Below are 143,753 nucleotides of genomic sequence, written 5' to 3' on the forward strand. Positions count from 1 at the left end.
GCCCCAGAATTAATTCCCTGGGGAAGTCAACTATAGTATTTCCAGGAATGAGATCCTAGGATTCTCAGAGACTTGGACACCAAAATTCCAGAGAGAAATGGACACCAGCATTTCCAGAGAAGTCTCTGACATTCCTAGAGACGAAAGACCAGTTGGTGATTCCCAGAAATCACCAACTAGATTTGAAATCACAGGACGTGGGTTCGAATACCCTATTCTGACCTTGGACAAATCCCCTTAACCCGTCTGGGCCCCGGTTTCCACATCGATAAAGTGGCCGGGCAGCACCCGGTGATCTCTAAGGTGCCTTCCAAGTCCCCACTGAATATACATGCCGGCTCCTTTGGGCCGGGGGACCCCTGGGGCCTGGCAGGGGCTGGAGCCGGTAGATGGAGTGACAGGCTCCAGCCCTAAATCGAGCGCTGTCCTGTCCGGCATTCCCGGACGAGGAGAGGCCCGCGAGCGCGGGGCTCTGGGGCGCGGGGCGGGCTGCGCGCTGCGCGCTGCGGGGCCCGGGAGGGCGGCGCTGCCCGCAGCTCTCGGCAGGGGGCCGCGCTCCCTCAGCCATCCCCCTCCTTAGCGTTCCCGCGCTCCCCGCGCTCCCCCCGGCTCTCCCGCCCGCCAGCTCGGCTCCTCCCCGGCGGTGGGGGCGGCCCCGGGCCGGCGGCGGCGGCGCACGCTTCCTGCGGGGCGGCGGCTGAGGCTGGAGCTGGGGCTGGGGCTGAGCGAGCGGCGCGGAGCCCGAGCCTGAGCCGGAGCCACAGCGCAGCGGAGCCCGAGCCGGAGCCAGAGCGCGGCGGAGCGGAGCCCGAGCCCGAGTCCGAGCCGGAGCCGGAGCCGGAGCCGAAGCGCAGCGGAGCCCCAGCCGGGAGCCCAAGCCCCCGCAGCCGGGAACCCGCGCCGAGCCCGCTGCGGCCGCGATTGCGGGCGCCGTCACCCTCCGTAGCCCCCGTGGGCGCCGAGCCGGCCCGCCCTTCCAGCCCGGGCTCTCCCCGCGCGCTCCGCCCCGGGCCGCCCCCGGAGGCGCCTCGGGAACAAAGGCGCCGGACCCGCCCCCGGCCCCCAGCCCCCCAGCCCCCGCCCCGCCCCGCCGGGCCCCTAGTCTGCAGCCATGAAGCCGGGGCCGCCGCACCGAGCAGGGGCCGGGGCCGGGGCCGGGGCTGGGAGCGGGAGCGGGAGCGGCAGCGGGGCCGGGGCCGGGACCGGCGCGGGAGCGGGGACCGGGGCCGGGGCCCGCGGGATGCTGCTGCCGCCGCTGCTGCTGCTGCTCTTGGCGGGACGCGCCGCCGGGGTGAGTGAGAGATCGGAGACCCCTCCCCAGAGTCCCCTCTCCGCCTTCCAAGGTCTCCCCTCCCCCTTCCCCTAGCGTCTCCCCCCTTTCCCCTTCCCCCCACCGCAGGTGTCCCCCTCCCCCTCTCTCCCTAAATGTCTCCCCTCGTTTCCCCCTACTCCTTGTGTCCCCCTTCCCCTCTCCCCAGATGACCACCACCCCAAGTGTGTCCTCTTCCCCAACCCCTTCCCCAAATGCCCCTGTCCTCCTGCCCAGTTCTCCTCTCCCTCGTCCCCTTCTCTCCTCTTCAAATACCCCCTTTCTCCTGTTTTCTCCCTGGTCCTCTCCCCAGCCCCAGGTCTCCCGTATCCTTCTCCCTGACCGACCCCTCCCCAGCCAGCTTCCTCCTTTTCCTTCTCCCCCTCCCCCTCCACGTTCTTCCCCTGCTCTTGACCCTTCTCCCACCTTCCCTCCTGCTGTCCCCCAGCCCTTCTTCCTTAGGGCCTCTTCCCCTCTCCTTCCCATCTCCCGATTAGGGCCTGACTAGCCCAGTCGCTCCCCTGGTGCCCCTTCTCTGCTCCCCTTTGGACACCTAGCCCAGGTGCTTCTGCCTGTGGTTTGAGGGGAGACGTTCTGCCCCTCCCCATTTGTGCACCCTTTGAGCCCCTCCCCAGTCCCCTGTGCCCCTCAAACTGAGGCCCTACTGGGAGCTAGACCATGTCACCATTTAGCCACAGCCCTAGTCTTAGCAGTGGGGAGAAGGAGGCTGGTGGGTGTGACCACAGTGTTTGGGGAGAGGGGCATTTGGGTACTGCTGCTGGTGAGAGTGTCTCTGAGTATGGGCGTGTCTCGGTATCTGTGTTTCTCTGGTCACTGTCCACTTCTAGGTGAACAGAAAACCTTGGTCTCAGGGGATTCCTTTGTGCCCTCCTTTGGAGGAGAGCATCTCACACTTTGAGGGTCACCCGTGTGAGGGTGTTGGGGCATATGAGGGTTACCAGGGTCAGACATGAGTGTGATGGTGATGGGCCATGTGTTGGAACTGTAGGGAGGAGATGGGCTAGGTGGGCAGGGGTGACCCAGGTATGTGGGTGATGGTGATTAGGTAAACGTGTGTGTGTGTGTGTGTGTGTGTGTGTGTGAAGGTGACCTGGATGCATGATGGTGAAGGCTGTATATGTGTAATTGGGGTGTGTGCAGGGGAGTGACGGGGAGTATATAACTGGGATGTATATGTGTGGGGACCATGGGTGTATGTGTATGAGTATGTGTGTGTGAATGAAAGACTGATGGGTGTGTGTGTGTGTGTGTGTATGATGGTAAACCTGGTTGCATGTGATTGGAAGGGGGTATGTATATAGGTGTGCGTTGGTGACCTGGGTGTGTGACTGTGAGGGGTGTGTGATGGTGAGCTGAGTTTATAGGATCGTTCATGTGATTGTATCTTCTGTGTGTGTGCAAGTGTGCACACACACACACACACACACACACTCACACACGTGGGTCTTATAGACCCAGAACTGGAAGCTGGGGAGCTCTATTTTAAATACTGGCTGGCTGGCTGAGCCTGTATTTGGAGGCACAGGTTGGTAAGGAAGCGGGGGGGGGGGGCCCCCATGGGCTTGGGCCATTTCTCCATTGGGGTAGAAGAGGCCTTATGGGGGGGGGTGTCCTAGGTCAACCCATCAGGAGGGGCTGGAGACCAGAAGGTCTCATTGCCAGACAGTGTCTGAGTCTTAAGCTGGCATGGTCTATAGTTGGGAGACCCCCCTCCCCTCCCCAGAGCAAGGGTTAAGGTCTGTTCTCCTCTCTTTCTCCTGCTGCCCCCCCCAAATTCTAGAGTTGTGAAATGATCTGGGGGGTGGGTGGGGCTGACAGTGGTTGGGGATGGGTAGCCAGGGTCATGCTTTCTCTCGGGGTAAGGAAGAAGGAGTTGAATAGAATGTGGTGCTTTAAGATCTGGAGGATTAGGTCTTGTAGGAGGCTGGGTGGGTGAAGGCCCACCCACATGTGGTTTATCCTGATCCTCTCTCCTCTCTCCCTTGGGCCCCAGGGGAGGTCAGGGCTGTGGGTGGGAGAGGGGCAGCAATGGGGTTGGTTCGGGAGAAGTTCTGGGAGCCCATGACTCTAGGAGATCCTGGAGCTACTCCCTATATAGGGGCTGAGCAGGGAGGGTCTCACATCAGTTTAATGCTTGGAAACTGCCGTCATTGTCCATTCTCTTGTATTGGACATAGAGGGGTTCGTGTCTCATGTCATTTCCTATGACATAGCTATGAGGTAGGTGGGGCAAGCATTATTAGTAATCTGTTTGGAGAACAGAGACAGCATGGTACCTGAATCATTGGGCAGAAAGCTCTGCTCGGAGTCAGAAAGACCTGCCTTACACTCTTACTAGCTGCTCATCTGGAAAATAGGGACAATCATAGCACCTACTTCCCAGGTTGTTGTGAGGATCAAATGAGATGATATTTGGAAAGTCCTTTGCAAACCTTAAATGCTGTAGAAATGTTTGCTACGATGAGGATGATGTCCTTGGAGTCAGGAAGCCTGACTTCCAGACCAAATAGCACTTTACTGACCCAGGGCAAATGATTTCACTTTTCTGGTTCCATCCAATCCAGTAAGTATTATGGAGTGTCCACTGTATGCAAGGAAGGCACTGTGGGAGTTGCTGGGACATATGATAGTTGATCATTGAGGGAAGAAAGGTGCCATAGGAAAGTATTGTGTTTGGAGCCAAGAGATCTTGGCTTCCTGTCCCAGTCCTGTTGCTTATTAGCTGTGTGACCTTGGACAAGTTTCGTCACTTGTGTGGGCCTTGATTTTTTTCCCCCTATCTGTGCAATGAGGGGATTGGATAAGGTGATCTCTAAGGTCCCTTGCAGCTTTAAATTTGTGACCTCTGGGGGCATCAGGAAAGGCTTCCCATAGGAGGGGGTACCTTGAAAGAAGCTAGGGATTCTCAGGGGGTGGTAGAGAGCCTTATTTCTTTTTTGTTTTTATTTTAGTGAGGCAGTTGGGGTTAAGTGACTTGCCCAGGGTCACCCACCTAGTAAGTGTTAAGTGTCTGAGGCCGGATTTGAACTCAGGTCCTCCTGAATCCAGGGCCAGTGCTCTATCCACTGTGCCACCTAGCTGCCCCTATGTATTTGTTTTTGTTTTTATTTTAGTGGAGAGCCTTATTTCTTCAACCAATAAAGGGGAGATAATACTTGCATTGGGGCAGCTAGGTGGGTCAGTGGATAGAGCACTGGCCCTGGATTCAGGAGGACCTGAGTTCAAATCTGGCCTCAGACACTTAACACTTACTAGCTGTGTGACCCTGGGCAAGTCACTTCACCCTGTTTGCCTCAATTTCCTCATCTGTAAAATGAGCTGGCGAAGGAAATGGCAAACCACTCCAGTATCTTTGCCAAGAAAACCCCAAATGGGGTCGTGAATGGGGTTGGATGTGACTAAATAACAACGAATACTTGTATTCCCTTCATTGAAGGGTGGTTGTGGTGCTTTCTACCTGTGAAGGTGCCCTGAGTGTGGGCTCACATTATCACCATTTTATAGATGGATGGGGTTTCAGATGGGGCCAACAGAGGGGGTGCAGTGTCTCCTGGGATACAGGAGGCCAGAGGACTTCCTCTGCTTCCCAGGCAAGCCAGAACAAGAGGAAGTAAGCCACAGGTGGGATTAATATTTGCCTGAAAGCACCCCAGCTCAGAGAATGCTGTAGAATGAATCCTGTTCACTGAAAACCAGGGTGTGGTTTGTATTGACCTGATTCGGGGACAGGCTTGCCGGGAGACCGAGGAACAGGATGACCCCTCTATGCTCCTGGAAGTGGCATGAATCTGGGGAAGGAGGTCCCTGTGCTCCTGCCTAGGTTCATTGTGGCCACCTACCTGCCTTGCAGTACCCAGTGCTGAGAGGTAGAAGGTTTGAATCTCAGCATCACAGAGTCTTGGAGTGGGAAGGGGTCTGAGGGTCCAATATCTCACCGATATATAGGAAGCCTTTCTATAGCATCCCAGAAAAGTCTTCAGTCAGTCAACTAGCATTTATTAAGTGCCTACTATGTGCCAGGCACCATGATAAGCAGTAGACACACAAAGGCAAAAACTTGAGTTAGTCTCTGCTCTCGAATTTATAGTCTAATGATCAATTTGCTTGGGTTGTCCAAGCACCCCAGTGACAGGGAGCTCATTATCTTACAAAGCAGACAATCCCATTGTTACATAGTTATGATTCTGAAAAGCACCCAGGGGAGGAGGGGAGGATTGGTCAGTCAGTGGATACTTATAAAGTAATATTCACAGAATCATGACATTCAGCCTGGAAGGGCTTGGAAGGGATAACAGGGTACAGTGGGTTAGAGTCATGGCCCCTTTGGATGTTAGATAGGTGTAGAGATGGAATAGATCTCAAAGATCAGTTAGTCTAGTCCCTTCACTTTACAGATGAGGCACTTGGGGTCCAGATCCTTAGGACCTAGGAGATTTGAAGCAGCAGGGCTGGGGGCTTGAACCTCAGGCCTCTGGTTCTTTCCACCATACCACATGATACTGACTGCCCTCACAGAGGATATTGTCAGAGCTGAGAGGGACCTCAGAGGTCATCTGGCCCCTCTCTCATTTCACAGAGGACAATGAGGTCCAGACAAGTGAACTGACTGGTCAAAGGGCACCAGGCAGGAACAGGAGAGTTGGGATTTATGGGACCTGGGACTGGGCTCCTCTGCTGGCTGGCCAGGAAGTTAGATCAAGTCCCATCTGGGTAGAGGAGCTCCCTTCATCTGAGCCACTCTGGCCAGCAGGCTAGCTCCTTACTGTCCAAAGTGTGAAGAGAAGAGACATAAACACACGAAAGGGTATCAGGCAACATATGCTAAGTGCTATAGATGGGAGAGGGAGAGAGAGGAGGGAGGAGAGGACAACATGAGGCATGGTAAGACAGAGACAGAGACACAGAGAAAGACAGACAGAGAGAAGAGGAGAGGAGAGGAGAGAGACACACACAGAGACAGATACAGAGAGAGGAGAGGAGAGGGGAGAGAGAGATACAGAGAGACAAAAAGACAGAGTGAGAAGAGGAGAGTAGAGTAGAGACACACAGACAGAGACAGACAGAGACATAAAGAGAGAAGACGAGAGACACACACAGAGACAGAGACAGAGAGAAGAGAGGAGAGGAGAGGGGAGAGAGAGATTGAGAGAGATACAGAGAAACAAAAAGACAGCGAGAAGAGGAGAGGAGAGACACACACAGACAGACAGAAAGAGAGAATAGGAGACACACACAGAGACAGAGACAGACACAGAAGAGGAGAGACACAGGGACAGACTGAGAGAGACAAAAAGAGAAGAGGAGAGGAGAGTGGGAGGGGAGAGAGAGGGGAGAGAGAGAGAGAGAGAGAGAGAGAGAGAGAGAGAGAGAGAGAGAGAGAGAGAGAGAGAACAAACTGCATTTAGAGCCACATGACTTATTTGAATCCTGACTCTGAGTATGTGACCTGGGGCAAATCCCTTCTCCTCTCTGGGCCTCACTTTCCTCATCTGTAAAATGCAGAGATTGGGCTGGATGGCTTCTGAGGTTCCTTCCAGCTCCAAGTCTATGAGCCTAGGATGGAGGCAGTCAGGGAAGGCTTCATGGAAGAGGCAGAATGAGAAGTATACACAAGCTGAAGCTAGCCAGACATGGGGGGAGCGCCTCTCAAGCAGGACTTACAGTTGGAAGGGACTCTAGAGGCCATGTAATAAATAGTCCAATCTCCCACTCCCTTGTTTTTATAGATTAGAAAACCGAGGGGCAGCTAGGTGGTGAAGTGGATAAAGCACCCGCCCTGGATTCAGGAGTTCCTGAGTTCAAATCCGGTCTCAGACACTTGACACTTACTAGCTGTGTGACCCTGGGCAAGTCACTTAACCCCCATTGCCCCACAAAAAAAAAAAGGAAAACCGAGGCCCAGATTTAGGGAAAGGACTTACCCAAGGTCACCCAGTATCAGAACCAGGATGCAGGTCTTCTGATTTCCAGGCCAATGATCTGAGGCATTGTGATATCGGGGCTAGAATGCTAAACACAGAGGCAGAAAAACCTCGCTCAGTTCTGATACTTCTTAACCACATGGACCTGGGAAGATTGCCATCTCTCTGGGCTGCTTTCTGTATCTTAAAATGAAAGAAGTTTGACCAGATGACTTCTGAGGGCCTGTCTGACTCCCTGTGATCCTTTGATTTTTCTGCTACAACCTACAACCTCCCTACAGCTCTTGGTAACATCCTACCCCCATACCTGCATTCTGGTGGTACTTAAAAAGGGGCTGGACTCAATGTCCCCGAAGCCCCTCCCTGATCACACTTTCTATGTTAGAGCTTTCTAAAAATATGATGGGGCCCCATGAGTTCTCCATCACTTGGATGCATGTGTGTGTGTGTGTGTGTGTATATATATACATATACATATATATATATACATATATACATACACACACACACACACATATATATGTTTGGTTTTTTTTTGCAGAGCAATGAGGGTTAAGTGACTTGCCCAAGGTCACGTAGCTAGTAAGTGTCAAGTGTCTGAGGCTGGATTTGAACTCAGGTCCTCCCGAATTCAGGGCTGGTGCTTTATCCACTGTGCCACCTAGATGCCCAGATGCATATTCTTTCCATGACCTCTTGGATATTTTAGAGAGGATTTGTGATTTAGGTATGGGTTAGACTTTTGATATCTCTTCTACCTCCAAGATTCTGTGATTCTGTATTTGAATATTCTGTGTGTTCTAAGATCCCTATCAGCCCTGACATTCAATGTCCTAGATTTTATCCCATCTCTGCCATCCTGTGTGCTAAGGGCCCTCCCAGCTCTGACATCCTGTGTTCTAAAGGTCCTCCCAGCTCTGCCATCCTGTGTGCTAAGGGCCCTCCCAGTTCTGACATTCTGTGTTCTAAGGGCCTTCCCAGTTCTGTCTTCTATGTTCTATAATCCCCTTTCAGCTTAGACATTCTATGTCCTTCAGTGCCTCCTAGCTCTCACATTGTCTTTTATTCTAAGGCCCCTTCTAGGCTAATATTCTTTTATCTCCTAAAGTTTCTCCCAACTCTGACAGTCTGTGTTCTAAGGTTCCCCTCTCCCCCCAGCTCTGTCTTCTGTGTTCCATGGTCCCCTCCCAGCTCAGATGGTCTGTGTCCCAGCTTTCACATTCTGTATTATTCTAAGGCCTCTTCTAGATCTTTTATCTCCTAAAGTCCTTCTCAGCTCTGATTTTCTCTGTTCCAAGGCTCTCTCAGAGGTTTGACTTTCTATATTCTGAGATCCCTAAGTTTTTTTCTGTGTCTAGACAAATTCTGCCATCCTACAAATTTAAACAGTCCATTTATTTCTTGTTTGCCTTGCCTGGCCTCTCTGTCAGCCTGCTCTAGCCCAATGAGGTGAGAACTACGGAGTGTCGGGCCCCTTCTAACTCCATCCTCTCTCAGGACTCACCCGGCACCCTCAGGCTGAGTCACTGAGAGCTCTGTGGGATGGGAAACTCTTGGCTCTTGCCCTGGAAAAAACTGGTAGTTGATGTGTGTATGTGTCTGAATGAATGCCGGGTTGTGGTTGGGAGCCAGCCTGTGGGAGAGAAAAGGGTCTTTGGGTTCTGGAGCTGGTCTGTTTTTACTGAGAGGTGCCTCGAGGTCTTTGAATCTCCTTAAAGGATGCAGTCTTCTCTCCATCCCCAGACATGGTCTGGGGCTCTGGAGCCCTAACTCCACTCAGGCTACCCACTTTTCAGCTCCTCCTGACTGTCCATATTTGGGGGCTTTGAACCTCATAGATTGCTGAGGACACATTCTCACTACCCATGAACTGGGTGGGGAGTGGCTTCTCAAGGGGATAAAGGGAGTGTGGGTGTTATTGGGGGGACTGTCTCTGGGTGGCTTCTGGAGGGTGTATAACAATACCACAAGAGCTTGAGTGGGAGCATCTCTGGTTGCTCTTATTCAAGTTCCCCTTTCTCTTTAAAATCTTTTATAATTTTAGCCCCAACCTGTTTTTCTTTTTTAAAGTGTTCTATTGATGCTTTTTAAAAATATCACTGTCATTCCTTACTGACTTCTCTTGCCTCCCTGGCAAAAAATAGAATATGCCACTCATAACAGATAAGTACAGTCAAATGAACCAAATCAATATGTCTGAAAATGTATACCACATTCTACACCTGTGGCCCACCACCCTCTCTGTTGGGACATTGAAGCACATTTCACCATCAGGCTTTGAAAGTCCTGATTGGCCAATGCATCCATCAGAATTCTGAAGTCTTTTAACTTCCAGCCTCTCTTTCTTACTTCCTGTTCATCTCCTTTATGCACTCTGTATTCCAATCCAAACGGGCCTACTTCCCTACCATGTAAACAACATTCCTTCCCCTGCCTCCATCCTCTGTGCCCAGAATGCTCTCCCACTTCCCCTCTGCTTCTTGGAATCCCTGGCTTCCTTCAAGCTTCCCCTCAGATGCCACCTCCTACAGGAAGCCTTCCCTGATTCCCCCAAGTTATCAGCAATTTCTACCATTCCCCTCTTTTCCCCGATTATTCTGTATTTGTTTTGTCTATATTGTGTATGTTTACTCTTCTGCATACATGGTGTGAAATTCCTTCATCAGTTACTTGAAGCCACAGTGATTTGCAAACAGTAGGCGCTCATTATATGCTTATTTATTAAGCATTGAACAGAAGAGGATCGAGGAGCTGGGAGCTGTGGTTACAGAGGGACTCCAAACAAGTTTCCATGGATCCCAAAGTACTGCATACTTTGGCTCTGAAAGCATTGTCCAGGGCTCTCTGCCCCAGTTCCCCCCAGCCCCAGCCCAGTTCCTGTTCTAGCATTAAATATTTATTGAGTGTCTGCAGTGTGGCCAGCCCTGGGCCAGGGAGAGGGAGAAGGGCCAAAGGAGACATGGGCACTGTTTTCAGGGAGCCCCTAGTCTACCCAAGGAGTCAATTCCCAAGGCTGACATAAATCACAAGGACAAAGCATCATCCCCAAATTGAGGAACAGAGCCTGGGAGGGACCTGGGCCTTCTACAGCCAGAGACTCCCAAGATTGGGGCTAATCAGGCCAGTTAGAGACCTGCTAGGCCATCCCTCTGGATACAAGCAAGGTGGGACCACAGTCAGGCTTCCAGACCGCCTCTACCACTAACCGGATCCAGCTGTGTGCTGGGGAAGACAGGGGGAAGTGTGAGCCCAGGTGGTTCTTGGAAGAAGGATAGGTAGGACTTGGTGAGGCAGAGCCGAAGGAAATTGGCAGGATAGCTTGAGCAAAGGGTGTGTATGTGGTGGGGATCAAGAGGAAACCAGATGGATAGAGCACCGGCCCTGGAGTCAGGAGTACCTGAGTTCAAATCCGGCCTCAGACACTTAACACTTACTAGCTGTGTGACCCTGGGCAAGTCACTTAACCCCAATTGCCTCACTTAAAAAAAAAAAAAAAGAGGAAACCAGAGTCTTGAGTTCCTGAAGCAGAGACAGAACTGAGAGAAGTTGCAGAAGTGTCATAGAGAATGTCAGAGTGCAAGTGATCTTAGATCCTAGAATGTTAGAACTAGGAGGGGCCCTAGAACCTAGAATGTCAGAGCTGGGAGGGCCCTTAGAACCCAGAATGTCAGAGCTGAGAGGGACCCCAGAACCCAGGATGTCAGAGCTGGCTGGGGTCCTAGAACCCAGAAGGTCAGAGCTAGGAGGGCCCTTAGGACAGAGGATGTCAGAGCTGGGAAGGCCCTTAGAACATAGGATGTCAGAGCTGGGAAGGTCCTTAGAACCCAGAATGTCAGAGCTGGGAAGGACCTTAGAACCCAGAATGTCAGAGCTGGAAGGGCCCTTCGAATACAGAATGTCAGAGTTGGGAAGGTCCTTAGAACCCAGAATGTCAGAGCTGAGAGGGACCCTAGAACCCAGAATGTCAAAACTGGCTGGGGTCCTAGAACCCAGAAGGTCAGATCTGGGAGGGCCCTTAGGGTACAGAATGTCAGAGCTGGGAGGGGCATTGGAACACAGAGTGTTAGACCTGGAAGAGACATTTAGTCTAACCCCCTAATTTTGTAGGGTCTCAATGATCTAGGGTTGGAAGGACCTGTCAAAACCTTCTAGTCCAGCTCTTCCATTTTAAATGTGAAGAAATCAAGGCTAAGCCTGTCCAGGGTTGTAAGGAGCTTCTGATGTCAGACTGAGGGAGTTGGACTCCCCCTTTAGAGGTATTTGGGACTTCCCTGGAAGTCACTGAGTGGGGCTGTGGCTGTTACACAGGCAGGCCCTTCAGGGGGGCTTGCTAGCATTCTGGGTAGGTCTCTACTTGTCTTTTCTATATCCCCAGGGAGTAGAGAGTCAGAGGCCAGGGCCCAAGCCACATCTGAGCCCTACTCGGAGTTAGGCGCCACATGGCTGGGTGGGTGGGGGGTCTGTGGTCTGATGCTCCGCTGCCACCTGGGCTCTGGGCTTTCACCCAGCGGTTCTCTTCCCTCTAATTACATGTCTAGAAATGGCTACCCTGGCCCACCCCACACGGGGCAGGGCACTGGAGGGAGACCCCAGGCCAGGCTGTCTTTAGAGGTAGGCTGTCTCTCTGGGACTGTGGGTTGCTATACATATAGGAGGGAAGCTGGGACTTTGCAGGGAATCAGGCTCCATCCCCTGGGACTTTGGCATTTAATGTCCATTTTAATCCTTTGATGTCATTCTCCACAATCCACCTCTCTCCCTAATAGTTCCAACCTCCCCAGCCCAGCAGCTATTCTCGGTCTCCCTCCCCCACCATAGCCTTGCTGTTTGAGTCTGGGGAAACCTTCCCCCGTGGCGGCTTCACCCCCATAACATTCCTTCCCACATTCCTGGGCTCTACCATTTGAATAATGTTCTCTATACATTCCCCATCTCTCTAGCGGAGATAATGCTCCTCCACCCCCCACATTCCTGGACCTTCCCACAGGGAAAGCAGCACCCCCTCCTGATTTTCAGGCTCTCTCACGGGGATAACGTTCCCTCCCAAAGCATCCTCCCGCACCCAGTTCCATTTCCCTCCCCTCATTTCCTATCGTTACCCCTTCCCGTTACCCAGACCCTCCCTCATTTAGAGTATTACCCATGAAGACAGGCAGCAGAAGCACTCAGCGAGCTGGATATTGGAGTCAGGAAGGCCTGGGTTCAAATCTTGCCTCTTTGGGCTTGGGTAGGCTGCTCAATGACCCAAGCTTTAGGTTCCTTATATATACAAAGAGGATAAGAATACTTTCAGCGCCTGCCTACCCGAGGTGTCTGGAGGGCAAAATGAGACACTGTGAAAGCACTCTGTGAACCTGCAGTCTCTCGAGAAATGTCGGGCCTGATTTTTTTCAGTAAGAGCCATAGGAGGCTCCCGAGGGTCACATCTTGCCTTTGACACCAGCTGTGTGGCGAGCCTTTCTCACCCCCAGTGTCCTCATCTGTGAGCTGGAGATGTTAAGGATAACACTAGACTGATAGGCTTCCCATGAGGCTCACTCAGTCAACCAGCATTTATAAGGCACATACTATGTTCCAGGCACTGTGCTAGGTTTTGGCGGGGGGGGGGGGGGGGGGGGGGATTATGTCTTAATTAGCAGGCATTTATAAGGCACCTACTGTATGCCAAGCACTGTGCTGGTGACAGATACAGCACATGGCTTACTACATGCTAAGTTTGGGGGATACATATCAATTAGCAAGTATTTATTAGGTGCTGACTGTGCTGGGGATACATATAGCACATAGCCTACTATGTGCTAGGTTTGGGGAACTGATATGAATCACCAAGAATTTATAAGGCACCTGCTGTGTGTGGTAGGGATAGATGTAGCACACAGACCACCATGAGTTTGGCAGATATGTCAACCAGCAAGTATTTATTAGGTGTCTATTGTATGATTATTAGGTGTCTACTCTATGGTCAGCTAAGTGGTCACTCCAATATTTTTGCAAAGAAAACCCCAAAAGAAGGTCAGAAAGAGTTGAACACGACTGAACAACACCAACACCAACACCAACAACTGTATGTTAGGGACTTTGCTGAGTGCTGGGGATAGATATAACACATATCCTACTGTATGCTAGGTTTGGAAGATACATATCAAGCAGTAAGCATTTATTAGATGCCTGCTGTATGTCAGGCACTGTTCGTGGTGCTGGGGATGGATATAAACACATATTCTTTTTTTTTTTTTCCTTTTTTTTTTTGGCGGGGCAATGGGGGTTAAGTGACTTGCCCAGGGTCACACAGCTAGTAAGTGTCACGTGTCAGAGGCCGGATTTGAACTCAGGTCCTCCTGAATCCAGGGCCGGTGCTTTATCCACTGCGCCACCTAGCCGCCCCGTAAACACATATTCTAACAGAGACACTCTTAAGTCGTTCAGTTGTGTCTGACTCTTGGTCAGCCCATTTTTTGCTTTTGTTTTTGTTTTTGGCAGAGATACTAACTCGGCTTGCTATTTCCTTCTCCAGTATGACATGACAATATGCACATGCATAAATATATGCAGAATATATATATACATATATATATAATAAATTCAAGTGAGAAAACCTTGCTAAGTCCTTTGCAAACTCTAAAGCATAAGACGAATGTCACTTCTTCTTGTTACTGTAATAGTTTTAGCACCTCAATCTCATTTTCAGGTCTGTTTTCTACTGGTAATATTCCATGGGCTATAGGAATAGTAATGCTAGGAGGAGGAGAAGTAGTTAACATTTATATAGCTCCTGCTGTGCGCCTGGCACAGTGCTGAGCACTTTGTAAATATTATCTCATTTGATCCTTACAACAACCCTGGGAGGGAGGTGCTCTTATTATCCCCTTTTTATGGATGAGGAAACTGAGACAAGCAGAATTTAAGTGACTTGCCCAGGGTGTCACAAAGCTTATAAGTGTCTCAACTCAGGTCTTTCTGACTCCAAAGTCCACTAGTTTATCCACTGTGCTGCCTAGATGCCAAAGCCTGGGTATTTCTAGGAGTCAGCATAGGGAGTGGTAGGGGGGAAGGGGAGCTGTGTGGAGAGGTGGACATGCTCCTTAAGGGGCCTTGGGGGGGTGGGACCTGAAGGCAAAAGCTTTTAGTAATCTCCCAAGGGCATGGGGATTGGCCTGGGTGTAAAACTGTAAGGGGAGGGGCAGCTAGGTGGCACAGTGGATAAAGCACCAGCCCTGGATTCAGGAGGACCTGAGTTCAAAGCTGGCCTCAGACACTTGACACTAGCTGTGTGACCCTGGGCAAGTCACTTAACCCTCATTGCCCTGCAAAAAAAACTCCAAAACAAACGAACAAAAAAGTATAAGGTGCCAGACTTAGGCTACACCTGAACAAGTGCTGCCAACTTCTGAGATTGAAGGAACATACTTTTGAACTTGTGGGGTGTTTTCTTCTCAAGAGCTATTTATTAGGTACCATGCATTATAGGCATAGAGATTTACAGCCAGAAGGAATCTTGGAGACCATCCCCTTCGTTCTAGAGAGGGGGAAACTGAGGCACAGAGGAAGAACTTGTATCTGGGGTGAGATTGGAACCTAGATCTAGCTTGACTCCAAGTCCACCTGCTAGGCCATTTTGCCTCTTCTGGGTCACCCTTCCTCAGTAGACCTGGGCTAGCCATCCAGAGCCAGGAGGCTGGACTAGATGACCTCCAGTAACCCCGGAAGACAGCTTGAATGTTGCCTAGGCCATCCCTCTGCAATCTAGAGTCGAAGCTGAGGGGAGGGAAGGAAGAGACTTGTCTTGTCTCACGTCTTTGGCTGCTTGGACTTCCCCCATCTCACCCCCCACTTTACCATTCCTGCCCCTCTTAATTGCACTCTGAGCCTAAAGATAGCATGTTGGGATTATTTGGGGTGTGGAGAAGCCCCTCCCTTGGCACAACTCCTCCCAACCGGAGAGCAGGCTGTCTTCCTCCCTTATGGGGAGATAGCCCACAGGGCTGATCCCTTCCCCCAAACCTATAAATATCTCCCAGTGTTCCCTACATTCCTGTTCTCCCCCCCCCAGTCCCGTGGGCTAAGCAGAAAGTGGCCTGAAACGTGGCCTTCTGTAGAATGGGAGGTGGGGCCTGGCCTTGACCATCAGGGGCCTAATCATAGACTTTTGGAAAACCACAGGCTTGAGGGATGCTGGGACTCCACAAATGCCAAGTGAAAACAGCTACCACTTTAAGGTCTCAATGAGCACCTCCCACACAGTAACCCTGTGTTGTAGCTGTAATTCAGAGAAGGAAACTGAGTCACAGAGATGTAAAATGATTTGCCCGGGGCCCCAGGGTTGGTTATTTTTAGACAAAAGGTTTGAACCCAGATCTTCTGAAGTGTAAGACTGTTAAGGGCTAAAATTCTAGCTAGTCTGTCTAAAATATCTAATGAGTGGTCGCCAATAAATTATAAGCTTTAGCAAGAGTTAGGCTTTTAAGCATTTATTAAGGAAAACAAGAATTTGGTAAAGAGAGAGAGAAAGGCCTAGATTTCTATCTATTAAAGGGAGAGCACATTTTTAGCTCCCTTCTCCGCCAGCGTCCCCAGGAAAGAGAGTGAGACCGAGCGCCAGTCTCTTCCTTCCTCCTCCCACTAGTCCGCGTCACTTCCTGAAGCCTGGTCTTGCCCTCAAAGACCTTTGCTTCATGGGCAGAACTCTTCTACAGTAAGTATCCAGCAGGTGGCGTTATTCCAATCGTTACAGTCCCCCCTGTTGTTCCTCAAGAAACAAAATGTTTCCTTGACGGAACAGTAAAAAGAATATAATAACTATTGCTAACTAATAATATGTGAACAACAATATAGAAAAGGAAGAGAGGAAAGTTTTGTCCAGAGGGGCGATTTTTTTTTTGTCCTCATGAACCGACGCTTTGACATTAGTCTTGCAAAGGGAGGGCTTCTGCAGAGAATACATGTTACAGATGGTGTATATTATAACAGAAAGAGAAAAAAAACAACAAAAACAACAAATCAAAACTGTTCATTTAAAGTCTCTGAAAGTCTTTTCTCAGATGTCCTCTAGGTGTAGTCGTAGAATGGAAGTCTCTTCAGGGGTTGATGTGTGGATGCTGGTAATCAGCCAGGAAAATTTCCTACAAAATTGAGCTTAACACAACTTTAAAATAGCTTTGTCAATAATCAAATCAAACAATGAAAGTTCTCAAAAACATGTCTAAGGGAATTCAGAATCTTAGTTGTTAACACGTGAAACATACAATAAAACAAAAATTGAACCATTCTTTAAAATTATATTATTATTATAGTCCCCCCTTATGGGGAGTAATTGAGAAGACAATTGCTGCGATATTAATTATTAAAAATAATTTTTTATTTTTGTTTCATCACTTTTTGCATCATCTGCCTAATTATCCTCATGCCATTATGAGAAATTAAAAAATCATATAATTGGTAACAGGTGTCAAGGCCAAATTCAACACTGTATTTATCATGACACCTGAGATAATTATGGGGGTTACCATAAAAGAACAGAGAAATGATGGGATATGAGCATTCCCACACTTGAGCAATATGTACTGCCCATACAGTATGCCAGGCTTAAAATAGGTGGATGGAATACATGTCCATGCCACCGAACATATTGGAGGAAACTGAGTCAGACTTAATCAGATGCATGGGATTGAGATGTCCATGGCATCAGGCATATAGGAGGGAGCATAGAAGCTAGGTGTAGAAGTGAGATGGGTGGGATCAATACTTCCAGCCATCTGTACAATATTGTGGGGGAAAAGAGAATAAAATAAAATATTAAACCAAGAGAATCCAACCTCAACATTTGTCAAAAGCCGTTCCCTCGGCCATACCTTGACTTCATGCATGTCTCCCCTCATGTGACAGTTCAGTGTCTGCTCTTGCATGTATTCCTCTTGTGATTGGATGGCACCTTGGCCAACTGGCATCTGATAACTCAGAATAAAGGCAATTAATGTCTTAAATGATAAATTCCCATAATCCAAGTCTCATATGGATTTAAAAATTGAGGATAATAAATGATTGCAAAAAATGTGAATACATCTTGACTCAGAACACAATATATAATTATGCAACAATTTCAAATAATACCCCTTTTTTTTTACTTAGTATACAATTACTTTTGTGAAAAATCAGAACATATTTAAATACAAGTTAAAGCACAACAGAATCTCAAAGAAAACTTTTTTTAAAAAAAGAAAACTTTTACAAATGTTCCCCTCTCTTTTTTTTTTTTTGGAATATGCTTATCAAAAATAATACTTCTAGAATCAATTTACACTTGCCATGGCAACCAATTTGCCAGGGAAATGCTTTGAAGAGTTTGATCAAATAATCAGTTGAGAAAAAAAAAAATAACAAAAACAAATAACTCAGAATATGGGAGCACAATACTCCTAGAATTAACATTGTATAATCTCCCATTTGTCTGGTTAAACAGACTAAAATCAAAAATAGGGTAATTAGGGAGTTTAAAAGGTCCATTCGAAAAAATTTAAAGGAAAACACAGCCAGTGCGCCAGTACTTAGCAGTTAAAGGGAGAGGGAGGGGAAATTTCTTACCCAACCAGCAGATCAGAAGACTGAGGGTTAGCTTTCCTCTTCGTGGTCAGCCATCTGTTAAGGGCTAAAATTCTAGCTAGTCTGTCTAAAATATCTAATGAGTGGTCGCCAATAAATTATAAGCTTTAGCAAGAGTTAGGCTTTTAAGCATTTATTAAGGAAAACAAGAATTTGGTAAAGAGAGAGAGAAAGGCCTAGATTTCTATCTATTAAAGGGAGAGCACATTTTTAGCTCCCTTCTCCGCCAGCGTCCCCAGGAAAGAGAGTGAGACCGAGCGCCAGTCTCTTCCTTCCTCCTCCCACTAGTCCGCGTCACTTCCTGAAGCCTGGTCTTGCCCTCAAAGACCTTTGCTTCATGGGCAGAACTCTTCTACAGTAAGTATCCAGCAGGTGGCGTTATTCCAATCGTTACAAGACTAATGCTTTTTGGGGGGCACTAGAAATTGGGGCTGAAGTGTTCTATCCTGAGATCGCCCTTTGCTTGGCTTTAAATGAAGGACAATCAGAGAAGAGAGGGCAGCAGGTTGGAGGACTCATTCTCCTTAGCCTCCATCTTTCAGGCCCAGGGTGAGACCTTGACCCCCAGTTTCCCCCCTCTACATTTGCCAGACTGGCTGAGCACCCTAAGTTCTCCTATCTCCCCTCCTGAGCCTTTGGCCCTGACTGCCAGCCTGGGCCTTAATGAGGGTAATTTAAAAGCAATCAGCTGGGGAGGGAGGGATGTGGAAAATCTAATTGCAAAGCTCTATATAATAGATTCTCAGCTTCACATGCAATCCTCTCTTTCCGTTTCTACTCCACCATGTGTGTGGAAATGATCATTTTATTTGGTGTTTATTAAGTCTAGAAAAATAATAAAAATTCAAAAAAAGTCATTGTGACAAGCTCATTGCCAATTTAATCGAGGCCACTGGGGGGCCAGTGGGTGGTTTTTTTTTCCTTCCAGCAGCCTCTCCCCTCCCCCCACTCGAAGGGCCTGGATAACACTAGGATCTTGGTGTAGAATGGTGCCTTTTGTAGGAAGCCGGGCTCTCTGGTGCTGGGGCATTTAAAGCTGCTCTGCTTCCCTTTGGGAACGTGGAGGTGGTGGACGGTGCCCAACTTTGGAGGTCTCTCCACTCTAGTCTGTCTTCTGTTCAGCTACCAAAGTGATCGTCCTACAGTGAAGGTCTGATTCCATCGCCCTCCCTACTCAGTAACCTCTGGTGGCTCCCTATTACTTTTGGGGTCAAATATAAAATCTAAGGTCTTTTATTTGTTTTTTGTTTTTGTTTTTGCGGGGCAATGGGGGTTAAGTGACTTGCCCAGGGTCACATAGCTAGTAAGTGTCAAGTGTCTGAGGCTGGATTTGAACTCAGGTCCTCCTGAATCCAGGGCCGGTGCTTTTTCCACTGTGCCACCTAGCCACCCCTCTAAGGGCTTTTAAAGCCTTTCACAATCTGTCCCCTTTCCAGTCTTCTAAGAACTCATTCCCTTCCCCATGCTCTGGGATCCAGTGACACTCACCTCCTTGCTGTTCCTCAATGAGACCCTCCATTTCCAGGCTCTAGGCCTTTTCACTGGCTGTTCCCCAGGCCTGGAATTTTCTCCTATCTTGTCTATGCCTCCTGGCTTCCCCGGCTTCCTTCAAGTATCAGTAAAACCCCTCATTTTTTTTTTGCGGGGCAATGGGGGTTAAGTGACTTGCCCAGGGTCACACAGCCAGTAAGTGTCAAGTGTCTGAGGCCGGATTTGAACTCAGGAACTCCTGAATCCAGGGCCGGTGCTTTATCCACTGCGCCACCTAGCCGCCCCTAAAACCCCTCATTTTTGCAAAAAGCCTCTCCTGGTCTCCCATAGCTAGTGTCTTCTCATCAGGATGATTTTCCATTTACACACGTGTGTGCACACATACACATGATATATGGATAGATATAGATATATATAAAATCATGTAATACAATATATATAACATAATAACTATATATGTATATATAGTATCTATATAACCTCTGAGATTACTTTCAACTTACATGCATGTATGTATGTGATATATAATTATATACAATATAACCAGGCACATACTATACATCCATGTGATATATATGGATGTATAGCCATGTCATACTAGATATAATGATAACTATAATACAAAAACTATATGTATGCACATATAGTATGTATATAATCTGAGCTATTTCTATTTACCATATACATGTATAAGCTATATAAAAGGATATGATAGAATATACATGCAATAACCAGGCATATACCATATATATCTACATACATACACATATGTATATAATCCCTCTGGCATTATTTTCAATATATTATATGTATTGGAGAAGGAAATGGGAAACCGCTCCAGTATCTTGAAGAGTTGGACATGACTGATCAATAATAAGATGTATGTATATGTATATATCTCCATGTATTACAATATAGATATACATACTACAGCTATGTACATGCTATACATATGCCTCTATGTGTGTATATAGCACATATATAGTTATTTATTTTTACATTGTCTCATTCAATTGTGAGGTTTTTTTTGAGTAGGAACTATTTTTTTGGGGGGGGGGTCTTTCTTTGAAAGCCCAGTACTTAGCCCAGTGCCTGGCTTAATAGATATTTCTTCTTCTTCTTCTTTTTTTTTTTGGCAGGGCAATGGGGGTTAAGTGACTTGCCCAGGGTCACACAGCTAATAAGTGTCAAGTTTCTGAGACTGGATTTGAAGTCAGATACTCCTGAATCCAGGGCCAGTGCTTTATCCACTGCGCCACCTAGCTGCCCCCTTAATAGATACTTCTTGATTTTGGTTGCTCTGATTGAGTCCTGTAGCCAGCCCGTGAAGCATTCTAGGCTACAGTATTGCCCTGTGTGTGTGTGTGTGTGTGTGTGTGTGGCTCTTCAGAGGTGTGAAGGTAAGTGTATGTTTCTGCTCCTGGCTCCTGGCTCCTGGCTCCTGGCCCCACCAGTTGAGGTCATGGTTGAGGAATCTGTTTTTAAAGGATTCTTTGGGATCTTCTGCCGACCGGCATTCAGAGGGGAGAGGGGAAGGGATGAAAGTATTCTTGCTTCTGGACTCTTCGAGCTGGAAGCGACCTCAGAGGACATCTGGTGTGACCCTTGCCTGAACATGAATCATGCTTGACCACTTCCACACTTCCAGGAAAGGAGAAACTACCACCCGGCCCCCAATTGGACAGCACAAATTGTTAGGAAGTTCTTGACAACACCAAGCTGAGATCCACACCCCCCCCCCGCACCCCCCAGCCTCTCTCTACTACCACAACCCATTGCTTCAGGCTCTGGGCACAGAAGCCTGGCAGATCATGTTGAATCCTTTCAACCTTCTGGGACGTGACTGCAGGGTCAGGCGCCCAAAAGATAGAAGGCTAGATGTCTTTTCCTTTCCTCTTCAGATAGTTGAAGGCAGCTATCCTGGCCCCTCTGAAGCTCATCTTTTTCCAGGTTAAAACATCCCCATCTTTTCAGCCAATCGTCACTGGGCCTGGTCTCTGTCCTCCCCATCATGACCAGTATAGGGACCAACCCACAGCTTTCCCAAGATGCACTGCTTAGAATGCAACATAGTATTCTAGACGAGGTCTTGCCCTCACCCCCATTTGGAACATCATTTTTATTAATGCCTCTAAGTAAGCTTTGGGGCTTCTCTATTAGATTGTTAACTCAGCAAGCTTGCAGCTCTAAGGCTTTTCCATATGAGCTATTGTCTGGCCATGATCCCCTCATTTTATACCAATACATTTGATATTTTGAACCCAGGTATTCAGTTGTGTCTGCCTTTGTGACCCATTTGGAGTTTTCTTGGCAAAGATACTGGAGTGGTTTTCTTTTCTTTCTCCAGTACATTTTACAGATGAGGAAACTGAGGCAAACAGGGTGAAGTGACTTTTCCAGGGTCACACAGCTAGTAAGTGTCTGAGGCTGGATCTGAACTTGGGTCTTCCTGAATCTAGGCCTGGCACTGTGCACTATGGCGCCATCTAGCTACCCCATACTTACAAAGTAAGTGATATAGGAGAGGTAAAAAGAAGACTGCTGCTTCTAGAGTTAGGTAGGGGCCATAATGGAGGCAGTGTAGGTCTTGGTATCAGGAAGACCTGAGTTCAAATCTTGCCTTAAGGTCACTTAGCTGTGTAACTCTGGGCAAGTTTAATTTTTTTGAGTCTGTTTCCTCATCTATAAAATGGGGATGATAGCAATATTTATCTTACAGGATTGTTATGAGACTCAAATGAGATCATATGTGCAAAATGCTTTGCAAAACTAGAAGTGCTATGTGAATGTTAACTCTGCTTGTTAGTCCTTGAATCATACAGCTGAGAGGGCCCTTAGAACATGGAATGTCAGAGATGGGAGGGCCCTTAGAACCCAGAATGTCAGCTGGGAGGGCCCTTAGAACCCAGAATGTCAGAGCTGGGAGAGCCTTTAGAACCCAAAATGTCAAAGCTGGGAGGGCCCTTAGAACCCAGAATGTCAGAGCTGGGAGGGCCCTTAGAACTCAAAATGTCAAAGCTGGAAGGGTCCTTAGAACCCAGGATGTCAGAGCTGGGAGGGCCTTTAGAACCCAGAATGTCAAAGCTGGCAGGGTCCTTAGAACCCAGGATGTCAGAGCTGGGAGGGATCTTAGAATACAGAATGTCAGAACATAGAACATCATAGATAGAATCTCAGAGAGCATTTTACCATACCTTTTCATTTTACAACTGGGTCATTTGAGAAGGTAAAGGACTTGTCCAAGATAACCAAATGATCTAATGGGAGAGCCAGGATTAGAACTCAGGTTTCCTGATTCCCATTCCAGAGTGCCTCTCATTACCTAGAGCAGAGGAGACCTGAGCTTGGTGGAGGATTTGGGTAGACTTAGAGACTGGTGGTAAACAGGAATGAGTATGAGGTTCTTAGGGATGCCCATACACCTGACATGGGCTATGGGAAGGCTCCTCTTTTTTTCTTTCTGGAGGGAGCTGAGACCTACAAAGGAGAACTTCTCCAAGGAAGTGTTTGTGTGGGAGGGGAAGGAATGTTGGGGGAGGCAGGGCCAGCCAAGACTTGGAATGCATCGTCTTCCTGTCTTCCCACCACCTGTTGGGCCTTCCTAGAATTCGGCCTTGACTTACTGCCTTCTCTTGGTATGGGGAGCACAAGGCACTGAGAGTGGGTTGGGGATACAGAGATAAATAAATAAGCTGAGGTGTCAATCCTCGGGGAGCTCTTGGTGCCATGCAGGGGGAAGGATGAGGCATCTCTGGGTACCTTGGGGCGCCGAGGGCCCGAGTGCACCATGACTTCATTGCTCTTGGGATGGGGCAGGCTTGGTGACACTGGCATTACATCATGCTGTGTTTTCATGGCATCTCCAGGACCATAGCACCCATACTTGGAATACCCTTTGCCCTCCATGCTCCCTGGATGCCTTCTCTCTTCCTTCCAGGCTTAGCGCCAATCCCTCTCCTCCAGAAAGCTTTTCCTGATTGCTCCAGCCCTCTCCTGTCTCTCCATCCTGGGCCATGAAAATGGGCAATTCTCTGGAGCCCTGTTCTCATCCCTGATAGAATGAATGTAAGCTCATTGAGGGCAGAGGTGGCTTCCTTTCTGTCTTGGTTGCTCCAGGGGCTAGTGCAGTGCTTGGCACAGAGGAGGTGGTAATAAATACTTGTTGACTGATTGACTTGTGAGGGGGCAGGGACTGACTGGCTTATTCTTCTTGGACCGTTATTGGCCAAGAACTGTGTCTTGTGCAGGGCAGATGCTCAATCAGTGGTCTTTTATTTTCCATCATTTCCCCCTTCTCTGATGGCTTCTTCTTCCTCTCCCTCTTTCTCCTCCCTTTCCCTTCTGCTTCCCTCTTCTTCTCCTCTCTCCTCTTCCTTCTTTCTTCTTCTCTCCCCTCTCTTACTTTTCCCTTTTTTCCCCTCCTCTTTTCCCTCTTCCTCCTTCCATGTTCTCCCACTTCTCTCTCTGTCTTCCCCTCTCTCTCTGTCTTTCCTCCCTCTTCCTCTCAACTCCCTTTTCTCTTCTCCCTCCTTTCTCCATTTTTCTTCTCACATCTTTCTTTCTCCCTTCTCTTCCTTTCTTTCCCTTCTTCCCCTCTTCTTTGTCTTCTTCTTCCCTTCCTTTCATCTTCCCTCTCCCTCCTTCCTCATGCTTCCTCTCACCTTCTTCTCCCTTCCTCCTCTTTCTTCCTCTCACTTCCCCTTTCCCCTCTTCCTTCTTCCTCCTTCCTCTCACCTCCTCCATCCCCTCTCCCTCTTTCTCTACCTCCTTCTCCCTCCCTCCTCTCTTCTTCTTACTTCTCCTTTCCCTTCTCCCTCTTTCCTCCTTTTTCCTCTCACCTCCTTTCTCCTTCCTCTCCCTTCTCCCTTTCCCTTCTCCCTTCTTCCTCTTTCCTCTCACCTCCTTCATCCCTTTTCCCTTTCTCTACCTCCTTTTCCCTCCCTTCTTCCTCTTCCTCTCACCTCCCCTTTCCCTTTTCCCTCCCTTCTTTTTCCTCTTATCTCCTTTCTCCCCTCTCTCTTTCCCCTCTTTCTTTCTCTTTTCTTCCTTCCCTCCTTCTCATATCCCCTCTCCCTTCTCTCTCCTTCCTCTCATCTTTTCCTACCTCTTTCTCCACCTCTTCCCTCCCTTCCTCTTCCTCTCACCTCCCCTTTCTCTTCCTCTCTCCTCCTTGCTCCCTCCTATTCCTTCTTCCTCCCTTCTCCTTCCACTATCTCTTTCTCCTTCCCTTCCCTTTTCTTGTTTTTCTTCTCCCTCTCATTCCTCTCTTTTACTAATGTCAATCCAACAGATTCAATAAATCTGTACTAAGTACACTGTGTCCTGTGCTAGGTATTGGAAATACAAAGATAAAAATGCCTTTAAGCATCTTCTAGTCTAGTGGGAGGTGGGAGAATGTAGCATCTGCGCAAATAACTCAGAAGTAAGATGAAACTGATTACAGCTCGGGAGTGGCGGGAGAGGCCAAGAGCTTTGGGAGAAAGGGTTGCTCCCAATTGGGAGGAAGCAGCAGGGTGCCAACAAAAGAATGGTTGACATGGGGTGGGGAGAATCAGGGCTGAGTCCCAGCTGTATTGCCTGTGGGATCCTGGGCAAACCCCAGTTTCCTCTTCTAGAAAAGGCAGAGCTTAGGCTGGCTGACCAGTAAGACCCCTTCTATGATCCCTCAAAGCCTGTGGTCAGGGGAAAGCCTGGTGCGAGGTAGGCCCAGAACTGGGCCTTTGACTAAAGGGAAGGACTTCCCAAGGTTAAGGTGTGGTGTGTGCAAGGCCGGGGGCAGCGGGGGGAGACCACTGCAGCCACGAGGGGCAGCGTGCACCAACACACGCAGCTGGGAGGCTAACACAGGATGGGGCAGTCATGAGCAGGACAGTTTGAAGGGGATCGGTGGTGGGATGTACTGGGCTAGAGAGGCAGGCTGGAGATGTATGTGGAAGAGCAAAGGGAGACTTTTGAATCTGATCCTAAAGGCTGTGGGGAGCCACGGAAGATTTTGGAGCAGGGGACCAACTTAGATTTCAAAGACTTGCAAAGAAGGTGGAAACAAAGGGAACAGGATGATTACAAAAGAATGCCACAGCCCTGCAAGAACAGTGAGCTACCAAAAATCCAATGAATTGAGGCTGCTATGAATTCCAAGGACAATCAAAAGCACCTTTTAAAAAACCTGCATTGGAATTGAGAGGAGGACCAAGGAATGGGAACATGATTTTTGATGACTGAGGGAGCTGTTCTTGTTTCTCCCTCCCTCCCTCCCTCCCTCCCTCCCTCCCTCCCTCCCTCCCTCCCTCCCTCCCTCTCTTCCCTCCCTCTCTTCCTCTCTCTCTCTCTCTCTCTCTCTCTCTCTCTCTCTCTCTCTCTCTCTCTCTCTCTCTCTCTGTCTCTGTCTCTGTCTCTGTCTCTGTCTCAGCAGAATGATGTGGTATGTAGAGAGCTGGCCTCAGAGCCAGGAAGCCTTGGGTTCAAATCCTCTAATTTTTTTGGAGGCAGTTGGGCTGCAATTTGGGTTGTGACTTGCTTAGGGTCACACAGTTAGTAGTAAGTGTCTGAAGCCAGATTTGAACTGAGGTTACAGAGCCCATTAACTATCCACAGCACCCCTTAGCTGTCCCCCAGATCCTGACTCTTAATACACATTGGCTGTGTGAAACCTCTCAGTACTTTGGGCAATTTTCTAAGACTCTTAAGTTGAAGAGATGCTGAACTCTGCTGATATCCTCACTGGGAATTCTCTACAAAAATGAAATCACAGGTCCAGTCCCTATTGCTTTCTCTGCCAAGGAGAATAATCTTTAGGCTGGCACACGATAGAACAAATACAGTTAATAGAGTTAATAGTTACATGGGGAGGTGCTAAGGGGGCATCTCAGCATTCTCTGTGAATTTGTCACTAGCTCTGAAGAAAGTGGTGGATGAGGTGGCTGGGCCACTGTCAGGGGTCTGTGGGAGATGGTGGAGAACAGGAGAGGCAGCCAAAGATAGGAGGATGCTCCAGCAGAATGGAGACAGATGGATGCCCCAATTTTCAGAAAAGGGAAGTGAGAGAAACCTGCAGACTTAGAGAGGCTGTAATCCCTGGCAAAATCCTGGAGTGTATCATGGAAGGGATGGTTTATTTGCATTCGGAAAGTGACGTCGTGGTGACCAGCAGCCAGCTTGGCTTCGTCAAGTACGGATCATGGCAGAGGAATCTCATTTCACTTTTTGACAGGTTGCCCAGACTAGTAGAACAGAGGAATTCCATAAACATAGGGTGTACTTGGATTTCAGCAACATAGTAGCAAAGCAAAGCGGGGCAGATGATAGCAAAGGAAGGGGGTTTCAGAGAACGAGTTAAATAGGCAGACTCAAAGAATAGCTGTCATGACTAGTAACTCTATGTAAGCTTGGAAGGAGGTCTTTGGTAGAGTGCCACAGGGGTCAATCCTTGGTCCTGTGTGACTTAGATGATGGGCTTCTTTCACATTTGTAGATGATCCCAGACTAACATGTTGAATAATAATAATAACAACAACAATAATATTGGTAGTGATAATAACTAGCATTGATATAGTACCTATTATGTACAAAGTTAAGGACAGTTAGGTGGCTTAGTAGATAAAGCACTGGCCCTGGATTCAGGAGGACCTGAGTTCAAATCCGGCCTCAAACACTTGACATTTACTAGCTGTGTGACCCTGGGCAAGTCACTTAACCCTCTATATTTGGATTAAATAAAAGCCACCTCTCCTGGTGTAGAATACTGCTTCCACCTACCTTCCCCATCTTCCTTTGCTGCACCCTCCATTGTTAAACAGCCTGCATTCCAGCTCAGCCGATCCCCTTAGGTTGCATGTTGTCTCCTGTCTCTGTGGTGTGCTGGGTCTGGAGCACATGCCCTGACCTCACAGAATTCCAATTTCCTTCACAAGAAGCAACCTGGATGCCCCATTCCACATATGTCCTGCATTTGCTAGATGGCTGACCCTAGGCAAGTCCCTGAACTTCTCTCTGCCTCTTTTTTCCCCTCATCAGAATGGGGAGTGGGTTGAGCTCAAAAAGCAGCCCCAAATCTTTGCTCTTCTGAGCCTTCCCCGATTCTGCCCCTCCCTCCCCCTCTCCATTAGTGTTATCTCCCTTTCTGTGGCTCCCTATGCTCCAAATACTCTAGGAGATCTCAGATCTCACCCTTGTAGGTCTTCCCTCCATAATGCTGCCCATTCAGGAGGGCTGCCCACACGGGACAGCCTTCTCCCACTCCCCCTGTGTCTTCCCATAAGTTTATTATCAGTGTCTGATGTTGACTTGGTTATAGATTGGCTTCCAGATTGACTTCTTTGTGTATGAGTTTTGTAAGCTCCTTGAGGGCAGGGCCTGTGGCATTTCTGCCCTGGGCTAGCACAATGCCTCAGCACACAGCAGGTGCTTCTGCACTGAATAGAAATGAGACAAGGGAGGAGATGTGACTAGATATTAGTGTGTGGGGTGGAATGACCTCTGATCTCAGTGTCTTGGGTGGTACACTGGGTAGAGTGCCCAGGTTTGGAGTCAGGAAGATCTGAATTCAAATCTGGCCTCAGATACTTACTAGGTCTGTGACCATGGGCAAGTCCCACTCTGTGCTGCCCTACTCACACCACATCTGGGGTCAGTGCATTTTAGGAACGGTGTTGACGAGCTGAAAAAGAGGAGAGCATGGAGAGGGAGCCACTATGTGTCTTGGATTCTTTGGAGGGCTGTCATAGGGACGAGGGATTAGGCCTGCTTTCTGCTTTGCCCCAAAGGGCAGAGTCAGGAGTGATGGATAGGAGTTACAAAAAGGAGGATTTAGACTTCATGTCGGATAAAGCTTTCTTCACACTGAGAGCTGCTCCCAGGTGGAAGAGGCTGCCTGGAGGTGGGGGGGGGGGCGGGGCTGGTCCTCCGTCCTCGTCGGAGGTCTTTAAGCAGAGTTCGGACAGCATCAAGGGGATTCCTCATCTGCTTATAGTCTCTGAGGCTCTTTTCCAGCTCTGACATTCTGTGTTTCTGTGATCACTGGAGCAGTGCGTTAGCAAGATCAATCTGTCAGTGGTGTGGAGGATGGGGCCATCGGAGGCAGAGACCTGCCCTTAGTCTCTCCTCTCTGCTTTTCAGCTCTGCCTCCTCTTCCCTTTCCTCCTCTCTCTGTCTCTATTTCTCTTTGCTCTCTGATCTGTCTCCCGTCTTCTCTGTCCTTTCTTTGTTCTTCTCCCTTCCTTTTTTTTCTCCCTCCTCCCTTTCCCCTTCCTCCTCCTCCCTTTCTCTATCCATCATTCCCCTTTTTAATTTAATCTAATTTAATTCCTCCTTTTCTATCTTCCTTCTTTTTTCCTTTCCTTTCCTCCTCTTTCCTTCCTTGTTTCTCTCTCCTCTCTCTTTCTCTCTCTGTCTGTCTCTCTGTCTCTGTCTCTGTCTCCCTTCCTCCCCCTCACCTTCCTCCTCTCCTCTCTCTCCCTCTCCCTTTCTTTTCTTTTAATTCTCTCTGGAAAGATGGTATGTCTCCTGGCCCAGTTCCTTGTCTGGGCTGAGACCTCCCAGTTTACTGGGGTTGTTGTGTCTGAACTGAGCTGAGCTATGCCCAGGGTGGCTGGGTGGGGCTCCTGTGTGGGTTGGGGGCTGTGGCTGGGGTTGGGCATGGCTCCTGTCCCTGAAACACGTGGCCAGGCTTGGTGGAGTAGGCTGGGGTGGGCCACCTTCTGGATCTGCAGAGACCCTCAGGAAGTGATCCTGCCCTTCAGAAGATGGGGAATCCCCTTCCCTGAGGCAGCTCAGGCCTCTGCATTCCTTGGAGGAGAGCTTGACTTGAGATCAGGACATCCTGGCTTAGCAGGCTGTCTTCTTCATGGGAAGAATAATACCTGGGGTTCTTATATCCCTTTGCTAGCCTGGAAGTGCTAGACAAGTGCCAGATATATAGATAGATGGATGATAGATGATAGATAGATGATAGAGAGATAGATAGATATAGACAGACAGACAGACAGATAGATAGATAGATAGATAGATAGATAGATAGATAGATAGATAGATAGATAGATAGATATAACGGGATAATTGCTGTGTTTGCAGGGAATCTCTGACCCTCTGGTGATGGGCCTCTCCAAGTGCTGCTCCTTGGAGGAAAAAAGGCATAAAAATGTCCTTAAGAAAATGTCTGATATCATCCCAAGGATCTTGCTGGAGCTCCCAGTGTCCCTGTTTCACTTTGATCAGGCAACATGAGCCCTGATCAGGTTGTTTTCCTATGAGGCATTTCATTGATTGCACCTACTATGTGCTGGGCACTGGGCTAAGCACTTTATAGTTATCTCACTTGATCCTCACAATCATCCTGGAGGGTGGGTGCTGTTATTATCTCCATTTTACAGATGAGGAAACTGAGGCAGACAGAGGTTAAGTGATTTGCCCCGGGTCACACAGCTAGTGAGTGAAGCCAGATTTCAGTTTAGGTCTTCCTGACTCCAGGCCCACCACTGTAACACCTAGCTGCCTTATCAGATAGTAAGCATCAGAGGGAGTATTTGAACCCAGGGCCTTTAATTCTAGAACTAGTATTCTTTCCATTGCTTTGGAGATCACTCCAGGATCATCCCCATATCCCATGATACTTCTCTGAGGAAGGTGTTTATATGGGAATCATCAGCCATGGCTGGCTCATTTCTACAGGGCCTCCTTGTTCAAGGCTCATAAAGCAGGGTTTTTTTCCACTATGCCTGAAGGGAGGTCAAGTGTGTTCTGGGCTAGCCTTCTTGTCCTAATGTCTCCCTTCAAACTCTTATCCTCCATTTGTGTGTGTGTGTTCGCGTGTGTTTGCACACTCTCGAGTATGTTTCTGTGGGGAGTGGTGGGGATTGGGTGAATGTGTCTGATTGTGTGTGTAACTGTGGGGAAAGGCCTGGGGGCTTGGTCACTGTGGGTCGATATGGCTGCCGTGCCAAGGACACCAGATCCCCACATGTGGCCCCTCCCAGTCCTCCCCTTCCCCCAGCTGCCAGGGAGCGGCCTCGCCCTTCATGCCCATGTGTGTGCCCACCTCTGCCCTCCCCTGAGCCATCCCTACAAGCTCTCCAAGGCCAGTTCTGTGCAGATTGCTGTATTTGAGGGCTGTTGGGGTGGGTGGAGGGGGCGGCCCTCGGCCTGAGCCAAAGCTGGAGACCCCTCCACAGCCTTCATTCCCCTCCATGGTTCTCTTCCCCCATCCCAGATACCCTGGGGGAGTGAGGAGACACAGGTGGTTCCCTGTTTGGGGGATCCAGCTTCTAGCCACACGGTCTTGCTAGACAGGGCTGCATCCTGGCTCTAATCCTCCCTCTGCCTTCTTCCCTCCCTCCTCTAATCCTTGTGAGGCTGATTGAGCCCAGGAATAGGACCCAGGCCAGGTGGGGGTGGGGCAGGGCTGCTGACCTGGCCTCCTAAGCGGCGATTATCGAGCTCACTGGGAGTAGGCAGCCAGAGTGGCTGAGAGGAGCGTCCCAGGGCTTCCTCTCCTGGCCTGGGAACCCCCTACCCCTGATCTCTCTCCATATCCCCCCCTTTGTGATCCAACCTGATCTCAGCTTCTTCCTGGGAACCCAGGTGGGCCCCAGGGAGGTAGGGAGGGGTAGTGGACAGAATACCCGTCAAGAAGGCAGGAATCCTGGCCCAGGCCCAACTTGTGTGACCTTGGGCAAGTCATTTCTCTCTGAATTCCCTTTAAACAACTGTGCCTGCATTACCTTACTTCCCTGGGGGCTCTAAGGTCAGCACTTGCTTTGGAAGTGGGGAATAGGGTGAGGGAGAGACTGGTTTGTGCCATAGGCTGAGCTGACCCCCACTGGGGTGTGGATGATCTGGCAAAGGAAGGAGGGAGTGAAGGGCTTAGGGGGCTTGGAGAGGGACCTTCTGGGGCTGTTTTCACTCTGGTGGTCCTGGAAGCCAGCCTTGTTTGTGCCAGATGCCCCCAGGAAGCTCCACTCCTGTTAAAGCACATCTTCTTCTCTCTCTGTCATGTTCTGGGGTAACTTAGTATAACACACTGAGGGAGGCAAGAATCCCCTCCCTCCCCAAGAATCCTTAGATCTAGGAGACCTGGGCCGTCATTGACTTACAGCCTCGGGTCTGCCACTAATTCACCCTGAGTAAGTCTGTTCTTGGCTTTAGGAACAGTTTCCTGATCTGTAAAATAAAGGGGTTGGACTAGATCAGGGTTCTTAGCCTGGGCTTCATGGGCTCCCTGGGGGCTAGGGATAGATTTTAGGGGATACGTGACTTTGGAGCTTTTCATATTTTGGTAAGTACATTTCAATGTAATTGACTTCCTTTGTAATTCTGTGTATTTTATAGTAAGCATTTAAAAACCTTATTCAGAGGAGGGGACCCAGGAGTCCCCGACACAGAAAAAGCTAAGGACAGGCCCTGCTCTTGAGGCCTCCTAAGGGGACAGTGGGCCCTCTCAGGAAGATGGATAGCTTTCTTTCTTTCTTTTCTTTCTTTTTTTTTTTTTTTTTTAGTGAGGCAGTTGGGGTTAAGTGACTTGCCCAGGGTCACACAGCTAGTAAGTGATGGATAGCTTTCTAACTGCAAAGGGGGTCGATTTCTAGGAAGGGGACACGTGGGCCAGACAAAGCTTCTGATCTCAGAGCTGGAAGAGACCAAAAGGCCTGCTCCTTCCACCCCCTCTTTTGTACATGAGGAGCCCCGAGGCCCAGGGGCTTTTAGGGTCTTGCCTGAGGTCACACAGGTTTCAAAGGCAAGACTGGAACCCAGTGCCCCCTCCAGAGTAGTAGTAAACCGCCTTGCAACAGATCCGCCTGGTCAAGGGGATTGTTTGGCCCAGCAGGGAAGGTTATGGAAGCTGCCGGCCTCGGAGAGCTTTCCAAAGGAGAGAGTAGGCCGTCCTCTCTACTCTCTGCTCTTCTGGTCTGAAGGCAGGAAGCTGGCTGGGGTCTCCTGTGAGTGCTCAGAGGAGCTTCCTGCAGTGAGAGAAGCCTGAACGGAAGGTCAGAAGAAGGGGTTTTAGCCCACCTCGGGGTGGGAACTCACCACGTGACCTTGGGCAGATCACTGGCCCTGCATGTTTTGATTTCAGAGAAAGGGGCTATTTCCAAGACCCCTCTGAGCTCTGACATTCTGGGTTCTAATGTCCCTCTCCCTCTGATATTCTGTGCTCTAAGGCCCCTCTGAGCTCTGACATTCTGGGTTCTAATGTCCCTCTGCCCCTGATATTCTGTGCTCTAAGGCCCCTCTGAGCTCTGACATTCTGGGTTCTAATGTCCCTCTCCCTCTGCTATTCTGTGCTCTAAGGCCCCTCTGAGATCTGACATTCTGGGTTCTAATGTCCCTCTGCCTCTCATATTCTGTGCTCTAAGGCCCCTCTGAGATCTGACATTCTGGGTTCTAATGTCCCTCTGCCTCTCATATTCTGTGCTCTAAGGCCCCTCTGAGCTCTGACATTCTGGGTTCTAATGTCCCTCTGCCTCTGATATTCTGTGCTCTAAGGCCCCTCTGAGCTCTGATGTTCTGTGTCCTATGGGTCCTCCCAGCTCTGACATCCTGTGTCCTCAGGGCTCTCCCACCTCTGACATCCTGTTTTCTGTGGCTGGGCCAGGGGCCTGGGGTGGGGGTGGGGTGTTTTCAGGGAAGGTCTGGTTGCCTTCTGGGCCTTTCACCTTCTTGGCACTGACAAAGGATAGGAGTGACCCTGATACCCTTTCCAGTCAAATAAATGCCCAGCAACTTGAGGTCAGAGCAGTAACCTCAGGGCAGATGGGCCTTTGAGCTGAGAACAGAAAACAGAAACAGACTCTGGGAATGGTTGCTCAGCAGTGCTGGGCCAGAGGTCAGTGGGGGGTGGGTCCTGGAACCCTTCAGAAGAAGGATCAGGGGCCGTAGCAGGGGCCAAAGGGGAAGTTGTACATTTTCCAGAAGAAATGGAGCAAGAGTTGAGTGGTTCTGTAAAGTGAAAGGCTGCCAGCTCCCAGTGGAGGGCCACCCCCTCCCTGCCTAACTAGAGGGTCACTCAGTGGATGGAGATGAGAAAAGAAAATGGGCTCCAGGGGCAGCTGCACAGAATTAGGAGGCTGGAGAGGACTTCCTCTCCTAATGTCAGCTGGTCAAGTCAAGCCAACCAGCATTTATTAAGCACTACCTGTATGCCGGGCACTGTGGTAAGCACCTGAGGATACCAAGAAAAGTAAACCATGGTCTCTGCCCCCAAGGAGCTTACAGTTTAATGGGGCAGACAATGTTCAAACAACTCTCATCAAACAAGACCCAGGCCGGAGAAATTGGAGGTATTCTCAGAGGGAAGGCATTAGGATTAAGGAGAACTGGGGCAGACAACTGAGTGCTGGTGATGGTGATGGCAATGATAATGATGTTGGTGGTAAATGATAATTACACAGTGTTTTAAAAATTGCAGAGGGCAACAAGTAGGAATAATGATAATAACAACACTTGCTAATATGTTACATGGAGCAGTAGAAATGAGGCTGCATTTGGAGTCAAGAACTGGATTTAAATCCGGCCTTTGTCACTAACTACTTATGTGACCCTGAGCAAGTCACTGGACCTCCCTGGCCCTCAGTTTCCCCTTCCATAAAAGGAGGAGGTGGCACTAGATGTCCCTTGAGGTCCCTGCTAGCTCTGGACTTACAGTCTTATCATACGCTCTGTGCTTCAGTTTCCCCCTCTGTGAAATGAGAGCCCCAGACTGGATGGCCTCTGAGATCCCTCCCGGCTGTAGGCCCAGGATCTGTGTTACCTTCAAAGCTATTCTCTCAGGAGATCTTTGACACAAACCTTGACAACTGATAAGAACCAATTGACTCTACTGCTGATAAAAGACTTTATGAAAATTTTCACATCTGAGCCTTGCAAAAAGCTCTTTGGTGTAATGACCATAAGTATCTTTACTCCCATTTTATAGCTAGAGAAACTGAGGCTCAGAGAGGTCAGGTGATTTGCCCAGTCACACAGCTAGTATGTGCAGGAGGTGGGATTTGAACCCAGGACTTCTTGATTCTAAGTCTAGCTAGCACTCTCCTTCCCACCCAGATACCTTCTCCAGAGGTTCTTAAAAAGGGAACTGGCCTGGAGACATGGAGATGAGAGATTTGCCCAAGTACCTCTTGAATGCCTGAAATACTGGCATCTCATTGGTTTGGTTCCTTTGATGGTCCTATGAGGGGCAGCAGTATGCTGCCCATTTTATTAGGTGGATAAACTGAGACCCAGAGAGGTAGTGGATCTCAGGAAGCTTCCATTTCCTCCCCTGCTGGGCCCCTGCCAAGGGTGAGCCATTGACCCTGGTGGTCACAGCCCAGGCCTGGGGAAATCATGAATGATGGGGACAGAGACCCAATGATGGGCGAGATCTTCTGGGCTCCCCCCAGCCGTGGCCTTGGGTGGAGGTGGCGGCGTGTCCTCATGCCTGTGGTTGGGAGAGGCTATGTTTGGGTGGCCTTGGGAGATGGCATGGGCTCCAGCCAGGATGCTGGCGTCAGGCCGCAGGCTCTTGGGACTGGCAGGAGTAGACATAGGAGACAGAAAAGACTTTGTGGGAGCTTTGGAGGTGGGGGATGGAGGAGCGGCCTGGCATTCCTGCCTCAGACACTAGACTGGTTTCCCAGAATCCTAGAGTCTCCAAGGGGGTGAGAGGGACCTCAGAGATCATCTAGCCTGCCCCCTACCAACATACCTAACAAATAAGCATCCAGTTTTCTCAGCAAGACCTTCAGTGGGGTAGTGTCTAGAGCCGTGTTCGGAAGACTTGGGTTCAAATCCTAACTCAAGACACTTACCAACTGTGATCCTGGGCTATCCAGCCCAGCCTTCTCATTTTACAGCTGAAGAAACTGAGGCTCAGAGAGATTATGTGACTGACTGAATGAGCACACAGCCTCCTCCCTCTCCTGGTTTGGTCTCTCGACTTCCCCATACCTGTCCTGGCCTCCCCCCAACGAAATCAAGACCTCAGCCTATTTTAGGAAAAATGCCAGGTTGCCTTTTTTGGTCCAGCCAAGGATTGCCCCTATGAGGGAGGCAGGGATCAGCTCCCAGCAGAAAGAGGCTGGAGAGATCCTCAAATGGTCGGCCTGGGGCCAGCTGTTAGAGGAAACGGAGGTGTGGGAGCCTTCCCTGACCATTTGTGGTTGTCTTCAGGGGCGACATTCCCCACTGGTCCTTGGCTATTGTTCTGTGGGTTTGGGTAATAATTGACCTCGCTTCTGAAACCCTTTTAAAATGCATCCCGCTCAACCACTCTGTGATGGAGCTAATGCTGGTGCCTCCCTGGACCGCTGGCTCCTTGCCTCTCACCTTGCCATCGGGACCCAGGGACTAGATCTTGGAGGGCTTAACCCTTCAGTCTCTGGAACTTCAGCTCCCCCTCTACCGGCTCGTCCTCCGGGCTCACTGGTGAATGTCTCCTCCAGGTCCAGGGTTTCAGGGAGGCCCAAGCCCGGCTTACATTATTCCCTGCCCCTCCTCCACCTCGGCCTCTGTGTTATACACCTTCCCCCACCTCCAATCTGCCTCCACTTTTGGAGGCATGATCTCAAATCAGCTGATTCCTCCTTAGCACAGCACCCGACACATAGTAGGCCCCTTATAAATGATAGCAATCCTTGGTATTGTGCTGCTGCAGCACTGGTTGGGGACTGGGTCTTGTCCTAATCCCTGGGGATACAAAGCTAAGTAACAAAACGGTCCTCTGAAGCAAAGGTCTGGAGGTGGGAGATGGATGGGGTTGGGGGGAACAAGCTGGAAGGCCTGTTTAGGAAGAGAAGTCAAGTGCAGTAAGACTGAATTAGAGGCTGGAACCAGGTTATGGAAGGCTTTCAAAATAAAACAGAGGACTTAGGCTTGATGCTAGAGGTGATGGGGAGCTATTGGAGGGACGTGGCTGGATCTGTGTTTTAGCAAAATCACTTTGGCAGCTCTACCGAGGAGACTGTGGAGAGGGGAGTGGTGAAGTGTGGGGAGGAAGACCGAGGAGGGTCCTGGGGGAGTTGGAGGGAGAAGTGGGGGTGTGGAGTCAGAAGGGAAAGGACCAGTGGGGCTTCACTGGGACTCGTTGGGGCCTCTCTCCTGCCCTTCCTCAGGGATGTCACCTGCTGGCTTCTATCCCTTTGTTGATGGATGGTTTGCTCAGCACGTCTCTGCTCTAGGGTATTGCCACCCTATGGTCTCTGTCATCCTTGCTTTTGTGTCTAAGGTGTGTGTGTGTGTGTGTGTGTGTGTGTGTGTGTGTGTGTGTGTGTGTGTGTATGTGTGTGTGTCCAGCGTATCCATCTCCTTTGACAGTGCTCAGGCTGGGTTCTCGGGGGTTTCCGAGGAGGATGATAGATGACGGGGTTCATGGCTAAGCTGGGTGTTGCGGGGAAGGGGGGGTCCTCCGGAGGCTGGAGCAGGGTCAGGCTGAAGGCAGAGCAGTCTAGTGGGGAGATGGAGCTTCAACTGGGCCCAGTGCAGGATCCAAAGGGATAAAGAAATGAAAGCAGAGTCCTCTGGAAGAGGACGGGCTTGGGGTCTGTCCCTGTCCCCCTGCTCCTCCCCCCAAGACCTGAAGGGTCTCTTGGGAAGCCCTGTTCCTCACAGGCTTGGCCGTGGCTCAACTTAGGGAAGCACCTGGGCCGGACTGGCTGGGTGGGTGGGGCTCACTGTGCAGCCCAGCAGTCTAGATCTGATGGACCAAGGCTGCTGATGGTGTCTGTACTGGGGGATCATGGATCTTCTGTAGCTGGAAGGGACCTTATAGACCGTCACGTCCAATCCTCTGATTTTACAGATAGGGAAACTGAGGCTGAGAGACGTTACCCACCGCTAAGTATCCGAGGCAGGATTTGAATGGCTCCAGCCTAGAACTGCCTCATGGTAGGGGGAGGGGAAGCCCAGCTGGGAGAGCCAGGGGAGGGTGCCTTAGGAATGGCGGCAAAGCCCTGGCTCCCACTGCTTCCCGCCTCCCCAGTCTCTGAGCATGTGGATGCTGTGGGAAGCTGGTCGCAGCGGCTGGGCCTCCCGAGGCCAGGGCACAGAGAGCCTTTGTCTCCCCTGCCTTCCTTGGACACCCTTTCTGTCCTCACAGCATGTTCTCTCCTCCTGTCAGACCCCAAGCTAAGATGATTTCCCTGCCCCCAGACCAGCCAGCGTCCAAAGGGCTGCAGCTGTTGACTCAGCAAGCTGATTTGCATCACATTTGCATATTTATGTATACAATTTCCCAAAGCCTCTCTGCTCATTTCTCACCTCTCACCCCCAGGGCTCTCCAGCTCTTTTTCCTGCCAGCCCAGTTAGTATCAAGGACTCATAGAATGTCAAGAGCCCAGAGGGTCCTTGGAACATACAGTAGGATGTCAGGGCTGGGAGGGCCCTTAGAACACAGGATGTCAGGGCTGGGAGGGCCCTTAGAACACAGGATGTCAGGGCTGGGAGGGCCCTTAGAACACAGGATGTCAGGGCTGGGAGGCCCCTTAGAACACAGGATGTCAGGGCTGGGAGGCCCCTTAGAACACAGGATGTCAGGGCTGGGAGGCCCCTTAAAACCAAGAATGTCAGAGCTGGGAAGGATCTTAGGACCCAGAGACAAATGAAGACAAACCCAAGGTTCTGATCAGGTGAGCATGGATAAATGTCAGTGTCACACATAGAAATCCAAAAGGATGGGCTCATTTGTTGGAATGAGAATAAACCCAATGGGGCCGGCATGAATTTGGTGGGACACCGAGGAGGTGAGATGTGAGATTCTAGTTCAGCCAAAGGGTTAGGCCTGGATGTACTGATCAAGAGTCACCCATCTAGAGGTGAGAATGGGGGTTTTAGGAGCAAATGAGATTGCCAAAGGGAGAGGGTGTTGAGAGAAAAGAGGGAGAAGAGGCTAAGGAAGGACCCACTGGGGAAATGCATGGTGCTGTGAAAAAAGTGTTGGATTGAAAGTCAGAGGACCTGGGTTCAAATTCTAGCTTTTTGAATGACTGTGTGAAGTTGGGCAAATGAATTAATTAATCTCTTTGGGCCTCAGTTTCCTCATGTGTAAAATGAAGTAGAGTTGAACTAGATGGATGTTAAAGCCTCTTTTAGCTCTAAATCTATGATTATCTATACCCACACTAAGGAGTGTTGAATAGAGTGAGAATTGTTAATGGGGTGAGAATCTAATGAAAGAGGAGGCTGAGGAAGGAGTAGATAAGTAGAAGTAAAATTAGCTGAGTGTAGTCTTGTTGCAGCTAACTATATATATATATATATATATATATATATATATATATATTTAGGGCAATCAGGGTTAAATGGGCAAGTCATGGTCACACAGCTACTAAGTGGCTAAATTCATATTCAAACTCAGGGCTGGTGTTGGTGTTTTATCCACTATTCCACCTGGCTGCCCCAAAGCTAAAGAGATTTTAAACTTCTTTGAGGTGAAAGATAATTTTTTTCTTTGTATCTTCCGCACAGTACCTGGCTTATAGAAAGCACTTAATAAATGATTGTTTGCTGATTGATTGATGGAAGGAGGGAGTATCTTCCAGGATGGAGTAGGTCCCAGAGGTCAAGGAGGATGAGTACTGAAAAAAAAGTGACTGGTTTTGTCAATTAGGGGCTCATTGGAGACCCCAGAGAGAGCAATCAGGTGATGTAGGTAGCAGCTGAGTCAAAAAGGATTGGTGAGGAAGTGAAGGCAGATGACTTCTTCAAGGATAGCGGTGGAAGGAGAAAGGTAAGACAAGAGTTTTTATTGTTGTCATTTCAAGTCGCGTCCAACTTCGTGACCCCATTTGAGGTTTTCTTGGCAAAGACACTGGAGCAGTTTCCCATTTCCTTCTCCAGCTCATTTTACAGCTGAGGAAACTGAGGCAGATGGGGTGAAGTGACTTACCCTGGGTCACACAGCTACTGTCTGAGGCCAGATTTGGACTCAGAAGATGAGACAAGAGTTACCTGGTCTGAAAGGGTCAAGGGCAGATTTTTTTTTTTAGTATTGAGAAGATGAGCATGGTTTCTAGGCATACGGGAAGGACCCAGTGGTATGGAAGTAGATGGATAAATGATGGAAGAGAATGGGGATGACTGTTAGGCCACATGCATGTATAGAGAGGGATTTACCCTAGTGAATTGTGGGGAGACCTCTTTGTGATTTACTCTGCGGTAGCTGGACCAGGAGGAAAATGGAGACTCTTGGGAAGTTGGCAGACTCTGTGTTCCCCTCCCTCTCTCTCCCATAATGCCTTCTTCCATCTGGCCTGCTCATCCCGATCCTCTACTTAGCTCAGATCTCACTGGCTCCAGGAAGCCTGCCCTGATTTCTCCAGGCCTCAGAGATGGCTGTTCCCTGACTTCCCGTAGTGCTAATTGTTTGGGCAAACAACCTTGGACTTGATTTAATTCTGTTGTATCTGATTCTCTTTTTATGCAGGCTAGCTCTCTTGGGAATAAATCTTGTCTCCTCTATTAAAGTGTAACAATAATAATGACGAGTATGAGTATAGATAATAATTTAGGTATGCCAAAGTCTTTCATATATTATCTCATTTAATAAACATAACAACAATAATAATAGTTACCATTTATATAGTGCTTTAAGGTTGGGCAAAAGCACTTTATGAATACCGTCTCATTTGACCTTCACAACCCTAGAAGGTAGGTGCTATTATCTCCATTTTACAGATGAGGAAACTGAGACAAACAAAGGTTAAGTGACTTGCCCAGAATCACACAGCTAGTGTGGATTTGAACTCAGGTCTTCCTTACTCTATGTCTGGTGCTCTCTCGACTGTGCCACCTCTTTTTTTTTTTTTTTTTTTAAGTGAGGCAACTGGGGTTAAGTGACTTGCCCAGAGTCACACAGCTAGTAAGTGTTAAGTGTCTGAGACCGGATTTGAACTCAGGTACTCCTGACTCCAGGGCCGGTGCTCTATCCACTGCGCCACCTAGCTGCCCCCTTAACTGAATTTTAACATTTTTTCCTCTGTTTGTTCATTCACCAAATATTTCCTAAGCTCCTGCTAACTTTGCGCCAGAAACTATGGGGAATTAAGACCTGGTCTCTGCCTTTAAAGAGTTTAATAAGAAGGATATAGGTGTGTACAAAGATACCTGTAATGGGGAGTTGAGGGTGATACGAGCAGTGTGATGGGGATACAGGCGGTGGTGAGGGGGGTTAGAGGTGGTAGACGTAGCACTGTGAGGAGACCAGCTTTGGGCAGGTCTGGGAAGTGCTTTCCGCTCTCTCTTCAGAGCAGCTCAGTGTTTTCTGTTATTTGAGCCCAAGGGGAAGCTGGGAAGAGGAGAAAACAGTGTTTGTGTGTGTGTGGAAACAGTGCAGGAGAGAAAAGCGTGGCCTCTCTGGGGTCAGCTGATACTGCCGAAGTCCCTGCCAAGTCCTAGCTGAGGTAGTTCCCTGAGCCGCGCCCCCTCCCTGAGGCCCCTTGTGTGGGGACCTTCGGGACTGCTTCTCCCCTTCTCCCAGGGGCCCTTCTTTTCTCAGATGTTGGGGCTCGAGGGGCTGCTTGGATGAGGGAGCCTTGGAAGTGGGCCATAGCCTCCACCCTTAGCAGTAGCTCCTTGTGGGGCTCACTCCCCTCTCCTCTTGCTCCCCACTCCCCCCCAACTCCCAAGGTGCTGTGCAGTCAGGTGGGAGGGCATGGTTAGAGTGTTAAGGATCACTGGAGACAATGTCTCCTCTCCTCTCCCCTTCCCCTCACCTCCAAGTCTCTCCAAACTGGGCATTTCCAGGGCACAGCCCATTGACTTATTTCCTGCTTGGCCCCCAGCTCCTAGCCCAGGAGCCCAGACTGGGGCTTGCTTCCCTGGGGAGTCTGGCAGCGTGTGGACACATTCTTGTGGCTTCGTTTAGGGTCTCTGGGATGGAGTTGATGAGCGTGCAGGGCACTGTGTTCTCACATAAGGGTGGGGGTTAGTGGCAGCTACCTCTGATCAGCGAAGTCTGGGCCCTGGAGGCTGAGCCTGGGGCTCCAAGGTGGGATGACCTCTGTATTCATCAGCACCGAGATTTGTGTAGTTATTATAATGTATAAAGCATGCCCACAACACGGGAGAAGTGGGCTTTTGTTCTGGGCTCTACCTGAGAAGTTGCTGTGTGTTCTGGGGGAATACCCTAACCTCTCTGGGCCTCCATTTGGCTGTTGGTTGTGGGCAGATAACCTCCTTTCCAGATCTGGTAGAATAGGGTCTGGGGTCCCTTTGGTGCTGGAGAAACAAATCAAAGAGAAAAGAGCCCATGCCCAGCTGGCCTGGCAGGCTTTTGGTCCTGAGGATGCTGGGCTGGCTGCCAGGGTGTTCGTGGAAGGGGATGAAGGGAAAAGTGGGTCATCCTTTGGAGCTTAGGAGGGCTCCAGCTCAGCTGGCAGATGTGTCCTGGGGTGCCCACGTCACCTTCTCCCCCTATGGCCTCCTGTCCTCCCTCCAACTCACTGAAAGTGTCCAGTCTCCCAGGGGTGGGCACACTGGGCAGTACCCACAGGTGGCATCCCCAGGGGGGCTTGGGACAGGCTGGGCTGGCACCTTGTAGGCCCTGGCATCAGGGGGCAGCTCTGTGGTCTGGCTAATTTAGGGGAAAAGAGCTCCACAGAATTAATTCCACAGAATTAATTACACTTGGTTATATTATGAGTGTTTGTGGCATGATTAACTCCAGGCAGGGGTCCTGGGTTCTGGGGGTGGGTGGGGATGTGGAGTGTGCCTGGCTCCTGGGCTCAGACCAGGTGCAGTCATGAGGCCGTGTCGCCCTTTCTGCCCTATCTACTCTGTGTGTCTCACCCCTCCTTGGCTCTCGCCCTTCACATGTGCCCTCTCATATATGACCTTGGACAACTCTCTTTGGTCTCAGTTTACCAGATTAGAAAAATACTCCTTGACCCTATGGAAAGGTCGGCCCAGTTTTGCTACCAGCATATTGGGGCTACAGGAGAAAGAACGGTGATCTTGAAATTAGAGGGTCTAAGTTAAAATATTGCTTCTGATTCTTGATACCTGAGGGACCTTGGACCTTTCCCTTTATTTCCCTAGACCTCAGTCCCTTCATCATGAGGTCCGACCAGAAAGCCTTTGGGATTCCTTCCCTTCCTAGTCTGATATTCATTTACCTCTCTAGGCCTCAGCTTTCTCATCCATAAAATAGGAATAATCAAATCATACTCATCTTGTAGAACTAAAGTAGCTAAAACTTTCTGTAGGGGTGTGCTAGTAAATGTTTAACAACCAGATTTTCAAAAAGGTATGTCATACTTTTCAGTTTTATTTGCATTTAATCTCCGTTTTAAAAGTCTACATATTTAGCAAAAGAATAAATCAAGCCTTGATTTACAGTAGTGGGTGCCCATTTCCAAGGCGTCAGTACTCACATGGAAAATTTAACAACTGGCTCTTAGCGCCAGCTCCAGCTCACCACTGGCTTTTTGATGAGTGTGCAGGTAATATGAGGTAACTAGGCAGATAGAGTGGATGGATGAGAAAGAGCTGAGTTCAAATCTAGCCCTCGACACTTAGTCGCTTTGTGAGCCTTGGGGGTAATAATAGCATCTACCTCTCAGGGTTGTGGTAGGGATCCAATGAGATAATAGTTTAAAGTGCTTAGCACAGGGCCTGGAATATAGTAAACTAAGTCAATCCTTCCTCCGTTCTCCCCTTCCTCTCTACAGAATAACTAGAGACCTGTCTTCATAGTCGAGAAGAACTGGGTTCAAATCCTGATGCTGATGTGGGTTGGTCTGGGAATCAGTCAGAGCCCCTTAGTGTACAAGTGAGCCATCTGTAGCTTTGAGGAGTTATGGGGCTGCTGGAGCTCTGAGCTGGTGGGAGATTTTGCAGCCTCCCCTCCTTTCTTCCCTCCATCTGCTTGGGCTGGGCCCCAGCTCTTCTCTGCCAGCCCCTTCCTTGCTTGCCCAGGCAGTCATGGAACTGGGTGGTAGGGAAGGAGGGCATTTCTTGGAGGTCCTGCTTAGTTGCCATGGGGACTTCCATTCCCAGAGTCCCATGGGAACCCATCTAGCCTCCTTGGCAGTGGTGGGAGATTGTGTTTTATTGGGGCTTGGGAGTGGAAAGAGAGGGATGGGGCCAGGCAGGTGGTAGGGAGCTGAAAAGAGAGCCAGTGTCTAAGGAGGGAGTCTGGGGAAGGGGGACGGAGGCTCTCTGCCCTCCCCCTCACATTGTGACCTTGGCCTTGAGGGCTGATGGCTGGGGAAGGACAGAAGGTCTTGGCCCTCTGCTCAGTCCCTCTGGGGCTCACCAGTGTTGAGAAGCAGCCAAAGGTGACTGGACCCTGCTAAGGTTTTCTAGCTGATAATGACAGCTACAACAACCACCATTTATATAATACCTACTATGTGCCGCGCCCTTTGCTAAGTTCTTTACAAATATTATCTCCTTTGATCCTCACAACAACTCTGTGTGATAGGTGCTGTTATGATCCCCATTTTACAGGTGAAGAAACTGAAGCAGACAGAGGAGAAGTGACTTGCCCAGGACCACATAGCTAATAAGTGTTTGGGGTTGGATTTGAACCCAGGTCTTCCTTTCCCTAGACTCAGTGCTCTATCCACTACTTATACATTTAGACATGGAAGGGACCTCTCTAATTTAACCATGGAACCACCTCATTTTACAAAAAGAGGGAAGGGGGTGGGGCAGGGATCCTGAATCCTAGAGAGAAATGTCTTCCCCAGGTGCTGTCACTTAGAATTGTCCAGGTCAGAAATAGGACTGGGTTTCTCCAAGTCCAAAAGTCCTCCTAATAACTCTGGGCTGCTTTCCTGCCCCAGGCTCCACAGCACACGTGTGTGTGTGTGTGTGTGTGTGTGTGTGTGTGTGTTGTCATGTATGGATATGTACTGGGGCGTCTGCCCCCGCAGGAGCCTGGGTGCCTGCAGATACCATGTGGGTGGGTGTTGGCTCGTGTCTTGGGCGGTGTGCATGGGTTTGGGTGGCTGTGTACGGCGGGCCCTGCTTCCTCTCCGGGACTCATCTCAGCTGACAATCAGGCAGGTCTGGGCGTGGGGTTTTCTGGGGGGTGTCTGGAGCTCTGCATATTGAGGAGTCTCTGCTTCTGGGTGTGCTTCCACTGAGCGTATATGTTGGGATAAGTGTGTTGGTGTATGTGGAGCTCCTCATTTTACAGATGAGGAAACTGAGACCCAGAGTGATTAAGGGGCTGGTGTTTGTGCATTGGAATATTCCTGCGTATGTGTGAGAAGTGAGTGTGTTTGGGCATTTGAGTGTGTTCAGTTCGGTGAGTTAGGAGGGGGGTGAGTGTGTGTTTGTGTGTGTGTGTGTGTGTGTGTGTGTGTGTGTGTGTGTGTGTGTGCGTGCGTGCGCCTGTTTATTGCTATGCTGTCAGGGCTGAATAGGAGAAGCTGTTTTATGGGCCAGGGACTAGGCTGAGCTCAGCAGAGGAGATGGGAGTCAGGCAGAGGTCAGTGGGAATAGGATCTGGGGCCAGCCTCCATCCTCGGGGCTGAGAGGGGGCAGGGAAGGGAGGGAGAGTGTGGGGTCCTACGCTTCCCTCTCGTTTCCATTGTTGGTCCCCAACGGCTGGGTCCAGCTGGCTCCAGGCTCCCTGGCCCTGTCTGCTAGAGGACTCTGGGAACATCTGGATTCCCAGCCTTGCAGCTGTTTGGCCTCTCTGTCCCTCCCCCATCACACTAAAATATACCTGTGTGTTAGGCCTGGGCTGGAAACAGAAAATCCGGAGTAAAGAGGAAGGGGCACGGGTTCCAGACCTAGGCCTTCTGCTGACTTGTCACCTCCCCTTTCTGTGCCTCAGTTTCTTTCTCTGTAAAATGAGAGGGTTGCATTGGATCATCTTGGCATTCTTCCTATAGGTCTGTGACTACAGAAGGGTTTTGTGTGTGTGAGTGTGTGTGTGTGTGTGTGTGTGTGTGTGTGCCCACATGCATTAGGGGGAGGTAGTGCCAAAGGGGAGGGCTTTAGGCTGTGGGTTGGCTCCCCAGTTAAGGACATTTCTCTAGGAGAGATGGTAGAAGGGGGAAAATATTCTCTTGTCGACCTGAGGAAAGTGCAGTGGGAGTGGGTCTAAGTTAGCCAAGAGGAAGATCCTTCTGCCCTCAGGCTCCTCCCTGAGCCCCAGTTTCTTCATCAGTAAAATAAGGGGAGTGGATTAGAATATATTGAAGGCCCAGTTCTCAGTCTCTGGTCCAGTGGCCTCCCTTCTTACCCAACCCCCCTCCCCCATCTCCTGAGGAATGTGGTCCAGACTTCTTAAATGAAACAGAGCTGAATTAAAATTCAAACACATTTACATGTGTACATATAAAAAAGAGAGGAAAAAAAGTTCAGCAAAACTGATCCACATATCCAAAAGTCTATTATATTCAGTGTTCCACACCTATGACCCCCCCCCCCACTTCCATAAAGAAAAAACAGTTCTCGGTTTCTCTTTTTATCCATTTATCTCTTCTTTGGGACCAAGCTTGGTCGTTATTATTTTACAGAATTCAGTTTCCATTGCTTTAGTCCTCTTTCTATTCACATGCGGTTCTTCTTACTTCAGTCAGCATCAGGCTTCTCTATTTTCACCAAATTCATTATTCCTCATGGTATAGTAACATTCTATTATATTCACATATTACCGTTTGTTTAGCCATTCCCTAATTAAGTTCCTTGCCCCTGCAAAAAGAGCTGCTATAAATATTTGGGGGTACCCAGGGCCTTTCCTTCTGGGTATAGACATATTGTCTCTTAGTAAAATGTTAGCTCCTCGGGAGCAGGCACTGTTTCATGCTTGTATTTCTACCCCCACCCCAATACCTACTACCAAAGTTGTTGTCCAGTCATGTCCAACTCTTCATGACCCCATGGATTGTAGAAGGTCAATACTGTCCATGGGATTTTCTTGGCAAAGGTACTGGAGTAGTTTTGCCATCTCTTCCTCCTCCTCCATGATTAAGACAAACAGAGGTTAAAGTGACTTGCCCAGGGTCACACAGCTAGTAAATGTCTGAGACTGGACTTGAACTCAGGTCTTCCTGGTGCAGCTCTCTTCACCGAGCCACCCAGGTATCTCACTAGCACAGTACCTGCTACTTAATAAATGCTTGTTGATTGATCGAGACTCAGTTTCCTCATCTGTAAAATGGGGACACATCTCACAGGGTTATTGTGAGCCTTGAATGAGATCATGTTTGGGAAGCCCTTTGTAGACTTCAGAGTATTACATAAATATCTGGCATCATCCTCTCCTAGGGTTGGGGGTAAGAGGATGATTCTAAAAGCATTTTGTAAGGTTGGAGTGCTCTGCGGGCAGGTTAGGGACTATTGTTAGGATCATTTCCATTGGTCTTGTTCAGCGCCTGTGTGCCTGGGGTGGAGGGCAGATCAGGGACCTCAGAGTGGCTGGAGTGGCTCAGCCCATCCAGTATGGGTGCTGGGGCTGGGGGTGGGGAAGGCGCTTCTAGTCGGGTCAGACCAAATCAGACACCAGGTACATCCTGGGACAGCCAGCCCTGTAAGGGAGATCTGGGGAGTGAAGTCTATTTCTGTTCTCCTGGAGCTCACACCCCTGCCGGGAGATAGAAAAACACAGCGTGCATATGAATCGGAATAATTAAGGACCAAACTGAATTGTGGGACAGAACCAGGAGGTGCAGAGGAGTTCGAAGAAAAGCAAGATCGGGTGAGATGAGAGGGTAATCAAAAGCGGGCTTCCTGGGGTAGTCGGGCCGAACTGAGCCTCTGAAGGGAGGGGAGGATGTTATATACTAAGCAAAGCAGGTTGGGGGGAGAGGATGTTTTAGATGGTGAACTCTGAGGGACAGGCTTGAGGACCCTGTTGTCTGACCCCTGCACTGACCTGGGGCTCCTGACCTCTCCTTTGTCCTAAGATCTGAGGTTATAGAAGGTTTTGTTGGGGAACCCGTGTGGGCCCAGCGAGGACAAGTCAAAAATCACGAGGCTAAAATGAAACCCAAATCTACTGACGCCAAAACCAGTGCTCATTCAGGGCCACATGCTGTCTCTCCTACCTTGGATTGTGTGTATGTTCAGTTTATTTCTAAAAAAACACATTTCTTAAACATTGGCTCTGAGCAGGTACCGTGTTGGGGCCTAGGGATACAAATGTGAAAGATGGTGCAGACCTTTACTAAGGGGACAGGATGTGGCATCCACACGATGGTATCATTGGTCATTTAGTGATTAGTCATTACAATTAGGAAATAGAAACTAAATATCATTAGTAAGTATAAGTAGTGTAGATATTACAATGAGCAAGTATAAAGTAAGTTAGTACATTTATTTATATTGTTTATTCATATATATGATTTATGTTAAAATAATTTATGTTAAATATTTCCCAATCACACATAAAGTTCTTTAAAACATTCATTTAAACACTTTTTTGAGTTTGAAATTTTCGCCCTCACCCCCCCCCCCCTTGAGAAGGCAAGCAATAGAAAATATAAAGTTAAATGTTGATAGAGGCAAAGGAGCGATCTGTGAAAAGTGCGGTTGGGAAATCTGAAAATGGAAAGGCCCCTTGGAGCTCAGAGGTGTCAGCAAAAGCTAGAGATGGAGGGAGTGGCCCCAAACAGAGCCTTGGAGGAAGTGATGGGGAGTATTCCAGGCCCCTTGGGTCAAGATCAGGTGATGTGTAATCCACGTAACAGAAACACAGCATATGTGAAAGGGAGTAATGTGAAATCAGACTGCAAATGTAGATTGGAGCCAGATTTGGAAGGAAGGAAAAGAAAGAAAACAAGCATTTATTAAGCACCTCTTGAATACCAGGTATTATGCTAAGTGAGCACTTCACAGATATGATCTCATTTTGTTCCTCACAACAGCCCTGGGAGAGGGGGGTGGTGTGCTATGGTTATCCTCATTTTATGGTTTAAGAAACTGAGTCAGATTAAGTGACTTGCCCAAGGTCACACAACTAGTAGGTGTCAAAGGCTAGATTTGAAATCAGGTCTTTCTGACTCCAGACTCAGTACTCTGTCTTAAGCAATGGAGTCCTTAAGTGTCTGTTTAAGGAATTTTTATTTTAATGGCGTTTTATTCTTTATACAGTAGGGAGCCACTGAATGTGTGTGTGTGTGTGTGTGTGTGTGTGTGTGTATGTAATAGAAACCCAGATAGCTGGAGGTTGGTGGTAGACAGAACCACAGAATAACAGACACTAGGATATTGGGAGGAAGGAGAAGCTTTAGGAGGGATGCGTGCAAGTATCTTGGTGGTGAGGGGTTCAGTTTGGGACATGTTGTGTTTGAGAGGCCAGCAGAATGTGTCTCCAGCAATAGCTTGGATGTGAAACTCCAGGTGAGAGATGGGAGTAGGGCACACAAATTGAAAAGTCTTGTGCAGAGAGGTGATAATTGAAGCCACGAGAGAGATGAGATCATCACAGGAGAGTGAAGGGAAGCGGGTGGAGGACACAACATGAGCGGCCCATGGCACATTGCTGGATGAACCGATGAAGGAGCCGCCAAAGGAGTGTTTGAATGGGTAGGAGGGAAACCAGAGGTAAGAAGCCAAGAGAGGAAGGTTGGAGTGCTCACACAGGGGGACTGGTCATCAGCGAGGAATACTACAAGAAGGTGGAGGAGGATAAGAACTGAGAAGAGACCACTGGCGTTAGCAATGAAGAGGTCCCATAGCAAGTTCAGTTGGGTGGTGGGTTGGAAGCCACTTTGCAAGGTGTTGGGTCCCCAAGAGAGGAGTAAGGAAATGAGTAGAGGTGTTTGGCAGTCAAAGGTGGGAGAGACCTAGTTGGATGATGGCTTGAGAAGGTGACAGGGTCAAGAGAAGACTTTGGTAAAGAATAGGCAAGACCTACGCATGTTTAAAGGCATTGGAGAAGGAGCCAATTGGTAGGTGAGTTTGAAAAGGTAAGAAGAAGGATGGATTCAAGGTCACACACTGAGAGGTTAGCCTGGACAAGTGACAGGGCCATCTTTTCCTTAGAAACTGGAACAAAGGAGGAGAGAATGGGGGTGAAGGCAGGCCTTTTGAGACATGAAAGTGAGGGAACTCCCGCTGCTGGCCTCATTCTCAGCAAAATAGAGGAGCTCATCTGTAGAGAGGGGGGCCTGGTGGGGATTGGGGCTTAAGAAGAGAGAACAGCTGTTCTCTGGGGAGTGTTGGAGTGAATTAATCAGAAATGAATAAAAGGATTAAGGTTTAGCCTCGAGGGCCCACTTGAAGTCAGAGAACAAATTTGTAGTGGACCCCACTCTACTTGGTTCCATGACTTCCTTTAATAGTGTTCGATGGCTAAGGAAAAGGAAGAAGGAGCAGTGGGGGTGGGGAGGACTCAGGCCTAAGATTTCCCCAGATGTGAACATTAGAAGGGCAAGGGGTCAAGGGATCAAAGGTGGAAGACAGGACCTTATTGAAGTGGGAAGCTATAGTGAGGTCTTCAAAGGGAAGGAAGTGAGACGATTTATGCTGGTATGTGTATGCATATATTGTACTTGGTAGATATAGTGGGTATACTGAGAAGTCTGTGTGAATGTGTATCTAAGTGTTGAGTGGGCTGGTATTCACGGGGAGGGTGGGAAATGGTCTGGTTGTTGTCTAATGTTAAATTTGAAAGACACTGAGGAGGTGGGGGAACTTGTGGGAGAGGGACAGATACTCCTGGGACATTTGGGTATTGATCCATTTCATGACAGGTGCAAATTAAGTGGGATATTGTACCATTTACTGTGTCATCTTTTGGAGTCTAAATTTTGACAGTAGCCAGACCCCGACCTCTTAAGTGTGGAGGGAGTTTCCAAAGTGACTTCTTATCCTTCATGTCCTATCCCATTATGATTTTGGTGGTACTTGGTAAAGCAGAGGATATGATCATTTACAGGTGAGGAAAACCGAGGCTCCAGCAGGGTGAAATGAGTTGCCCAGGGTTACATAGTAAGTCAGAGCCCAGGCTAGGGGGCAGGCTGATAGAGCACACTTCTTACTCCCCAGTCCCACCCCAGCATCCCCTGGGCTTCTGCAGCAGGAAGCCTGAGTCCTTTTTCCATGGCCTGGCTTTGGTGCCATCTTCTCTGGGGCAGGGGGATGGTCTAGATGTCCTCTCTAGCACCTGGACCTACACCATTTTTCCAGAATGATGTAATGGAAAGGACACAGTCAACAGCCTAGAGTTGAGACCCAGCACCAACATTTATTAGTTATGTTGCCAGAGGTTTCCATGTAAAGGCTGGAGGTCCATGGGGGCGGGGGGTGTTGTATTGGGGTTTGGGCTGGATGAAATACCCTCTTAGCTCTCCTCCAGCTCTGAGATCCGGTCATAGGGGAAAGCTCCCTGAACCGCAGCTTCTTCATGGATAACGGGGACAGTGAGGCCACAGCTGAGGGGCTTGTGGGGGAGGCCAAACGAGAGAATGACCTGGCCTGGATGCCTGCGCTTCTTTCCAGCCCCAGAGTAAACTCCTTGAGGGCAGGCAGTGTTCAGCACACAGTTGGTGATCAATGACTGCTCGCTGACTTGCCTTGAAAAGTGTGAGCCAGGTGAGCCTTTGCGGGCCTGCCTTGGGGGGGAGATTCTCATGCGGTTGTAGGAGCTGGTCGAGATGGGCTCTGAGCTTCCTTCCCACTTGGACATTCTGTCATCCTTTTATTCCCCTCTTTCCTGGCCTTTACAGAAACTCGACCTGCGGCTCACTGACCCTCATGATGATTGGTCCTGGTTCCTGTCCCCGACACCCTCCCCGCCTCAAGCCGTGGCTGGGGCTCTTCCTCTTATACTTAAGGGATGGCTTGTTTGGGAAGTAAGGGCCACTCATATGGGGATTTGGAAAAGCACGGGCACTTCTCGTCTTGTTCTATCTTTGATGGTGTATGGGGCTAAATTAAGATGTGTGACAATTCTCTGTTTCGCACATACACAAATGCACACACACACACACACACACACACACAGAGCTCCCCCCATCTTTCACCCCTTCTCTCTGTGACCTGTCCTCTCCTTCCTCTGCTCTTCTCATCCCTGGAGTCTGACCCTACTTCACAACCCTCTCCTTCATTCTCCACCTCTGCCTCACTCTCCTCCATCTCTCTCCTGTTCTGCCCTTCCTCTGGCCATCCCTCTGCCTGAGTATCACAGGATTGGCGATCTGGAACTGGAAGGAACCTCAGAGGTCATTTAGTCCAGTCTCATTTTTCATATGGGGAAACAGCTCAGAGAGGTTGACTTGCCCAAGGTCACACGCGTGCTCCTTGTGCCCCTCACTGTCCTCCTCTGTCTGTTTGTCCCTCTGTCTCCTTATCTCTCTTTGCTCTCTCACATTCCATATTCTGCCCCTCACTCTCCCCATCTCTCCATCTTCACATCCCTCTCTCCTTCCATCTCCCTGCCCTTGTCCCCACCCTCCACTTCTCTAGACCCCTCTCTACCTGCAAGCTCTCCTGCTTTACTTCTGTCTCTCACTCTTCTCCTCTCTTCCCCCTTGCCTCTTTTCCCCTTGGTCTCCCTTTTCTGCCACCCCCCATTTCTTTCCCCTTTGATACTTTTGTCCATCCCTGCTCCCCACCCTGGGGGGTGGGGAGGAGAGGGGAGAGATGTGCGTCTCTTTGTGGTTCTCCCTCTTCTGTTCATCTGACCCACTTTTTTTCCTCATTCCCATATCTTTCCTTCTGACCTTCCTTCCTGTTCCTCTGTCTCTCTCCTCTGTTCCTCATCCTCTCTTTCTGTCCCCTGGCTCTTGATCTCTCCCTTTTGCATAGTCTCCTTGTCAGCTCTGTGGGGAGTTTCAGCTCCCAGTCATTAGGATGGAGGAGATGGTCGTCATAGCAACTGTTGTCATGTCAGGGGCTACTGGGATAGGGATTAATAGTATCTAGGTGAGAGCTACCTGAGTGGAGACTGATTCATAGGAGGCTTGATGTTTTTCTGCTACTCATGGCTGTTAAATACCTTCTCTCCCTGCTGCCCCCCTCCCCTCTCTGTCTCTCCCTCCCTCCCCCCCTCTCTCTCCAAACCCCTCTTCTTTCCTCTCCCTTTCTCCCTCTTTCTCTTTCTTGGTTCTGTCTCCCTGTCTCTCTCCCTCTTTCTCTTTCTTGCCTATCCTCTCTCTCTTTCTCTTTCTCTCTCCCTCCCTCTTCCCACCTTTCTCCCATCTCCTTCCCTCCCTTCTTCCTTCCTCTCTCTCTTTCTGTCTCTACATATCCCCTTTCTCTCCTCTCTCTTTCTGTCTGTTTCTCTCCCTTTTTCTTTCTTGCCTCTCTCTGTGTCTTCCCCATGTCTCTCCCTGTTTCTTTCTTGCCTCTCTTCTCTCTCTCCTCCTCTCTTTCCACTTTTCCCCCAACTCCCTCTCTCTTCCTTTCTTTCTCTCATCTCCTTTTTCTCTTTCTCCTCTTTTTCTCTCCCTCTCCCTCCCTCCCTCTGTCCACCTTTCCTCCATCTCATTCTCTCTCTCCTCTCCTCCTTCTCTCTCTGTCTCTCTCCCCCCTTCCCTCCCTCACACACACACTAATACACCAAATGCGTATCCCCTTGTATTGTACAGAAAGGCATCCCGTGTGTGTATGCCTGAGAGAGTGTATCTTGTTTGTGATTGTGTGAGTTTAGGTTCACCTGTGTGTGGTCTGCGTCTGTGGCTGTGTCTTTGTACGCTTTTGTTCAGCATTTGTGTATGTGTATGAGTGGGTGTTTTTTGGGGTATCTTTGTAAGCCTGTTTGTAGCATGTTGTGTCTTTGTGTGAGGACATCTCTATAAGTCTGTGTAGGGTGTGTGTGTGGGGGGGTATGTCTTGGTGAGTCTCTGTGACTGTATGCTCTGAATGTAGAGACCCTCCAACACTGATGAAGCTGCTGCCTCCCAGTTTTTATCACTAGCCAGTTTGTCCCTCCTTGATAAAGGGGCAGTGAGCTAGAGCAGTGCAGTGAACTCTGACCTGGTTAGCAGGAGAGCTGGGGCCTGGTACTGCCATGGTGATACCCTGGGCAGGTCAGTACCCCTTTCCAGGGCCTCCTTTCCCCCTCTGTACACTGGGGGGGGCGCTTTGGATCATCTCCAAAGCCTCTTCCTGCTCTGACAGAGGAGAGGCCTCAGAACTGGGGGCCCCAGGACTACCCTTTCCTCTTCTTCCTCAGCCTCAGGATCCTTCTCTGGACACTGGGGCCAGGACCCTTGGTTAGAAAAGGTGTGTGTGGGGAGCCCTCCAGCTCCCGGGATGATTCCAAAGTGGGAAGTCCCAGTAATCGAAGCAATTAGTCATGGGAGCAATTATGCTAATTGTTCCACTCCATGAGTCACTTCCAGCAAGTAAATACTGATTAATTCATTACTGAGCCTGAGGGAAGGGAGCCGGACTCTTTTAGGACTAATAGCTTCCTGCCCTCTCACCGTCAATGAGGACCCCTTGTCCCTGTCCCCCACTTGGAGAGAACTAGGCTTGGTAGGGTCAAGCTGTGTCTGGCCTTGGGGTTCCCTAGCTCCTGGGCTTGGCTCCGAGAGAGCCCGGCAGGGTTGGAAACCTTTCCAAAGATCTAGTCTGGCTTTGTGAACACTCGGCGCAGAGGCTGAACATTCAAGGGAGATGGGAGGGTTCTCCACCTTTCAAGGACTGGGAAAAGACAGCCACAGAAGGGTCTCTAAGGATTTTCCAGTGGAAGGACCCTTACCAGTCACTAAGTGGGAGAGGGCGTGGACAATGGGAGCAGAAACAGCAATGAGAATGGGGCTGGGGAGTTCAGCCCAGCCAAGGACCTCCACCGAGCTTCTTCCCTTCTGAATCAGATGTCTCTGTGAGTGGTTCCACGCTTTATCCAGGCTCCCACGTTCTGAACCCCCCAAGGCCCCTTCCACTTTAGGGGCCATGACCTTGGGCTCCTGAGGTGTCATCTTTTCTCTGTCTCCAACTCTCCTAGCTGTCAATAACCGGACTGGCTTGCTTCGCCCTCTGCCATATTACTGGAAGAGGTGGCAAAGCCTGTGGGCTGTTGCAGTGGAGAGAGAGAGAGAGAGAGAGAGAGAGAGAGAGAGAGAGAGAGAGAGAGAGAGAGAGAGAGAGAGAGAGAAGACTAGTGATGGAGGATGGAGTCAGAGGACCTGGGTTCAGATCCCACCCCTGCTGCTACTTACTACATCAGCCCAATGATATCACTTTCCTGGGTCACACTTTGCTCCTCTGTAAAGTGAGGGGGTTGGACCAGCTGGCCTCTGAGATTTCTGCCAGCTCTAGAATGATAATCAAATCATAATTTGTTCCCCTCCTCCTCCTGCTGTTGTCACCACCCTACTCCAGGTCCTCATTGCTGAGATCATGAGATCATAGAGTTAGAGCAGAAAAGGGACCTTAGAAGTCATCGAGTCATTTTTCAGATGGGACAACTAAGGCCCAGAGTGACTTACCTAAGGACATAGTAGGTACCTGGGGCAGGATTTTTTCTCAGCTCCCAAGTTGATGAGTTGCTCCCTCCTCTTGTTATCTCTGGTTCCTTCAGCCATTTATTCAGATTATTCAGGCTATTTGCTTCCTTTGACTATGAGTTTATCAATGTTCCTTTCAATGTGTGGCTCCTAGACCTCCCCCCAGGGCTCTACGTATGATGGGGCTTTGGCAGCTGGGCTGTCACACACCTTGTTTCCTGCAGGAAGGCTGAGCTGGTGTTCCCATTGGGAACTGCAGGGCCACATGGTTCACTGGGCTCTCATCTGGCCATCCAAGACACCTGCAGGTGGTTTCTTCAAATCCAAGTGTAGGAGCTTGCATCTGTTCTCATTAAATAATTTTTATTGCTATCTTTTGTTTTTATGTTGCTTTCATTTCCAAATCTGCCCTCTCCCCACATAGCTAGAAATAGTGAGGGAGAGAGAGACACACAGAGAAAGAGACAGAGAGAAAGGAGACAGAGAGGAGATGGATAGACAGAGGAGAGAGGGACAGAAAGGGGAGAGACACAGAGACAGACACGGAGAGAGAAAGGGAGAGAGGGAAAGAGGGAGGAAGAGGGAGAGGGGGAGAGAGACAGGGAGAGGGAGAGGGAGAGGGGGAGAGAGAGAGAGAGAGAGAGAGAGAGAGAGAGAGAGAGAGAGAGAGAGAGAGAAACTAAGAGAAAGGAAATTAAGCAACTTGACCCCCATTCACCCCGTGGTGGTATGTAGTCTTCCAAGCCCATTATCACCCTTTCTGCAAAGGAGGGGGAGGGGAAGGAGTTGCGCTTTCTCCTCTCCTCATGGAGGATCATCATACTTACCCAGTGCTCAGTTTCAGTTTTCTGTTCTTTGCATTTACATGGATGATGTCATCGTGCCTGTTGTTTTCCTGTTTCTACTTGATTCTGTAAATCAGTTCCCTGGGTCAGAACATCATAGATCTGGGAGCTGGACAGAGGAGCCAGGGGCTGTCTAGCCTGATCCCCTCATTTTACAGATGAAGTAAGGAAGGCTCAAGGAAGGTAAATGACCAAGCCCAAAGGAGGAGGCATCAGAGGCTGTGTCTGAACCCCAGCTATCTTTTGTTTACCAGTATTTCCCTGGAGATAAATTCAGAACCTGGCAGACAGGCAGATTATCAGCCCATCATCCTAACCTACTGAGATATTTTGGGTCCTCATTCTGTCATTTCACTGTGTTACTCTGTTCTTCCAAACTTTACATCTGCTAAAGTTTGATGAGCCATCCCTGCCTTCATCCAAATCGTTGATGTAAAGGTTGAACAGAAAGCAGCCTTCCAGTTTGACATCTATTCAGTTAAGTCAGGTAGCCTTCAGACATTTTAATAAATGTGCCTACTTTGTGCCAAGCCCTGTACCAAGTTCACCCAACCATATTATTACCTAGTGGACACCTCTCCATATTGTTTTTGAAGTTTGATTTTGTTTTATCTAGAACAGATGTCTTGTCTAGAATGGGAAGACTCATCTTCATGAGTTCAAATCTGGCCTCAGACACTATCTGGGTGACCCTGGGCAAGTCACTTCACCCTGTTTGCCTCAGTTTCCTCATCTGTCAAATGAGCTGGAGAAGGAAATGGCAAAACCACTCCAGGATCTCTGCCAAGAAAACCCCAAATGGGATCATGGAGAATCAGCTGCAACTGAAACAAATGAACAGCAACAAGAACAGCAACTAGAATAGGTATCACGGCACTCTTAGCGTGCTGGCATTGGAACATCCTGGATTCAAGGTCCGCCCCTGACACATACTGACTGTGTGACTCTGGCCAAGCCATTTAAAGCATTAGTGCCCCCAGGAAACTCCCTTAGGACGACAAGGTGCCAAGCATGTGTGGATCAGGATTAGAAGTAGATTCTTCACTGGGAGTTCCCAGTACCAATGGAATCACAGATCTGATGGGTTTGAACTCTGCAGAAAAATCTAAACATGTCCCAAGGTATATCAGAGTCTCCCCAACAGCTCAGCAGAGCAACACAAAAAAGACAATTGTGCCTAGTCATATTCTCCATCCTACACTGTCAAAATTTACCATCCTTTAAAAGAAAGGAAGGTTGTGTGCTTTGACAAGGCAGTCCCCAAGTTGTATTTAACCTGAGGTCTATCTCCGTTCATCGTTCTTTTCATTTGTCTGATTGTTGTTAGGGTGGCATCTCTCTCTTTCTCTGACTCTGTCTGCCTGTCTCTTTCCCTCCCTTCCTGTCTGTCTTGCTATCTGCAACCCTGTGTCTGCTTGCCTCTGTCTGTCTGATTCCCTCTCCCTTCCTCCCCCCTCTTTCTCTTTCCTCCTCTCTCTGTCTCTGTCTCTCCCCTCCTCCCCTCTCTCTGTCTCTCTCCTTCTTTCTCTCTTCTTCCCTCTCTCTGTGTCTCTCTGTTTCCTTCTTTCTCCCTCTCTCTGAATATCTCCCCTCCCTCCTTAACTCTCTCTCTCTCTCTCTCCCCCTCTCTGTTCCTTTCTCTGTCTCTGTCTCCTCCTTCCCTCCCTACTCCTTCCTCATTCCCTCTCTCTGTCTCTGACACTGTCTCTCTTTCTTTCTCCCTTCTTTCCTTCCCTCCCTCTCTGTCTCTGTTTTTCTGTCTCTCTTCTTTACCCCTCTCCCATCCACAAAGATATGAGTGACGGACCATCATATGCATTACTGATATCGAGGTGTCTTGCACTGCTCTTCTCCTGCTCTCCCAGTCTAGTGACTGAGTCTAAAAGGAAAGGAAATGTATGATCCATTCTTCATGAACCCATACTAGCTCTAAGTGCTTTCAGAAGTATTCAGAGAGCACCCCTTTCAGAACAGACTCTAGTGGTTTGCCAGGAAGAACAATCAGGCTATTAGCTTATCACTGGAGGAACCCACCCTCTTCCCCTTCTTGAAAATCAGGCCTCCATTTGCCTGGTGCCAGACCTACAGTGCCTTGTCTGTTTTCTGTAATTTCTCAATTATTGGCAATGGCTCAGCCACCACATCCCTTTCTTTCAGTGCTGGGGATTGTTGCTGGTATAGGTCTTGTGACATGAGACCTTTTAGGGCAGCTGGGTACTTCCCAACCCCTCGAGGGCTCATCCTGGAGAAGTCACTACCTATTTAACCACGTTTATTTTATACTTTCCAGTCTGCAGAGAAAACAGGCAAAGTAAGATGAGAAGGGGTGGTTTGGGTTTGGTTTTTGGCTTTTTCCATCTTCTGTCGTCGCCCAGCTACCCCCGAGGTGATGATCCTGTCCCTTCTTTGAGCTCCCTTTTGCTCCCCAGGAAGCTACCCCCACCACACCCAACCCCACCTTCTTTGCTGTCCTTATTTCTCCCAGGCCTTTCCTCTTGACATTCTTGCTGTTGTTGTTATAGATCCCGGAGTATCCTTGTGTCTCAACATTCAGCTCCCTGCCTCCATCTTTTGTCTGCATGTTTAAGGCCCCTAGTTGGGCTTGTGAGTGTTCAGTGTGTCTGCCTGAGACTTTTTCCATGCCTTCAGCTCCTTTGGGCTCCTCTTCTTTCCCTGAGCTTAGTCATCTCTCTCCCACTTTGTTCCTTTTCTTTTTTTTCTTTTTTTGGGGGTGGGGGGTGGGGCAGTGAGGGTTAAGTGACTTGCCCAGGGTCACACAGCTAGTAAGTATCAAGTGTCTGAGGCTGGATTTGAACTCAGGTCCTCCTGAATCCAGGTTCCATGCTCTATCCACTGCGCCCCCTAGCTGCCCCCGCTTTGTGCCTTTTCTTCTGCAGGTGCTCCCTCCACTTTCTACCTGTTGAAATCCTATCTGTCCTTCAAGGCCTAGTTTAAATGACAAGCTATCTTAAACTCAGAATGCCCCAGACAGAGCTCATTATCTTTCCCACAAACCCTTCTCCCATCCCTTACCTTCCTTAGTACCATTGAGGGCAACCCCATCCTCCCAGCCTCCTCATGCTCTCCCCGCCCATATCCAAGGCCTGTTGATTTCACCTTTGCAGTCTCTCTCCAGTACACCCCCTTCCCTCCTCTGACACTGCCACCACCCTGGTGCAGTCCCTCCTCACCTCACATCTGGACTATTGCAATAGCTGATGGGGTTGGGGCAGGGGGTGCCTGTCTCAAGTCTCTCTTCTATTAAGTCACTAAAGTGATTTTCCTAAATCACAGATCTGACCATGTCGCTCCCCTACTCAATAAACTCCAGTGGCAGTGGCTCCCTACTGTCTCCAGGATCAAATACAAAATGCTCTGTTTGGCATTCACAACCCTTCTTACCCTACCCTGCCCCCTCCTCCCTTTCCAGTCTTCTTGCACCTTACTCTCTACCACATACTCTTCTATCCAGTGACATTGGCCTCCTGGCTGTTCCACGAATGAGACCCTCCAGCTCTGGGTTCTGGGCATTTTCTCTTCCTATCCCCCATTCTTAGAATATTCTCCCTCCTCTATCTCAACCACTGACCTCCCTGGCTTCCTTTAAGTCCCAGCTTCTACAGGAAGCCTTCCTCAACCCCTCTTAGTGCCTTCCCTCTGTTAATTATTTTCTATCTATCCTGTATTGAGGCAGCCAGTAGATAGAATGCCAGCCCTGGAGTCTTGAGGACCTGAGTTCAAATCTGGATTCAGACATTTACTAGCTGTGTGACCCTGGGCAAGTCACTTCACACTGTTTGCCTCAGTTTCCTCATCTGTAAAATGGGCTGGAGGAGGAAATGGCAAACCACTCCGGTATCTTTGCCAAGAAAACTCCAAATTGGGGTCATGTAGAGTCAGATATGACCGAACAACAGCAACAAATTTATCCCACATAAAGTTTGCTTTGTGTATATTTTTTGCATGATGTCATCCCTAGGGCTTAGCTCAGTGGCTAGCACATAGTAGGGGTTTAATAAATGTTTATTGATTGATTGATTATTATCACTATCACCAACAAGTGTTTTACTTAGCACTTACTCTGTGCCAAGCCTAGGGATACAAAGAAACCAGGTCCCTACCCCCAAGGAGGTCACTGTCTAATGGAGGAGTTAGTTCAGTCATGTCTGACTCTTCAGTGACCCCACTTGGGGTTTTCTTGGCAAAGATACTGGAACGATTTTGCCATTTCTTTCTTTAGCTCATTTTACAGATGAGGAAACTGAGGCAATTAGGGTTAAGTGACTTGCCCAAGGTCACACAGCTAGTAAGTGTCCGAGGCCAGATTTGAACTCAAGGAAGAATCTTCTGACTCCAAGCTAGGCACTCTATCCACTGTGCCACCTGGCTGCCCTCAATGGAGAAAACAACCTGTAAATAACTGGGTTTTTGCAAAATATATACAGGATAATGAGAGAGAATCCCACAGAGAGAACACAGGTGGGGGTGGGGCATGCAGGGATTTGAGCTGAGTCTTGAAAGAAACACCTACTTTGCTGTCTATCCCCCCCCCCCCATACACCTTCCTTATGAATGAGGTTGTCAATGACGCTGTCCTAGGTACTAGAGCTACAAATACAAACAGTGAAATAATTCCTACTTGCAAAGAGCTTACGTTCCAATGGGGGAAGATGAGTGGGTTAACAAAAAAAGAATAAATACCAAGAATTACAGCAGAGTTAAATACAGGGTGGTTTGGGAGGGAGGGCTCGAGCAGTTGGAGGCATGTGGAACAGCTAGTAAGATATTTTCATTTTTTTCCTCCAGACGCCAAAACATTAAAGAGTTTTACAGCCCTAGCAAGCTGTCAGTAAATTATCGAATGAATGAATTCGTGAGATAGAATTCTTTTCTTTAGTCGGGTAGGGAGGGTTGGTGACTTAGTCCTAGCTACTAATAATTAACGCATCCCTTCACTTATGGGGAGGATGCCCAGGACCTCGGCAGATTTCTGTGTCCTTTGAATTACATCTCCAGGGGTGGGGGTGGGGGATAAAGATCTGGGACTGGAGTCAGAAAGACCTGCATTCAAATCAAGACTCAGGTATTTACAAGCTGTGTGATCCTGGGTAAGTCGCCTAACTACTGTCTGCCTCAGTTTCCCCAACTGTGAAATGAGGCTAATGATCGCACCTACCTCCCAGGGTTGTTTTAAGGATCAAATGAGATAATATTTATAAAAGTGGTTAGCATGTAGTAGACTCTATAGAAATGCTTCTTTCCTTCCTTTCCCTGAACTGTTTCCACTTCTTGTGTGGGGCCAAGCATCATGTTTATCAGATGGAGGATGAGACTTTTGGTTCAGCCTCTGTCTGGGGTGAGGGTTCTGTCCATAACTGGGATACTTGATCAGTCTGCAAACAAGGTTAGGGGACTTGGTCCACAATGGTCAGAGTGGTTTACTCTAGCCTGGGCTAAGCATCAGTGTAGGGGTTAGGGGATTACTTTTTGTCCCAACTCAGCATGTGGCTTGAGTCATGAATCATTGTGTGATCAAGGTTAAGGCCCAGTCTGGGTCTAGGGTTTGAGACTTGGTCTCCTGTTTAGATATGTGAGATTTAAAATTGGATATTAGATCATAAATCTCCCCTACTTAACCTTTCCCTTAATTTATCTCCCAAACTAGTAAATGGAAGAAGCTTTTGGTTTTCTAGATAGACCTTTTTATTTATAGTTATGATAGTCACAAGGTGATGTTGATTAGAAGGATAGGAAAGTAGAAACATAATACAAATCGTCTTAAGTCTAAGCTTAGTCTATATTCCTTATAAAAACTCACCAAACCGAAAAGGCCACCTTTGGAGAGAGAGAGTCTGTGCCGCGCCGTCAGGAGTTCCGCCAAGCAGGCAAAAAGGCCTACTCTCGTTCTCTCCACCCCGGAAGTCAAAAACCCGGCAGGCAGTCTGACATGCGCAGCAGGCGGACTGTTCATCTCCTCCCCAAAAGGGTGGTCCTTGAAAAACTGGCGTCTTTCAGTTATCCTAACCGACTGTTAAAAACTTTCATATTTTACCACAGATAATAGGATAATAGATTCTGAAGGGACCTTTTGAGGTCATTGACATTTTTACAGATCAGGTAGGTGGCCTTGTGCATAAAGCCTTGGACTTGGGGGTGGTAAGACCTGGGTTCAAATTCCCACCTCAGGCACTCACTAGCTTTGTGACTTAGCCTCTTTGTGCCTGTTTCTTTTTTAAAAAGGGTATATTAATAGCATCTACCCAAAAAGGTTGTTATGAGGCTCAAATGAGATAACATAGAATGTTTTGCAAACTTCAAGAGGCTTTCTAAATGTTAGTTATTATCTCCATTTTACAGATGCGAAAACTGAGTCCCAGAGACTAAAATATTTTTCTAAGGTCACACAGGTTTGAACCCAGGTCCTCTTGACTCCAGCCTCAGTGCTCTTTCCACTGTGTCCCCAGAAGATTTTGTATGGTCTACATTTGAGCCTCAGTATGTTCCCAGGGCAGGGGATCAGTCTGTGTCCAGGGTTAGGGCTCAGTTAAGGGCTGATCTTGTGTCAGGCTCAGGAACCATTCTGTGTCAGGCAGTAGGGCTCTGTCTGACTGGGGTCAGGCCTTCGTCTGGAGTCTATCTAGGAAGGTGGGATGTCACCCTCTAGCCTGGACAGGTTGGAAGACAGTTGGGGTCCATGGGATGAATCCGTGTCTGGCATTAGGGCCTAGTCTTCCCCCAGGCTGTGTGTGGGGGTCTTTGCTTCCATGGTTAGGGGGAGTCAGGGTCCAGCTAGGTATTAGAGGGCTTTGACTTTGTCCAGGATTATGACCCAGTCTTTGACTGAGTCCTGGGCTCAGTCTGACCTGGGCAGGGCAGGTTTGTTTGTGTCCATGGTTGGGTCTCCATCTTGTAATTTGGGGTGGGGAAGAGGGTACCACAGAAGGATCAGACCCTTGCCTTTGACTTGGACAGCACCGTGCTCTGACCACTGCCTCAGATCCCTGATTTAGGCTGGACTGGAAGATGTAGTCAATGGAAAGAAGAGAAAAGGGGTACAGGGGTCTTGATTCCCAAGCTTCCCCAAATACCAGGCTCCAAATTCTCATTCTGGATTCCCCAGCCTCCCTCTTTCCCCTCCTCCCTTCACTTGTCTGAGATGGAGTTCCGTAAGCCACGCCTTTCCTGAAAAATGGGGAGGGGCCGTTTCAGACGTCCCAATCGACTGACCTCCAATCCAGATACTTTTCGTCTTCTTGGGCACACTGCCCAGGCTCTGCTCTGGCCTCTTGTAGCTGCTCTCAGAGGGCGAGGGGGGCATGGGAAAGCAACAGCTGCTCTGGAAAGTCTGGAGACGTGGGTACCGTGAGATCCTTCTGGGAGAAGTGTGGTTAATAGGCAGAGATCCCAGCTGTCCATCCTGTTTTCTTGGGGTTCCTAGTCCCTTCCTCTTTCTTCCCTCTCAACAAAAGCTCTGGGTGTCTCCTGTTTCTCCTTCACCTACTGATCCCTGAATGATTCCCCCTTCAAGGTTCTGATCCCCACCTTGTTCTTCCTTTCCAGCTCCTCTCATCATCCCTTTGCTTCCCACCTCTCAGCCTTGCCTCCTGTGCCCTTGGTATGGTGCTGCCATGCTTTTCCTAGTCTGTCTACTCACTGTTCCTCATGTAACACACCATCTCCACCCCTGTTGCTTTGAATAGTCAATCCCCCAAGCTTGTGTCTCTCCTCACTTGCCTCTAGGAATCCTTCCCTGCTTCCAAAGCTAAGCTCAAGGGCCCCCTTCTCAACAGGGCCTTTCTTAATCTTTACCCGCTTCTTCCCCTCTGCCTATCTCCAGTTGCTAGTATTTCCTAAAATGACATTTTTAATAAATTACATTTTACGGATGTAGAAGTATTTTATATTTACTTTTTCATATGTTGTTTGCCACATGAGAGTGTGTGCTTTTTTTTTTTTTTTTTTGGTGAGGCAATTGGGGTTAAGTGACTTGCCCAGGGTCACACAGCTAGTAAGTATTAAGTGTCTGAGGCTGGATTTGAACTCAGGTCCTCCTGACTCCAGGGCCGGTGCTCTATCCACTGCGCCACCTAGCTGCCCCGAGTGTGTGCTTTTTGAGAGAAGGGACTATTTCTATTTTTGTCTTTGTAACCCTGATGCTTAGTGCAGGGATGGGGGACGTGTGGTCGGCTTAGTAAATCCTTTGAGCTAGTGACCTGCTCTTCGGGAATTGGTCATGGAAAGCCTGAGAGGTTGGGATTCTGTGTAATTGTGTGAGAAGGGAATTTGACCCAATGGGGGATGCTGAGCCATGCCTGCAGAGGCCTGGGCTGAGCAGCATCTCCTGTAGCCTCTCCCTAAGCGTAGAGAGATTGGGCACTGGGCCTCCATTCTAGGCACCCCGGGATTCCCAGCAGTGCCACAGGCATAGCTCCTGGTTCTTTGGGGTGGGTACCTGGCTGTGCGGCCTCTGGCCTTCCTGGGTGTCCACTGACCACTGACCATTGACCTCCTTCCCTCTGCTTCTCTATAGGCTCAGCGATGGCGCAGTGAAAATTTTGAGAGGCCCGTGGACTTGGAGGGATCCGGGGATGACGACTCCTTCCCAGATGATGAGCTAGATGACCACTATTCGGGCTCTGGCTCTGGCTGTGAGTAAAGCCCCTTCCTCCTCTTCCTCCCCCCCCCATCCCTCCCGTGGCAGCTGGGGACTGCCTAGCTTGGAAGCTGCTGGCTCCTGGGACATTCCTGGGGGTGCTTCTGGCTGAGTGCCATGAGGGATACAGGGAGCAATAACTGATGCCGACATAGCCCTTCTGGAGAGCCCTGGCTGAGCCTTGCTATAGCGCTGTGAGCGAGCTATCGGCTCCATTTTACAGATGAGGAAACAGAGGCAAACAGGGTTAAATGACTTGTCCAGGGTCACACAGCAAGTAAATGTCAGAGTCCAGTTTTGAACTCCCTAAAGATGAAGCCTCCCAAATGAAGGCCTGGTGCGCTATGCACTATAGCACCCCCTAGTAGCCCATTAAGGTGCTATTATTATCATCCCCATTTTTCAGATGAGGAAACTGAGGCTGAGAGGGGATAAATGATTTGGCCCGAGTTACACAGCTAGTAACTAAGTATCTAAGGCTGGATGTGCACTCAAGTATTCCTGATACCCAGGCCCAGGACCACCCAGCTGCCTACACTTTTAGCATTAATGGTGTAGCTAAAACTGGAGTCTGGTCTCCAAATGTTGAGATGTTCCTCTCTCTAGGAGTTTAGGTTATAGGTGAAGAAATAAACTACCCACGGAAGATTAATATACCAGGCAATGGTGCCTGGGGCCCACGAGTGAGGGGGGCACACAGGAAAGCATGAAAAGGGCTCATTGGGAGTAGTACTTGGCTGGGGGTAATCAGGGAAGGCTTTCTGGAAGAGGTGGGAGGCTGGTTTTGGGGGTTGGATTTTGACAGGCAGAGAGGAGGGAGTAGATTCTTCCCAGGAATCCTTTATCAGCTCCTTGGCCTGGCAGGGACTCTTGGAAAAAAGGCCTTATTCCCTTCTCTGGCTTATTATCAAAAGGGAGACTGAATTAAAAAGTGGGTGAGAAAATGCCAGTCTTTTCTGCACCCCCTTCCTCCCACAAAACCACAGCTCCTTCGACTCTACAATCCCCCCTCTTTTTCCTTCCTTTTAGACTTTGAGCAAGAGTCTGGGATTGAGAAGGCTGTGCGGATCAGTACCAATGTAGCTGTTGCCCTGTCCACCACACCAGCTGTGCTGCCCACCAGTGCTATCCAGCCGATGGGCACCCCTTTTGAGATGCAGCCATCAGAGAGTCCCACTCCAAAGCCTGCCACCACTGTCCTGGCAGGGACCAAGGTGTCAGTGGTCCCTACTGCTGCCGCCACGGCCACCACTGTGGCTACGGCCATGGAGGCCGTGACCACTGAGGCTCCAGCTGTGGCCACTGAGGCCCCAGCCGTGGCCACTGTGGCCCCAGCAGTGGCGGTGGCTGCTGCCACCACCAATGTTGTCCCAACCACCGCTAGCATCCCCACATACCCCCCGTCCACAATCAGTGTGCCGGTTTCTCAGACAACATCCCTCCCTAAACTCCCGCCTCCTCCCCCAGCTACGGTGGCAGCCACGGTCCAGGCCACAGTCCAGGCCACTGCCCAGGCCACAGTTCCTGCCACACTCACCCTCTCTGCAGCAGCTTCTGGCCTGGATACAGAGGCATCCACCCCGAAGCTGGTGGTCACTGCCACGCCAAGCACCTTGCCGAAACCAGAGACCTCTCAGCCTCCAGGGGGCTTTGAGAAGAGCACGGTAGCTCTGGGATCTGATGCCCTTGTGCCCACTGAGGTGCCACAGGTGGGAGAATAGGGCTGGGAATTAGAGATCAGTGGAGAAATGGGAATTTATAAAAGGCTGAATTCGAGGGTGACTTGGGTATGGGAATGAGGCTGGGCTGTGAGACTGGGATGAGGGTTGGCATGGGCTTAAGGCTGGTGAATAGGGATGGCATGAGCAAAGAGGCTCTTGTATGGAAGGCAGTGCTGTTTGGGGGAATAGGGGAAGGGTGCTGCTATTTCAACAGCCTCTTCTTTTGGGGAGGGGGAGGGCTCCTGCCAGGCACCATGACTGGGCCCTAACAAATGGCATTTGGTGCCTGGGCATCTGCACAGCCCCCACTTCCCAGATGGGCCTCCCTGACTCTTCCCTGGTCCATTCCCTCTACCACCCTCTCTCCTTCCCCTCCATCTCTCCTCCTCCTCCCCTTTTCTTCTTTCCCCTGGATCCAAAAGCCCTGGGTTCAAATCCCAGCTTTGTAAGTTGCTCCTCATGTGACTTTGGGAAAGTTATATGCCCTCCCCCTCCACTGTTGGACCAGATGCCCCCTAAGGGCCTTCCTGACTTCTAGTCTATGATCCTGTATTGCTTTCCCATCTCTTGTCCCTCTTCTCCCTCCTTCTTTCCTCTCTTTCTCACCACCCCATGCTTTTCTTGACTTCCTTTTTTTCTTTCAGAATGGTTCATTGTTTATTTTTTTTATATCAGTATCGCTTTTCAGTGATTCTCCCTAAATAGAGCCTTTTCTTGCAACAGATAAATTAGATTCAAATAAAAGATCGCCCCGTCATGTACCCCCTTTCTTTTCCTCCTTTTGTTTCTCTCTTCCCCTCTCTTTCTGGCTCTTTTCTCTCCTTTTTTCCTTCCTTTCTCTTTACTCTCGGTTCTTTCTGCTTGGCACAGGGGCTGTCTGTGGATTTGGGGATGAGAGGGGGGGGTGAACCCGGTGGAAGATTTCCATGCTGGGGAAAAGACGGAGCCTTGAGCCGACTCTGTGAGCCCCCTGCCCATTTTCCTCCCTTTCTTTTCTCTGTCCCTGCAGACCCCTACCCCAGAGGCCCCACTGGCTACAAACCGGGAAGTGGAGGCAGAGGTACCATTCCCCAGTGGGGACTCAGAGCCCCCAGAGGAGGGAATCACCCAGCCAGAGCTGGACAATGAAGTGGTGGCAGTGGGTGAAAAGACCACTACCACCTCAGCAGGAGTGAAGCCCAAGGACGAACAGGCTGGGCCAGGCCTGTTTGATAACACCATCGACTTGGGCAACTCAGCAGCTCAGCTGCCTCAGAAGAATATCCTTGAGAGAAAGGAAGTGTTAGTAGGTAAGGCCTGGCTAAGATGGGGGGCGGGGTGGAATAGGAGATAGGAGGGAGGATGGATAGATAGATTTCTTGGTTTCCCAGAACTTATAGTACTTAATAAGTGTTTCATTCGTTCATTCATTCATTTGTTCATTTGTTCATTCATTGATTCATTCTGCATTCACTCATTATTTCTTTTTCTCCCAGGGGACCCTCACTAGCTCAGGCTTCAGGGGGTCCCTATTCCACTTGGAGGGGGGAGATATGGCAGCAAGAACCAGAGACTGGAGTTGGCCTCACCCCGCTTCCCAGTGCCTGAGCCCCTGCCCTCCCACCCTCCCTCCCTCCCTCCCTCCCTCCAGCCTCCAGGGGCCTAAGCTCTGCTCACTCATTCTTCCCTACAGCGGTGATTGTGGGCGGGGTGGTCGGAGCCCTCTTTGCTGCCTTTCTGGTCACACTCCTCATCTACCGCATGAAGAAGAAAGATGAAGGGAGCTACACCTTGGAGGAGCCCAAGCAGGCCAGCGTCACATACCAGAAGCCGGACAAACAGGAGGAATTCTATGCCTAGAAGGACCTCCGTGCCTCCTCTTGCCTCCTCTTCCCTCCCCTGCCCCCAGCCTCCCTCTCCTCTCCTTCCCCCTTTTTTTTGCTTACCCCTTGGACAGAACTGACTGTGAGTCTTCTGAATCCCTCCGCTGCACTGGACCCGAGTTATTGCCAGTGCAAGGAGACATTGTCCATAGACCCTTCTGCCCTCCCTCTGGCACGAGGGGCAGGACCTTGGACAGGGGGCAGCCAGCCTCCCCTCCCCGACCCCTCTTATTCCCCGACGAGCTCTGATCAGCACCCCTCTTCACTTTTCAGGCCAGAGCTGGGCCCCAGAGGAGCCAATGGCCCGGCAGGCTGAGGCTCCAGGAACTTTGGGTCACATTCCTAACTGGAAGAAGTTAAGAGTCAGACAGAACTTTCTTTGGTTGATAAATGAGGGGGTGAGACTTGGGATTCCCTTTCTCCTCTCCCTCAGGCTCTTGATGGCCTTCTCATCCGGACTGGGAGGTTTCTCCTGGACTGGCAGCGGGGCACCTTTTGTCATGGGGCCGTGAACCCTTAGCTTAGTGGTTTTAGGGGCCCATGGCAGCCAATGCCATCTCTTAGGCGGAACGTCTTTTGGCCATGGCAAGTGAGCCCTGTAGACAGTGCTGGATTGAAGGTGGGGGGAGGAAGGAGAGGAAGAGGGAAGGAGAGTCTGAGTGGAAGAGGGGAGATAGTGGGAGAGGGGAGTGAGTCGGGGAGCCGAGAGGCTCTTCACCCTCCCTTGCCCCTTCCTCCTGCTCCTGGGGCTCTCTCACACCAAACCTTGAATTACCTTCCTGTGCCAACCAGCGCTAGGGTTAACAAGCATGTGGCTTTGCCAAGAGTGCCTGAGAGTGGCTGGCTCAAGCCTTCTCCAGGGGAGGGGGGACATTCCTTCCCTCCCTCCCCCCTCTCCCTTGCTGGCCTGGGTGCAGACTCTCTGTGTAGCCCAAGTGGCGAGGGAGGGGGAGTGTATGGGCAGAGATGTTCTGCCCAAGGCACGACAGCCACCCGAGGGGGTAGTGTTTGCCAGACACAACTTTGTCACAACCAGCCACATATATCACTCACACGACCCAGCATGCCGACAGTCACAAAAGAGTCACATACACCAGGTCCACCAGCCATACCATCTTGTGTCCCAACAGAACTCTCCCACACACCAGTCATTGACATAGTCAGTCAATATCACCAGCCACATGTCCATCCTTACATGCTATAGCTGGGCAGTTGGGGAAGCTCTTTTTAAAAGAAAAGATGGCAGGTCACTCGCCCCTCCCCTGGATGCCTAGAGCCGGTGGGAAGAGCCAGGGTGGGTGGGGGGCTGGAAGAATAAGTAGTCTGACAGGTGCAGCTTTAGGGCTGATCCTGTGAATCTGGAAAGGAAGGGGACACTCCTGGTGGACCCAGAAACCAGATGCCAAAGGCCTGACTTGTGTGGTGAAGTTGTATGGATGTTTTCATTCTGCCAGTTCAGACCCCCTCCCTCATGGACTGGGGATGGGGACAGAAGGACTTTCACTGAAACTGACTGACTTCCCAGCAATGGCCTCAGGCCCTTGATTTCCTACCTGGAGCTGGCTCCCACCATCTTGCCTAGTTCATGGGCCTATGTGTCTGCCAACTCTTGGAAGCCACTTAGTGCCTGCCTGGATCAAGTCATGAGCGGCCCTTAGCCCTCTCTCCAGCCCTACTGCCTCCTGACTAGTATGTGGACATTGGCCCTCCTCTTGGGGAACCCCTGTGGGGAGACTGTTGAGCGTCCCAAGGCCCTTTGGTACTTCCTCCCCGTAGGGCTCCTAGGAGCCAGTTATGAGCTCCCTGCCCCAGAGCTTGTGCTTGGCAGAGATTCTGCCTGCAGTGAGCTCCCTGTTTTAGGGTCTTCACCCTTCCTTGTCCCTGTCACAGGCATCTCCATGCTCTTTGACCCTGTTTGTAACTCTGGGAGTGGGTGTCACGTTCACAAACAAAGCCTGGCCCGTTACAGTTTGTATCTTCTGCCTCCTTGGGAAACCTGAGGAACCCAGCATCTCTCAGGAGCACCTGCTGGCAGAGGCCTTCACACCTGGACCCTGGGGAGCCTCCCAATGCTGACAGTCAAGAAACTGGAATAGCGCCATCACCAGCGGGTTTCATGCTGGAACGTCTGTTCTAGACGGAAGCACTCTCCTTCAGAGGCATGGAGCCCTTTGTGGGCTGTCTCAGACTTGGGGGAGGTGGTCTTCTGTCAGGGGAGGAGGGGCTGGAAGGCGTTCCAGGGAGAGAATCCCGGATTTTGGACTGTTTGCCTCCCATGCCCACCCTTGATGAACCACCTATCTCACTCCCCTGCATTGTCAGCTCCTCCCAGCCCACGGTCAGAAAGTCAGAATGGCCACTTGGTGAATTTTGAAACATACATATGGGGAATGGGAAGAGGCTTGTAGCTTCTGGGGGAATGTGGGAGTAGGGAGAGAAGTTCAGGCTGAGGCCTAGGATGGGAGGCTGAGTTCATGGACCAGATCCCTGGAGGGAGGAGTGGAAGGGTGTCAAGATCTTGGTCCCAGCCGCTCGATCTCCTTCCCAGAGGCTCTTTTCAGTGAGATTTGGGCCTTCCGCCCACTCTCAGCATAGGTCTTCAACATATTCCATCAGACCAACCCACCTGTAGGGCTGTGGTCCATGACGAGAGGAGAAAGGAGGCCTTGAGGAAGTGGCTGGTGTCATCAGGCTAGGAGCTTATTGGAGTGGTAGAACACAGCTCTGGAAAAGTGGATCCCCAGAGGTTTGAGTGTGGAGGGACGGGGAACAGGAAGGCCTGAATCCCAGCCAGCTCCTTGTCCTTGGGACCTTTGTCTAGGCTTCATCTTTGGTCCCTCCAGTTGTCACATCACCACTGGCTCCCAACGCTGACTTGAGATAGCCTTGTGGCCCAGTGGTTGAGGGGACGGAAAGGGGAAGGGACACTGAGAAGTAAAAATAAGGTAACACTAGCCTCTGAAGGTTGGTGGGGAAGAGTATAGAGGGGGGTCAAGTTCTCAGCGGTGTTCTTTCCCTGGGACCTCCCTTTATCTGATTATGACTATGATATCAATGTCACAGTGTCTGTCCTGTTCCAGTGAATCACCCTAGACCTTGCCCCCATTTCTAAGCAGGGGCTTGGCTTGGGGAGGATTTCTTGGGAATGGGGAGGGGGGGAGAAGCTATAGGCAGCTGGTTGCCTAAGTGAGTTATGTCTATAATATGGACAGTCTAGCCAGAGGGGAGTTCATGTAGCCTGAGGGCTTCGTTTAGAGTCGGGGGGAGTGGTTAGGAAGCCCCTAAGAAGTTGGGTCATTTGAGACCTGGGCTCTACAGCCCTGGTCTCCCCAACCCCAGGAGCAGCACACCCTGAGGAGGCCTTCTTTGGTGACCCATTTCTTTCACGTTTGAGGGGTCCTTGGAAACTGATGGGCATGGTCCCTAGTGGAATGCCCAGTAGGAAAGGGAAGGTGGAGGAGAAAGGCAACTTGGCTGGGAAGCCTTGTGGTCAGGAACTTGGGGCCCCCTTGTGGGTCAGCTGGTGTTGGATTTGGGGCCTGAGAGATGCTGAGAGGTTGGGTTGGGAGGGCTGTTGGGAAGCAGACATTCCCATCCCCCTTCCCCTAGACTCAACTATTAGCAAGGCAGCTGCTGCCTCTTGGGGTGTCCCTCTGTATTTTCTAGATGGCCCCCTTTCTGTTTCAGGGCATCTCATCCACAATATCAGGACAAATGTTCCTCCACTTTCTCCATTTCTCCCCATTCATGGGGCAGTGACCCCAGGCTGCTCTCCTTGTAAATAGGAATTGAAGGAGCCTGTATAGATTTACAGATAGCAAGATCGCCAAAAGACCTGGGGACTGAGGATCTCAGGGTACGTGGCCCAGTCTTTAGAGCTTCTCTGAGTTCCAGGATCTGGCTCTCTTCCTGGAGAAGTTTCTAAGGCTGGAGCTGACACCATGGCCCTCCCCCACCCCCCTTCACCAAATGGTGAATGCATGTAAATATTTTAACAGGAACTGTCTCATGCAGCAGACCCCTCTTTGGGGGTTCTCCCCTTACAGAACCACCTGTGGGCCTGGGACTTGGAGGGGGCAATTGTCTGGGCATCCAGGTCGAAGAAAGGGGAGAGCAGAAACCCCTTACCCCCACCCTATCTATATCCTTCCCGCTCAACCTGTTTGTTAACTCAACCTGTTTTTGTCCTGAGTTTATGGCCAAAACTTTTGAATAACAAGGGAGGAAGAGACCAACTGAACCCTTTCCCATCATACAGAACTAGTCCAAACCCTGGGCTCATGGCCCAATCCTGTAATGGTACCATTATTATTATTTTTTAATTCTTTCTGTGTTGTGCCCATTTATAAGAGGAAATAAAAATGAAGTCATTGAAAGGATGCTCCCTGGCTGGGAGTGGGGTGAGCATCAGAATCATTTCTCCAGGCCCTGACCTCACACCTCCCTGCCAGTCTAACCGGAAGCCACCTCCATGTGCCTCAGCTCCTCCCCCTAAGGCAACACCCAGGGACCACCAGAGCCACCTTTGATTTTGGAAGAGCCTAAGGGAATAAAAGGGAAATTAATTATCTCCTGAGAACCATTCGAATTCCACAGCCATTTATTAAGCACCAATTTATCCTACAGTACTCTTTAACTGCAGGGGAAGAGAAAAGATTAGAACACTCCTTCCCATGGAGGTTAAGCATCTATTAGGAGGACTTTGACACCAACTAGAACCTAAAACTTGAAAGGTGCAACAAAGGGAAGTGAGAAAAAACTCATGTTTAACTGGTAAAAGCAGGGAAGGCTTCATGGAAGTGGCGTTAGAGCTGAGGTTTTAAAGGATGGGTAGAAAAATGGGGAAACTGAGGCCCAGAGGTGATGACATGACTTACCTGAGGTCACATGGGCATGGAGTGGCAGATCCAGGATTTTAAGTGCAGTTCTTTCCACTATGTAACATTGCTTCTACTATGAGGCTCATTACTAGAATACCCGCCACTAGATGATGGCATTTTTGGCTGTGGTGATGCTCGAAGCAAAAATCTAAAAGCTCTGGTATGACCTCCATCTCCCCCAGTAATAATGGTGAAGTAGTGGAGAATGGGGGCAGGAGAGGCTAAGTATCTGCACACTGTTTTCTATAAACTAATGCTTATGTGAGACCTTTGCTTAATGACCAATAACAAAACTCTATTTGAGTAATCTGTTCATTGCAATTGAGAAGCAGTGTGCTGTAGGGGAAAGGATGCTAATTTTAGACACAGGCCAGACTTGGATTCAGATCCTGGTTCTGACACTAGTTGTGTGACCCTGGGCAAGTCACTTAAACTCGCTGAGCCTCACTCTATAAAGTGGGGATAATCGTATGTGCTGAACAATGCTTTGTAAACCTAAAAGAGCTATATAAATGCAGGTTATTAAGCATATCCATATTAATCTTGCTATAAATAAAATAGAAGATATAAGATAGTTGCAGTAACTAGTAGAATGGCTTGTAGGTTCTTGGAGAGCTAAATAAAGGCATTGATTTCACAGAATATTTGGTCATCTCACTTTGCAGTGCTTGTGATTAGAATTGGCAAACTGACAGCCATGAAGAGAATCTCTGCTTATGGACCACCATCTGTTTCAGGGGATGAAGACAGTTCAAGGAAGAAGCTATTGAGGTCTTTCCAACAGTTAACTTAAACGTTAATATTCAGTGACTTCAGTGCAAAGATGGGCATGGGGGAGGATGATAGAAACAATGTCAAAAATGTTGGTTTGAGTTCAAAGAATGAAGGAAGGGAAAGCATTGTAGATTACTTAGATGCCTGGCAGTACATCACAAATACCTCCTTCAAGAGAGTTGGAAAGAATTAAATGTGATGAGCACCAAGCTTCATCTCTCTCTCTCTCTTACACACAAATGAAATTGACTCAACTTAGGAGACAATGCCTAGACAGGGAACTTTTGGTCACCACCACGGGAGTCATTTTGAGATCCACCAGATAGGACAAAGGTCAGAATCAAAGCTAAGAACACATTACATGAATTTAATTCTGATCTGCTTAAATCATTGCTTCTAAAAATAGTGGGAAATGGACAGAAAGAGCATGGACTCTGAATTTCACTGTTCCTTAGATTTTAATTAAGGCAAAAGTCACCATGATGCAGATGAAGGACCTAAGAAACTATCTTAGTTGGAAGACTTGTAGCCAATGACAACTCTTGACTTCAGAGTTGCAACCTCATTTACAAAATAGTATAGAGAGGATAATAAGCAATATCACTCCAAGGTATGACTAGAAGCAATTAATTGGGAAATAAACTTTCAGAGAACTTGGTTTTAGATTTAGCAAATTGTATATTCTGAGAGATTTCCAAAATTAAAACAGGAAGGAGACCAATAAAGAGATGTGAACAGGCATGCCTTCATTTCATCTATATCCTCATCAATGACAAGAGTGGGAACACCACTTTTGGACTTTGCCATGCAGGATGGTACTATGTGAAGTGATAGCAATGGCATTTAAAAATGAAGTTAGGAAGAATGGGTGGATATGGCCAAATAAAGAATAAAGTTATATTGCAGACAACATAATTTTAAAGGCACTTGGGGAAGGAAGGGAAGATTCCAAGACTGGAAAGCTCATGGACAGTCTTTTATTCCCTTCTCTTCTCCCAAAACAATTAAGGAGCTATCAGCAACTACCAACCCCATAAACCTGCTTTTTCATGTATACAATTTTTAAAAATTGAGAATTGTCTGTACATGCACTGAGAGTAGCCTTAATGAAAGCGTGAGAGGGAAATAGGTAAGCTTTTACAAAAAAATTATCAGACAGATCACACCTTAAAACCACCCAGCTAACAAATGGTTAGAGAATATAGTGTTTTGACATTTATTTCTTGATTTCAAGAGCATTTGACTCAGTAGAGCAAAAAATAAAGCATCCTTAAAGACTCTCCTCAAACTAGGCTTTTCTCATGTATATGTTAAAAATGTGCAAGATCCTGCAAAAGACAACCTACAGAGATAGCAATCTTTGATCTTATTGGGCAATATCAAGTTCCCCTGTTTGCCACGCCCAAAAAGAAAGAAAGAAAGAAAGAAAAAGAAAGGATGTTTAGGGATTTTGGATTCCTGGTGAAGTTCTCCTAGTGCTCCTGTTTATAGATTTTATTATGCTGATCACATTGAGTTCTGGGATGCCAGGACATCTCAAGTGAGAGCTACATGTTTTCAAAAGAGATAATCCTCTGGACTAAAAATGTAAAGGGGATGAAAAATATGTTACCCAGATTATAACATAGGTTGGCCAGTACATGAGAACATGAGAGTATCTTCTTCTTCTTCTTCTTCTTCTTCTTCTTCTTCTTCTTCTTCTTCTTCTTCTTCTTCTTCTTCTTCTTCTTCTTCTTCTTCTTCTTCTTCTTCTTCTTCTTCTTCTTTGGATTCATAATTGTATAAGAGGAAGAAATTAGGTTGGATCCCATTTGGGAACTTAAGCAATGCTCTTGATGACCCCAAGTTACTTGTATCCCCCCTCCAATTCATGTCTTTAATACTAAGTAAGATGTGACTATTCAACATGGAATCCAAAATCTCAGAAGACTCTAAGTTGTAGGTAACCCAAGGCAAAAATGTGTGGTGTATGGAAATTAGTAGTAGCATCTTGCCAGTGGTGAGTTGCATATGGAAAGTGGGTGATATCATCAAGGACACAACCACCAAAGGAAGTGGAATGGTCAGGCAGAGAGACTGAGGTTTAAAATAGACAATCGTGCTGCTTTGGTGCTTGTGAATTAGCAAAGGAAAAGATCCATCCAGAGATGGGTCTATGTACAAAAGATGAACAAGAATTGCATAGTATGAGAAGATGCCAAATGGGTGCAATATGTGCGAGAGAAGGGAATACTACCCACACCGGTAAGATCACAGACAGTTTAGGTGGTTCTAGCACATATTCCTCATGACAAACCTGTGAGATGGGTAGTGTAAGAGGGGAGGTGATGTGATAATATAAAGAACAGTCCTCTTAGAGTCAGATCAGTTCAAATCCCTGGCTTTGCCACTAACCAGCCATGTAACCAGGTCACATAATCTTATCAAGCCTTAGTTTTCTCATCTGTGCAATGGGGATAATAATGCTTCCCTTACCTACTTCATGGTGTAGGTATAGGAAAACTAAACTGAAACAGAAAAACACTATATAAATGTGAATTTGTGTAACATATTACAACAAGTGATAGCATAATGGAAAACAAGTCATCTTGTCTCTATTTTAAAAATGAGGAAGGGGATAGTCAAAAAGGTGAAGTGACCTTCAGAATAAGAGCCAGACACAGCTAATAAGAATCAGAGCTTTGACTTGAACCCAAGAGAAGAAATGTAGGCTGTATTGGGGTGGTGGTGGCAGGTAGCTCCCATGTGGCAAAAGGGATTAGCATGAGATAGAATAGCTCCAGACCACAAGGATGCCAGGCAGTGGTGTCTGTAGGTCATAAGGAGGCAATGGAAGGTTTTAAACAGGGAAATGAATGGGGGAAAACATGGTTGGAGAGACATAGGGAAGATCCATCTGACCTGGTGTGAGGGGAAGCAGCTATGGCAGAATGAAAGATGGTTGGATATGAAATGAAGACCCATGTAAAAATCCTATTTTGTTCACTGTGCAAGAATGGATAGGTTCCACCACTTCTATTAGCCTCAGTTTCCTCATCTGTAAAAGGACACTAATAACATTTGCAATATACCTGCCTCACAGTGTAATTGTGAGGATCAAATGAATGTATGTAAAGTGCTTTGTAAATCTCTTTTTTCTTTTTCTTTTTTCCTTTGTAAATCTCAAAACGTTCTAGAAGCTATAAATAGGGTCAAGATTGGAAGAGCCAGAAGATAAAGGTAGGGAGACCCAACAAGACTATTGCTATGGTCCAGGGAAGTGGTAATCATAGGAGCCACTATTAAAATACTTTGAGATGTTTAAAAACACAGACTTGACTGTGGTAGGGCCTAGTTTGGGGGCTGAGCATGGGAAAGAGGGTAGAAGGGGTCTTATTTCATCTCTAAATCTAAATCATAATCTCTAAATCATAGAGTCTTAACTTTGAGGGAACTGATTCATTGAGCCCATCCTTCTGAATCATGGTATAGCAGAAAGCATATTGATATTTGAGTTTGGTGAAACCCAGATTTAAATCCTGCTTCTGACACTTCCTAGCTGTGTGACCATTGGGAAGTCATTTAACCTTGCTGAGCCTCAGTTTGCTCATCTGTAAAATGGGAAGAATGATGCCTGTAGAACTTACCTCACAGGGTTGTTGTGAGGCTCCAACGAGATCATATCTGTAAAGCACTTTACAAGCCTTTAATCTCTATAAAATGTGAGCTATCATTATTTCCAAACCTTTGCTTGGACACCCTCAGTGACTGGGAGCTCATTATCTAATAGTGACATCTCTGGATCATTCCATTATTTCTCATTCATGGACAATGTCTAATTGGCAAGAAAGTTATTTTCCCTCTTCTACTGAGTGGAAATCTGCCTTCTTTTACTTTCTACCCATTGGTTCTAGTTCTTCCTTCTGGAGTGTGATTCTTCACCTCATGATAACGGTCTAGGGGAACACATTTTTCCTTCAACTCAACCTCAGATGGTATGGTCTCTAGTTCCCTCCCTTACCCAGGTACATTCCTCTAGATCTGCTCCACCTTGTCAAATGCCTTTACTAAAATATGGTGCCCAGAAGTGAACCCAGTTCTTCTGATGTGTTCTCACCATAATTGAATACAATGGGACCATCACCTTTCTTGCATCATACTTCATTGTTATGTTTGTTGGTAGGATAATGGCTAGAGCTATTGAAGTGAAAACAGGAGGGGCCACAATTGGAATCTTGCCTACTATGATGCTTACTGACTATATGACCAATTATGAGTCTGTTAGCTTCCCTGAGCCTCCGTTTCCTCTTTGGTTGGTCAGTTCAACTAGCAGTAGGTGCCTCTATATCAGAGACTGTGCTACATGCTAGGGAAACAAAAGCAAAAGAAAGTCCCTGCCTTCAAAGAGCTCACAGTCAAATGGGATAGACTACATGCAAACAACTATGTACAAACATGTTAAAGGTGAGATAACTTGGGAGTGATCTCAGGGGAAGGCACTCAGATTAAGGGCTGGGAAAGGCTCCTTGCAAAAGGTGGCTTGCAGTTAAGGGGGTAGCAAAGACCTACTTTAAAGGGTAGTTGTGAGACTAATGTGGAAGAGAGCGTTGAAGTTGGAAGTCACAGGTCTTGGGTTATAAATCTTGCTCTGCCCCTTATTACCTACATGACCTTGGGCATGTTATCTGTCTTCTCGTGACCTCAGTTTTCTTCTTTGTAAAGTAACAGAGTTGGAATAGACCTTAAAGGTCACTCCCAACTATAAATAATCATTTTATAAATCTTAAAGTGTTAGAAAAGTGTTTGTTGTTTATCATCATGATCATGCATGATGTAGCAGAAGGAACAAAAGACAGAGTCAGGACACTTGGTTTCTAGTCCTGACCCTAGGTGGCCATGAGGTACTTTCTTATTTTCATGTCCTGCTTCTCTCTGCCCCCACTGATGAGAACACAAAGTGTGCATGGCTTGGAGTGTCCAGGGATCCCAGTTTGAAGTCTGACCAGTGATGGCACTCCTTAGATCTCAGGGACAAGGGACAGAGTTGGAAACATCTTGGTAAGCAAGATTTCAAGGTCCTGCCTGAGCTGGCCAGTGGGTCAACTACCATCATCTTAAGAGCAGAGACTAATGCTGGGGACTGGAGAATTAGGGAAGAATTTCTCTGTCCTTTATGGCTCCACAGGACATGGCCCCAGATTCTCTGAAGATCCTTTCAATACATTTTACAGAACCTCAGAGTTAGAAAAGACCTCAAGGTACCTCTAATCCAACTGGTACCCAAACAAGACTCTCATCTGTAGATAACATGTGGACAAAAACATGTATTCGCAAGACCTGGGCTCAAGTTCTGATACTGGCATTTGCTGTGTGCCTTTGGCCAAGACATTTCACCACTCTGACCCTCGGTGTCTACCTCTAAAAATGAAGGGGGTTGGACTATACTATCTGCAAAGTCCTTTTCAGCTGTAATATTCTTTTTTTGGCATGGCAATGAGGGTTAAGTGACTTGTCCAGGGTCACACAGCTAGTAAGTGTCAACTGTCTGAAGCCAGATTTGAACTCAGGTCCTCCTGAATCCAGGGCCAGTGCTTTATCCACTGTGTCATCTAAGCTGGCCCCTCAGCTGTAATATTCTTTGATTCAATCATGATAACCTGCTATGGGAACATTCAAAGCAGGGGGAAATTACATGATATTGTGGTGTCTCCTTGGACAAGTCACTTAAACTACCTGGCTTCAGTTTCCTCATTTCTAAAATGAATAAATTGGACAAAATGGCTCTTGAGGTCCCCTCTGGCTTTTGATCTACTATTCTGTAATCCTGTGACTTTCTGCAGGGCTACTTAGGGAAGGCTCCATAGATAAGTCACTCATCTTCCCTGGGTTTCAGTGTTCTCATTTGAGATGGGAGAACGTGTTGAGCTTGGGAATCCCAGGTCCTGGGTTCTAATCCTTGTTGTATGATCTTGGGATATGCATGCCCTGATGAAGAAATATGGACATTTGTTACATGGCTATGTGAACCTGGTAAAGACCATGCCTCCTATGAAAAGCTAGGGGCTAGGAAATACATCAGGATAGAGAAAACATGAATACCCATTGATGGGACAGGGGAAAGAGAAGCAACTGTAGGTGTGTATATAGCAGGTATAGGTTACTGTCAGGCAGGTTTTTCTCCTCTACCTCCAGCTTATAAGAATAAGTGGCATACTGTGAAGTCAGTGGTGTGGCCACTTGTGGCATCCAATCATCATTGAGCAGAGGGCTCCTGGTACCTGAAGACCTCCGACCTCAGCCTCCTGTACACCAGTGATGTGTCAGTGTGCCCCCTCCAGGCATTTGAACCTCATTTCCATATCTTATTTCTATGTCCCCAGGAGAACAGGGACCTCATGGAAAATGATCCATTGATCCATGCCCATCTTTGAGCAGAGGGAAGGAATCAGAATACTCATGTGGGTTGGCTAGATTACTAGGGGCAGTTGCTGTTGCTATATGAGACCTTTGGCTCTTGTCAGGGAATAGCTCTGGGGTGCCTCCTACTCTTTAATTATAACGATTGGAGGAGATGTCCTCTTTGTAAGGGCTTTTGTCACCAACATTGGCACTGGCTATATTTTCCATGTACCTACTAGGGGTCTTTCCTTGATATCTAAGTGTAGGAGATAGCTTGGATTCACCTTGGAATGGTAACCTTCCCTTTTCCATCTTTCCTCTCCCTCACCTTTCTGTCTATTACCCTTCTTCTTCTAATTTCCATTCCCCTTTACCTTAATTCAGATCACTAGTAAGAAAAGTGATGGTGGGGGCAGCTAGGTGGTACAGTGGATGAAGCATCAGCCCTGGATTCAGGAAGACCTTAGTTCAAATCTGGCCTCAGACATTTGATACTTACTAGCTGTGTGACCTTGGGCAAGTCACTTCATTGCCCCACAAAAAACTAAAACAAGAAGTAAGAGAAGTGATGGGGTGATGTTCTTATCTCTTTAGCCCTTAGCCCCAGGAGACATTGAACTCATGCCCAAGGACTGGAGGAGAGAACTCTCTTAGATCAAAGTGGGGCATCTGTCTAGACAAGCCCTTCTCATTGAAAGTGAAAAGAATCATTGTCTTTGCATGTAGCTAGCTCCTGAGTGTAACAAGGAATCAGAGAGGCTCCTGGGAAGTCCAATGTATGCTTAGAGGCCCTCTTCCAATCCTTTTCTGGAAAGGATTCTGATCTATGTCTCTTCCTCCACATCATAGACTCCTAGACTGTGAGGACTGGGAGGGACCTTACATATAATTTAATTCATCCCTCGAGTCTTCAGAGACAGAAGCTAAGGCCCAGAGAGCAGGGCCTTGCCTGAGGTCACTTAGCTAGTGTCAGATTTGGGACAAGACCAGGTTTTCTGACCCCCCCCCCCAGGCTAATCAGAGCCCCTGATCTTAACATTCTCCATTCCTTTCTCCAAGGCTCTTCTATCTTCACACTGTCTCCCCACCTCCCACCCCCCAGACTTAGACACGAACACTCTCCTGTAGCCAGCATCTGAGCCCTGGGTCTCCCTTGGACTTTCCTGTGGGAGCAGAGGATGAGGTGGCAATACTCGGCCGGGTCTCTAGAGATAGATTGCCCAAGGCCTTCATACCTCATTCTAGTCCTGAGCCAGCCTTCCAACTAATTATGCTTCTACTCTCACTTGCCTTGTTTTCCATGTTGTTACCCCCCCACATCTCTTCTTCCTCCACCTTTTGCTCTGGTCCTCAGCTGCTCTGTATTTGTCTTGCTGTCTCACGTCACATTCCCCTTTTGCATCGTGTCTTTCTGCACCTCTGCCTGTCTGCCTCTCCCCTGCCTCTCCCAGAGCCCCCATACTTCCCCACCCCAGCTGGAGCTTTTGACATTTTCCCAGACATTGAGCAGGCAAGATGTGGGGCTCCGGACATTCCGCAGTAAACCACAGCAGCCCCTGCTGAGGCCTCCAAAGGGGGTCCGGCCCAGCCGGAAAGGTGGAGCCTGGAACAGAAGACTCAGTCCCAGCCAGACCCCCAGGCTCCCTGGGCCTCAGATTTTTCCATCTCATCAGCTGGTGGGCTAGATCAGGGCCCCAGGGAAGGGAGTTCCAGGTGGGAGCTGACTACCTCTTTCCAGCTGGCCATCTGTGGCATTTCCCTTCTGTTAGCCCTGATTGCGACCCCTCTTTCTGGGGAAGTGGTTATGCTTAAACGGAGACAAGATAGGCATTTCATCACTTCCTCTCCTCCTCAGAAGCTTTGATCAAGAAAGAAAAGGGATGAAAATACTATATAAAAGTGGAGAAACAGATGAATTTACAGGGCTTAGTTTTTATGAGATGGCTCCTGTTTACAGGTCATGGGGCCCTCATGCTTTTGCTGGCTTCAGCCCTGTCCTGGTTACATACTAGACCCAGGACCCAACCAAGGGAAGCTGGGATAGTCCTTCCTCTGAGATTGCACTGTTTCCCAGAAATGGGTAATTTATAGATGAGAGCCCTGCATTCAAAACCCTAGTTCTGACACTTTTTTATCCATGCATTTTGAGGCAAAGCATTTCCCCCAGCCTTGGTTTCTTTCTACATACAATAAGAAGACTGGGTTAAATGACTTCTAAGGTTGCTTTTGTTCTGAATTTTATGATCCTATAAACCCATGACCTGGTCTCCTCTCTGGATATGGTCTCCGTGTGTCATCGTAGACCTTGATGCCTACATGTCTACTCAGAAGCTGATCTGGCCCTGATTGCTTCTGGCCTTGTTGCTGGCCTTGGCTGAGGCGGGCAGTTCCAGCTCTCACTCCAGAGGTTTGGGCTGGTCCTTGCTGGCCTGCCGGTTGCCACCTTCATCTCTTATTCATTCATTCATTCGTTTATTTATTCATTTATTCAATAAGCATTTATTAAGTGCTGACTGTGCGGATAAAAACAAAGCAATTCTTGTCATTGAGGAGCTCACATTCTATTGGGAGAAACAACAGGTACACATCTAAGTAAATATAAAATCTAGAGACAATGTAATTTTCAGTGGAAAGGGGGCTTTCTTATATGAAAGGTAGCATGGCCCAGAGAAATGAAAGGATGGTCACCTAGTTAGTCAGTGGGAGAGCTGGGATCTGACCTTGGGACTTTGGACTCCAAATAGAAGGTCCTTTCCACTACACCTGCCTCTCTATTCAGCCTATCCATCCATTGCTTGCCTCTGAGTCATTTCCTAAGCACTGAATACCTACTGTGTAGGAGGGGAGGGGAAGGAACAAGTATTTATTACATCCCTACCATGTGCCAGGCACTGTGTACAAGGGCTATGTTTGACCCTGTGGGGTACATACAAAGGTGAAGAAGATGCCATAACTCAGAGTATCAAAGGGGAGAGTGGACAGGTAGGTGAGCAATGGGGATGACAAGTATGTTTCTCTTCTTCCTTACTGCACCCCAAGGTCCATTCCTCACAGCCCTTCTATGAGGTGGTCAGTGTGATTATTCCTATGTAGTAGGTGAGGAAATTGAAGCTCAGACTTACCCATGATCTGTAAAAGGGGCTGGAAGTCTGATTCCCAGTTCAGAGCTCTTTACACTAGACCATCAACGGAGCTGTGGTTTTGTTAACCTGGGAAACTCCTGGTAAAGGAACTTCTTCCACCAACGCAGATCTCAACCCTTTGATGAATGAGGAGGTGATAGTAACATAGGATCATCCAGCCAGAGATCACTCAGTCTAGTCTCTTCCTTTTACAGATGAGGAAACTAAGACCCAGATGTAAAGTGTATTGCCTAATAAGTAATAGCTAGCAGAGCCAGGATTTGAACACCAGCCATTTTTACAGCAAACTTCAGTGGAAGTTATCTGGATAGAGATGACTCACCCATAGTCACACAGATAGTAACTACCAGAGACAGGATTTGAAATCACGCCTTTCTAACTGTAAGTCCAGTACTCTTTATCTGATATGAAACAATGGCCTCTCTCCACTAGTATGTTTGATTAAATGAAATTTTAAAAAGCTTTTGTACAGACAAAACCAATGTGGCCAAAATTAGAAGGAAAGAACAAAACTGGGGAGAAATTAATGTTTCTCTGATAAAGGCTTGATTTCTCAAATATATAAGGAATTAAGCCAAATTTATTAAAAAAAAGAGCTCTTGGGGCAGCTAGGTGGCACAGTGGATAAAACACAAGACCTGGAGTCAGGAGAACCTGAGTTCAAATCTGGCTGCAGACACTTGACACTTACTAGCTGTGTGACCCTGGGCAAGTCACTTAACCCCAATTGCCTCAACAACAACAACAAAATTTAAAAAATAAATAAGAGCCCTTCCCCAATTGATAAATGCTCTAAATTACCATTGGTTAGAGAAATGCAAATCAAAACAACTCTCAGGTACCAGTTCACTCCTATCAGATTGGCTAGCATGACAGAAAAGGAAAATGATAAATACTGGAGGAAATGTGGAAAAGTAGGTACACTAATGCATTATTGGTGGAGTTGTAAATTGGTCCAACCATTTTGGAGAGTAATTTGGAACCATGCTCAAAGGGCAGTAAAACTATGTATACCCTTTGACCCAACAATACCACTACTAGGTCTGTATGTAAAAGACAAAGAAAAGAGAAAAGGACCTATATGTAGTAGTAGTAGTAGTTCTTTTCACACTGGCTAAGAATTAGAACTGAGGGGATGTGCCTCAAATGGGGAATGTCTGAATGAGTTGTGGCATTTGATTGTGATGGAATACTATTTTGCTAATAGAAATGATGAGCAGGATGCTCTCAGAAAAACCTGAAAAGATTTATATGAACTGATGCAAAGTGAAGTGAGAAGAACCTGGATAACATTGTAGATTGTAGCAGCCATACTGTAATGAAGATCAATCATGAAAGACTTAGCTATTCTGATCAAGACAACGATCCAAGATAATTCCAAAGGACCTATAATTAAAAAATGCTATCTACCTCCACAGAGAGAACTGATGAGCTTTGAGTGCAAATTGAAGCATACTTTTTTCACTTTATTTTTTCCCCACCCAACATAGCTATAATGAAACAAAGTTTTGCATGACCACATGTATAATAGATATCATATCATTTGTCTTCTCAATGGTGGGGGAGAGGCAGGAGGGAGGGAGAGAATTTGTAACTCAAAACTTAAAAAAATTAATGTTAAAAATAAAAAAAAATTAAAGAAACAGTTTCTGCATTCAAGGTGCTTACATTCTTTTTGGGGAGACATTTATAAGTATATGCAGAGTAACTACATACAGAATAAACACGATAAATTTATATAGAACATAAATAATATTGCTTATATTTGTGTTTATATTTATTCTACAAATAAACATGAATTTAAAATAAATATATTTGCAAAACACATATAAACACAATAAATACATATGGAATAAATCCCCAAATTATCAAATCCAAAAGATTCATTCTCAGACTCCATCCACCTTGATCTTTCTGTAGCATTTGACATGATTGAATGCCCCTCCCTCCCTCCTCCTCCATCCCCTCAAACTAAAGACAATACCTCAAGTAGAATATAAGCTTCTTGAGGACAGGGATGGTTTGAGTTCCATTTCTTCCCACACCTAGCCTGGGACCTAGCACTTAGTAGACACACGATAAATGCTTATTCAGTTATTCCCTTCACTTGGTTTCTGAAACACTTCTTTCTTGTTTCTCTTTATTTCTCTGTTACCTTTACTAGTTCTTTGACCCTTAATCACCCCCTATTTCTGGGTGTTCTCCAAAGCCCTGCCTCTAAACCTTCTTTCCTGTTTTTTTTTCCTACACTCTCTTTCTTGAAATCTCCCATGATTCAGTCTTCCCATCATTCACTCTCATGACCTCGGTGTTTACCTTTATGCATTGACATGACTCCCCAATCTACACACCCAACTCTAGATTCGACCCTGATGTTCAGGGCAAAATCTCCAATTTCCCATTTCGTATCTTTGTCAGGATGTCCAGCCAACATGACCAATACAGGACTCTTCATCTTTTTTCCCTAAATCTACTCTTCCTCCCAGTTTCCCTATTTCTGTTGATCCTCCCAGTGTATTGAAACCTTAGAGTAATCTTCCTCTATTTCTTCCTCCCCTTCATCCAATTGGTTGCTAAGTCCTAGCCATTCTACCTCCAAACATTTCTCTCTCTCTCTTTCTGCAGGGCAATGGGGGTTAAGTGACTTGCCCAGAGTCACACAGCTAATAAGTGTCAAGTGTCTGAGGTCAAATTTGAACTCAAGTCCTCCTGAATCCAGGGCCGGTGCTTTATCCACTGTGCCACCTAGCTGTCCCTCAAACATCTCTTTTATGCATTTCCTCCTCTCCACACCCACTGCCAACCACATTGGTGTAGGCCCTCATCAGTTCTTCCCTGCCTTATTACTTCCAGTGGGTTACTCTACTTCCACTCTTTCCTCTTTCCAATATATGTCCTTCAAAAAGCCATCACGGGGGCAGCTAGGTGGCGCAGTGGATAAAGCACCGGCCCTGGATTCAGGAGTATCTGAGTTCAAATCCGGCCTCAGACACTTGACACTTACTAGCTGTGTGACCCTGGGCAAGTCACTTAACCCCCATTGCCCTGCAAAAAACCAAAAAACCAAACAAACAAACAAAAAGCCATCACAATAGTCTTCCTAATGCACAGTTTTGACTGCATCATTCCCTGGCTCAAAAACCTTTAGGATAAAATACAAACTCTTCAACTTGCTATCTAAGGCCTTCCACAGTCTGACTCTTATCTACCTTTCCTTGCTGTTTACTATTTCCTAGCCGGACAGGATTACCAGATGTTCCCTGCTCCCTCCCACACCTGTGAGTTCATTCATGGGGGCCCTCCCATGCCCAGAATATCCTTCCCCTTTTCCCCCCTCTCTTCCTTCAAGGACCAGCTCAGATATGGCCTCTTCCATAAAGTCACTCTTTTTTTTTTTTTTGTGAGGCAATTGAGGTTAAGTGACTTGCCCAGGGTCACACAGCTAGTAAGTGTTAAGTGTCTGAGGCTGGATTTGAACTCAGGTACTCCTGAATCCAGGGCCGGTGCTCTATCCACCATAAAGTCACTCTTTGAACTAATCCCTGGCCCCAGGTGGAATTGACCTCTCACTTTCCACATGTTCTTATAGGATGTTGGGGCTTTCCTTTGTCCTGCTCACCTTGTACCTGGCATCATACTTATTTATGCATTGTTGCCATGGGGCTCTGTGAGCTGCTGGCTGACCTTGTTTAATAGTGAGACAGCTAGGTGGCACTGTGGATAAAGCGCCAGGCATGGAGGGAAGAAGACTGAGTTCAAACCTGACCGTAGGCACTTACTAGCTATATGACCCTGGGCAAGTCACTTCACCTTGTTTGCCTCAGTTTCCTCATCTGTAAAATGAACTGGAGAAGGAAATGGCAAACTGCTCCAGTCTCCTTGCCAAGAGAATTTCAAGTGGGGTCACGAAGAGTCGGACATGATTGAAAACAATAGAATAACACATTCAATAGTGAGGACCAGGTTCTATCAATCAGCTATTCACCCCCTCCCTGCCAAGTGTGCCATCCAACTCCAGGGGATCCTCTGAGATAATTGCCAAACTCTCTCTGACCCCCATACATCTCCTTTCCCTTTAGCTCTGCTCCTTTGTGACTCTTCTATCTCCTTAATCTAGGGTGCTAAGGTATTGATTTGCCCAATCGAGTCTCAATTCCTAGTCCTTATTCTACTAGGAAAATGGCTCTCCTCTTGTATCTCTCTCCACTGTGCTTCCTAGTTACTCAGGCTCTATGTGTAGTCAGAAAATTATTTAATTAAAGTAATAAAACATAATAACCAGGATCACCAATGAGAGGTCGGAATTAATTCTCATTTACCCATCCTAGCAACCAGCAGCTTTGAACTCCCAATGCCAAGCCATATTGTTCTACTCCACTACCCCCATCCCCAGTCCTCCAGGCCTGGGGAGAGGAGGCGTAGTGTGGGGGTGTGGAGGAGGGGGTGGTTATGAAGCAGCCAGGCCTTGGGAGACCAGCTTGCCCACCTACTGCACCAGCTTCATCTGGTAGTCACTTCCTTTCTCTTAGAAACTCAGCTCAGAGCAGGGTCCTGGTCCCGCTCTCTTCTTGGTTCACTTCCACACTGGCTGCTTGCCTTTGTTTCCAAACTCTACTGTAAGTCTTGTCTTACAATTCCCTGGGCACACGCAAAGAGTCTGCAGGCGGGCTGTGCCCCAACAGTCACAAATCTAGCGTCCTCGGCGGCAGAGAGAGGGGACAGTAGTGCTGGGTTATCCTTCCCTCCCTTTCTCTTTTCCCTTCAAAACTCTTCACCATTTCTTCCCATATGAGGTCATACTTCCAAGCACAGTCCCTCCAATTCCCTGTCCCATCCTCCTCTACCAGATAGTGAATAACTGATGTAGAATTTGAACCCGGGCCTCCTGACTCTGAGTTCAGTCTACTTTCCATGATTCCACAACATATCAGAAAGGAACAAAAACATGGGAGATGTGAGGTCTGAGGAGGAAGATTATCCCCAAATACATCTGACGTTACTTGACACCCTGGGATGAAAGTGAGTTGGCAGAGATTACACTAAGCCCATGGGGGCCTTCTCTGACTCACATAACTCACATTTCCTATTATAGCAGTATTGAAGATACAATGTTGAATTTATAGCTGTTCAAAGTCCTGGCCTATAGGCCATGGTGGACAGACTTAGGGTGGTCTGCTGCCAGGCTACCAAGGCAGAGACAGAATGCTGCCCAGCAATCTTGGGGCAAGATGGGGGACATGCAGGCACAAGTGGAGGTATTGGGACCCATCAGAGATGGACTGTATCCTCTTCAGGTGAGGGGGCCCAGCCAGTTTGGAAGGCTGACACCTTGTGCCTGCTCATGAGGCAGAAACCCTTGGTCCAGCTGAAGGAGAATAACTGCAAAGTTTATGGTCTGTTGTTGTTTATCCTTTGTTCTTTTTGTTTTTGTTTTGTGAGGCAGTTGGGGTTAAGTGACTTGCCTAGGGTCACACAGTGTCTGAGGCCAGATTTGAACTCAGGTACTCCAGACTCCAGGGCCGGTGCTCTATGTACTATGCCACCTAGCTTCCCCTGTCCTTTGTTCTTAAAGAGGATCATGACATCAGGGTGATGTCATGACTTGCACTAAATTGGATTTAAGTGAGACAGGGCTGTACAAGGTCATCAGCCTCACTCTCTCCTCCAGAGCCATGTGGGTCCAATGGCAAGATATATCTCAGGATGACTGGAGATGGCCCTGGATGTTTGAGGCAATTGGGGTTAAGTGAATTGCCCAGGGTTATACAACTAGTCTGAGGTGAGATTTGAACTCAGGTCCTCCCAACTTCAGGGTCAGTGCTCTATCCACTGTACCACCTACCTGTCTGTTATATGAACCAATGAAGAAGGAAATAAACCAGACTAGGAGATGAGATACCCAAGTACTACAATGATGGAAAAAACAGCATCTATAGACTTCAGAACTCTGTGCAGTGGCCAATCCTGACTTCATAGGACTTGATGGTGAAGTTTACCTCTTGGTAAAGGGGTGGTGGACTAGTCGTGTGAAGTAAAACATACACTCATGCCAAGACCATAAAGTTGGCAGAGGTGGTTGGAAAATTTAACTGCCAGAATCAATACTAACTAGTAGCCAGTATTTATATAGCACTTAAGGTTTGCAAAACACTTTACAAATATTACCTTATTCGATCTTCATAACAAACTTGGGAAATAGGTGCTATTATCATCCCCATTTAAGAGTTGAGGAAGCTGAGGCTGGCTTTAATGACTTGTCCAGGGTCACATAGCTAATAAGTATTTGAGGCTAATTTGAATTCAGGTCTTCTTGACTCCAAATCCAGTGCTTATATGTATACATGCTTTTCCCCCTTGATAGACTGTAAGCTCATTGAGGGCAGGGACTGTTTTATTTCTATCTTTGTATCCTTATTGCTTAGCTAATTATCTAACACACTGTTGTTCAGTCATTTCAGTCATGTCCAGCTCTCTGTGACCACATTTGGGATTTTCTTGGCAAAGACACTAGAGTATCTTTGTCATTTTCTTCTCCAACTCATTTTATGGATGAGGAAACAGAGACAAACAGGGTTAAAGGACTTGCCCAAGGTCACACAGCTAGTCTGAGGTCAGATTTGACTCAGAAAAATCTCCACGTCCAGTGTTCTATCCACTGTGCCACCCAGCTGTCCACCTGACACACTTAATAACAACTTGTTGATGGACTGAGAGGGACATAAGAATTAGTGGGTCTGGAGGTAGGTAGGGAGAAAGTGGTCTTGTGACCTTATTCCTTGGGGAGGGTATAGCCTTGCCTTGGAGTCAGGGTTGGGGAACACCTCAGTGTGGTACAGAAAAAGGTTGTTATCACCCCCATTTTACAGATAAGGAAACTGAGACAGAGGTTAAATGACTTGCCCAGGGTCACAGGGCTAGAGCTCAGCTCAACAGGGAGGGAGAGGAGAGCTTTGGAGTGGGGGAGGGGGGACTGCTGGACTTCCTGTCATGGGAGAGAGAACACTGGGCCCTCTGCCACTCAATATGACCACCAGAAAGCCAGATACTGTCTCTGTGACTCAGGCTCTTCATCTGCCTAATGGAAGTTACCCAGAGATAACGTGACACTTACATGGGGTAATGAATAGGAGAGGGTTTCATGTACATATTTCAGTGAAAAGAGCGTTGGACTTAGAGTCAGATGAGATGGATTCAGATTCTGTGACTTTGGATAAATGACCTCTCGGCCTCAGTTTCCTCATCTGTAAAATGAGGGCGTTAGTTTAGATGCTCTTTGAGGTCCCCTCCAGTTGGAAATCTATGACCCCAATGAGTCCCTGACCGGGAATCCCCTTCCAATATCGGCTTGAGTACCTTGAATGAAGGGGAGCTCGCTACTCTGTGTGTGTGTGTCTGTCACCTTCGCCCTGAATCGGCGATACTGATCCAAAGCCCCTGCTGTCCTGGAGAAAGGTGGGCGCTGGGGGTGGGGGGACCCCTGTTAGAGGCAGGAGGCAGGGCCACGGACTCCACCTGCCCACAGAGCCAATCACTTTCCTGTCCTCCAGAACTCCTTGGACTGCAGCCAGCTCGGTGGAGGTCTGGAGCGACTCCACAGGCCCCAGCTGGAAGGGATGAAGGCCAGGAGGCTACTTGGCCGCAGTCTGCACTGAGGGCAGGGGAGGCCTTTGCTTTGGTTTTTGGGCTTGAGATTAGGTGGCCCTAAAGAGCTGCCCCCTGTTGGTGATTAGGGCGATGAAGGGGGTGGGAGGGGTTAGGGGAGAGGAGGAGACACTCTTTCTGGAGAAAAGAGTCTTGGCTCAAGGGTAAAAATGATATTGTGCTAGGACAAGCCAGGCTTTACAGGGGACAAACAAACCCACAGGGCAAGGAAGGTCTGTTAAAAAATTTTAAAATCTTATTTTAGGTTATTTCATTTTAAAATCACATTGCTTTTGGAATATATCCCTCCTTTCCTTCCCAGAAAGCCATCAGCAGTAAAAATAGTTTAAATAGAAAGGGGAAAAAAAAACAGTTGGTTTAGCAATACAAACCAATGCATGGAACATGCAAGTTTTCCACACCCATAGTTCCCCACCTCTGTAACAAAGGGAGGGTGGCACATTTTCTATACTTTTCTCCAAGCAGGCAGGAGTCTTGAAGAATTGTATAGCTAAGGTACAGAACAGGGATGCAAGTAAAACATTACTTTGTGATAGCATGTTAATCCTGCTCCATCTTTAGTTTGCTGTGGGCCAGGAGAGTGACTCTGCCTCCAAAGGAAACAAGATTGATCTGGCACGATTGATTCTTCTTGGTGAACCCATGCTGGTTCCCTGTGATCACTGCTTTTCATTCAGCGGGCTGAAAAACCATCCCTTTGATAATCCGTCCTAGGCTTTTACCAGTTCACAGGCCAGGATTTGTCAGAATCTACCTCCTCCCTTTTAAAAATTGGATCCCCAGTCACTCAGCACCTCTCCTCTTTTGTACAGCTTCTCAAATATCACTGCCAGAAGTCCAGCGATTACAGCAACAGTGCTTGCAGTCCCTTGGGAGGTTGTTTGTCTGGGCCTGGTGACTTGAATTCATTGAGCATTTCTTTCCCCGGCTCATCTGGAGATTCAATTTCCTGTTAACCATTTGGGTGCCATTCTGCTCGTCTGAACTCTTCTGGGTTGAGGAAAGAGACTAACACATCAGAGGTTAACTTTCCTGAAGGATTTGGGCAGGCACAGGCAGGGGCAGGGACATTCCAAGCAGGGAACAGCATGAATAATGACACATGGAGAAGTGGGAATGAGCTTGGTGTGGGCGAGGGGGAATAAGGTGCTTTTTTTTCTGTCTCCTTCCTCTCTCTCTTGTCCCATTTCCCCCATCCCCTGTCTCCCTCTCCTCCCCCCTGCCACTGGTCTTTTTTGTACCCACGCCTTCTCTCTGGCCTCCATGCTGGGGGGACAGGAGGAGCCTAGGCTCTGGGCCAGGACATCCTGGCCCTGGCTCCTGGTCCTGCTGGTTTCCTTGGAAACCTCTGGTGAAGAGAGGAAGCAGGCGGGTGGGGGGCTCACAAAAGCTCCTCAGTTGTGCCTGAAGAACTGAGGCGTCCAGCGGCCTCCTCCATTGGCACCCTGTCAGCTGAGTTTCCTGCTGTCTTTGTCTCCCACCTCCCAGGAGCCCCCACGGTCTGCACTTAGGCAGGCTTTGTTGGACCATAATGGTCCTGCTGCAGATGTCCCTGACCCAAGTCACTGTGAGTGAGTCTGGATGGGTGAGGGGGAGGCAGCTTGGGAAACACCTGTGGCCTTCATGGCAAACAGGGGCATTCTCTCAGCCTCCCCTTGTTTTAGAAACTGAGAAAAACCTCCAACTTTTGAGCAAATGGTGCCCCCCTTTCACCATGCTACAAAAGCTGACTGAGAGGCAGGGCTGGCCCCACATGAGGCAACCTTGTTCAACTATCCTTGATTTCCCCCTCACTGAGGTGCTGAAGCTGGCCCCTGGTCCCAGGCTACCAGATTCTACCCTGTCCCCACCCCATGCTCTTCCCCTGCTCTATCCCTCAGCTAGGGCTCCCCATTGCCATTCCTGTCCCTGGTCCTGCCTGCCTGCCTAGGCTGGTCAGTTTCTGGTATCTCCCTCCCCACTCCCCTTTCCTCTCAGCCATCTAAGTGAGGATTAGGGTGGGGAGAGTGGTTAGTGACCAACTTTCATTCTAGAACAATATTTCCATGGGTCAATGAAGTCCCATCCTGATCTTTCATGCCCTAACTCAGGTCTTGGGCTGGTCATAATAACAGCTAGCATGGATATAAAGGCAGATGGGTGGGGCAGTAGATAGAGCACAGGGATAGGATTCAGAAAGATTCCTGTTCATGAGTTCAAATATAGCCTCAGACACTTTCTAGCTGTGTGACCATGGACAAGTCATTTCACCCCGTTTGCCTCAGTTTCCTCATATGTAAAATGAGCTGGGGAAGGCAATAAGAAACCATTCCAATGTCTCTGCCAAGAAAAACCCAAGTGACGTTTATATATATAGCATTTATATGGCACTAGCAGGTTTTCAAAGTGCTTTATCTCATATGATCCTCTCAACAACCCTGGGAGGTAGGTGCAATTATCAACCCCATTTTACAGATAAGGAAACTGAGACAGAGGTTAAATGACTTGCCAAGGTTCACACAGCTAGGGGTCAACTCAACAGGGAAGGAAGAGAAGAGCTCTGGAGTGTGTGTGTGTGTGTGTGTGTGTGTGTGTGTGTGCTGCTGGATGTTCTGCCATGTGAGAGAGAACACTGGACCAGTCAGGAGTCCTGTCTGCCACTACATCGCCCTAGGACCATTGGAAAATTGCATACCATCTCTGTGCCTCAGTCTTCTCAACTGTCAAACGGAAGTCTCTCTCCCAGAGGTACTGTGAGGCTCAAATGGGATAATGAATAGGCAAGTGTTTTATGTATTGTACCCATGTGATGGAGAACGATCGTTATTAAGAACAGAGAGCACTGCAGGCGGCATCTGTGGTTGGACTGGGAATAGCTCTAGTGGGTGGCCTCCTGGGAGGCTGAGGCATAATGAGTGTTTATTGAGCCCCCTGGCAGGCTGGGGTGGGAGGAGAAGCTACCCTGGGTCTGAGCCCGAGAGCTGTTTGAAGACAGGCAGGGAGATATTCACGAGAATCAAGGGGATGAGATGGCACCAAGCGCTCCCTCTCCCTCTTCTGCCTGATTTGGGGCTCATGGTGGGAGTCCAACATTGTCAAACCTGTCTGGTTCCTCCTGAGCATCACCAGGAGGTCCCAGAGGGGGAGGGAGGAAAATGGTGACACGGATCCTGTTGTTTATGGATGCTGGGTGATTTTCTCAACTTAGATCCCTTTCCATAGAATCCTGATGTGTTCCACTCCACTCCACTTGTCATTGTCTACTTTCCATTCAGTTAAACCTTCCTTTGTGTAGGAGATCCTCTGGATCCTCTGGATTGCTCTCTTTGTCTGACCATAAATCCTATCTATCTCAGACACTTTGCTAGCTGGACAATCCTGGGCAAGTTCCTTAACCGCTGTTTGCCTCGGTTTTCTCAGTTGTAAAATGAGAATAATGATAGCCCCTACCACCACCCAGGGCTGTTGTGAGGATCAAATGAGATAATATTTATAAAGTGATTAGCTGACTTAAAAACATTATGTAAATGCTAGTGGATGTTGATGATTATAGTAGAAGAGAGGAAACAGGCTTTTAAATAGCTCCTACTATGTGCCAAGCACTGTGTTAAGTGCTTTACAAAAATGATCTCAATTGGTATTCACAACAACACCCGGGGTAGGGGGGAAGATAGAGGATATTTTTGTCCCCATTTTACAGATGAGGAAACGGAGGCAAGCAGAGTTAAGTGACTTGTCCAGGGCCACCTATCTGCCTCTAACAGTATAGCATCATGATATCAAAGAATGCTAGATTTAGAAGGGATCTTAGAAATAGGGAGGGCTACTGTCTTTGTAGGGTAGTTAGGTGATGCAGTAGATAGAGGGCTGGATCTGAAGTCAGGAAAACTCCTCTTCTTGAGTTCAAATCTGACCTCAGATATTGACTAGCTGTGTGACTCTGGACAAATCATTTAACCATGTTTGCCTCAGTTTCCTCATCTATAAAGTTAATTGGAGAAGGAAAGAAATCACTCCAGAATCTTTGCCAAGAAAACCCTAAATGGTGTTACAAAGAGTAGGACACACTTGAAAATCAACTGTCTTTCTGGGGTTTGGATCCAAGGTGTTAGAGAGCCTCCTGCAACTTGTGGCTACTATCCACTGCTACAATTTACATGGGCATCAATGTTACTTCCAGAAGGAAGATAGGAAGCACTGCTCAAGACTATGGAATCTTGAGCAAGAAACTAATGAACTTGGGAGCATATGTGGTTATTTCATCATGAGTGTTGATTAAAGGTAAGGGTCTCAGAAGTGAAAAGAAGATTTAAGAAACGAACAGTTGGTGAAGAATCTGGCCCGAGAAGAGACATTTCTGGACCATACCTTAAAATATAGGACTGACAGTCTCCTGGCCAGGGATGGAGGGCGTCTGACAAGTACCAGTAAGACTATATTTGTCTAGAGTTTAACAAATCTAATAAAAAGGCTTAAGTTGGGGCAGCTAGGTGGCATAGTGAATAAAGCACTGGCCCTGGATTTAGGAGGACCTGAGTTCAAATCTGGCCAAAGATACTTGACACTTACTAGCTGTGTGACCTTGGGCAAGTCACTTAACCCTCATTGCCCCCCCCCCAAAAGAAGATGTATCTGTGAGAGGAAATCCAGGGAACAAGAAGGGGGAGGGAATATGAAGATCAATGGAATGGAATGGAAAAAGCAATATTGTCACTGAAATATTCAGACCACCAGGATAAAAGAGGAAAAGGATGAGGAATTTGTGAGACAGACACAAGCCTGGAATGGAAATGTAGTATAGTAGTAATGGGCAATTTCAATTACCTGGCTATCTGCTTGTGATCTGTTTCCTCAAATTCTCTCTGTTCCCATCTCCTTCCCCATCAATTTCTCCCAAGGAGAGATGGACAGTATTGAACATTTCATTAAAAAGTAACTCAGAGTATGTTTCCAGGTTAAAGAGAAGGCGGCTGTGGTTACTCACAGGCCAGACAGGCTGAGAAGAAGCCCAATCACCCCCTGGGCCATGCTGTAGCTCAGAACAGTGTGTCCTGGAAGCAGGATTACATTTTAAGAAGGACTTAAAAGCCAAGAAATAGGCGACCAAGATGAGCAGGCAGAGAAAGCAGCAGACCATCGAAAACTTCTTTGGGGGCAAGGTAGACCAGAATATACCTTCAGAAGAAGATGATAACAAAGTATAGGCTCCAACATACAAAGCTTCCAAGAAAAATATGAATTGGTCTCAGGCCATGGAAGCTCTCAAAAGGAACTTTGAAGAGAAAGTAGGAGAGATAGAAGGAAGATTTAGAGAGATGGAGGAAAGAATGGAAAGAGAAATGAGAGCGATGCAGGAGAGTCATGAGAAAAAAGTCAACAGTTTGAAAAGCCAAATGGGAAAGGAAATAGAAAAGATCTCTCAAGAAAATAATTGCCTAAGAATTAGGATTGAATAAATGGAAGCTAGTGACTTCATGAGAAAAAGTAACTCAGAGAGTCTACTGTGCAAATGCAACCAGAGATTTTCTGTAAGAGGAATAATGAGGACGCTCCATCCTTTTCTCATCTGGGCTGGGGAGGCTGTAAAGAAAAGATGGAGAAGCAGGCAAAGAAGTATAGGAGGGATGATGAAGGGCAGATAATAGTGTGAAAGTTAGAGGAGGGGAATGGTTGGGTAGGACTATTTGCAGGGAAAATAAATTACATTCAATTTAATCCGATGTTTATTTATTAAATGCCTAGTGCATAAATTACCTTATTCTAGATGCTAGGGACTAAAAAATTAAATCAGATAGCATCCTTGTCCCTAGAGAACTTGCAGCATAGTAGGAAAAGGGGCAAGAATGACAAGTGTACAAATATAAAAGATAAAGGAGACTATAAGTGTAAGAGAGTTTCAATCATTATGAGAAATTCCAAAGGTGAGAAATCACAATCTACTCCTCTCCCCTCCCCTGTGCCTAAGGCCTTTTCTCCTTCAGGATAAACATCTCTGGTTTCTTCAATTGATCTTCATGGTTTTCATAATGCACCAGGCTGGTTGCCCCACCCTGGACGCTCTCTAGCTTGTCAATATCTTTTCTAAAATGTGGCACCCAGGAGTCAGACTTGAACATGAGAGTCCCAATGTGGTATGATTAAAGAAGAAGATTGCATTATTACTGCCTTCATCTTGGACACCGTCTCTCCTTATTTTAAGATATAATGCAGCTATTTCTTTCCTCCAAACAAAAAACCACATTTAACACAGAAGACTCACAAGGGATCGTTGACAAAAAACCTAAAACAACTAGCAGTAGTAACATAATGACAGTTATAGCCAGTGTTAAAATATAAAAATGTCAGAGATCTTGTGAGACTTGAATTGATTGGCATTTCACCTTCCTGTTGGCCCCGTGCTATCTCCCATAAGGACCATATCTTCTGACAAGCTGGACCAAGACTTGTGGATCCTTCTCTGGTTCATGGTCATCTCCAGAAGAGAATGGTTACAGAGCATCCCTCCTGCTGCCAATCAGCTCTTGAGGGAGCCAGGAACTCCTGGACTCTTATAATCATTATGCACAAGGTTGCCTCCAAGGCTGGAAGCAAAGCAGGAAGTGTTGGTCCTAGGCCCAGACTCAGACTCATTTATGTAGGACACGTGCTGGCGGCCCTATATGAGCAATCTGAGGTATAGGCTGGAAGAGTTCTGATATAATTGGGAGGTGGAAAGAGATCAGAGTCACTCCCTTTAAGACCTACAGAAAGAGGGATTTTTCCTGGCCTCTTTGAGAAGGCAGCTTTGATGTGACCCACCTCCTCTATAGATCAAGGTGATAGCGGGACCAAGATGCCACCTGGGGTTTGCTACATTACTCCAAAGTGCACTGAGACAATACCCGGCCTACCAGAAAGGGGCAGGGCCAATGCATCACTGGAAGGAATCAGATCCAGGAATGCTGGGACTTATTCTAGCCAGGACTGATTGAGGGAGTTCCCCTGGTTGTATCTATTATACTCTCCTTCCACCCCGAATTCCTATGAACTCACAAGGCAGCCTTTGAGGCTGGGAACATCCATCTCAAGATTAATGTTTGATCCCCTATATTCAGGGTAAGAAACAAAGCAGAAGAAGCATCCAGAAGTGAAGAGCCAGGCCAAGATCACCTAGGCAGGACTAGGCTTGTTGTCATGTGTGAGCAGCTGGAGTGAGGGAGGAAACTCGAAATACTAGAGCAAAACCAAAACATTGGGTCTCCCAAACTTCACCCAGCTAATAAAATATGTCTCCCTGCCATCACTCCTTTAATTTGGAGATGCATGCATGCATGTACATATGTATGTATGTAAAAGGGCATGTATGTACCTGGGTGTTGGGAGTGGTGAGAGAGCATGTTAGTATTACCCCTTTGGCTTGGGGGTGACCTGGTGGTTTCCATAGGAGGAGTGAAGCCAAAGATATAGACCCATGAATGTGGTTGTAAAAATCTGCTTAGGGGGATTTCTTTCTCTTTAGATTTTCCTAACATTTCCCCTGCCTCTCCTGGGAGGATCCTGAAGAGTCTTGAAAGGATGGGCATATAGGACAAGAGGGTCCCTTATAGAACTCTTTTTTTTTTTTTTTTTTTTTTGCGAGGCAATGGGGGTTAAGTGACTTGCCCAGGGTCACACAGCTAGCAAGTGTCAAGTGTCTGAGGCCGGATTCGAACTCAGGTCCTCCTGAATCCAGGGCCGGTGCTTTATCCACTGTTCCACCTAGCCGCCCCCCTTATAGAACTCTTGATGACACCATTACCTTTTTTGACTGTCATGTTGTGACCCTGAACTTCTGGTTTACTAAAACTTGAGATCTTTTTCAAATGAATCACTATCTACCTAGGCCTCTCCAGTCTTGTACTTGTGAAGTAAGTTTTTTTTTTTTCTGGGCAATGAAGGTTAAGTGACTTGCCCAGGGTCACACAACTAGTAAGTGTCAAGTGTCTGAGGCTGGACTTGAACTCAGGTCCTCCTGAATCCAGGGAGGGTGCTTTATCTACTGTGCCACCTAGCTGCCCCCTGAAGTTGATTTTTTAAAAAAATATAAGTGTGTGAGACTTTACATTTATCCCAACTAAATTTCCTCTTATTAGATGCAGTATATCATTCTAGCTTGTTGAGATAATTCTTTTTTGAAATAATAAACATTTTTATTTAGTTTTGAGTTCCAAATTTTATCCCTCTTTCCCTCCCTCCCCTCAACTCTCCCTGAGGCAGTAAGCAATCAGATATAGGTTTTCCATGTGCAATTATGTAAAACATTACCATATTAGTCATTGTGTATGAGAAGACTAGAATAAAAGAAAAAAAATGAAAGTGAAAAAGAGCATGCTTCAGTATGTGTCCAATCAATATTAGTTCTTTCTTTGGAGGTGGATAGTATGTTTCATCATTAGTCTTTTGGGATTGTCTGAGAATAGTTAAGTCATTCACAGTTCTTCATCAAACAATATTGCTGTCTCTGCACAATGTTCTCTTGGTTCTACTCACTTCACTATAAACCAGTTCATAGTTTTTCCAAGCCTTTTTGAAATTGTTGTGTTTTTCATTTCTTGTAGCACAATAATATTTTGTCGCAATCATATTCCACAGCTTGTTTAGCCATTCCCCAATTGATGGGCATTCATTTGATTACCAATTCTTAGTCACCACAAAAAGAGCTGCTAGAAATATTTTTGTACAAATAGGTCTTTTTCTTCAAGATACTTCTGATATTTAGAGGGTTAGCCAACCCTTCTAGTCCTGTATCATCTACAAATCATAGAATCCTATTATCTATATCTTCATACAGTCATTTCAGCTGTGTCCAACTCTTTGGGACCCCATTTGGGACTGGTTTGTTATTTCCTTCTCTAGCTCATTTTACAGATAAGGAAACTGAGGTAAATAGGATTAAGTGACTTGCCCAGGGTGACACAGCTAGTAAGTGTTTGAGGTCAGATTTGAACTCAGGTCTTTCTTACCTGAGTGTTATATCCACTGCACCACCTATCTGCCCTAGGGTATATGGGGTGTTCAGGGAGGACTAGCACCTCTATTGTGAGGGCTTGCTGAGCTCTTTTCAAGGCTTCTCATTTACCTTTGGTGTCCACCTCTCACCCAACTCTTACCTGCGGCTCCAAGAAGCTATAAGCATGCTCAGCAGCCGCACGCTGGTTAAACCATCTCAGCAGATGGGCTAAACAGACCTCAGACCTGTTAGTGAGTCTACCCCAAGCCTGTGAAGACTCCTTGACAGAGTGGGGAGATGAGAACAGTTTATTTCAGTGGGCATCAAGGTGGCTGAAGCAGGCTCTGTGGAGTGCTGAGAGATTGTTTGCCAGAGACGCCAACATTGTCCCCAGCCACTGACAGTTGTCTTGATATTTTTCTTGAACCTGGATTTCAATGACTCTGGAAGAGAAAGTGAGGTCTGTGACTTCAAGCAACTCTGCTGCCCTTAAATCCAATTCATGTGCAAGTCAAGGCTTCACCCATATATCACCCATATACCCTGATCCCAAGATTGTGACATCATTGATCTTCTTCAAAAATGAAAAACAAACAGCAACAACCTTCATACAAGTCATGATAAAAAATGTGAAACAGAAACATTGATTTCCATAGCATTTCATTCCCTTCAAGTTGACATTAATCCATTAATGACTAAAATTTGAGTCTGGCCATCCATCCGGTTATGAATTCATTTCACTATAGTATAATCTAGCAGACATCTCTATATCATGTCATAGGATCATAAGATCACATGAAAACCTTGTGGGTCTGCCTTCTCTGCCTTTGCTTTAACCATGCTGGTTTACTGAACAGAAGAATGTTTCAAGCCTGAGAGGATGGCTCCTGACTCCTTACACTTGGGCCATCGGGAATCCACATCAATAATTCAAGCTTTAGTCCCTTAGACCAATTAAATCTTGAGGATTTTCAATATCTCTTAAGGAAAAACTAGCCCAGTTTATGCAGGATGGGTGTTGCTCCTGTGACATACCACCCCTTGGTGAGAAGATCCTAAGAATCTTCATGTTCCCCACCACCCAGCCAGCATGCCCCAAGCTCATTATTCATGTGTTTTTTTCTCCAGCATGCCTTTCTAGTGTATCTGCCTGGTGTGTTGTCATGAAACAACACAGCTGCTCAGTTTTACATGTTCCGCTCAGTATGATAATTCATTACCTTTTGGAAATTCCCTTTATGTTAACAGTTCTGGGCAATCCACTCCCAGCCCCATGAATTTTCTTTTCCCATCTGGTGCTGTCCAGGTCAGAACCTTGAGGAAAATCCAAAGGGGAAGACATCTGCCTAAGCAGCTGTTACATTCCCATTATAGGCTCTATATCTTTGGCTTCACTCACCCCAAAACCACAGACCCCCAAAGAGGCTCAACTTTTGTTCCCAGAAACAGAAATACGAGCATACACTATTTCCTCTCCCAACACGATGTACATACATACATATACATACACACATACACACACACATACACACACATACATACACACACATACATACATACATACACACATACATACACACATACATACACACATACATAGGACCCTTTTATAGAAATACATACAGCTCCAAATTAGAGGAGTTATGGTAGGGAGAAAGATTTTGTTAGCTGTGTGAAGTCTGGGGGACCCATTGCTTTGGTTTGTTCTAGTATTTAGAACCCAGGAAAATGAAACCCAGGGAGTTCAAGTGATTTGTCCAAAGTCACATAGCAAGTTAATGGCACATTCAGCATCTGAAGCCAGGTCTCTTGAAGCCAACTGGGTTTTCTATCTTCTGGACCACATCTCCTCTGCCAAAATTAAACCATTTTAAAGGGGATTAGGGGTAAAGGGAGAAGCTAAGAGACAAGCCTTAGTTTTTGACTCACTCCTGCCACAAGGCTGTAGGCCACCATAGTTACAAAGTTTCTGGGCTGACTTTTTATGTCTCCTAAAAGACAAATTTAAGAAAAACTTCTGCTTAGGTGTGACCCTCCTTACTGGTGGAGAGAATGATGACTTGATGCTTCACGGAGAGTGACGAGTGGAGTTGGCTCAAGAGTTTTGGAAAGGAGCATTCTTTATTCCTTCTTCAAGAGAGATGCATGTACCTCCAGGCTCTCTTTAGGGAGAAATCTGTGGGGAGAGTGAAAAGACTTTGGGGAGCAGTGGATATTTAGAGGAACTGGTACTTCAATATTCTTTTTTTTTTGCGGGGGCAATGAGGGTTACCTGACTTGTCCAGGGTCACAGAGCTAGTAAGTGTCAAGTGTCTGAGGTCAGATTTGAACTCAGGTCCTCCTGAATCCAGAGCCAATGTGTTCTCCACTGTGCTACCTAGCCGCCCCCTGTACCTCAAAATTCTAATTTCTAGCTCGCCTCCTTAGAAACTTAGGGAAATTTCTCCTTGGGTGATATTGGGGCCTTTCTCTTCATTGTGCTGAGATATCTTGTTTCTGTCTAAAGAGATTATTCACTCTTCTTTTAAACTACATCTTTATTGATATCATTTATCTTTTTATATCACCATAATTTCCCCCAGTTATTTTCCTTCCTCTCCCAGAGAATCATCCAATATAACAAAGAATAATTTTAAAGACAAAAAAAGAAGGGGAAAAAATTGACATATACTGATCAATACATAGAGAAAGTATAAAAAATATGTAATTTGCAAAAACTTGAAACCTTTTACATCTGTCAAGGGGTGAGTTGGAAGCATATATTTCCCCCTATGTCTTTTCTTTTCAGCCACACTTGTTCTTTATGATTTTTCTTTTCTTTTTTTTTTTCTCTTTATGATTTTTCAACACTCACTTTTGATTTTTTGGTGTCTTTCTTTGCATTTACATGGTTGTAGTCATTGTATATATTATTTTCTTGGCTCTGCTTTCACTTTGGATCATGTAGATCTTCTCTGTCTTTATCACAAACATCATTTCTTACAGCATAATACTATTCTATACGTTAGTGGACCACATTTTGTTTATCCATTCCCCGATTGATGGACATCTACTTTGTTTCCAGTTCTCTGCTGTCACAAAAAGTGCTACTTTAGATATTTTGGTTTATATAGGGACTTTGTTTGGATCAATGGCCTTCTTGTGATATAAGTCTAGTAATGGAATCTCTGGGTTAAATGGTACAGACAGTTGAGTAATTTTCTTTGAATAATTCTAAATCGTCTTCCAAAATGTTTGCACTGATTAAAGCTCCAACAATTCATTAGTGTGCCTATCTTTCCACAGCCCCTTCAACATTGATCTTTACCATCTTTTGTTATCTTTGTCAATTTGACGGATGTGAGGTGAAACCTTGGAGTTGTTTTGATGTTCATTTTGCTTATTATTAGTCATTTGGTGCATTTTTTCATGTGGTTGTTAAAAGTTTGGAATTCTTCTTTTGAGAATTGTTTGTTAATATAATTTCATTACTCATACACTCATATATTTTCCGGTATATTCTAACTTGTAGAAATTGTCTGATTTCTGTTTGCTTGGATAAATGGGTTGACTTGCTATTCACTATCTGGGACAGTCTTTTGTGTAAAGAGCATTTGGTGGGAAGGAGACAAACCTGTGGGCTTAACTGTTTTCTTTAAGGGATAGTGGCCAGGAAAGTGGCTTGAACTTCAAAAAGGTTATGCCCCTAGGGCAGGGGTCCACAAACTATGGCTCATGGACAAACTCTGCCTACCACCTGTTTTTGTACCACCTTAACTTGTAGGCCATACAAAAATAGGTGGCAAGCCATAGTTTACCTCTTCTTCCCTAGACCATCGATATTTAGTGGGGACAATAGATATAATGTTAATCAGCACCCTTTCTATAAAAGGGAAACAAAGCACCCAGCCTCATAGCTTCTTTTCCTCCACTCCAGGCAGGAATTAAAGTTTCTCTTAGAGAGGGTTGCCAAGATTCCAGTGCTATCTATCAATGCCTCCCTCCAGGAGCTGCATTTAGACAGCTCATGTGGACACACACATTTTACATGCACAATACGCATCATATAGAGCTATAATCAGAAGGAAGAATCATGGTATAGTGGAAGGTATACTGACAGCAGAATAAGGCCCTTCATACTCTCTGATGTCTGATACTTACATCCTTGGGTAAGTCACAGCTTCTCTGCCTTTCCCTTTTTGCATCTGGTTTTTGATGATGGGCTCTGCTATCTTTTCCAGTTCTAGGGTGGCACCTATTTCCAGAGCATCTGACCAGTTCTAGATCTCAATGTATTTAGGATTCCATTACTGACTAACTGGACAAAATGACACTGGCCGTGCTCCCGACTGAGCTTCATTACAGAGCCGATAATGTAGGAACATTGGTCCAGTTTCTGTGCCTGGCATTAGGAGAAATATCTGAAGTACCATGTGGGACTGGGCTGGGCCAAACTGAAGAGGACAGGTGAGATTTCTCCTCATGGTCCCTCTTCTTCATGGAGAAGCTTATGCTCAGAGAATGTACGTGTGATCTCTAGAACTATCATCCTAATTTGGATAACAGGGAACCGAATAGGGGCTGGATCTGTGATTTCATTGGTATGGTGGGAAGAACCTCCCTCTGTCAATGTAGGTTGGCACCTTCTCTGCAACTTATAGTATTAGAGAGTTGCTGCAGGGCAAGGAGACTAAGTGACCTGGCCAGGATCACATGGTCAGTATGTGTCAGGATCAGGACTTGGACCCAGATCTTCCTGGATTCAAAGTCAGTTCTCTATTCATTTCCTCATGCTGCCTCTCAACTTGGTTCATAGAATCTGAGAATTGCAGACAATTTGATTCAAGAATTTAACAAGGATTTAAGTATTAATTCCACAAGCCTGCTTAGGATGGGGCAGGTACTGTCCAGCATTCCTTCCAGGTCACAACAAATCTGGCTGAAGAGTCCTTTGCCTGTAGTAGCAGGATATACCTCTAATCTCAGCTATAAGGAGGCCGGGACTGGGGGATTGCTCATGCTTGGTAGTTCTGAGGTGCAGTAGGCTAAGCCCATTGGGGTGTCCACACTAGTTCAGTATCAGTTTGGTGAGTCACCAGGTTGCCCAAGGAAGATCCAACTGGCCCAGGTTATATTGGAGGAGGTCAAAGTATCTGTGCATATTAGAGTGGGACTAGTTTATGAGTAGCCTGGACAAGATAGGGAGAACCATTCTTTAGACAAAAAAAGAGAGTTCCAACAACTTGTTAGCCTTGTCCTGCACACAGTCAGTCAGTCAACAAATATTTATTAAGCACTTACCATGTGTCAGGGACTGTGCTACTGGGATAGAAATATGAAAAAGAAAGACAGTTCCTGCCTTCAAGGAACTTACAATCTAATGGAAAAAGACAGCATGCAAAAAAGTTGAAAAGTTGGGGTGAGGTGGGGAGGAAGGTCCCCGAGGAAGGGGAATGATGGAGAAATCCAAAGGAGTGCAGCTAGGTGGAAAATGAAGAGAAGAGGAGATATGGTAGAGTGGGTTTAAGTTGTACCTCTGACACCGACAACTTTGAGCTAGGCTTCAGTTTCCTCATTTCTAAAATTCATGGATCAGACTACATTGCCACTAAGGTCCTTTCCCCTCTGATGGTCTCTCATTCATTTATGTCCTGGGAATAAGTTTATATATCAATCAAGTCCCTCCTCCTTTGCCCTTTATTTTCTCTCGTCCAAACACCTGGTCCTGACTGGCAGATTACCAAGGAAATGTTTGCCTCAGTGAGAGTTTCCAGTGGTAATTGAGGAAGGGGTGAGAAAGGCTGTATGACCTTGGATAAGTCATGTCACTTCCCTAATCTGGGATTGTTTCATCTGTAAAATGAGGGGTTGGACTAGATGGCCAATTAAGTCCCTCCCAGCTCTAAATTCTATGATTCTACCCATTACTAGGCCTATACCCTAAGGAGATCAAGGAAAGAAGAAAAGGAACCACATGCATAACAATGTTTATAGCAGCTCTTTCTGTGGTGGCAAAGAACTGGGAAATTAAGGGAATGTTCATCAATCAGTGAATAACTGAAGAAATTATGGGATATGAATATAATGGAATACTTGGTGATGTAAGAAATGATGGAGATGGTTTCAGAGAAACCTGGGAAGACTTGTGTGAACTGATTCAGAGTGAAGTGAGCAGAACTGGGAGAACAATTTATACAAAAACAACATTGGAAAGACAAACAACTTTGAAAGACTTACTAACCCAATTCAATGACCAACCACAATTCCAGAGGACCTATGATAAAACATGCTCTTCATTTCCTGGCAGAGAGGCGATGGATTCAGGGTGCTGACTGAGACATAGTTTTCTGGATATGTCCAGTGTAGGCATTTGTTTTGTTTCACTGTGTATGTTTGTTACAAAGATTTTTTTTTTCCAATGTAGGAAGTAGGAAGGAGAAAAATAGCCTTTTGTTAATGAAAACAAATTAAATAGAAAATCCATGATTCTACAAGGAATGGTTTATTATTTTCCCCCTGTCCTCTTGGACTTTCTCTGGGAAATATGAAGTAAAAGAGGCCCAGGTTAGGACTGTGGTTGTAGACTGAGGTGGTGGTGGGGTGGAGCCAATCCAGCTGTTTTTTTCTTCTTCTCCCCTACTACCCCTTAAAGGTCATTAAGTGTTTATAATTCCTTTAATTGCCATGGTGAAACTAAATATTTCTCTAGGAGAGGGGAGGGAGGATGTTGCGGTGCCAAATTTGACTTCACTGACTACTGAACTTGATGTCATAGGTCCCGGATTCAAACCCTCCCTCTGATATTAACTGTCTGTGGCCTTGGATAAATCTCTTAAGTTCTCTGGGCCTGAGTTTCTTTACATTGAAAGGAGAGTGTTATATTTGTTGGCCTCTGAGGTATCCCAGGATCATACAGACCAACCCTCCAATTGAGGCTCAGAGAGATTAAGAGACTTGTTCAAGGTCATACCATGAATAAATAATACCATCTCTTCTAAGACTTAGCTGGAGTTTTAATGGTACAATTTCTCTTGGATATTTACTTGGTAAGGATTGGAGATTGCTTATTAATTCAGAATCCATCTTTTAAGGAACTGGAATGGAAAATGAACTGGCTAGAAGTCAGGATTCCAGACCTGGCTCTGACACTAATAACTTATAGTGTCTTTGACTCAGTTTCCTTGTTTGTAAAGAGAGACACAGCATTTCATAGTGGCTAGAAAGCTAGTTTCTGGGTCAAGAAGACTTGGGTTCAAGTCCTAACTCAGACACATATTGGCTTGATATCCCTGCTCAGGTCATTTAATCTTTTGGGGTCCCCAGGCAACTCTTTATGACTATCTGTTGTAGACCAGGAATTGGTCAAAGGGTGTTTCCTCACTACGAGGTCCCTTATACCAATGAATCATGTGATACAAACAACAACAAAAAGCCTGCCTTATATACTGAGGATAGAAGGAAATGATTGGGGGAGGCAGCTAGGTGGCACGGTAGATAAAGCACCAGCCCTGGATTCAGGAGGACCTGAGTTCAAATCTGGCCTCAGATACTTGATACTTATTAGTTGTGTGACCCTGGGCAAGTCACTTAACCCTCATTGCCCCACAAAAACAAACAAAGAAAAGCAAAAAAAGAAAGAAAGAAAGAAGAAAATGATGGATGTGAAAGTTTCTGGGGGAAATTGCAAGGTACCCCTATCAATACCCCAACTCTGCTGACAACAACAGGCAGATATCTAATAACAACTGAGTAGATGGGTTTGCAATGGACCTTTGATTCTTTCTTATTGGGTCCACTAGACATTGACATGATCTAGACCCAATTGCATCCTCACTGCTTCATGATGGTCCTATGGATCTCTGAGGGGTGTTCTGTTACACTCAGCACAGTTGTTGTTTTAACCTCCCTCCTCCCCCCTCAAGCCCCCGACTGTACCCCAACTCTCTCACAGCAGAGCCACTCATTCATCAAGAAGGCTTGAGGCCAGCTGTTGTGTTCACTTCTGTCTCCTCCTCCAGAACTCAAAATCTCTTTGTGTTCTCACGTTTCCTTCTCCCTTCATTCCAGTCTCAGAGGATTAGGTGACCCTTCTTGTCCTTGATTCCATATATTCCCTTTCCTTTCCCCAGGAACTTGCTCCATCAATCATGTTTCCCCTCTCCTCCTCTCTGCCCCCTTCCTGTCTTTAATCTCTCTCCTTCCCTCCCTCTCTTTTATTATCTCCGTCTTTCTGTCTTTGCCTCTCTCTTTCTTCTTTCTCCTCCCCTTCTCCCATGGCTCTTCCCTGCCTACCAAAAAAATCTTAAAGTGCCCTACCCTTAGCTTTGCTATAGTCTCATATTTCTTTTTTCCCTTTCACTGCTAAGTCTCAAAAAGAATTTCTATGTTTTCCCTTCCCCAGAACCCATTCATTTCTTTACCCCTCAACATTTGTTTTCTCATTTCACCAGTTTACTGAAACTATTTTCTCTACAGTCACCAGTGACCTCTTAATTGCCAAATCCTCTGGTTCCTCTTCAATCTATATCACTCTTGACTTTTGTGCAAAGCAGTATGGTGAAGTGCAAAGTGTACTATATTTGGAGTCCAAAGACCTGGGTTTGAATCCTGACTCTACCACATATTACCTGTGTGACCTTGGGCAAGTTCCTCATCTTTAAAATGAGGGGATTAGATTAGATGAGTTCTAAGGATCTTTCTATCTGTGCATGGTCCTATACCTCCTTCATATTCTCTCCTCTGTTGATTTCCATGATGGGGCTTTCTTCCAGGTCTCTTCATGGCTTTTATATCTGCCCATATGTCTCCCTCCTTCACTATATTATTGTCTTTGTTTTAGTAACACACCCTAACTGGGACCTTTGCCCTCTGTTTTTGGCTTCCCTTCCTATACATTCTCATGACAATTTCAGCCACTTCTTTGATTTCAGTGATCACCTCTGAGCAGATAATTTCCAGATCTATGGCTTTAAGTGTTAATCCCTTTCCGAGGGATGTTTCTACTGGTACCTTCGGCTGGAACCTCAAACCCAACATCTCCAAAACCAAATTCGTCATCTTCCTACCCCATAATCTTCCCATCTTCCCAGATCTTCATTGGCCAGATCCCCATTATTCAATCAGAGTGTGTTTTGAAGATGTACTGACCAGAGGCGTTTTGGTAAATGTTTAACAACCAATTTTCTGAAACAAAAAAAGTATGCATGACATACTTTTAAATTTACATCTGTGTTATTGACATATTTTCCATCACTTTGTTAAGTCTATACAACATATACATCAAATCTATCAATCTATACATCAAAGTAATAAACTGAGCCCTAATTTGAATGCTTGACAATTTCTGAGGTGTAAATGCTCACAATGAAAATATAATAACCAGCTATCATGAGTGTATCTGAATGGGCTCTAGCACATTCCTGTCTGGGATCCTAGATTTCTGTTTACTAGGGGCATGGGAGGGGGCCTCCTGGATTAATGTTTGGGAAATACAGGGGTAGCAGTTAGGATTTGGGGAATCAGCCAGGGCTCTCTGGGGCAGGAGAGGAAGGCTAGATGGAAAAATACTGGCAGTATCCACTTACGCAATCCCTGAAGAGAATCTGGTTTGAGCAAAGCACCTCAAGAGGAGGCAGGTGGTGAAGAAAAACTTGTGGCAGGAGGGGTGGGTCGTTTTATCTATGTGAGGGGATGACAAGGGCCAAAAGATCCTAATATGTGGCAAACAGAAACTTACACAAAATTCAAAGCGTGAATAGGTGTCTCTCACACAAGTAGTTAATGGAGTCAACCCAGTAGAATACCTCCTATCTTTCATGGTGTGGGTTTAAAAAATATTCATCTTTGTGTCTTTAGGGCCAAGCTTAAAGACTCTTGCTCATAGTAGGTATTTAATTCAATTCAAGGACAGTTAAGTGGCACAGTGGATAGATCACTGGCCCTAGAGTCAAGAGGACTTGAGTTCAAATCTCACCTCAGATACTTGCTAGCTGTTGACCCTGGACAAGTCACTTAACCCCAATTGCCTCAAAACACCCGGGGCCATCTCCGGTCATCCTGATCTATATCTTTCTACTAAATATTGAGCTCAGATGGCTCTGGAGGAGAGAGTGAGGCTCTGTGACCTTACATAACCCTTCTTCACTTTTATCCAATTCACTGCAAGTCAAGACATCACCTCCCATTACCTTCCTCTTTGAGAAAGAAGGACAAACAATAACAACAATTCAATTCAATAAACACTTATTAACTATCTATGTGCCAGGAACTGGGGATAAAAAGGCAAAAGTGACAAGAGTCCCCGACTTCAAGGAGCTTACATTCTATACAACAGATATCTAGATAGGTGATAGATAGACAGATAGATAGATGATAACTAGATAGATAGATATAAATAGATAGATAGATGATAGACAGATAGATAGATGATAGATAGATAGATATAAATAGATAGATAGATGATAGATGATAGACAGATAGATAGATTTTTAGATAGATGATAGATAGATAGATGATAGATTTTAGATAGATGATAGATAGATAGATAAATATAAATAGATAGATGATAGATAGATGATAGAAAGATAGATGATAGATGATAGATAGATTTTAGATAGATGATAGATTTTAGATAGATGATAGATAGATAGATAGATAGATAGATAGATAGATAGATAGATAGATAGATAGATAGATAGAAGATATACAGTTGGAGACAGACAGATAGACAGGCAGACAAATAGATAGACAGACAGAGATAGATGGATAAAGTAGATAAAAAAGTAATGCTATAATTTCATGAGAATGCAAATCTAATCACTAAGGAGAAAAGGGGCAATCTCATGTAGAGTCTGGCACCTGAGCAATACTGGAGAGCCTACTTTCAGGGTCAAGTAACTGAATGTGGGGGTCTCTGCAGCCTTGCTTCTGAACACACAACATGCGCACTTTGCACTCCAATGCCTCATGGGGTCGAGTAAAGGGGTCACGACTGAAAAAAGTTGAGGAGGCCCCACTCTAGAGGAAGCTAGGGCTTTTCAAAACTGGAAGTTAGGGGAGAATGAATTTCAGACATGGGAAGCCTGTGCCAAAGCACGGAGTCAGAAGATAAAATACTGTTTGTTGATGTTTATTATTATTTATTCATTGAGTTGTTATTGGGGCTGTTATTGTTTATTGTTTAATTGAGATCTTGGGCTGGAGTGTCAAGGAAGGCACCACTTTTCCTTAGACCAAACACCCACAATCCAGAAAACACAGCTATGAACTTGAGATAATCATTTATCTTCTTCCAATTAGGAAGCTGGAAGAGATGGGTGTCTAATTGTTCAACAATTACTCTTGTTTATTAAATGGATAATGACATGTGATTAGGAGAAGTCCTCCCCACCTCCATCCCCATCCCCTACACCCACCAACTCCCCATAGAGATGTAAGGGAGCTGGGGAGCTCCCAGGCTCTCTCCATCTTTGCCAACTTCTAGCCATCATTCAGAGAGGAGAGAAATTTCTGTGGCAGTTAAAGGACCAGAGCAGTAGAACTGAACTCTGGGGTCACTGGGGCATAGAAAGGGGAATAATACTGGGTAAAAGGAATCAAGAAACCTCTGAATATCCTGCACCATGACCACAGCCAATTCTCTGGGTCTCGTTTTTCTAATCTGTAGAATGGACCTGATAAAACCTGTCCTGCCTCTCTTGCAGAGTCATTTGGAGGATCAACAGGGAGAAGAACATGAGAAAGCCCTTTGAAAAATCTAAAAGCACTATCACAGTTCTGCTAACTGTGTAACAGAAAGAACACAAGGTAGAGGCAGGAGGGATGTGGGTTCAAGTCACAACATATTGTAAATTTTTTTTCTTATTTTAGACCAAACCTGTGATTCCATTGGTATAGGGAATGCATAGCTTAGGGAATTCTCTCTACTAAGGCAGACCAGGATGTGATCTTTTAGGGTCAGCATTGCCTGAGACATAGAGAGGTTGAATGACTTGTCCAGGGTCACACAGCCAGTATGTGTCACAGGTGGAACCCAGGTAGAATTAGAACCCAGGCCCATGCCTGTTCTTTAGCCACTTTATCTGGACCTAGTTTGAAATCATGCCTCTGATACTTATTACCTATGTGACTAGCCTCAAAGACCCTTTCAAGGAGTCCTTGAGATTAAAACCATTTTTTGTAATAATACTAAGACGTATTTTTTGGGGGCAGGGCAATGAGGGTTAAGTGACTTGTCCAGGGTCACACAGCTAGTTAAGTGTCAAGTGTCTGAGGCCGGATTTGAACTAAGGTACTCCTGACTCCAGGGCCAGTGCTCTATCCACTACGCCATCTAGCTGCCCCCAATACTAAGACATTTTAATTTCTAATTTCACAAATATCAATACATATAACTGGAGGTACACTGGTAAATGTTTAATAATCAGGGCTGGGTTGGGGGAGTATGCCCATAACACATTTTTCAGTTTAATTGGCATTATTATTAACATTTTCTCCATCACTTTCTTAAGCCTAGAAAATTAACAAAACAATAAATCGGACTGAGTTTTTTGCTCTGAGAATTGGGAAAGGAACAAGAAGGAAGGAGTTGACAAATGACAAAGGAGAGTATGTAATGATTCAAAGGCAGATGTCCACAGGTGCAGTAATATTCTTAAAAACAGGCCTTCAGTATCCAGAGTAAGAACCCTAGAACTCAAACTAAGAACTATAATAAGCAAAAAAAAATTGTGACCAAATCTGTACTAACTGATGATTTCTGAGGTGTAAATGCTTGCATAGAATGGACTCTCGGGTTGGAGCTGGTTCCAGCACAGCTCTGGATAGAACTCATATAAATAAAAACTCTTTGGGGTCTTCAGTAATTTTGAAGAGTGTAAAGGGGTCCTGAGATCAAGAAGTTTGAGGACCACTGGACTAGATCACCTCTCAGATCCCCTCCAGGTGTGTGTCTATGATCTATGTCCTAGCCTGAGCTTTAAAATCAAGCCCAGTCCCACCTGTCTCCAGCTTCACTCCATCCCAGAGGGCACAAATCTGACCACTAGTTTCACCTTTGAGGTCAGAGGTAAAAAAACTCAGTTCTGTGGCCCTTGAAGTTACAGTCTCCCCCCACCCCATTGGGAAGCTGCTGCTCTTAAATTTGGTCTTAGTCTCAGTCTTTTGCCTGGTCTGAAGGTGATAGTTATCACCTGTCATCTGCACCCTTAGTTCCAAGGTTCTTATGGGCATAACTCCAGCTCAAGAGACTCCCTTGTCAACCACACTCCCAATCCCCACCCTGACATCTATGTTCAATTAAGTAGTAGAGAGAGGCAAAATATGATTTGGGTAGGGTGGGGTGAATCAGAATTTGCTGAAGTCCACAGCCTACTATATAAGGAGCATCAGCTGCTCTCAATAATCCCTTTGCCCTGAGAATTGGAGAAGCAAGAAGGAGGGAATTAAAAGAGATGACAAAAGAGAGAATGTAATGACTCAAAGGTAGATGCCCACAGGACAGCATCATCATCAAAAATAGATTCTCGGCTCCCAGGGTGAGCCTTGGAACCCCAAATCAGAATGGTAATGAGCAAAATGATCATGACTAAATCAAAGAATAACCCAGATACAAATTTTAGAAAATCCTACAACTTCCCAGGTTCAAAGAATAAAACTTTTGCAGAAATACATGAACTATAGGGGGCAGCTAGGTGGCGCAGTGGATAGAGCACCGGCCCTGGAGTCAGGAGGACCTGAGTTCAAATTCGGCCTCAGACACTTGACACTTACTAGCTGTGTGACCCTGGGCAAGTCACTTAACCCCAATTGCCTCACTAAAAAAAAAAATACATGAACTATCATCATGAGTTGCAAAAAAAGTACCAAATGGGAAATAAATTGGATAATAAATATATTTAAAGAATTGAAAGAAGACAACTTCAGCAAAAAAAAAAATTGGGGGAAGAGAAAAAGTAGAAATTAGCAAAAATGCAAAGCAATCTACTAGTAAAGACATCCATGGAAGCAGCACATAGCAAAATAAATAAGAGTTGAACCTAGGGATAATGAAAATACAATTGATAAGCAAGACCAGAATGTCTTTGGAGATCTGTTTTTTTTTTTTTTTTAAGCAACGAATGGGAATGTAGTGAAAAGGCAGAGGCAGGGAGAATGGAGTAAAAAGATCCAATGGTGGGTTAATTGGAATGCCAGAAGGTATAAAAAAAGTAAAAATTAGACACCCTCTTTGAGGAACAAATTAGAGAAATGTTCCTAGTGTGAGCAAGAATAGGCTATCCTATGCAAATGGAAAAATCTTCATGGAACACTGGCATGGAAAAATTCTAAATATGAATTTTCCAGACACATAATTCTCAGTGTTAGATTTATAAAGCCAAAGAAAGGAACACTGCACAGCACACTGTATCAGTTTATCAGTACATATGTCTGGAATATGCATTGCATACAGACAGTGAAGTGGCCTAGAATTCAAGAGGAGGAGGAGAAAGGGGACTAGGAGGGGCAGGAGAAGGAGGGGGAGGAAGAGGAGGAAAAAGAGAAGGAAGAGTAGGAGGAGGAGAGAATGCTTCAGTTGCATTTGGAAATTTGCTCACTGTTTTTAATTCCCTGAAGTTTTTCTCTGAACAAAAGTCTTTCTTTTTAAACACCAGTATTATTCTGGTAATGCTAAATGGCTTCCAACATAGAAGAACTTGTTTTCTGAAAAATTACAATTACAGATCAACCAAGAGGCAATGGGGAGATGTGCAGAGGGTGTGAGAAGGCTATAGCATGTTATCAACAGAGAATTGCATAACAGTGATGTAAAAGATATGATCAGGGAAATGTAAGACTAATAGCCATATTAGCTAGGATTTATATAAGTACTTTTAAAAGTTTACAAAATACTTTATGTATGTCATTTGATCCTCTCACAACAAACCTGGGAGATAGGTGCAATTATTATCCCCATTTTTCTAATGAGGAAACTGAGGCTGAGTGTTTAAGAAATTTGCCTAGGGTTACACAGCTAGTAAATATGTAAAGTGGAATTTGAACTTTTAGTCTGCCTGACTCTAAGTCCACCACTCTAGATAGCGGGTCACCAACTGATTAGAGGTGGGTTGGAAATGAATAACTACCAGGGGGTAACTGGTGTACTCCATTGATATCAGACAGGAAAGGATGAGGGAGGAAGGGAAGTGGAAGGTCATTGCTGGGGGGGGGGAGTGACCCTCAGTTCACAATGCCTCTCAGTTCCATCTCTGCCCCCACTTATTTTGTATTTCCTGTGTGAGAGGCAATGAGATCAACTCAATTAGGAACTGACTTGGGAGTCCCAAAGGGTTCAGGTCCCTCCTCTGACATATACCGGCTATGTGACCCTGGACAAGTCACTTCTCAAGTGCCCCAGGCAACTCTCTAAGACTATGGCAGAGGGCAGCTAGGTGGCACAGTGGATAAAGCACTGGCCCTGGATTCAGGAGGACCTGAGTTCAAATCCGGCCTCAGACACTTGACACTCACTAGCTGTGTGACCCTGGGCAAGTCACTTAACCCTCATTGCCCCGCAAAAAAACAAAAAAGACTATGGCAGAGAAGATGTCAACCTGTATTTATTGAGATTTCCTCACTTAAACTACTGACATTCATAGGCCCTATCCCCCTATTTACTTGTATGTGCTTACAACAGGTGGGCATGTTTTCTCCTCTGATAGAATGTGAACTTGAAGACAGGGACTGGCTTACTGTCATGTTCATATCCTCAGGGAATACACAGTGACTAGCACATAGTAGGGGCTTAAATGCTTGCTGATTCATAGAGTGAGTGACTTCTGAGCCCGGTGAAGGTCGAGCTGATGTTTCTCATACACACACACACACACACACACACACACACACATATCGAGAGACAGAGAGACAGAGACAGAGACAGAGAGACAGAGACAGACAGAGACAGAGACAGAGAGACAGACAGAGACAGAGAGACAGAGAGACAGAGACAGAGACAGAGACAGAGACAGAGAGACAGACAGAGACAGAGAGACAGAGAGACAGAGACAGAGACAGAGAGACAGACAGAGACAGAGAGACAGAGACAGAGAGACACAGAGAGAGAGAGAGGTAGATAGATAAAAGGATGGATGTATGTATGTATGTATATGAGAATGTGCTCCAGGTTTAAGGGAAGGAGTTTTCAATTGCTACCTTTCTTACTAGGCTATTTCATGAAATGCTTTTGCTTTAGACTAGTTGTGTCCTCTGAATGTCTAGAAAAAAAGGAAATAGATTTGTGAGGGCCTGTAAGCTATGGCTTTAAGTGGACAAAAATCCAAAGAGTTCTTTGAAGATGGGATCACTTTTCCGAGCACCCCAAGTGCTCCACATGGAGGAGAAGACTAAGTCCAGTGCTTTTTTTCCATTCTAAGATAGGGTGAATGGGATGCAGGATGGTGTAGAAGAAAGAGAGTGAGACGGAAGTGACCTGGCTGAGCTTCTTAGCCGATGACCCTGGATGAGACACTGAGTTTCTCTGATCCCCAGCTTTGTCATTTGTAAAATAGGTCTAATAATATCTGTGGTACCTATCTCACAAGGTTGTTGTTGGGATTTGGTGAAAAAAAGAATGCAAAGCACTGTTCAAACCTTAAAAGCACCATATAAATCTCAGTTATTCTATATTACGAGGGAGAGAGACACTGTGGTGCCTTGAAATAGTAATAATAGTTAATATCTATATAGTGCCTACTCTGTGCTAAGCACTTTACAATTATTATCTCATTTGATCCTCACGACAACCCTGGGAGGTAAGTACTAGTATTATCCTCATTTTACAAATAATAATAACAAATAATAGCAGCTAACATTTATATCATGCTTACTATAGGTACTGTACTAAGTGTTTTTTACAATTATCTTTGAAAGAACCCTGGGAAATAGGGGCTATTATTAACCCCATTTTACAAATGAGGAAACTGAGGCAGATAGCAATTAAGTGATTTGTCCAGGGTCACATGGCTGCTAAGTGTCTGAGACTAGATTTGAACTTAGGTCTTCCTGACTTAAGGTCAGGTTCTCTGTTCACTGCACCATCTATTTAGGACAGCTTTGCACATCTGAGGTTCTGGGTTCAATTTCCAACTCTGCTACTTATTACTTTGTGACTTTGATCGAATCATTTAGTTTCTCTAAATCTCGGTTTCCTCATAGGTAAAATGACCTTCTGGGAGTTGGGCTAAAAATGACCTCTAAGGTCTTTTCTAGTTCTAAAGTTGTGATCTCATGACTGATTCATTCAAAGAACTATTCATTGTGTCTACTGTGTTCACTCATTGGACCAGACACTTGAAGGTGAGGGAAGCTAAGTTTCTGAAAAGTGAATAAAGGGAGATGTGTCTCATCTGCCAGGTGAATGAGTTGTGGGAGGACCTGGGGGCATCTTAGATCAATGAGCCAGCTGATAGTGGTGAGTGAGGACCAGGAGCTGCATAGCCAATGAGAGTGAACTCTGGGGCTTGATTTGTGCCCATAAGAGAAGCAGATGGAGCCAAGAATTACGGTGGAACTCCTTAGGGAGCTGACACTTGGAGTTCCAGGCAGTGGGGTAACAGTGGGGAGGGCAGCAGTGTCTCTGTGTTTCTCTCTGGCCCAGTCACAGATGCTCAAGGCTTGTCTTTGAGGGAAGGCCCCATTGTGGCCCCCAGCACTCCAAGCCTGAGCAGCTGGGCATGACTGAATAAAGATGGGACAGGAGAGAGAAGTGGCAAGAAGTGCCCGCCTACACTGAGAATAGTCTTCCTAGGCACTTCTGTTTAGGCCGAGGGTGATGACTAACAGCAAGAAGGGGCAGTGAGGCGGGGGTAGGGAGATAAGGAGGAATCCTTACAAGATTTAGGCATATATGGGTGAGGAGGAGAGGGAATAGCAATATATGTGTCCTGAGGCGGAGGGGGAGATCAGAGAAATAGAATAAGATTATAGAAAGAAGGTGAGAATGTGTGGGTCCCTAAGGGTGAGGAATGAGGAAACAGGTGACTAGAAATGGGGCAGCACTTTGTAAGGGGAAGGCACTCAACCGCAGTGGATGGAGATGCTTAACAGGCTAGCGCGTCCTGGCTGCGGGGAGCCTTGGAGCTAAGTGTATGCGTGCGTGCGTGTGTGTGTGTGTGTGTGTGTGTGTGTGTGTGTGTGTGTGTGTGTGTGTGTGTGTGTAGGGGGGGGTTGCTTAACGAACCGCAGCCCCGGATCCAAGGTCGGGGAGCAGCAGCAGGGTCGAGGGCAGTAGGCTGGAGGGTAGGGTGGGGACGTCTCAAGTGGGTCTGGAGAAACCTTTCCTTAGGCTACCCTCCAGGCAGGCAGATCGCTGCTAAATAGCAAAGCCAGCTTGGGCATCTTGAGCAGCCAATGGCAGCGTCGTCGAGTGAGGTAATGCGGGAGTCTCGTGTCTCATTGGGCCAGCGTTTGTAGGCATTCTGCTTGGGGACCGGGGCGGAGGGCCGGCGGTTGGGAGGGGTCCCAGTTAGCTTCGGCCGCTTCTCCGGGAGGTTCTGGCCTCTCCTGGGCTGGGCTTGTCTCCTTTCTCGCCTCCCGTCTTCCTTCCTGGGGCTGTTTGCTTCGTGGCCATTTCCAGCGCTAGCTCCTCGGCCGGTTCTTCCGTCCTTTCTCAGCATCGTCTGTGATCTTCCCTTTCTGCTGCCTGAATCTTTCCCCTTTTGCGTCACGCTCCCAGGCTCTGCTTTGGGTCACTGGGTACTCCTGGGGTTCATCTCCCGGGGTGAGTGGAGGGGGGGCCCTCGGGGGTGGAAAAAGTCCCCCCGCAGATCCTTCAACGTCCGGGAGATCACGTCCTTCCCTGGGCACAATTATCCTTCATCTCTCCTGCCTTTTCGCTGGGCCAGCGCGTTCCTGCTGCTCTCACTGGCAGGCACGAAATAAAACAATTGTTCCTCCTGGCTCTTCAGTTCACCCAATCAACCTGGGAAAAGCTGGTCCCGGCTTCCCTCCCTCCCTCTTCACATTCTGAGTTAGCAGGGGGAAAGACAAGTGGGTAAGAATTGGAGCTGGGAGTGGCAGTGTGCCATCTTGCTCCCTGGAGAATCCCCCCGGCCCCCAGCCACTAAGAGTCCTTGTCTGGGAGTCTGGAGAGTAGAGCCATGTCCTTCCACTAATGTGCTTTGTGAACATGGTGAAGTCATTTCTTTCTCCCAGACCAGTAAAACTCCTGTGCAGAAAATGAGGGGATTGTACAGAAGCAAAAGAGTTCTGAAAAGAATTCTGGACTTGGAGTTAGGGAAATATGGGTTCAAATTCTACCTTGAAACAACTAGCTAGGCAACCTCTCTGAGCCTGTTACTTGTCTAGTCGGTGGGTTGGACCAAATGACCTTTAAGGGTCTTTCCAGTTCTAAATCTATGATCTTATTGGATAATTGATGAGGGTGCCTCCTTGCTCTGCCAAGTTTTCATCCTAAGGCCCCTCCCAGCTCTTACATTCTGTGTTCTAAAGGTCCTCCCAACTCTGACCTTTTGTGCCCTCCTCTCAACATGCCTTATCTCTCTTTTCCTTCAGTGTCCTCTGCCTCTCCTGTCTTTCTGGCCTGTCTCTTTGCTCCCACCCTTCTCTGCCCCATTTCTTCCTGTCATTTTCTCCTCCCTCCCCTTCCCTTCCCCTCTTTTCTGCCTCTACTCACCTCCTCCTATAGCTTCCCAGAGCCACAGGCATGTAATCACTGGGCTGGTGGCTTCTCCATAAACTCTAAAGTGCTCCTCTGGACCCTGCTGGGCGTCTTGGTCTCCTGGTTGGGGCCTAGCTGGGGCTTGGCTTGGAGACAACACGGGGTGAATGAATGAGCTGATCCAGAAGGGAAAGGAAGGTCCCTGCAGTGGCAGAACATTCTTAGGGGCTATGGTGGGTACCCGGAACCCAGGGCTGTTCCATTAAATCAGGAGACAAGTTCTGAGTGGGCCAAGTTAAAAGCTTGTCCTTCCTGAAGGTTCTGCTTCAGGGCCTCTACCTTCAGCATTTGTGCCAGAAATTCTTTGAAATTCATTTCTTTGGGGTGAACATAGGCATGCAACCCCTTCTATTAAACTGTAAATAAGGGCAGCTAGGTGGCACAGTGGATAGAGCACTGGCCCTGGAGTCAGGAGGACCTGAATTCAAATCTGGCCTCAGACACTTAACACTTACTAGCTGTGTGACCCTGGGCAAGTCACTTAACCCCAATTGCCTCACACACACAAAACCAAAACAAAAAAAACTGTAAATAGCTTCAAGAAATGCATAGGGCACCAGGCCAGGAGTCACAAAGACCTGAGTTCAAATCCTATCTCAGACACTTACTAGCTATGTGACCCTGGGCAAGTGACTTAACCCTGTTTGCCTCAGTTTTCTTATCTGTAAAATCAACTGGAGAAGAAGATGACAAAACTACTCTTTGTGTCTTTGCCAAGAAAACTCCAAATGGAGTCATGAAGATTGATGATCAAGCAAAGCCTCAAGGAGAATACCATCAGCTCTGGATGCTATCTGGTGCTGAAGAAAGGTAGAAATTAGAAAACAGGGCTGGCTCTGCTTCCAACTCATTATGTGACCTTGGGGAAGTCACAACTTATTTAAGCCTCAGTTGCCTCATCTTACTAATTGGGAGCAATACCCTCACAGGGCTGTTGTGAGGATGAAATAATGTCTATAAAATGCTTCTGGAACCAAGTGCTCTGAGCATGTGAGGGATCGTTAGTAATAACACCTGTGCCCCCAAACTTAGCTTCTGCTTTCCTCTGGGCTCCTGCTCCATCAATCATCCTGCCCTCCCTCTTTCCATTCCATTCAATCCAATCAACAAGCATGTAACGAGCACCTTTTTTGTGGAGGCAGCTTGGTTTATTGGATAGAGCAGGGGACACAGACAAGTGCTTTTTAATGATTTCAAGTTGCTTCCTGATGCACAAGTTCATCTTTTCATATCAGTGGTTTCCTGGTGATGCTAACTGTCTGTAAATGATGGAACATCATGGTGGGGGGGCGGGGAGAGAAGGGGGAGGGGGGAAAGGGAGGGGGAGGGAGAGAGGGAAATGGTGGGAGAGAAAGAGAGAGAGAGGAGAGGGAAGGAGGGAGAGAAAGGGGGGAGAGAAAAGAAAGATATGAGGCATGGAGGGGGCATAAGAGAATAATTCAGATCAAGATTGGTGAGAGACTGGCAAGGGAAAGAGAAATTGAGCAGAAAGTTGGAGACAGGTCAGAGAGATGAATTAGAGTAATATTGAGGAGAGAGAGAGAGGCAGAGAGATGGGACAATCCCATATTTTCCCTTTTCATGGGATTAGTGATGTTTTAGAATAAGGCTCCCCCACTTTTTTTTTTTGCAGGGCAATGGGGGTTAAGTGACTTGCCCAGGGTCACACAGCTAGTATGTGTTAAGTGTCTGAGGCCAGATTTGAACTCAGGTCCTCCTGACTCCAGGGCCGATGCTCTATCCACTTCACCACCTAGCTGCCCCAAGGCTCCCTTTTAAACAGGCAGCCACATCTGTGTTTTGCTTTCCTTGATCCCAGATCTTGGGCAAGAGGTCCACCTGTCTCAGACCTAGAAGCCAACTATAGATCATCACATTAGGAAGTCTCTGTCTCCTCCTCCCCCATTCTCCCAAACACAACAAAAATTCTCCAAAGTTAAAGTTAGATTGGTTATGAACCCAGCATGACTGGGGTTTTTTGCATATAAGTACCTGTGGGAAAATGTCTCATATTTAGAAACCTGCTAACTCCAGAGGGACTTCCTTTCTCTATGTGCCAAACAAAGTTTCTTTCTGTGTTGGCTTATAATAATGAATGAAATAAAGCCTTTTTACTGCCTTATATACTAAACTATAAACAGTAGGGTTTCTTTCCACAACCACAGAGAACTGAAACCCAAGATAAAATGAGTGCTAGTTGCCTTCAGTGAACATCTAACTGCCCTGTAATACTTTTCATTATTTTCTAAAATTGTAAGAGACCCAAAGGACAATGGAAAGATGCCTGGCAGTTGTAAGGAAGCCAAAGCATTAAAAAAAAATTAAAGAAGAATTCTGAACTTAACAAACACAAAATAAAAAGGGCATTTCCATATGTAATTAGCATGTTCAGGCTTGCTCCATCTGTCTCTGGGGGTGCTAGGGTACCCCAGAGTTTGGGGAGAGTTCTTTTCTCTACTGGTATCAGTCTGAGCCCCCACTAGTAGTGTTGCCCCTGTTGTTACAGGTTGGAGACTAGTACCCTAATTCCATTTTACTACTTAAAGATTAGTTTTTACAAAGGGATATTTACTTTAAAGATATAGCAGAACCAACCTACAAGCATTTCCCCTTCAATACTTCTTGGGCATATTCTTATTTTATAAGCCGTAGTAGTGTGTGTATGGGGGACTGGGGTGGGGTTGAAGAATAGTTTCAAAACTTAGCTGCCCCTGCCCTCTGGGATCAGACTCTTCTGTTAGAAACAGTCAGAACTGGCCTCCTCGCCTCTCATTAGTGCTGGGTCCAAATGCCCTCTCTCTGCTCTTTCCCCTCTTTCTCTTTCTCCTTCTTGAATACTGCTCTCTTCTCCCCGCCCCCCCCCCCCATTCCAATTTAAGGAATCATTCCTTTGTGCTAAGGCATCATCCCAGCTCTCTCCCCCCACCACTTTCCTAGAGGAAAGATCAGCTCTCTCAAATTCTCTTTTTCACATTCCCCTGGGAGGGGTTGCACATTAAGCCTTTTTGGGTCACCAATACCTCAGAGTGAATTAATATAGCTAATATTTGTACAGTGCTTTAAGGTTTGCAAAGCATTCTGACAAATATTATCTCTTTTGATCCTCTCAATAACCCTGAGAGATAGCTGTGGTTATTAGCTCCATTTTACAGATGAGGAAACAGTGGCTGACAGGTTGGGTGATTTGCCCAGGGTCACATAGCTAGTAAGAGTCTGAGGCAGGATTCAAACTCAGGTGTATCCTAACTATAAGCCACTGCCTTACTCAGCCTCAGCGAAGCATTATAGATCTTACCACATTCCTAAATATTCAACAAGCAATTATTAAGCACCTACTATGTGCCAGGGACCATGGTAGGTGATGGGAATACAAAGACAACAGTGAACCATTCAATTTGGGGATATATCTGGGTAAATAGATGAATGTAGTACCTGGTAGGGAATGATAGGTTTGATGGAGAGATCAGACAATGTGCTCCACAATGTGTTGACCCTGGACTCCTTGCTGTTTCTTGAAGAAGAAACTCCATTTAGTTATCTTTCTTTTTTCCTTCCTTCCACTCTCTCTCCTTTTCTTTCTTTTCCTTCCTTCCTTCCTTCCTTCCTTCCTTCCTTCCTTCCTTCCTTCCTTCCTTCCTTCCTTCCTTCCTTCCTTCCTTCCTTTCTTCCTTTCTTTCTTTCTTTCTTTCTTTCTTTCTTTCTTTCTTTCTTTCTTTCTTTCTTTCTTTCTTTCTTTCTTTCTTTCTTTCTTTCTTTCTTTCTTTCTTTCTTTCTTTCTTTCTTTCTTTCTTTCTTTCCTTCCTCCCTCTCTACTTTCTTCCCTCTTTCCCTTCCTCCCTTCCTCCTTTCTTTCTTTCTTTCCTTCCTCTCTACTTTCTTCCCTCTTTCCCTTCCTCCCTTCCTCCCTTCTTTCTTTCTAACCTCATGGACACCCCTGAAAGGGTCTTGTGAACCCTATGGACCACATTTTCAGGACTGCTGCACTAGCTCATACTGCTTTTCAGATGACCAGAACAAGGCCTTTCTGGTTATATTAAAGTGTTGTTTTTGTTTAACTTTTCATGACCCCATTTGGGGTTTTCTTGTCAAATATCCTGGAGTGGTTTTCCATTTCCTTCTCCAGCTCATTTGACAGAGGAGGAAACTGAGGCAAACAGGGCAAAGTGACTTGCTTGAGGGTCACACAGCTAGTGAGTGTCAGGTCTTCCTGACTGCAGGGCTGCTCTCCGTTGGCTATTTCTCCATACCTGGCATTCTCTCCCTCCTCACTTTTACCTCTTGGCTTCCTTCAAGTCTCAGCTAAAATCTCATCCACTACAAGAAGCTTTCTCCCAGGCCTCCTGAATCCTAGTGCCTTCCCTCTGAGATTACCCCATTTACCCCTTGTATCTTGTTTGTACACAGCTGTTTGCATACCTATCCACCATTAGACCATGACTTCCCAGAGGGCAGGGATTGTGTTTAGCCTTTTCTTGTATCTACTCGGGTCCTTCCAGGCTCCTTTCTCTCCCCCCATATAGTATAGTAGGCACTTAATAAATGCTTGTAGACGTGTACAATGGCTATTTGCTTTCCTGCTTAGTGATCAGGGAAGAGGCAGGAGGGAGGGAGAGAATTTGGAATGCGAGATTAGCACACAAATGCTAATAAACAAGAAAACAAATCAGTAAATAAATAGACATTTAAAAATTAATGTTTGTTTTCTTATAGTTGGCTACAAGTCTCTTACAAATGAGGAATTATGGTCCAAGGGATATGACTTCCACAAGGTGACCCAGTAAGTCTATAGTAGAACTGGGGCTAAGACCTTGGGTCTCTTGTGTCACTCTGTCAAGGCTGGGCACCTCCTGGACACCAGAGAACAGTGAAAGTCCAGCACACAAACATTGTCCTTTATGTGGTATAACTCAAGTCTAGTGTATGTGTAGGGGTGGGGTGGGGTGGGTTAGATTGGAGCATTTCCCATGCAGCTGCTGGCCATGTGCATTTTTGCTTCTTCCGGGTAGGGAGAGTGTGGCACAGACAAGTGCCAAAGGGCTTGCTTGCACAGAGGCTCCAGGCTGGTCCCTTGGTCCATTCCATTATTTCAGTTGAGCTTGTGGAAGGTAAGTCAGAATCACAGGAGCTCAGAATTGGAAGGCACCTCAGAAGGCAGAACCAAAATGGAAGCAGCCTGCACTGACACAAGGATCCCTTCTTCACTGTCTATGACAAGTGGTCATCCAACCTCTGCTTGAAGACACCCAGTGATGGGAGCGTACCCACTACCCGCCTAGGTAGCCGGTACTTTATTAGTCAGGCAACAAGCATTTATTAAACACCTCTATATCCCAAGCACTCTGCTAAGCATTGAGTATTGTGCTGTTTTTTGTTCTTTGTTCTCAAACAGCACCAAAGGCTTCAGGAAGGCGATGTCTTGACTTGCAACTGAATTGGATTTAAGTGAAGCAGGGCTGTGCAAAGTCACTTCTCTGGAGTTGTCTGGGTCCAGTGGCAAGATATAGACCAGGATGACTGGAGATGGCCACCCCTAAGTATAGAAAAGCAAGGTAAAATACCATCCTTGTTCTATTTATTATTATTATTATTTTGCAGGGCAATGAGGGTTAAACAACTTGCCCAAGGTCACACAGCTAGTAAGTGTCAAGTGTCTGAGGCTGGATTTGAACTCAGGTCCTCCTGAATCCAGGGATGGTGCTTTATCCACTGCACCACCTAGCTGCCCCCAGACCATCCTTGTTCTAAAGGAGCTCAGAGTCTAATCGGGGACATGACATACAAACAACTGTGTACAAACAAGATATATACAGGATAAATTGGAGATAGTCAATAGAGGAAAGGCACTATCATCAAGGAGGACTGAGAAAGATTTCTTGTAGAAGGTAAGATTTTAATTAGGACTTGAAGAAATCCAAGGAAGCGAGAAGGCAGAGATAAAGAAGGAGAGAATTCTAAGCATAGGGGATAGCGAGTGAAAATGCTCAGAGGTGGGGGATTTGGGGGCAGCTTGAATTATTTGGAAGTTTATTTTCAATTCAATTAAGTTAATTAATTATTAGAACGTTAAATTATTTTTCCTTTCATCGAACCTAAACATGCCTCACTTAAATTTAGGGTCACAGGTTTCTAGGACTAGAAGGGACATTGGAGCATCCAGTCCAACTCCCTTATTTTTCATTTGAGGAAATTGAGACCAAGGGAAGTTAAGGGGTTTGCTCAGTTCACAAAGTAGTCATTGATGGAGTCAGGATTTGAACCCAGGTGCTGTGACACAAGGGCTGGTGCTTTTTCCACTGTGTGAATGTACTTCTAGTATTACCCTGGGGGCCCTCCTCCACCTGACTGCTCTTGAGATACTTGATGAAAATTGTTATCTGTGCTAATTAATGTCTGTCAAAATTAATATCCATTCAGAATGTCTTCAACAGACTCACATTTTCCAGTCTCCATTTCATTATGGCTGCCCTCCTATGAACATGATCCAGTTTGTCGATGACCTTCCTAAAGCACTGTGACCAGGACTAAAAATGATACTCATAGCATTCACCGATTCACACTCAGAGACTGGTTGGGCCTCTGGGGGATGGATGACTATTCCAGGTTGAGGGTATTCTGTGGGTCTACATTCCTATGGCTCAAGAGTCCCTATTGGTATCAGACTAGGTGGCCCAGTGGATAAAACACTTGGTGAATGGAGTCAGGAAGGCCTGAGTTCAAATCCAGCCTCAGACACTTACTAGCTGTGTGATCCTGGGCAAGTCACTTCACCTCTGCCTGCCTCAGTTTACTCATCTGTAAAATGAGGATGCATTATTAGCATCTACTTCTCAGGATGGTTGTGAGGATTAAACAGATACTTGTAAAACCCTTAACTCTGTGCTTGTTGTCCTCTCTTTTGTTCTCTTTTTGTTCTCTTGAAGAGAACAAAATGATATCACTGTGTTAGAGTAAAGTTACAGTGTGTCCAACTGTGGTTGATCAGACAATACAAGCTCAGAATGCTCTGCCACAGGTCAGGCACAAATAATCCATGTGAACATTTGGGTTGGATTCTTTAAATTTGCGCATCTCACATTTCTTTTGATCTATTTCAATTCTACTTTGCTCAATTGAGCACAGTGCTTTCTCTGATGAGGGCACGCCATGCTGGGCTGGGCTGTCCTGTGCCGGTGCACAATGCACATGCAATCAATTCCAAAGTCTCTTAGACACCTTGAGAGTGTCCTTATATTGATCTCTTTTTCTGACTACCAGGTGAGCGCTTGCTTTCGGTGAGTTCTCCATAAAATAGTCTTTTAGGTAAGCCTACATTTGGTACATTATTGGGTACAAATGCACAGAGTAGACAGAATAGGTGTCTAATAAATGCTTATCCCTTTCCCCCTCTCTCCTCCCATCCTTCAGAACTGGGTCTGTCTTCTGGTTGTTAATTCTCCCCAAGGCTACTGGCCCAGAGGTAAGTGAGTCAATAACCAGGGCCAATCCTCAGACTTTCCTAAGCCTTTCATATGCAAATGAGCCAATCAATGTCTGAAAGGGGCTCTCTCCCAGACATCTCATTTCCTCTGTTATCTCCTGCAATGACATCCTATAATTTCATAGAGTGGATGGGGAGGGCTCAGTTGATTAAATGGGTCCCCCACTCTTCTCCACATGTGCACAGTTCAACTAAGGAAAGAAGAGAGCAGCACAATCAACTTCCTCCTTCTGGAGACTTTTTTAAAGAATGGAGCCTAGGATCAGATTAGCTGGTTTGGCTCCATCTGCCGCTCCTAATTTATATGGTGCTGGCAGTTCACTAAACCTACACCCTGCTCTTTTTCACATGAGCTATTGTTTACCTGGGCCTCCAGTAGTGGAGTGGGGTTGGGGACCAGCTAAAGTGGTTGCTGGACTGAATCAAATTTTCATTTCTATTGGAATAACCATCCAGTTGCTGTCTGTGGGGACTGTAATTTGTCAGATGGGTTCAATCGTGGAAGACTATAAACTTTCCTTCTTTTTCTTTTTCAAACTTTTATTATTTATTTTTAACCTTAAAAATGTTTTTTGAATTCCAATTTGTCTTTCTCCCTCCTGCCCTGCCCTGCATTGGTATAGATTATACATGTGAAATCATGTAACACATGTTCCATATTAACCATGTTGTGGGGAGAAAGGCAAGACAAATAAAGTAAAAAAATCACTTCAATTTGTACTTAAGACTTCATCAATTCTTTATCTGGAGGGGAATAGTATTTTTCATCTTTAGTCCTTTGGAATTATCTTGTATCATTGTAGTGATCAGAGTATCTAAGACATTCACAGTTGATAATTGTTACAATGTTACTGTTACTATGTATAATGTTCTCCTGGTTCTTCTCACTTTACTTTGCATCAGTTTATATAGGTCTTCCCAGGTTTTTTCTTTCTGACACCCCCGCTCCCCATTATTTATTATAGCACAATATTATTCCATCACAATCATATGCTACAGCTTGTTCAGCTATTCTCCAATTTATGGGCATCCCCTCAATTTCCAATTCTTTTCTACCACAAAGAGATGCTATAAATATCTTTGTACATATAAATCCTTTCCCCTTTTCTTTGATCTCTTTTGAGTATAGAACTAGTAATGGTATTGCTGGATCAAAGGATATGCAGCTTTATAGCCCTTTGGGCATAGTTCCAAATTGTTTTTCAAGGGCCATAAGGTTTCAAGTCTGGATTTGAAAGGAGGAGGTTGGGGCATGAATTTGGTAGGGAAGAATGAGAAAGAGGAGAAGGGAGTAAATAATTTATTAAGCACCTAGTACATGTCAGTCGCTGTCATAAGTGCTTTACAAATATCTCTAGTCCTCAGAATAACCCTGGGAAGTTCATAGAATTATCATCCCCATTTGTGAGATAAGGAAACTGAGGTAGATTTTAAGTGACTTGCCTGAGACCACATTTGAACTCAGGTCTTCTCAACTCCAGGGCTAGCACTCTATCTACTTTATCACCTAGCTACTTCTAGGATCCAAGATAGGCTCATTTGCATACGAGAAGCTAGGAGTAGGGAGTAGGTAGTCCAGAGGTTCTTAACATTTTTTTGTGTCCTGGATCTGGTGAAATCTATGGACTCTTTCTCAGAGCTACATTTTTAATTGAAGGGAGTGCCAAATTTCATTTAGAGGATAGTTAAAATAAATATGTAATTTTTTTCCTCAGCCAAGTTCCCAGACAAACTAATATCTATTCAAGGGCCCTTTGAAGGTCTGTGGACTCTAGCTTAAGAAGCACTGACTTAGAGGGATAGTGAGTCAGAACAGCTAGAAGCATAGCCAGTGAAGCTCAAGGTTGCTGGGCTGTGGCCTTCCTGATTGATGTCTCCATTGTGTCCCGCCCCCCCCCCCCCAAGACCCATGGGTCATAAGTGCTCATTGGGACCCTTAATGAGTGGCCTCTTCTGGCCACAGACCTCAAATCAATAACCTCTCAGGCAAGGCTTGCAGCCAGCAGAGTGAAGGCTTCCCCAGGAAACTCAGGGATCCCAGGCTTGATGTGCATGATAATAACCGATGCTGGGGCAGCCTTTTAAAAGGTGTAAAATTCTTTAGAGACATCTCACCTGAACCCACCTTATGAGGTAGGGTCTATAAGTATTATTGTCATTCCCATTTTACAGATGTGGAATGGAGAGGATGAAGGGCCTATATGTCTTGCCCTTTGAACCCACATCTCCCTGACTCTAAGTACAGAGCTCTGTCCACTGTACTCTGCTGTAATACCAAAGTCATCTTTTCTTCCTTCCTTCCTTCCTTCCTTCCTTCCTTCCTTCCTTCCTTCCTTCCTTCCTTCCTTCCTTCCTTCCTTCCTTCCTTCCTTCCTTCCTTCCTTCCTTCCTTCCTTCCTCCCTCCCTCCCTCCCTCCCTCTCTCTCCCTCCCATTCTTTCTTCATTCACTAATTTCTTCATCAATTTCTTAATCTATATATCTGTTGATCTATGGAGGGGATGTTGGTACAATAGAATTACAGAATGTTAGTCCATGAGGAATCTTAAAATTATCTTATCCCACCCTTCATTTTATAGGTGGCACAGAGGATGGAGTTTCAGGCCTGGAGTTAGGAAGACTTGAGTTCAAATTTGACCTCAGACACTTCCTAGCTGTGTGACACTGGGGAATCACTTCAACCCAGTTCCCTCATTTGTAAAATGGGGATAATAATAACACCTACCCCCCAGGTTGCTGTGAACATAAAATGAGAATATTTGTAAAGCAATTTGCAAACCCCAAAGAGCTATAGAAATGATAGCATTTATTATTAGATGAGAAGAGAACTCTAGAGAGGAGTAATGTCTAGAGCAGGGCTTCTTAAACTTTTTCTACCTTTTTTTTTTTGGTGGGGCAATGAGGGTTAAGTGACTTGCCCAGGGTCACACAGCTAGTAAGTGTCAAGTATCTGAGGCTGGATTTGAATTCAGGTCCTCCTGAATCCAGGGCTAGTGCTTTATCCACTGTGCCACTTAGCTGCCACCTGAACTTTTTCCACTTGTGACTCCCTGTCACCAGAGAAATTTTTATGTGACCCCGGGTATATATGTATATAAAATAGGTATCCATAACTTGATGTCAAATTTTTCACAACCCCCCCATTCAGTTACATGGCCCACAGTTTAAGAAGCTAAACTCTAGAAAGGGGACATGTAGCTTTCCCTCTTGTTCTAGGCAGAATACCATGCTTTACATCAGTGAAGAGCAGACTTAAGAATGCCTCGAGTCTTAACCACTTGCTTGATGTGTTCCCTTTGGAAAAGAGACTTCTCCTCAGTCTCTTTATCTGTGAAATTGGATTGATAGTCATTGTCTGGCTTCTGTCATAGGGTTGTTGTGTGGGACCAGAGAGGAAACGAATGGGGAAATACAAAGTGTAAAGCCCTGGGCAGGTGTGAGGTGTGGTTCTTATCCTGATTGTTTTTCCCCCTTCATCCCTCCCTCCTCAATTATCTTTCTATTTCCCCATAATTGTCTCCTTCCCTTTGAAGGCACATTGCTCCCATGATTCTTCTCTTTGGGAGGAAATGATCTGATGGGCTCAGCTCATTGTCCATCTGCTATGTTAGTCCAAGACATATGTTGATGGGCACACTCAATGTGCTGCTCATTCAACTGCATTGTCTAACCTGGAAAATTGACATTTATCATCCACTTAGTTTTGCTTTGTGGATTGCTAGCATGAGTTCTTTTGAGTGAATTTTTTTTCTTTTTCTCTTTCTCTTTCTCCTTCCTTCCTTCCTTCCTTTATTTGTTTATTTATTCATTTATCTATTTGTTTAATTTTGAATTTTTGTTTATTTATTAGATAACTAAGGGAATATATTTCTACTAAGAGGATGAGAAGGAAGTTAGAATTTTTGGAAGGTCAGGGAAAAGAATACTGGACTCAGAGATGAGCAGATTTGGGACACAACTGAGGCTTTCATGTAAAAAAACTGATGCTGAGGCTTTCATATAAAAAAGATATATTTTTTCTTTTTCCTTCCTTCCTTCCTTCCTTCCTTCCTTCCTTCCTTCCTTCCTTCCTTCCTTCCTTCCTTCCTTCCTTCCTTCCTTCCTTCCTTCCTTCCTTCCTTCCTTCCTTCCTTCCTTCCTTCCTTCCCTCCTTTCCTTTCATCAGTATAGAAAGTGTAGAGTTCCTGCTGAGGGACTTCCTCAGCTAATGCAGGTAGGCACCTTCTTTGCTGTTCCATCTACTAAACTGGCCTACTAGAGATTGCTTTTAGGAGTAGCTAAGCCATTTAAAATGAAATTGCAGCTCTTTTATCTTCACCCCAGTCATCTGCTCTGCTGCTGCTGTTCTACTCTCTCAACTGGACCTTCAGAGACCCTGCCCAGGAGCAACTAAGCTCCTCCTGCCATACCACCGGTGCTCAGACCTTAGCCTCTTCCCTTATCCCTGTACTTTTTACTCCTTGCTCTGCAAACTGTAATTGAATTAATACTACCATTGCTCCGAGAAAAGTCATTTCACTTGATTGCCCTATTGTTCCACTCATCATCCCAGTGACTTCCTTGATGAAAATATTCTTCCCTGGCCACCATTTCCATATACTATGTTTCTCTCTCTTAGAATGTAAGCTCTCTCCTTTTCTCTCTATTGAGTCTTGCTATCCCCATCAGCCTATACATTCCTCTAGTTTTATAGTACTTCCCTGTGTACCGCTCAGAGAAGGATTCCCTCCTTGGGGAACATGCAAGGTGGCTAGAGAGCCAAACACAATACTCCTTCAGTTAGTCCCATCTAAATTTACAAGAGTGCATGTGGTAAAGTGGATAGGATGGTACATTTGAATTCAGAATGACATAGGTTCAAATAACCCTTTACACTGTTACTAGCTGTGTGATCCTAAGGAAGTCACTTAACTTTTCTGGGCCTCAGTTTCCTCCTCTGTAAAACACCATCTAATTTGAAGGATTATTTTGAGGATCAAATGAGCTAATTTGTACCATCCATTTTGCAAACCTCAAAGTACCATATAACTATTATCATTGCTGCCATCATCACCACCACCACCACTCTTTGATGTAATGTGAACTAGTTAATGCCTATGTACTCTCTTTGCCCCATTAATGGATCATTGATTGAGCCAGGGCTAGTCATCCATATGAGCTATGCTCTTGGGTTTGATTTTTTTTTTGTTTTGCAGGGCAATGAGGGTTAAGTGACTTGCCCAGGGTCACACAGCTAGTAAGTGTCAAGTGTCTGAGACCAGATTTAAACTCAGGTCCTCCTGAATCCAGGGCCAGTGCTTTATCCACTGTGCTGCCTAGCTGCCTTGGGCTTGATTTTTAAAAGCAAAGTTGGAGGACAGAGCTGAGCTAAAGGACCTAGAAAATAGGAACTTAGATACCCATAGAAACTTAGATTTGGTTCAGTGGAGAAGAACCTAACATCTATATGGCCTCTGCAAGCAGCTCTGTGCCTCCAGGGAGGACAGTGGATAGAAGCTGATTTAAAGCAATGAGGAGTTCCTGGGCCAAGCTGGGATCTCCAGGAATGTAAGCTGGCAATATTGGAATGCCAATGGCATAGATACAGGAGAATTTCTGGACAAGTAGAAGCATTTCCGTACCAAGTTTCCAGGATCTAGAGGAGGAATTCTTGGACTAACTAGGGGCCATGATGTGGAGGAGCAATGCCAAACCTTCCCTTTCATGGGTAAGGGGCAAGGGTTTGAGATGTTAATGATTGGAATATTTTTCCCTAGTGGTAGTGGTGATGGTGGTGGTGGCTCAATACCAGGTTAGTGTCATAAATCTGGAGTCAATGGGGCTGGCACCAATCCTGTAAAAGGAGAAAGTCAGAGAGGGAGGGAGAGTGATCTTGACTGGTTGTGGGCTTGGGATCCAATCTTTCTATGTTTGTTGGGTTAAATAAAGCCTGTCCAATATCTTATATTTTATTAGCCTGAATGCTTATATGGGAACTCAGAGGCATTTACTTTTCTATGAAGATGTGTCAAATTCTGATATTCCCAGGGGAAATCCTGGAAGGGGCACAAGCCAAAAGAAGAAGAATTATTGAGAAAACCCAGGTAGTGGGTTTTCAGTTCACATAAACCTAGAACTTTTATAGGCTATACTTATATGATCTTAACATCAGTATGTGTTATATTTGATTGTTGTTTGTCCTTAGTTCTTGAAGAGGACCATGACAGATGTCATGACTTGCAATGAATTGGATTTAAGTGACCAAAGGCTTTGCAAAGTCTCCAGCCTCACTCTCTCCTCTGGAGCCATCTGGATTCAGTGGCAAGATATATTGTTTCATTTGATTTAAAGCAACAAATTCCCTTGAGAGCTTGGGATGTTTCATTATTGGTTTTGTATCTCAGTGCCTCACACTGTGTCCATTACATAGTCAGTGCTTAATAAAAGTTTGATGATTGATTGATTTGAGGGACTTTATTGGAAGAGAGCCCTTTTAATACTGAATTTTGCTCTCCCTAAAAACTTGCTGTTGTTTAGTTGTGTCTGACTCTTTGTGGCCCCTCTTTGTGGCTTTCTTTATAAAGATACTGGAGGGGTGTGCCATTTCCTTCTCCAGCTCATTTTACAGATGAGGAAATTGAGGCAAACAGGCTTAAGGGATTCACTCAGCATCCTACAACTTTTAAGTGCTTTTAAGGTCATATTTGAACTCAGGAAGATGATTCTGACTCTAGGCCCGACACTCTATGCACTCCACCACTTAGCTGGTCTAGTTGTTCTCTAAACAAATCTACTGGAAGTGAGAGAAGGTAAGCTTTTTTTTTTTTTTCCAGCTCCCTCTGTCTGCCCCACTCTCAGCTTCCCAACAGGAATGGGTAGGCAGCCACTTCATCACCACCTGTAGCCAATGCCATTTGTCAGGCCTCCTGAATGCTGATAATTCAATACCCCAGACAGGGCCCCCAGGGGCAGGGCGGTGCCTGCTCATAGTTGCTGCTGGAGTGTTTAGAATCCTAGAGGGAGGAAGGGAGGAGAAGCAACTGAGACAATAACTAAACCTTCCACCTGTTGGGGCTTCAAGTTTTGCAACCAGCTTTCTCACTCATTGTCCCCACAGTAGGCCTGTGAGGGAAGCAGGACAAGGTTTATTAGGCCTATTTTGAAGATGCGGAAGTAGAGGGGAAGTGATTTTGACTCAGGTCACACAGCAAGTGAGTCTGGTGTTTGATGAGCTGAGAGGAGAGATCCTAAGAATGGGGTAGAAACCTACATCGATGATGAAGCTGGAAGAGAGAAGTCGTTTCTGATGTTCCCAAATCTCAATGCCTAAACCATCTTTCTTACCTACATGTGAGGTCAATTGGGGGGGAGGGGGAGGACATTCAAATAGTGATCAATACATTTTGGTTTTATATCATCTTCATTCCAAATGTTTCTCTTCCCATTTGTCCCACCCATCAAACCATCCTGTAGGAAACAAAAAGGAAACCAAGAGCTTTGGCAAAACCAACAGGGTCCAGCAGGATGTGCAGTGTTCACCCCCATACTCTCCTATCTCTTTGCAAAGAAGGGAGAAATTTATATTTTTATGTCTCTTCTTCATGGGTAAGCTTTGTCATTATCATTACCCAGTATCCAGTTTCATGTTTTATTTTGTTATTCTTTCCATTTACATTGTTGTAGTCAATGTGCATATTATTTTCCTGGTTCTGTTTACTTTGTATCATTTCACACAAGTGTTCCCATGGGTCTTGGTGTTCGTCCAATTAGTTGAATCAGGATCATACAGTAAGAGGTGGAAGGAACCTTAAAAGATGTTTTTTCCAACACCCTCATTTTAGAGATGAGGAATACTGAAGTTAAGAGACTTGCCCAAGATCACATAGATCTTAAGTGACAGAACAGGACTCAAACTCAGCTTTTTTGATTCAAAATCCAGTGCTGCAGTGATTCTACCTTCAAGGCCATTCCACTGTACCATGCTGCCTCCCTATTAATTTTTTTTTTTTTTAGTGAGGCAATTGGGGTTAAGTGACTTGCCCAGGGTCACACAGCTAGTAAGTATTAAGTGTCTGAGGCTGGATTTGAACTCAGGTACTCCTGACTCCAGGGCCGGTGCTCTATCCACTGCGCCACCTAGCTGCCCCCCCTATTAATTGTTTATTACCTTCTTTTTCTTTTTTCTTTTTTTTTTTTTAGTGAGGCAGTTGGGGTTAGGTGACTTGCCCAGGGTCCCACAGCTAGTAAGTGTTAAGTGTCTGAGGCTGGATTTGAACTCAGGTACTCCTGACTCCGGGGCCGGTGCTCTATCCACTGCTCCATCTAGCTGCCCCTTATTACCTTCTAAATAAAAATTTATTTATATATTTTGCTTTTAAATCACTTATATTCCCCACTATATTCCTCCCTTCACTATCCTGCTTCCTTCCTTATAATTGCAGATATTTGAGACTCACATCTCCTCTCTCAGGGTTCAACTCCTGAGGGATTGAAGGTATTTTCCTCTAATGCTTTTGGCTTAAGCCCCCATTTTGTTATATTCTCCCATCCCCCACTGCCAACTGCCAGTTATTAGCCTTAGTTCCACATGACCAATTAACATTGACTAACTCCTACAAAGGGGTATTCACTTTGATGATAGAAGAATATAAATAATAGATACAAGATAGAAGAACAGAAACCCAAACATTCTCCTCTTACACATCTGGGAACCTGCTCTTCCTTTTACTGCTGTGTTCCCTGGGGAGAGTGGTCTCAGTCTTAACAACATCTACATAGAAAAAATCCTACTAAATTCATATTCACAGAGGAGGTGGCCCATGAACTGGGCTTTGCCCAAAGATAGAAATTCTAAGAGGTAGAGATGCAGAGGGAATGCATTCCAGGCATGGCAGATAGACTGTACAAAGACAGAGAGACTGAAGATAGACTACTGAGTTTGGGGGCCAAATAGGACCATTTGAATGGAATCCTGATTGCTATCTGTAAAAGATAGCAATATGTAATCAGCCTGGAAAGGTAGGCTGTTGCCATATTGGGAAGAATTTCAAATGCAAAGCCAAGTTTATTTTAAGCTAGATTCAGTAGGGGACCACAGACGAATCTTGAGCATAGGGGTGACACGGTCAGGTTTAGGGAAAATGATTTTGGCATTCCTGTGGAGGAGGATGGATCAGTGAAGGGAGAGACTGGGAGCAGGGGGATTTGGAGGCAATTTCAGTGGTCCAGGGAAGAAGTAATGAGGTCCTGACTTAGGGTATTGGAAAGGGGAGAGGTCAGTTTTGAGACATGTTGAAGAGGAAGAATAGACAAGACTTGCCAAGTGAATGGATATTGAGGGAGGGATGAAAGAAATGGATGAATACAGGAGGAATTTGTGGCTGTGAACCTGTGTGACTGGAAGGATAATGACTCCCTCAATTGAGATCTCAAGAGGCCCTTTATCTTCCTCCTTCCTATCAGAAATGTTTGGGGTCAGATGATCTGACTTGAGAGAGCATGGGTTGCCACAGAGAGGTTTTGTGCATTAGGCAGATGATGGGACTTGGGATCTCTAATATTCCTTTAATTTATGAGATCCTATAATCAGACAACAGAAAATTCAAGAAACAATGACTAGAGATGGAGATTCCTATTTTGGGACTAAGGTTTATCCTCAAAATACCATCTTTCCTCTCCCTTCAAGAACATCTTCCCTCCTCCTCTCCTCCATGACTACCATCCCACTGCCACCAGGAAACAGTATTTTTTCTGGGGAAGAAGCTAGCTTCTAGTTTTGTCCTCTTGCCTTCTTCTGATCATGCAGACCTCGCCACCTAGTGGCCAGGCCACTAATAAGCAGTGTTCCCTTGCTGGTCTGCAAGCTACCCCATCTCGGACTCAGAACCTTGCTTCTTACTATCTTGGTGGCCACCTTTCTTCCTGGGAGATATGTCAAAGATATTTCTAAGGGAAATTTTGTAACTGAACTGACTTCTGGTTCCCCTCCTTGTTTCAAACGCATTATGGTGGAAGGGACCTTCAAGGCCATTTCATCCAACCCACTCATTTTATAGATAATGTAGCTGAGGTCCAGAAAGGCTTGCCCAAGGTTACACAGCTAGGAAGTTGGAGAGTTGGGATCCAAGTCTGGATTCTCTGACTCCAAATCCAGCATGTTTTCTGCTGTGCAGACTTTCCTGCCTAGTAGTCAGAAGACAAGTCCAACTCTGCCACTGATGTGATGTAGGATTGTGGGCAAGTCATTTCCTCTCTGTAGACTTCAGTTTCTTTACTTAGGAAATTAGTTGGTTGGGCTAAATTGTCTCTAAGGTCCATTCCAGGTCTGATGCTATGTATATTTTTAAATGCCATTTTAAAATTATTGATGTCCTGTTTTAAAACATCTTTAATTTTAAAGCATATTCCTCCTCTTCCAACTCAGGGAGCCCACCCTTGTAACAATAAATAAAAAAGAAAGAAAAAAAACCCGAGCTCACAAAATCAACCTGCACACTTACTGTCTCATAGTATGTGTAATATACTGTACTTGTAGCCTCCCACTTCTCCAGAGAAGAAGAGTTGCATTTTCTTAGCTATTTTCTGAGTGGATCTTCTTTTCATTTTATTATTTTTTTCATTGCTCTTTTTAAAAATAATATTTTATCTTTTTGTCAATTACATGTAAAGAAAATTTTTAATATTCACAAAAAATTTGACTTCCAAATTTTCTCCCTCCTTCTCTTTCCCTTCCCCTCCCTTAGATGATGAGTAATTTGATATAGGTTATATATGTTCAATCATGTAAAACATATTACCATATTAGTCATGTTTTGAAAGAAGACATAGACCCAAAGGGAAAAAAACCACAAAAATATACAGAAAGTGGAAAATAGTATGCTTCAATATACGTTCATACTCCACCAGTTCTTTCTCTGGAGGTGGATAGCACTTTTCATCATGAGTCCTTCAGAATTATCTTGGAACACTGGATTGTTGGGAATAACTAAGTCAATCATAGTTGATCATTGCACATTATTGCTGTTACTGTGTATGTACAATGTTCTCCTGGTTCTGCACATTTCATTTTTCATCAGTTCATGTAAGTTTTTCCAGGTTTTTCTGAAATCAGCCCACTTATCACTTCTTATAGCACAATAATAATATTCCATTACAATCATATGCCACAGCTTGTTTAGCCATTCCTCAGTTGATGGGCATTCCTTTGATTTCCAATTTCTTTTGACCATGCTTCTTGTTCATCATAATGACATAGCGTTCAGTTTCATTTTACATTCTCTGTTAGAATAGTCCTTCAGAGATGATATATGGCATAGTGGAAAAAGCAGTGGATATAAGTTAGGAAGACCTGAGTTTGAAGAGGTAGGGAAGTACACAGATACTGTGTGGCTCCTCTCTGAGCCTCAGCTTCCTCCTCAGGAAAAATGAAGATAATACTAACAGTTAACTCAAAGGGTCGTTGTGAGGCTCAAATATATTCTCTTTTAAGTTAATCTATTATTCAGTGGGCTCTTAATCTCGTCCTCTATCCTACCCTTCCACGTCCTATGGGTCCAGGGGTGGGCTGGTAAATATTTAACAATCAGCTTTCCAAAAATTTATGCATTATTAGCATTTTCTCCATAACTTTCTTAAGTCCAGACACTAATTTCTTGTTGTTGTTGTTTGTCCTTTGTTCTCCAAGGACCATGACATTGGGAGGTGATGTCATGACTTGCAGTGAACTAGATTTAAGTGAGGGAGAGCTGTGCAAAGTCACCAGCTTCAATCTCTCCTCCAGAGCCATCTGGGTCCAGTGGCAAGACATATATCAGGTTGACTGGAGATTGTCCCAGATGTTTTAAGGCAATTGGGGTTAAGTGACTTGCCCAGGGTCACACAGCTAGTAAATGTCTGAGGCAAGATTTGAACTCAGGTCCTCTTGACTCCAGTATTCCAGTATTCTATCCATCTAGCTGCCCCTATCAGTGAAGGTAGGCAAAATGGCCCCTTCTAACAAAACAATATATCAAGCCCTGATTTGTAGTGTTTGTTGATTTCTGAGGTGTTCATCCTCACACTGAAAATTTAACAATGGCTCCCAGCTTCAGCATACTCCTGCATTGGTCCCAAAGCCAGAAATCTGTTTCTATGGTTTCCTAAGGAAAGGCCATTGCACCCTGTCAGTCTCTAGGGACTTTTTTCCTTCCATTTGTAACCCTTGTGTCTCTGGGGTATAAAGGACTCAGTTTACCTTTTGTGGCATATCATACTTCTTCTGGCTCAAGGGCTTCCCCAAAAACCTGGGCAACAGAGATGACAATCTGATTTTTAAGCACTCTGGAGACAAGATACAAAATAGAGAAAAAACCCTAAGAAACTTTTAATAACAACAGACAGCCCCTTTTGATGTGTTCAAAATAGTGGGTAGAAGTATTGTGGTTCGGTCATTTCAGCTGTGTCTGACTCTACATGATCCCATTGGGGGTTTTCTTGGCAGAGCTACCCGAATGGTTTGCTATTTTCTTCTCCAGCTCATTTTTTCAGATGGGGAGACTGAAGCAAACAGGGTTCAGTGACTCTACCAGCTAGTAAGAGTCTGAAGGCTGGATTTGAACTCAGAAAAAGGAGTCTTCCTGTCTCCAAGCAAAGTACTCTATCCATTATGCAATTTTGGCTTAAGATGAGGAAGAACTTTTTAATCATTGGCAAGTGTTCCAATACGGAACTTTCTGCTTTGGAAGGTAATGAGATCCCTGGCCCTGGAGGTGGAAGTACATCATGGGAACAAGAGTTTAAAGACACCTCTGAGATCATATAGTGTGACCTTATTTTGCAGATGAGGAAACTGAGACTCAGAGAGGTCAACTGATTTCCCTAAGTTGACATAGTTGAGAATTGAACCAAGGTCCTCTAACTCCAAATCCAGAAATGTAAAAGATAATGTCTGCCCTCAAGGAGCTTACAATCTAAAGGGGAAGAAGAAATACAAAAGGAAGCAGAAAAGGGGTAAGGGAAGGAGAGAGTACCTGCAATGGGACCATGATGGAGAAGTCCAGAGGAGAACAGCTGGATGAAAAATGAAGAGATCGATGATCTGGGCTCCCCTTTAAATGGAGAGTCTGGGAAGAGAACTCTCTAATCAGAGGAAAGGGGGAGGGGGTCTCAGGAGCAGAGTGTACTGACACAAGTGTGAGTTCCAGAACTGAAGTGATCTTGCAGGATGAAGAGCCTCCCTGGGCATGATGGGAGAATCCTCTGCTATTTGAAGAGCTGGCTGGGGAAAGGAAAGACTGTCTTGACTTCAATGCTGCCAATAGCTTGAGGAGAAACCTCTCATGAGCCCAGGGATTATAAGGATTATAGACTTATGGGAACTGTTTTTTTTTTTTCCTGAGACAGCTAATGGTGCCTCAGAGCCTGATTTAAGGAGCCAACTTGAATAGCTTTGCACACCTCAGCCTTAGGGTTTCTGCTTTCACTAAAAGAACATTGCTTCTGTGGCTTTGAGATTAGCTCAAGGGGGCAGCTAGGTGGCACAGTGGATAAAGCACCAGCCCTGGATTTGGGAGTATCTGAATTCAAATCCAGCCTCAAACACTTGACACTTAGCTAGCTGTGTGACCCTGGGCAAGTCACTTAACCCTCATTGCCCTGACCAAAAAAAAAAAAAAAAAAAAGAGAGAGAGAGTAGCTCAAGTGACTGCCCAGCAGCTAGATTGGGGGCGGGCATAGGAAGAATGGCCATGCCCTGCAGATAAATTGTTCCTGTAGAAATAGAGGACATCGCAGCCTGTAGACTTGAGTTGTGGGGTTTTTAGGGCACATAGGTTTCCCTACGAGGGTGCCTGACTGCTAGGTTTGCATCCCATAGACTCTTTGTACATCGGTGCGATTGGGACCTAGGGTTAGGGGTGAACTGTTATTTTGCTGTTATTCTTGCTTTTGCAAAAAATATTTATTTACTCAGTAAATGTTTATTTTTACCAAATTTACTAAATTTTCATGATTAAGAGTCAATGGTGTCTTCATAGTGGATTTGTTTAAATAGGAAGCACATAGCTGGGGGTTCAGGAGATACAGCTAATGCACTAACAGATCTAATGTTTTCCTTAGGCTCTTGAGAGCAAGTTGAAGCAGCATGGCTGCCCCTTCGGGAAGCCCCTTGACTTTCCAAGTAGGTTAAGGTGAGGTGAGTGAGCTAGCCTGAAGCCAGAGAAAGAAAGAAGTTAGGATCAGAGTCTATGTTCATACTACATTAGACTGATAATGGAAGATTTATCAGTCTGAGGATTATTGAAGGGTAGGTGTAGGGCTGTTGGGAACCTTTGAAGCTTTCTAGTCCCTCCTTTATCAGGGGAAGAAACTGAGGTCTACAGAGATGAAATAACTTGGGCAAGGTAACATAGGGAATATGTGAAAGAGGTAGGATGTGAACATGGGTTTGCTGACTCCAAACCTATTTCTCTTTCCACTGTTTCACCACTTCATAATGATAATCAATACCAGTTATGTAACACTTTCATGTTCGCAAAGCATCCCCCCCCCACACACACACGGATACACACACAGACACAGACACAGACACACATATATATATATATATACATATATATATATATATATATATATGTATATATATATATATATATGGGGTTTGCATGCAGCTGAGGTGGGCCTCCAAGCTCTGGAAGAAGAAAAACAAATGAGACGCAGGAACTGACAGGCAATAGAGAGCGTAGTTTTCCTATGTCCTCGTTGCGGCAGGAGCTGCAGCTCCCTTATGGGACTGCACAGCCACACTGTGGCCTGTGGCTCTTCAAGGCACTAATCCATGGTCTTCTAGTGGAAGCCTACTATATACATACATACATACATACATACATACATACATACACACACATTTGATCTTCACAATAACTCTGAGATAGGGCCTATTATCATTCCCATTTTACAGATGAAGAAACTATGGCTGATAGAGATTAGGTGACTTCCCCAGGGTCACATAGCTATTAAGTGTCTAATGTGGGATTTGAAATCATCTTTATGACTCTGAATCCATCACTCTCATAAAACAATAAGAAGTGGAAGAAAAGTCAACTTCAAAAAGCCTCATAAGAGATAAAATCAAATCAGAGCATTCTAAATATTTAAGAATAAAACTGAAATAATTATAACAAATAGATAAAATGGAAAAGATTTGCCAAAATTTCTATAGCAAACTCCAGCAATGACAACAGAGTCACCAGATTTGAACTCTAACATCCCAGTTCCTGATGTGAAGCAAGGGAAAGTTCCTAAAGCACATCAGAGAATGCAAAGGAAGAAAGAATAACTGCATTCAACCAAATATACCCAGAGGAAGCTTGTGATGGAGGGAACACAATTTTGAGGATGGTATAGATCAGTTGGTCTGAAAATGAGGAAGATACCAATTGCTAGGAAAAAAAACACCCGAATGTTATTATTACTGAAAAAAGCTATTAATAAAAATATCAACAAACACATATTTTGTTTCTCATCTCAACAAAAAATAGGAGAATAATCTACACAGGAATCTAGGCATCCTTGATGAGGGCAAGAGAAGAGAAAAGGAAGGTATTTGCAAATAATATTCCATTGCAGAACACACCTTGAGTCACACAATTGACTCAAAGATACAGACAGCAAAATATCCCACTTTATTCATTGTTTGTTGATCTGATTTTTGTGGGAAAACCCCCACTCCCTTAAAGGCTTTCCTTCCACAAGGGGGCTCCCATGCATATATTAAAATCATACAAGAGCTTTAAAAGTTGCAACAATGGATAACTTTATTTGTCCCCTTATAAGGAATATCACATGAGGCATAAACCAGAGAGATATATATGTCTGCCAAAGGTCATCCACTGTTATGGAAGCTGTCCAGTACAGAGTGCAACTGAAAGAAGAATTCCTTCTAAATGGTGAGACTTGTCTTTTTGCATGATGTTAGGCCAGTTGCACCAAGTCCCCCAAAGTTTCAGAACTTCTTGGCTGAGAACTGTAACAACTGGAAAGGGGAAGAGAGAGAGAGAGAGAACAGAAGAAGAGGAAGAGGAGGAGGAAGAGAAGGAGAATGAGGAAGAGGGGGAAGAGGAGGAGAAAAAGACAAAGAGGAGGAAGAGGAAGGGGAGGATAATGAAGAGGAGAGTGATTAGGATTAGATATATAGATTTGGGAGTCATCTCTATGGACATGGTGGTTGAATCCATGAACATGATGAGATCACCAGCAGAGAGAGTGTAGAAAAATCTGAGAGCCCAGGACAGAGCCTTGGGGAGTACCCATACCTAGTAAGCAGGGAAATATGATCATGATCCAGCAAAGGAGTGTGAGAAAGAGTGGCCAGTCAGGTAGGAGGATGCTCAACATAGTGTGTTTTGTCACAGAAGCTAAGATAGGAGAGAAAGTCCTTGAAGAGGAGGAATGTGCTCCAAAAGCTGTAGGAAGTTCAAACAGAATAAATTCTGAGAAAAGGCCCCCAAAGCTGTAGGAAGTTCAAACAGAATAAATTCTGAGAAAAGGCCCCCAAATTTTGCAATCACCTTGGAGTAACCTTGGAGACAGCACTTTCAGTTGAGTGATGATGCCAAGGGACTGAGAAATGAATGGATCAGATCATACCAATATAATAAAGGTGATACTACTCAACTACTTTGCAGATTTAGTGCTATGCCAATTGTGATGAAATAATGAGATTTAGCAGATACTCAAAGACCCACCTGGAGATTAATCTAGACTGATTGAATCAAGTGAGAGTGATTAACTGTTGATTAGCCTACTTCAAGTTAACTGGATTGTAATCACACCTTGAGAACACCTTCAGAGCCAATGGATTTGGATGATGCCAACCAATCAGCTTGAAGCAGTGTGTAAGGACTGCCTCTGTTCCAGACCTATTAAAAAGCTTCCACAATCAGCTTGCTAGAGAGTTCCTGATTAAAGCAGGCTGGTGGAGGAGGTCTGGAGGAAGAACCAGACCAGGCTGGAACTCTAGGCTAAATAGGCTTTTTTCTTAACTTTCTGAACTCCATGTGAATATCTGTATGTTTTAATAAATGTTTAATGCCCAAGGACTG

At 46.2% G+C, this 143,753-nt stretch overlaps 2 protein-coding genes across 3 annotated transcripts in view; both read left to right on the top strand.

The window, feature by feature from the left end:
- Positions 1–1,060: 1,060 nt before the first annotated feature.
- SDC3 (syndecan 3) lies at positions 1,061–73,265 on the top strand. The gene is made up of 5 exons (XM_043992481.1): positions 1,061–1,291; positions 64,038–64,155; positions 65,190–65,869; positions 66,891–67,170; positions 67,554–73,265. Exons 1-5 carry the CDS (start codon positions 1,112–1,114, stop codon positions 67,718–67,720), a joined length of 1,425 nt encoding a protein of 474 aa, XP_043848416.1. The 5' UTR covers positions 1,061–1,111; the 3' UTR covers positions 67,721–73,265.
- Positions 73,266–117,684: 44,419 nt separating this feature from the next.
- The window catches only part of LAPTM5 (lysosomal protein transmembrane 5), a 120,746-nt gene continuing 94,677 nt past the window's right edge, over positions 117,685–143,753 (top strand). The window contains exons 1-2 of one of the 2 annotated variants that reach the window (XM_043990533.1): positions 117,685–117,911; positions 124,610–124,769. The gene's annotated coding sequence lies outside the window, so the exon portion shown is untranslated. Of the gene's footprint in view, positions 117,912–118,052; positions 118,261–124,609; positions 124,770–143,753 lie in introns of those variants that run through there. The other variant, XM_043990534.1, reaches the window with a different exon arrangement.

Source organism: Dromiciops gliroides, chromosome 3, assembly GCF_019393635.1.
Source record: "Dromiciops gliroides isolate mDroGli1 chromosome 3, mDroGli1.pri, whole genome shotgun sequence".
Taxonomy (NCBI): Eukaryota; Metazoa; Chordata; class Mammalia; order Microbiotheria; family Microbiotheriidae; genus Dromiciops; species Dromiciops gliroides.

What these genes read in the sequence shown, in the direction of transcription:
- SDC3 (XM_043992481.1), top strand. Translation starts at nt 1,112, where the DNA reads ATGAAGCCGGGGCCGCCGCACCGAGCAGGGGCCGGGGCCGGGGCCGGG. An exon ending in TTCGGGCTCTGGCTCTGGCT is followed by an intron (nt 64,156 to 65,189) that starts GTGAGTAAAGCC and finishes CCTTCCTTTTAG; the next exon opens with ACTTTGAGCAAGAGTCTGGG. An exon ending in TGCCCACTGAGGTGCCACAG is followed by an intron (nt 65,870 to 66,890) that starts GTGGGAGAATAG and finishes CTGTCCCTGCAG; the next exon opens with ACCCCTACCCCAGAGGCCCC.